Source organism: Lontra canadensis, unplaced genomic scaffold (assembly GCF_010015895.1).
Source record: "Lontra canadensis isolate GAN:19392208 unplaced genomic scaffold, GSC_riverotter_1.0 scaffold26, whole genome shotgun sequence".
Taxonomy (NCBI): Eukaryota; Metazoa; Chordata; class Mammalia; order Carnivora; family Mustelidae; genus Lontra; species Lontra canadensis.
This window is the reverse complement of record NW_022631020.1, coordinates 13,473,974-13,618,152: the sequence shown is the minus strand read 5'-3', so window position 1 is coordinate 13,618,152 and position 144,179 is coordinate 13,473,974. Positions and strand designations below refer to the sequence as shown.

At 35.5% G+C, this 144,179-nt stretch overlaps 1 pseudogene; it reads left to right on the top strand.

Annotated features, from left to right (window-relative positions):
- Positions 1-109,793: 109,793 nt before the first annotated feature.
- On the top strand, positions 109,794-110,237 carry LOC116871519 (annotated as a pseudogene).
- Positions 110,238-144,179: the final 33,942 nt, after the last annotated feature.

The window sequence follows — 144,179 nt, the reverse complement described above, 5'->3', positions numbered from 1 at the left end:
TTTTATTAAGTTATCACATACAGATGTCAGTATTTTGACAATATTTATGAGTCCTAGTGTTCCTGTAAAATATAAGTTAAAAAAAAATCTTTCCTTATAAAAGATTCTAATGCTGTTTCATACAACTAAAATTTCATTTCTTTTCTTTTTTTGAGAGAGATTGAGAGAGAGAAAGTGCATATGTGGCACACAGGATCAGTTGGTGCGGGGGAAGGGAGGGAAAGAGGGAGAGGGAGGGAGAGAATCTTAAGCAGGTTTCATGCCCAGCACAGAGCCTGACTAAGGGCTCCATCCCACAAGACTGAAATCATGACCTGAGCCAAATCCAAGAGTCAGGGGCTTAAATGACTGAGCCACCCAGGCCACCTTATAACTAAAATTTCTTATACCTTAATTTTTTTTCTCAAAAATTGAGTGTATTTTACTACTATAGGAAATTTTACTTGACCAAATTGTTAGATCATTGGAGTCAGTACTTAAATACACATTCACTCGTTCGGTAAGTATGAATTACAAGCTGGTACATGGAAGTGATCAAAAATTATCACAGTCTAGCTGATATATATGCTAATAAATCATAATAAGTTGTGATATGTTATACATATGTTCAAATTTCTTTGGGACCACTTTTTCTAAGGGAATAAAAGGTTCATTTCTTTAAGTACATAAGAGAGGGCATGGTGGCAAGATGAAATTACAGATGAAAAATTAATAGTGATTCTTGAAGGAGTTTGATTAAGTAATTCCATGAAGAATGTTTGACGTTTATTTCCATTAGGAGCCAACAATGTAATGTGAACATGAATTTAGGCAGTTTTTATGATAGACTAATGTCTTAAAAAATGGAACTAATAATTCTAGTCTGATGATGTGACTACATCTGAAAAATATTTTCTTCTGTGTACCATATTTGAAGGGAGAATATACAACCTGTACTTCATTCCATGGTGATCTGTCATAATTATGAATGATTTGTGATCAAAGTATAGTGCATTCTGGTAATTTTAGATTTTAATCATTATTCTAGATGACAAGTAACTATACAGAATTCTGTTTATCCTTCTAGCACACACATACTTCCTGTACCTTCCACCCATAACTCTTAAAGCAGATTTTTTTCTCTTTTAGCATTTGAAGTTCAAAGGACAGTTCGTATTCTTAGTAAGTCTATCTATGTAAGTATTTCTTGAGACAGAAAGACTTCTAAAGTCCTGATGTTTTATGTTAATATAATCAAGTAGCTTATATTTTCCTTAGTATTTCAAGTCCTCTATTGCAATACAGGACAATAATGAGCACTTTATTCTTGCTATATCATTATCGTCCTTCAGCATTATTATATTTACCCTTGTCCTCCTCATTATTATTAATACTATTATTATGAGATCTGGAGCAACAATACACAAAATCTTTTGTCAGAATTCTTACTGTCTTGTGATCTTTCTATTGGTTTATCTATATATATCATGATATATATGATGTATATGATATATATCATGTGTGTATGTGTGTGTATGAATTTAACCATTCATCTATCACTTAGGTTTCTTCCATATATTGGCTATTATAAATATCATTGCAGTAAAAAACATAGAGGTCCATGTATCTTTTTAGTGTTTTCATTTTCTTTGGGCAAATATCCAGTAGTGGAATTACTGGATCTTATGGTAATTCTATTTTTAATTTTTTGAAGAACCTCCGAAGTATTTTTCACAGTGGCTTCAACTATTTACAGTCCCACCCAATGGTGCATGAGGTCTCCTTTTCTCCACATACACACCCACACTTGTTTTTTCTTGTCTTTTTGATAACTAGCCATTCTCAGTGGTATAAGATGGTATCTCACTGTAGTTTTGATTTTCATTTCCTTGATTATTAGTGATGTTGAGCATCTTTTCATGTGTCTATTGGCCATCTGTATATCTTCTTTGGTAAAATGGCTATTCAAGTCCTCTGCCCATTTTTTAATTAGGTTTTTGTTATTGTTATTGCTGTTGTTGTTATTATTATTTTGGTGTTAAGTTGTATAAGTTCTTTATAGAGTTTGGATATTAACCCTTTATTGGATATATCATTTACAAGTATCTTTTTCCATTCAGTAAGTTGCTTTTTTGTTTTATTCATGGTTTTCTTTGCTGTGTAAAACCTTTTTATTCTGGTATAGTCCCCAAAGTTTATTTTTGCCTTTGGCTCTCTTGCCTGAGAAGATGTGTGTAGAAAAATGCTGTTAGGGGAAGTGTCAAAGAGATTAATACCTGTGGTTTTCTTCTATAAGTTTTATGGTTTTAGGTCTCATATTTAGGTCTTTAATCCATTTTGAGTTTATTTTTGTGTATGGTGTAAGAAAGTTGCCCAGTTCCTCTTTTTTTTTTTTTTTTGTCTGTAGCTGTCCGGTTTTTCCAACACCATTTATTAAAGAGACTGTGCCTTCTCCATTGTATATTCCTACCTCTGTTGTATATTAATCGACCACATAAACATGAGTTTATTTCAGGCTCTCTATTCCATTGATCTGTATGTCTATTTTTGTGCCAGTACCATATTGTTTTCATTATTATAGCTCTGTAGTATGTGTTGAAATCTGGGATTGTGATACCTCTAGCTTTATTCCCCTTTCTCAAGATTGTTTTAGCTATTTGGAGTCTTTTGTAGTTCCTTACAAATTTTAGTATTGTTTGTTCTGTTTCTGTGAAAAATGTTGATATTCTGATAGGGATTGCATCGAATCTGTAGATTGCTTTGAGTAGTATGGACATTTTAACAGTTTTGATTTTTCTAATCCAGGAGCATGGAATATCTTTCCTTTTGTGCTTGTGTGTGTTGTCTTCAGTTTCTTTCACCAGCTTTCAGAGGACATGTTTTCACCTCCTTGGTTAAGTTTATTTCTAAATATTCTCTTCTCTTTAGTGCAATTATAAATGGAATTGTTTTCTTAATTTCTCTTTCTGCTACTTTTTAAAATTAGTATATGAAAACACAATAGGTTACTCTGTATTAATTTTGTATCCTGCAGTTTTACTGAATTCATTTATTACTTCTGATTACTTTTTGGTAGTCTTTGGGGTTTTCTGTATATAGTATCATGTCATCTGCAAATAGTGACAGCTTCTTACTGACCATATTAGATGTCTTTTCTTTTTCTGTCTTCTTGCTGTGGATAGGACTTCCAGTACTATGTTGAAAAAAAGTGGTGAGAATGGACCCCCTTGTCTTGCTCAGATCTTAGAGGAATATGATGTTAGCTGTGGTTTTTTCTTTTCTTTCTTTCTTTTTTTTTTTTTAAGATTTATTTATTTGAGAAGCAGACAGGGAGAGCACACATGCACAAGTAGGGGCAAAGGTAGAGGGAGAATCTTCAAGCAGACTCCCTGCTGAGCACAGCACCTAACTTGGGGCTCAATCGCACATCCTCTGAGATCAGACCTAAGCCAAACCCAAGAGTTGGCCGCTTAACCGACTGTGCCACACTGGTGCCCCAGCTGTGGGTTTTCATCTGTGGTCCATATTATATTGACGGATGTTCCCTCTAAACCCACTTTGTTGAAAGATTTTTGTCATGAACTGATGTTGAATTTTATAAAAACTATTTCTGCATCTCTTGAGACAATCATATAATCTTTAGTCTTCATTTTGCATCATATTGCTTGATTTGTTAATATTTGAACTGTCTTTGTATCCCTGGGATAAATTCCATTTAATCATGATGAATTATCCTTTTAATGTATTCTTGAATGCGGTTTGCTAATATTTTGTTGAGAGTTTTTGTATTTATCAAAAATATTCGTCTGTAGTTTGTTTTTTTGCTTTCTTTCTTTCTTTTTTTTTTGTAATATATTTGTCTGGTTTCAGTAGCAGGGTAATTCTGACTGCATAGTATGTATCAAAAAATATGATGTACATTTTTAAGTGAAAAATATGAAGCTTAAAAAGGTTAAATAACTTCTCCATAGTTACCTACCGGGGGTGGCATGAAGATTTTAAATCTTTTTTTAAGATTTTATTAATTTATTTTACAGAGAGAGAGAGAGAGCATAAGCAGGGGGAGTGGGAGAGGGAGAAGCAGGCTCCCCGCTGAGCAGAGAGCTTGACCTGAGGCTTGATCCCAGGACCCTGGAATCGTGACCTGAGCTGAAGACAGATGCTTAACTGAGTGAGACACCCATGCATCCCAAAGATTTTAACTTTACATCGGTCCATCACTCCTTCAGAATTCTTACCCTCCTGATTTCACTGCCTTCTTTCGTGGTTCATGATGTTCTTCAGATTCTTTTTGGTCGGAAGAGGGGGCAAGATGGTGGAGAAGTAGGAAACCCTGTTCTGCTTGTTTCTGTATATCTACCATTCTTTTTCCATAATAGAGCATGAAAGGTAGATTCTTAGACTGAATTCCAAAGGAATTAGAAGCCAGCAATTTGATGATATGATTTTGTTTATATATTATATTAGTCAAGTAAGGAAAGTGTATCATAGAAAATAGCTACCAACATGAGGAAATAGACAAAGAAGGAGAAAAATCAAGAAAAGCAAAATAATGAAGAGAAAATAGCACAAAAAGGGAATGTTAATGCATTTATCTTTTGATTGTACAGTTAGATAAGTTCTTCTTAAGTAAGACAACAGATTTCAGTCCAAGCAGTTCTTCAATTGTTACCTCCTTGAATGAGCCTGAAACAGATGCCATGCCAGATTTAAGAGCTCAGTTATTTGGAACATATGCTCTCCAAGTGCCTTCTTACAGGAAAATGTATAATGTATTTCTTCAGAGAAAAATGCCATTTATAAAAATTGTTATTCAGTTTTTAGTCAGAATGTCCATTATAGACTTGTTTGCCTATTTAGCTTTTTTTTTTAAGATGCTATGTCCAATTGCTTAACATTTCCTTTTTTTTTTTAATAAAGATTTTATTTATTTATCTAACAGAGAGAGAGAGATCACAAGTAGACAGAGAGGCAGGCAGAGAGAGAGGGGAAGTAGGCACCCCGCTGAGCAGAGAGCCCAATGCAGGGCTCAATCCCAGGACCCTGAGATCATGACCTGATCTGAAGGCAGGAGCTTAAGCCACTGAGCCACCCAGGCGCCCTGCTGTTTAGTTTTTTTTTTTTTTTAATAACTTAATATTTGACTTTCATCAAATCTCACCTTAAGTTTTCTTTCTAAATTGTTTTGTTTGGATTATTTTTTTTTATTGAATCTTCACTATAATACTTGTATCAGACTTTAGAATACTGTATACAAAAGTATCAGTAAGGGGTGCCTGGGTGGTTCAGTTGGTTAGGTGACTGCCTTTGGCTCAAATCACGATCCCAGGATCCTGGGATCAGGTCCTGCATCAGGCTCCCTGCTCAACAGGGAGTCTGCTTCTCCCTCTCCCTCTGTGCTCTCTCTCTGTGTCTCTCAAATAAATCAATCTAAAAAAGAAAAAACCCAAAACTATCAGTAAAATGTCAAAATGGGTATCCTACAATGTGCATTATTTTCTATTCAAAATTAGTGTTCAAAAAAAGGGAATAAGGGAATGTTAGTGCACATGTACCTTAGTATTCAAAAGTGTAATTCATGTGTAATTTTATATAACATAATCACTCTTCAAATATATAATTCCATCTGTAGATTTTAATACTAATAGTAGTCATAATTATTTTATTTGCATATCAGTCACTAATACTGAGATTATGAGGTAATTCAGTTAAAAAAGAAATTTGATTTTCACTGAATTCAATAATTATGCAGTTAGTTTGATTTTAGTTTATTCTATTAAGAATCATGAAAATGCTCTGGGGCATCTAGGTGGTTTAGTCAGTTAAGTGACTCTTGGTTTCAGCTTAGGTCATGATCTCAAGGTTGTGAGATGAAGCCCCTTCTCAGGCTCTGTATTGGGCATGGAGCCTCCTTAAGATTTATTCTCTCCAGGAAAGGAAAAGTGAATTGGGAAAAGTCAGAGGGCGAGACGAATCATGATAGACTGTGGACTCTGAGAAACAAACTGAGGGTTTTGGGGGCAGGTGGGGGGAATGGGTGAGCCTGGTGGTGGGTATTAAGGAGAGCATATATGGCATGGAGCACTGGGTATGGTGCATAAACAATGAATCTTGGAACACTGAAAAAATAAAGTTTAAAAAAAAAAAAAAGATTCTCTCCCTCTCCCTCATCCCCTCCCTGCTATGCTCTCTCTCTCAATTAAATAAATAAATCTTTTTAAAAAAATCATAAAAATGTTCTCAGATGTAAAATATAATTTTATTATATCAGAGTCCAGTATTTAAAATTTAGTTATGTTCAACTGCATCTTCTTCTTTCTCTTATCATTATTATCTCTGCCATTATTATATTGTTATTATATTATAATATAATATATTATTAATATATTATATAATATATTATTATTATCTCTGCCATTTATATTTGCTTACATTGCTGTGATATTTTAAATTAGTGTTTGATTTTGAAAAGCAAGATAATAAAAATTAGAATTTTACATTTTCTTCACTGAAGATAAAGTGAAACATATATTTATATACATGGGTGTATGAGAGCTGTTCACACACAAAAATAGTTTTAACATGAATAAGTTAGTAGCTGTGGCTATTTGAAAAGTTCTAATTTTTTATGCTAACATTAATGCATATTAAATACTTAGTTTTAGATTTAGCATGAATAAAATGTATGTCATTTTTCTTTCAAATTTAAATTACTTTAAATAGTAATTTCTCTTTTAAAATGTTATGTTAAACTTGTCATATGAATACACTTTAAAGCAGAAAAATATGAAAATTATCTAGTAGGTGGATATTTCAAAAAGATATTTGAATTATGGTCACCATATTTAGTCTTAGGATAATTGTAGGAAATTAATTCAGAGGAAAACAATTATCCAAAAGTGTGGGTCATGTTATTCATAATTGTTGAGTTTGATGCATGAGGACAACTTTTGATTTAAAAGACAGCAGAACTTAAAGACTTCTGGCTAAGAAGTCAAAGAAGTTAAGCTGTGATAGTTTACATGGTTTATTAAAAACAGTAGACATTGTCTACTTCAGTAGAAAATGAAAATATTTTAAAGTTTAGTGATCACCAGACTCTAGGAATTTCATGATGACTTACTTTGTTTAGAAGAATTCTATTCAGGAGTTCTTGTTTTACTTTGCTGTTGATGTTTCATAACAAATAGTGTGTGAAAATCGTCCAGCATTCCTCCTAAGACTATGTATTCTCCTTTATTGACTCCAGAGCTATTACACAAGACATTTTCCCAGTAATTGAAATTCCCATGATCAATGCACAATCTGTTTTATGGATGCTGTTCTTTTCTATTTTCCTGTGTACCCTTCCTTTGCCTTATTTTTCTTCACATTCTCTCAGAGTTCAAAATGGCCCTTGTTATTGACTCAGTCGCACATTATGTAAATGATAATGCCCTCTTGGGCCTAGAGAACTATAGAGCTTTTGTTGTATTTGCTAGTTCAGGGTATTCTTCAATTTGTTCTTGTTTTATTGGAACTCACATTAATTTGACATACATGTTATAAAATACCTTTGTATATATGACAAAGATACCTTGAGTTTATATGCTGAATTATTTGAGTCTTTATTTTTTTCTTCACTTTTTACTAGGAATTTACAATGCTGTGTTATTTTAGATATCGAATAAGAAAGCATTAAAAATATCAACATGTTGTACTTAACACTTTAAAAGTTATGAACACTGAAGATTTGGTATCAGTTGTCTTGCTTTAATAAACTAGACCTTACTCAATCTTTGTTATTTCGGAGGTAGAAAAGCATTGCCTCTACTCCGTGTCCCATTTTTCATTTTTTTTTTTTTTGAACTACCAGCATTACTCTTTTCTAAGTCATCTTTAATTTATCTAGTTTTCTTTGAAAATCTGCAAGTGACTTCTATATAATATTAAATAAAAGACTAGCACTTTGGTAAGTTTAATTTGCAACATCAGTTTGCAGCCTAAATCAATAGGGCAAAGGACATCTTTATTAGGAAGAGTTCCCAAAACTTTGCTTACTGAGCAAACAGGTATAGTGTTTATCTAGATGCTGTAGTAATTAAGTATGGGCCCAGAGACTAAAGAAGCTAATTTTTATTTGACAAGTCAAGCACCAAGCAGATGGACCATGGTTTAAAAAAAGGGAGAGAGAGTTATGGACATTGGGGAGGGTGTGTGCTATCGTGAGTGCTGTGAATTGTGTAAGACTGATGATTCACAGACCTGTACCCCTGAAGCAAACAATATATCCTATGTTAATAAAAAATAAAAATTAAAAAAAGAGAGAGAGAGATACATTTCTGGGTTTGTAAGTATGAGGTATTATTTTTTGAATAGTGAATTAATTCCTATTATTAATAGATTCAGTAAACTATAAACTGTCTTGAACATTTGGTCTGCATCTATTTTTGGGTTCCCCCAGAAACTCAAAGCCTAAGCTAAAAGTCCTTTGTAATATTGTTTATTTAGAAAAATCCAGGGACCAGGATTAGAGGACTAAAAAATATTAGAATGAGTCACTATAAGAGTATGTTATCAAGCTGTTCCATCAATGTGGGTAGCTGGGGCTCAATCCATCTGGGAACTTTAAAGGTGCCCTGTAGAGTGAAATACACAATAGTCCACCTAAAGTCTGGAAGAGGGAAGGCATTTTTTTTATTCACTGACTCCCTCTCCCCTTGGTCAAGAATTGCCTAATGGGGTATTAAATCTCTGCAGTGCTTAGTTTGTACAAGCTCAAATCCCCAGTGTTTCCTATAGGTGTCCAGCTCTGAGGTGTCAGAGAAACACTGGGACAAATGACTGGTCCATCTGTGGTGAGGTGCTCTGCTACTTCAGTTGCTAGAAGCTGATGGCGAGAGTAGTGTTTGAGGGAAATGATGGCTAAGAAAATGTGAAAGACATTTCTTTTGGTCTAGAGAGGTCATGGGAATCTGGAGGGCATGGTTCTCAATTGCATCCATTCAAATGTTGCTACCCTTGCCCCAGAGTTCCACTAGTTTTCTGCTCACAGCCCTGATTTGGGCACAGGCAGAATGTCGGCACTGTGCTTGCAGCAGCTTTGTAGTCATTTGACCTCATATTTAAAATCCCCGGCCTGATGTTCAGTAATCTGCTCCATGACTGCAGGGGATAAGGGTGTTTTTACGTGCAGTCATTAAGAGTATTCAGATTCTCACAGGACTATTTGAATTGATTGTTAGATAACCTGGACTTATTTCATGGTCTCTAGAGTCTTAAGCAGAAAGCCAATCAACTCATAATCCTTGTAATTATCAGAATTATATGCTACTGCTGCCATATAAACCAATGCTTCATTTTCCATCTGAATCTCTTCCTGATGGACAGCCAGTGAAAGTCTTCATAACTCTAATGCTAATGCATATGCTTCACTCTTTCCCTGTAATTCTTCTCAATCTGCTACCAGGAAATATGGTTGTAATCATGATATTCCCGTGTATCAGAGTGACCACTACACTACTTCCCATCAGCAATAAATGGTATTGCTTTTTAACTCATGAGTGATCCAGTTCTGGAATTCTACCCTGAGGGTCTTGCTTTCAAATCAGTTATCAAGACATGAAGATTTGGAAGAAACTTAAATTCATATTACTAAGTGAAAGAAGCCTATCTTTAAAGGCGACATCCTGTATGATTCCAACTCTATGACATTCTAGAAGAGGCACAATTATGGAGACAGTAAAAGGACCAGTGGTTGCTAGGAGCTAGTGGGAAGGGAGCACAGAGGCGGAGCACAGTAGATTTTTAGGGCCGTGACACTGTACTCTATATTCTCTAATTATAAATACATGTCATTATACGTTTGTCAAAACCCATAGACTGTACGACACCAAGACTAAAACAGAATATAGACTTAGGGTGATGATGATGTGTCAATGCAGCCTCATCAATTGTACATATATACCATTGTGGTGGGAAATGTTGATAGTGGGGGAGGCTGCACATGTGTGGGTTCAAGGGAATGGGGAATGGAGGAACTCTCTACTTGCCCCTCAGTTTTGCTGTCAATCTAAAACTGCTATAAAAATAAAGTATGCATAGATATATATATTTATATATATGTGTGTGTGTGTGTGTGTGTGTGTGTGTGTGTGTGTATAGATATTTGCTGTGTGCCTATGTAAATATGTGTGTATGTGTACGTGGGTAGATAGATGCGAATAGAAATGTAATACAAGGGTACACGATCACATTGGTCAGCATTATGGGGTTTAACTCCATACTTTAGTGTTAGCAAACCTGGGGCTGAAAGTGAGAACTATTTGGTACAACTTACTGATTGTCATTGCAGTGCTGAACTGAAAAGATTTGAAGTAAAACTAAGAAGTATCCAATATATCTCCCCTTCCTGCTTTCCTTGCTTTCTTCAAATGAGATTAACATAAATAATGAATTTTTAGTCTTATTTTTGGAAATTTTAAATTATTTTATTCAAGGGAACATTTTGTTCAGTTCTGTGAATGGCCAAACTCCCTAGTGTTTAATCCTTTCCATATTTTGCAACTTTCTGAAGTTATGTTATGATCCCTAAGCTCTTCATATAGAGCAATTAAAGGATTTGTATGTTAAGTCATGTAGTTTTTAAAGTATTTAAGTATTTATTAATGGAATATGAATGAATCATAAACTATTTAGTTTGAGGCACCAAGAATAGTCCCCACGGGGCAGACCAAATTCCATATGAAGATCTAAATAACTTCAAACTGTAGTTAAAACCAGTTTTTCCTAGAGGAAATAAAGAGAATTATAAGCTTTAAAGCAGATAATATTTTACAGGAAGGCTCCTAAAAGCATCTTCTTTATTCCTCATGAAGGACCTATTTGTGTGGAATCATTATCCCTCTCTATACATGTAGTACAGAGATCTGTGACTGTTGTAGAGGAGATTTGCTTCTTATTAATATCCATCAGCTCATCCAAGTCACTCAAGGTGGAGTTACTCCCCAGATTGATTCATTTAGCAGTTCAAAGACATCATCAACAATTTAAATACACTTAATATGGGGAACCTGGGTGGCTCAGTGGGTTAAGCCTCTGCCTTCAGCTCAGGTCATGATCTCTGGATCCTGGGATCGAGCCCCACATCAGGCTCTTTGCTTGGCAGAGAGCCTGCTTCCCTCTCTCTCTCTGCCTACTTGTGATCTCTCTCTGTCAAATAAATGGATAAAATCTTAAAAAAAAAAAAATACACTTAATATTTCTCTCTTTTTACTTGACAAATTTCCTTCAAAATGTACTGAGGATATTTTAGTTCATTAGTTTAGTTTTCCATTAAAATAGTAAACAGAAAAATAAATATGATTACTTTGGTTTTTCCTTTAAAAAATGAAAAAAAAAATTCTTACGTATCCCACTGTCAAATCTCCAGTTCATCAGCAGGAGCTGGGTGTCATACTTAAATCTAAATTAATCACAGGAAAGGGTACATTTTTACAAACCCTAAAAAATAACCTAGAACTTATGGCATTGGCTTTTGAACTGGGTGTTAGGTCAAAGCTGCAAGGCCTTTGAGGAGACAGTTAATTGAAGGAGATAGGGCTTTCATCAGTCTAAATGCAGATGTTTAAAAGGACTTGAAGACATCATCGGTAAGGCATTGTCGTAAGGAAATGCTTTTGGAAGGTTATAGAAAAGAGACCCATGTTATAGTGCCAGGAAATGCAGCTAAGTTGTTTCCTGTGCTAACACGGAAGATAGTAAAAAATACCTAATGACTTGATCTTGCTAAGGACACTTCTAGGCAGAATGTCAAAGGACTTCCTAGAGATAGTTTACAACAAAAATGATTATAGACAGAAGTATACTAACGAATGAGTTACTCAGTATTGGAGTGAATTTGGAGGAAATATGAAGGGCTCAGAACAATCTTTTCAGCCAGCAAAGAGTTCTAAAAGTAAGCAGGAACTCTAGTGCAAAAAATAAAAACCAGAGTGGGACTGTAAAATCCTTTGTTAAAGTTTCAGAAAGATTTAAACCAATGACTCAAACATTTTCAGATAGACACAAATCCTTCAGTGGACGTTAAAAATGTGTCTTCAAGATCCTTTCTCTTACACAATGGGGATTGCAAGAAATTAAAAAACATTGTCCTATATCAGTGTTACCCAGAGTCTAAATTAGGGAAGTATTTGTCTCAGAATTTCTAGGTGTTTCATTTTTCTGATTGAATAGATTCTAATACAATTCATTAAAAAACCCACACATTTTTAAGTTTTTTTTTTCCTCGTGGAAGTTACCTACAGTCATAATTATAAATGACAAAAAATATACAAAATGAAAAGAGGCCTTTGGATTTATGGTTTATGGTAGGAAGCATAGCAAAAAGTCTACTTAGTTGCAAACTCAGTTTTCTTGTGAAAACTATGAAGTAGAATCAAAAGTGCAGATTCTAGATCCCAATATTCACAGATAAAAATTACCAAAGAATAGGACTGAGCCCTAATTAAGGAACTGGCAACATATGTCCTGTTGGATTTCACAGGTGCCAAGGACATCGACTACATTGTGTTTCCCTTTTTCCACTTTTTGAATGGGAATGTTTATAGTGGTTACCCCATCCCTGTGACATTTTTCAGTGTTTTGGAGTGGGAATGAGGTGACGGGGGGGGGGGGGGGGACAAATAACTTGTTTATTTAGATCCCAGATCTTCTAAATAAGACTGATACAGAAAGACTTGTACCAGAGGAATGCGTGCTCATCTGGACTTGTAAACAAATACGACTTCCGGACTACTTCTTATTATTCCATAATAACATGAGGCTTTGAGGGACATGGGGGAAGGAATGAACATATGAGAGTGATGTGACTTATTGTAGCTAAAGGGCGAATGGTGGAAAATCATATTTTCAAAAGATGAGTGCAACAGTGTACCCCTCGCCCCATGGTCTCCTGCAGTGTGACTTTACCATTGCCCCATCAATAGGGAAGTGTATAATTCTCTTCCCATTTGTACCTGGATTGGCGTGTGACTCACTCACAATGAAGAGAATGTTATAGAAGTGAAGGTAAATGTTTTTGAGGCTATGTCATAAAAGGTAATGCAACTTCTGCTTGGTTCACTAGCTCTCTTGCTTTGGAACCCTGAGTTGACAAATGAAAGGTCCTACTTTACTGAAGTCACCATACTGTGAGAAAACCCACATTAGCCCACACACTAAGAACACATACAGAGGTCCTGAGGATGTACAAAGAGAAGTGACCAACCAGCTCTCATAACTGCAAACTTCTAATCTTGATAATCTTTTATTCAATATTACTCATAGTAATTTTACTTCTTTCATCAAGGCCTAATATAAGCCATAACCCAACTTTCCATGGAACTTCAAAAAATCCAGATACATAAATTTAAATTTTTCTTCAGAGATGAAAGCAATTTTTCATTCATTGATTAGGATAGGAGTAGTTATTGAGCATTTACTATGTGGCTACTTTTATCTGTGCTAGAGATAAATTCTTTGCCTTCATGGAGTTTACAGTCTGTTTTAGGACACGGCAATAAATAAATATGAAATATAAGCCCAGACAATGGTAAGAACAATGAAGAAGGCAAAAAACATAGATTAAACACTAGAAAGATAAGGGTTGATATTTTAGATAGTGATGTAGAAGGCTTCTCTGTGGTACCATCTGAAAAAAGTAGAGCATACAATTACTTAAAGTATATATGAAAGAGCTTTACAGAAATAAAAAATTTATAACCCTGAGTTGTGAGCATACTTAGAATGTGCAAGGATTAACAAGGAGACAAATATAACTTGAACATCTTAAAATTAGAATTAAGATCAGAGATGTAATTCCAGGCTGTGTAGATCATGGTAAGCCATGTAGATGCTTACATTTTCTTTAACATCTAAGAGAGCCCATTGAGGTGTTTTGTTTTGGGCATTGACATAAACTGGTATTGTTTCAGGCAGGAATTTTTGAAAAAGAGTGGAAACAAGGGCCAAAAGAGCAAATACATTATTTAGGGCGATTCTAGGAAAGAGTTGAGGGGTAGCTTGGACCAGGGTAGTGAGAAATGGTGAGAATCTGAGAGGTACTGAGAAATGGTGAGAATCTGAATTTATTGTATCCTTATAGCTTGGATGTGGAGGGTAAGTCAAAAATCAGTAGTTAATAAGAATTTTGGCCTCATAAGTAACAGAGAAGGAACACTTTTAGGAGGAGAGGAGTTACTGAATGATGAGAGCTGAAATGAGAACATTGATAATGGAAAGACTTTAGTGAGAGAAATTAAGAGTTTAATTTTGGATATGTTATGCCTGATATATCTATTCTTCCTCCATGTAAAAATCAAAGAAGCAGTTTGATATTCATGCTTGGTTTTCTAGCATTTCTGAAGGAATTTGGGGTTGAAGCTTGACAAAAACCAAAACAAAGAAATGAGCTGAGCTTTGTGGTACTCAATGGCTTAAAGTAGGGAAGAGGAAGCATATTCATCAAAGAAGCCTGAAAAGAGCAGAGAGCTATGAAAAAAATAATAATTATTATAAGTATCAGGAAATTGTGATTTTCCAAAATCTAGGTGAATAGTATTTCAAGTAGGAATTGAGATCAGTTGCATCAAGCATTGCTTGGAAATCAAAAGAATAAAGACCATTTGTCATGACAAAATAAATTATAACTATAAACTCAATGGGAGCATTTTCAGTAGAGACATTAAGATAAGACTTCTTGAAGTAGATTCAAGGAATAATAATAAGTGGGCTTGGTAGTATAAGTATGCCACTTTAGTTTTCCTATACTGTAATAAAAGAAATAGATTTTTTGCTAATAAGGAAGAGATTTTCCAGCAGCTTTTTATTTTGAAGAAAATTGTCTCATAGAAATGACAATTAAATAAATAGAGGAAGGGAATAATTTCCAGAACAGTGTCTTTGAGTACAGATGCATTGTGTCCAAAAGGGAAGACGGATTGTGTGGTTGTAGTTGGATATAGTTTTAGAAGGAAATGAAAATCCTCTTCTTATTGATTGTGTGTGTGTGTGAACTTAAAAGATAATCAGGATGGAGTCAAAGTAGGAAAAGAAGGAGGAAGAGGAGATGTGAAAGACATACTTTAAAAATTGAATAATGAATTCACAAGGGAAAGGTCAGGTAACAGAGATACCTCCCATTTAAGATTTGTAGTATATGGCTGTATGAATTTCCTCAGCTTTGAGAAACTTCTCTGGTGCATCAATGAAGTAGGTAAAGTTAAATGTAAATACGGTAAGGATTTTGCTGAGTCAAGTGGGAAGAAAGTAAGGCAAAAGGGTTGGTAATATATATAATGGATTCATTATTTGATGGATTGTGGACTCAGTTATATTAGGGAATAATGAGATTGGCAGGGTTGTGCAGTACAGAAATTAAAGCTGTGTCAGCCTCACAGGATTAGAGATCCTGTTGGAGCTGAAGAGTTTTAGCAATGAGGATGCTTTAAAAAAAATTGTATGGAATAGAACACTTAATATTGGAATTTGGTATCACTGTAATTATTGGTTAGGAAAAGATGTGAAACAGAACCATTACAATAGTGGATCACTGAGGCAAAGGGCAGGACAAGATTTTGTTTTTTGTTTTTTGTTGTTTTTTAAGATTTTATTTATTTATTTGACAGAGAGAGCAAGAGAGCTCACTAGGGGTAACAGTAGGAGGAGAGGGAGAAGCAGGGTCCCCGCAAGAAGGCAGGGAGCCCGATGTGGGGCTTGATCCCAGGACCTGAGCCGAAGGCAGATGCTTAACCATCTGAGCCACCCAGGCACCATGTAGGACAAGATTTTTAAAAGTGAATAACTGGAAATATCTACCCCAAAGCAAAGGCATCCTAATTTATACATTTTGAATTCATCAAATTTATATTTATCAGCTGGTCCAAGATTAATAACTAGAAGAGATAAACATTAGTATACTCTTAGTATATACTATACTCTATTATATTCTAAAGCAAATACTGGGGATAAAAAGAAGTATAAAACCCCTTTTTAAAGGAATTTTTATTCTCTTGGTAAAAGAAAAGCTAAAAATTCAGGGGACCTAATGAAGGGGGAGGAAGAAGAGGGAATAGGTGAGTTGGCATTTTTATTATCTGTTTGCAATGACCATCTTTTCTGGCTGCCTAATACATTTTATTTTGGTTTCTATTGAAAAGTTATCTCTTCCTGTAAGTTAGATATAATTTCAGAGTATCTACTCTTCAGATAGCATTATAGTAAAATGTGAAAAGCTTATTTGAAATAGTAGCTATTAACAAAAATCTGATCATATAATGTGCATGGTTAATAGGCTTTTCCAGACATTTCAATAGAATGTGCTAAAAAATATGCTGGTTAATGTACAGTTTGTCATTTTTATGTAGTTTAACATCTAAATCCATTAATCTCTCATTTTTAAATTTCATTATTATATTGGCAGCTTTCAATGATAGTGGTAGAATATTGTTTACAAACTTTTGATTATAGGTACTCAATTTTGTCCTAGAAATAAGGACTTCTATTTCAGCTTTCAGAATGTTGACTTTTTTTTTTTTTTAAAGATTTTATTTATTTATTTGACAGACAGAGATCACAGGTAGGCAGAGAGGCAGGCAGAGAGTGGAAGGGAAGCAGGCTTCCTGCTGAGCAGAGAGCCTGACACCGGGCTCGATCCCAGGATCCTGGGATCATGACCCGAGCCGAAGGCAGAGGCTTTAACCCACTGAGCCACCCAGGCGCTCCCAGAATGTTGACTTTTAAATGTTGTGTTCAAACAAGGTAATAGTATACCATGTGTATATATATAATATAGATTAACATATATTAATTCAAAGCCACAGAGTATATATTGAACAAATGTGACAAAATATAAAATGTATTAACCATAGAAAAATTGTACTATATATATAATATGGTTTCTATTTTTTTTAAATACTTTATTTATTTATTTGACAGAGAGAGATCACAAGTAGGCAGAGAGGCAGGCAGAGAGAGGGGAGGAAGCAGGCTCCCTGCCGAACAGAGAGCCTGATGCGGGGCTCGATCCCAGAACCCTGAGATTATGACCTGAGCTGAAGGAAGAGGCTTAACCCACTGAGCCACCCAGGCGCCCCAATATGGTTTCTATTTTTAATACCAAAGAATATACAATGACTGTCCCCATATAGAAAATAATTGGAACCATTTAGTCACTGGAATATTTTATTTACCCAATAATTATATGACAAGGACATGGTAAAATTCATTAAAGAAAAATCATTACTCAGTCACTATTATAAAAAAGAAATTGCCTCAATTACTTATTCTTTTCTATTATTTTTTTTTCATCTGAGTTGTATGGTTGATGGGCCTTTTTTTTTTTTTTTAAGTAGGCTCCACAACCAATGTGGATCCCAGCATAGGACTTGAACTCACAACCCTGAGATCGAGACCTCAGCAGAGATCAAGAGTCAGATGCCTAACCAACCGAACCACCCAGGTGCCCCGATAGGTCTTTTTTTATTTCTAGCTTTGTAGATGATATTTACAAAAATATATAACCTTCATGTTATTCCTCAAACTTATGCTTCTACATCCATTTAATATTTAGGAAACATTTACTAAGCAGTTTTCTAGATGGATGCCAAAATTTTTAAATAAACTCAAATTTAGATTTTTTAAAATTTATTTGACAGAGAGGGAGAGCGCACAATGATGTGGAGAGGCAGAGAAAGAGGAAGAAGCAGACAGGCCACTGAGCAGGGAGCCTGATATGGGGTTCGATCCCAGGACCCTGGGATCATGACCTGAGCTGAAGGCAGAGGCTTTTACCCACTGAGCCACCCAGGTGCCCCTAAATAAACTCAAATTTTAAAGGCACTGTTCTTTTGTATTTTGCTGTATATTCCAGAAATTATATGTATGTATAACAGTGTGCAATGACAAAAACGCCCCACCCAAAAAAAGTCCACCCTCCAAAGAATCCTTGGTAACACAAATGAGGCTATGATCCCCCTTGTTCCTGGTGTGGCAGGTACTGCTTTCAAGACATCACAGAGGAGGTCATGTTAGAACTCATTTGACAAATAATGAATGAAGACAACATTGGAACTGGAGAATAAAGCTATTAGAAGTACACAGAGAGGGGAGCCTGGGTGGCTCAGTGGTTAAAGTCTCTGCCTTTGGCTCAGGTCTTGATCCCAGGGTCCTGGGATTGAGCCCCACATTGGGCTCTCTGCTCGCCAGGGAGCCTCTTTCCTCCTCTCTCTCTCTGCCTGCCTCTCTGCCTACTTGTGATCTCTGTCTGTCAAATAAATAAATAAAAATCTTTAAGAAAAAAAAAGAGTACACAGAGATATTGATCAGATGTGGGCAAATAACTTAAAAATACCCAGTTAGAGATAAGAGATAACTCAGGAAATGTAAGAATACACCAGAAAATTTGGAAGTGTTAAATATTGATAGCACCTTCAGTTGATGCACAGCCATAAAAATGTTTTAAGCAAAGTGGAAACATTAGCAGAAGACAGTAGAAGTGGGTAAAATAGACAGTTTTCAAAACTCAATGGTGGCAAGTGGAATGGCCTCTTAGAGCAAGAATTTGAGAGATCCTTTCTTAAGTCAGTGATGGAGCACATAGAGATGAAAGAAAAATTATGAACATTACCCAAACCAGCAGTGACTTCCATCTCTGAGCTAGACATTGCATAATGTTGTACATATGTATAATTTTTGTAAAGAATGAAATAGGACTTTCACAATACCTAAAACCACCCTCTATTAAAACTGTTTCCTTTGGCTCCTTTATTCTCTGTCCAATTCTATTAATAGGTGATAGTCAGTATTATTTTTGTTAGGTTCGACTCTGTTCCTTTCCCAAGAGTTAAAGCAATTTTTCATTATACCCAGCTATATTTTGTGTGTGTGAAGAGTGAGAGTGTATGAGATACTTCTCATGTACCAAATCCTCATGCTGTGACCCCATTTTTTGCCTGGTTTGTGATGGGCAATAATACTTATATAGATTCATATGAGCAGGATCAATAGGAAGACACCTCCTCTCTATTCTAAAGCATTGTCCAATGAACAAGAAGTATTTTAAAATCCATTTGCTCTAATGTGTGCAATTAGTCAAAGAGAAATAAAGACATCATCATTAATTAAATAGTTCTGATTTTTAAGTTATCTCTTTCTATAAAGACTAAAGAATGGTGAGTGCATATATGTATGCATGGCAAGTGTTAAGAGTTGTTTTTTTTTTTTTATTCCATAAATGTGATTCGACCAGATTTACTCCAGAAAAAAATAACAACCCACTCCTTGAAGTATATATACCATGCTCTTCAAGTAAAATTTTCTGGGAAGATAGAAATAATCTTTACTTACACTGTTTAATAAAGTACGTATAACCTATGAGTAGGTCAGTATACATATTCAAAGTATGAAATAACCTCTGCCAGTCAAGAACTTCAAATGATACTAGCAAAACTGAGGAATTCAATTATTATATTTATTTTAATTAATTTTAATTTTATAATATGACTGTTAGCTTTTACATTAGACAGTGCAGACTCAACTTGGCAATATGGAAGATGAGGAAGAGGATGCATCTAGTATGACTATTAGCTTTGTGGGGATAACCTGCTTGTGTTTCATTTCTTTCGGAGCTTGTAAATTGTACTCTTCTTACCTTGGAGCCTTTGTATTTGTGCTCCGTTCTACACAGAAGGCCTCATGGATTTCCCCTTTGATGTCTCCTTTTTATCCTTCATATTTAAGCTTAAATGCCATTATCTGAGAAAGGGCTTTCATAATACCTCAGTCACTCACTTAATGTCATTTCCATTACAACCACTACTTACTCTGTCTCTACCCTAGTATAGAGATTACTTCCTCAGTGTAACTTATTATATATCCTAATGAGTTATTTACTAGTTTACTTGATGTACATGTGTCTTAACCAGTAGAATATAAGATCAAGGAGGGCCCGGGTCATGCCTATCTAATCATTATCATCTCTAGTACCTGCCATGATGCCTGCTCGTTTGGTAGGTACTCATGAATATTTTCTGAATAAATGTGAATTACTTGCAGTTTATCTTGTCAAACTGTATTTTCTCTTTTCCTTTAAATTTATAATTTTAAATATTATTTTTTAATAAAATATAACTTAATTTTAACTAGAATTCAGGTACAAAGAGAAAAATAAAAACTATCTCAGAGGCATCTCTCACATACTACATTCTATTTACAATGCCTTCCTCCTCTACAATAGCCAAATCCTTCTTCCCATTCTCTCTTGAACCCACTCCTACTTGGTTTTGCCTCTCACCATTCCACCAAATTGTATCAGCATTGTAATTGAGCTCCAAGCCAAGATAGATTTACTGTAACCATTATGTTTAAGACATGGAACCCCTCACTTTCGCTGGTCATTTGTATCTCTCTAATTGCGAAGGGTCCTAGTTTAAATATGTTTAAATAAAATGTCAAAAAGTGAAATATTTTACCTCACATAGTTAGGAATGGTGCTTCTTTCCCTTTGATATTTCTCCTTCATACTTCTCCTTGAGTGAGAGGACAATGGTCCTGGGTGTTTAGGGAATCCATCAAGCCAAGGGATTGAAAAAATTTTATAATCTTTATAAAATTATAAATTTAAAGTTGATTTGGAGATACATTGAATTTTGGCTTAATAGGATACAGTCATATTGTTTGTAATCACTTCTGTATGCATTTGGTTACTTCTGGCCAAAGTGGTATAAGAATACCCTCTAGGAATACTTTCTCATCCACTGTTCACTCACCTGGAATTGTGACATAAAGGTGCAGGTGAATATAAGCTTTGCACTTGGTATCTGGACGTATATAGGCAACATACGAGATACAAGTCTTGAAATATACAGTGCCAGATGCTAGACTGTGGAAAATTCATCCAGACATCAAATGTGAAGCACTGTAAGCCATGTTTTAGTTCTTATGGATGCCTAATCAAAATGAATGTTCTCACCTGTCAGGAATATACTTGATGCCATACAAACAAGTGTATATACATTATACTTTCTTTTTCCTATGTGAATTGTGAAAAAAAAAAAAAAAAAACAGAAGTTATCAGAAACTCTATGTTTGTAGGGCCATAATGTAAACAGCAAATACATCTGTGTGTGAGGTGAAATTTTAATGAATTTCCACATATTGGACTGAAACTGAGCCTGACGCACCATATCCTGAAGAGTGTGGTGGCTCTACCTGCAGTAAAATTTCATGAAAAAATAAGCATTCCAGGGATAATACTTCAAACATTTATCAACAACTCAAAGCACAGTACATATGAATAATTTAATTTAAAAATTTAGTTACTTGATAACCTATAATGACAATTTATTTGAATTATTTTTTCCCTTAATTTCAAATTAATAGTAAGAACTACTGGTCCTATACAAATTCACATATTACTATAAAAAGGAAAAAATATAAAATGAGAGAAAGAATACTGGCAGAAGCTTCAATGCCAAACTGTTATTATATCTCCACAGAAATCTATGAAATTTTTTGTCAAAATTTATGAAAGAAAACTTACTAGACAATAAAAATAAAGATCAACCTGTTGGAGAAAAGACTGATGTCTTTACTTTCTCTTCAGAAATGATACTGCAGTATCCTTAGCATATAAAGAAGTGAACAAAGATTATGCAGCCAAAATTGTACAGAAAAAAATTTATTACAGATCTACATCAGGCAGTTACTGAAAAAAAAAAAAAAAACACTGTGTTATTTTCCTCTGGATTTTGTAATAGTTGTCATATAAGCCACCTCTCTAAAGAAGTCTTTAATCTGGAGTTGCCTGGGTGTCTCAGTCAGTTAAGTGGGTAGCTCAGTCAGTTAAGCAGCCAGCTCTTGATTTGGCTCAGGTCATGATCTCAGGGTCCTGGGACTGAGCCTGGAGGCTGACCCTGTGCTCAGCAGAGTGTTTGCTTGAGCCTTTCTCTCCCACTGCTCCTCTCCCTACTTGCTTGCTTCTTAGCTCTCTCTAAATAAATAAATCTAAAAAGAAAAAAAAAGAAAAAAAAGTCATCTGATGCAAATTCTTTTCTCACTCTAAAGAAATATGTATCCTTGCATCTAATTTTAAATGCAAGGCTTTATATTGTTGGATAATAGAAACTTCAAGACCCAACTCCAACTTCAAGCCCCAACTCTGGAAACACCTCAGGTTCCATCAGCTACAGCCAGTAATGGATTCTCAGTCCTCAAAGAAGCAGTTGCTCTGTTGCTCGCTCCTTTCTTCTAAATATACTTTTTTATTTGGCTTCAGGGCACAACAATCTCATGGTTTTCTTCCTATCATACTCTTTTAATACTTTTGCTTCTCTATTTATACCCGCTGTCTTTGAGGTTTTATCCAGTCTGGATCAATGCCATCAAACTGCAACACAGCTGGTATTTTCAAACACCCAGAGTTACACTACCAGCCAAGAACACCAGACTTCTATATTCATTTCTGACTCTACATTTCTATATGGCTATCTACTAGACATCCCAAACTAATATGCCCCAAGGTGAATTCCAGATCGTTTTTTTTTGTTTGTTTGTTTGTTTTGTTTTGTTTTTTCAAAACCCACATCTAGAGATATCCAGTCTTAATGGCAACTCCTTACTGGTTATATCTTGCCTTGTATCTTTGATTATGCATGATTTTTTTTTTTAACTATCTCAAACACATTAGTCATTTTTCCTCAGGAAACTCTTATTTTCACTCCAAAATATACAGATTACTCAGTACCTCACAAAATTCAGTCTTTAATCAAAGGTCACATTTTCAATAAAGCCTTCTCTATTTAAAATTGAACATCCTGGCTCTCTGCTTAGCAGGGAGCCTGCTTCCCCTCTCTCTCTCTCTTCCTGCCTCTCTGCCTGCTTGTGATCTCTCTCTCTCTCCTTCAAATAAATAATAATAATAAAATAAAATAAAATAAAATAAAATTGAACATCCTATCCTAATTGTACTTAATCCCCTTTATGACTTATTTTCCCATCTAATGTGTTTATTTTTATATATATATTTACTTATTTTTATGTGTTTTATATGTTTATCTCCTCCCATTAGAATGAGAGTAGAGATTTTTTCTTTGTTTTGTTAATTATTGATTTTTCAATATGTAGAGTCATGCCTCACACACATGCAACTCTTTGAACAGATCATTTTTGAATAGATATTAAATAAATTTAAACTACTAGTCACATTTATTTCTCAAAGGTTATTTTTTGTGTACCTTTATTCTAAAGATGCGTCTCTTAATTCTCAGAAGATAGAGTCATTTAAAACTCTATAATGAATGGATGAATAAATAATACTCCATTTACCTACATGATATGATGTTGATAGGTTTTCTAAGATTATGCCTATGTAATTCCTTATTCTGAAATCTAAATAACCATAGTAGAAAAATTATACCTTAATCATAGAATCGTATGCACCTGGTCAATTTATATATAAACAAAACACACATGTGCTATAACCCTAGCATCTATAAAAAGTTAATAATGAACACTGGGTAAAACCTGGGTAACCAGGATGTTATTAAGATAACTTTCACTCTTATTGTCCCTGAAAGAATATCTGAAAGGTTGTATAACCAGAGCTAATGCAAGTTGAGATCCAATCTAGGCTTATTTGAATGGTCGATGTATTATATAGTTAATTGGAAATCTCAGAGAAAACTTATAATTGATTTCCCATTCATGATATTATACCCTTATAAGATTGTTAAGATATATACCCATAAGTGTATCTATACCTGTTTTAATATAACAAATAAAATACTCATTTCTCTAGGCAAGACATCCCCAAGGGCAAGCATATTTGCTTTATTTTAATGCATAAATTAATTTTGCTTTTGAAAGCTTTAATAACATTTTATTCAAAAAGTCTTTTCCTAATAGGCACCTTTAAAATGACGATTTAACTAATATTAAAATATTCTGGGTACTTCCTTAAAAAACCCATTTTTTAAAAAGCCATTTAGTTTTCATGTTACTTTTCAGTAATATCTTGTTTTTATCTGGTGTTTGCAGAAATTTAATAGAAACTTTTGATTTAAAAGTGTGCTTTATGTAAAAGCAGAGGAAATGAAATAAATGACTGGAGAAGTCTTGCAGTGGATTTAAACATAATACACTTTAATGATAACATTTTAAAATTGCATATGTTGGGTGCCTGGGTGGCTCAGTGGGTTAAGCCTCTGCCTTCAGCTCAGGTCATGATCTCAGGGTCCTAGGATCAAGCCCCACATTGGGCTCTCTGCTCAGCAGGGAGCCTGCTTCCTCTTTCTCTCTGCCTGCTTCTCTGCCTACTTGCAATCTCTGTCAAATAAATAAAATCTTTAAAAAAAAAAATAAAATTGCATATGTTAATAATTATGTTACTCATTAATTATAACATTATATGACTATACAGAAATGGTTAATATAATTAATATGTGGGTTATAATAATAAATAGTATTATATGGATTTAATAATTTTTGAATGTTAATACATAGTAATTTTAAAATGATATACATTATCTTCATTTGCAGTCTTGTTTTCTATTTATCTAGTTTTAGAATGAAGTTTATCTTGCTCCCATAAAATTAATCAGCTTTAACCATTTTTCTGTTTCACAACCACTGTGTTAGTACACAAAATACTAACTCACAACGTACCATTCCTCAAAATCTTGGTAAAACACACACACAATATTGTCTGAGCCTGGATATTTTCAACATTTCAAATTTCATTAATGATTATAAGACTACTCATTTTTTTTTCATTTTTTTCTCTACCAATTTAAGCGTTTTGTGTTTTTCAATAAATTAATGCAGCTTGTCTAACTTTTCAGATTGATTCTGGTATTAATATTTATGATATTCCTTTACCATGTTTTAATCTGTTATGACTCTGTTTTCCTCCCTTTTATTCTGCATTTTTATTTTAAACACCTTTTTTCTGACATTTCTTGTTAGTAAGATAGAATACTAATATATTTCAAAGTGTCAGTTTTTAGCTTTATTAATCAAATTTCTGTTGCTATTTATTCCAGTTATATCTTATAATCCCTTTATTATTGCATTTATTTCTGCTTTTCTGTTTACTCTTTGTTTTTACCAGCTTTTGATTTGAACATTTTAGTGCATTTAATTTTTTTTTGTTTTTACTTTCATATAATATGCTGTACTTGTGTATTTTAGCTATCTATTGATGTTAATAAATTAACTGACTTAGTGGTTTAAAACAGCAAACATTATCTCAAAGTTTATATGGATCAGAAATCCTGCATAGTTTAGTGGCTCAAAGTTTCTCATGAGATTACTGTCCAGCTGATAGCAGGGGGATACAATCTCTTCTGAAGTCATTACTGGGAAGTCTGTGCTCCAAAACCACGAACAGACCTGCTGGCAGAATTCAGTTCTTTGTGGCCAGTGGGATGGTATCTCAGTTCCATGCTATCTTGGCCTATCCATGGGGCAGTTTACAACATGGCAGCTTACTTCAGTAGTGTACAAGCAAGAGAAGGCAGGTAACATGGAAGCCATTGTCTTTTTTTATGTTAATCTCAGAAATAATATCACTTTTGTCAAATTTTATTGTTAAGAAATGAATCACTGGGTCCAGTTTACACTCAAAAACAGGGCATTTTACCCTTTTTTTTTTTTTTTTGACATGTGTTCCTCAGTTGGCACTCATCTCTTATAATTGGCCTAAGGGTTATTTTTCTTCCAATTAAGGATTTTTTAATTTTTTTTTTAAATTCCAGATATATAGGATTTTTAAATAGCTATCATGTGTTTATTATACCTGTTTCTTAATTTATGGTCCTTAAAAGCCTGACCTCAGAATTGTTTATGGTTCTTGTTTTCCATTTCTGTTCCTCTTTTATTCAGCATAGGCTTCTTTATGGCCTTTATATTGATTAAATATATTTTATACTATTTTAGCTGATAGATTTATAAGATATCATAACCCTCCTTCTTTTAAAATGATATTAATAAATCTAAAGTATCGCAATAAATAACTTTATAATACCTAAACATTGAACACTTTGGAAGAGAAACACTTAACAAAATGCTTCAATAGTTTCAAATTGCCATGTGTTATAGGGAATGATTTAAAGTTACTGAAGCGCTTTATTTCTTTTAAATGTTTCAGTTTGGAATTGAATAAAAGAGTGTTTGAGCATATGTTCATTACTGAAAAAATATGACTTAAATAATTTTACATGTAGTCTTGGAACCTGAGTTAAAAAGCAAGGAATGAATAGGAGACCAGTACGTGAGTTCAGGACACTTTTTGCTCGTATCTGTTAGTTCTGGAATAAATTCATTCTCATTTTGAATGTTCCTCTAACATTTTATATTATAAAGAGAATTTTCTAGCCATTTAGTAATGGAGAGAAAATATACTTTTAACAGTTTCTCCAAATTGTCTTGAAAATGTGTTTGTATAGCCATATCATTAAGAATGAAAGAAGATGGATGTGCTTAACTCTGTAATTTTTTTTTGTGAGTGATCTTTTTTTTAATTAATTATTTTTATTGCCATATAATGTATTATTTGCCCCAGGGGTACAGGTCTGTGAGTCATCAGGCTTACACACTTCACGGCACTCACCATAGCGTATACCCTCCCCAATGTCCATAACCCAACCACCCTCTCCACACACCCACTACCCCCAGCAACCCTCAGTTTGTTTTGTGAGATTAAGAGTCTCTTATGGTTTTTTTCCCTCCCGATCCCATCTTGTTTCATTTCTTTCCTTTCCTACCCCCCAAGACCCCCACTCTGCCTCTCAAATTCCTCATATCAGGGAGATCATATGATAATTGTCTTTCTCCAATTGACTTATTTTGCTCAGCATAATACCCTCTAGTTCCATCCACCTCATAGCAAATGGCAAGATTTCATTTCTTTTGATGGCTGCAATTTCTAATGAAGATCAATGACATTTTGTTTTAAATGCAAGGAATGATTCTGTAAAATCAAGCAATGAAAATATTATATTCAGTTGCAAAGTAGATTGAGATGAATTCGATTTGGACTGAAGGCTAGATTAAACCACACAGAAGTTAGATTTACTAACTATTCAGTTCAGCTGGCCAAATTTGGTAGGCCTAACTGACATTTGTATCTAAAAGCATCACATTAAGGAGGGCAAGTATTGCATGGAGCACTGGGTGTGGTGCATAAACAATGAATTTTGGAACATACACACACAAAATAAATTAATTAAATTAAATTAAATTAAAAACAAAAATGCATCACTCTGGGATTTTTTCTTATAATATTTTATTTATTTATTTATTTATTTATTTATTTGAGAGAGAGTGCACAAGAAGGAGGAACATCAGAGGGAGAAGGAGAATCAGGCTCCCTGCTGAGTGGGGAGCCAGATGCAAGGCTCCATCCCTGGACCCCAGGACCATGACCTGAGCGGAAGGCAGATGCTTAACTGACTGAGCCATCCAGGCGCCCTGGTATTTTAAAAAAACACTCTCTGCAGGTTCAATCATAATAAAGTGTCCAAATACTGATTTTGCATTTTTTTCTAAGTATTACTTTGGGCGACACAACATAAATTTTTCTAAAACCAAGACAGAAAGTCTGTGGATTTTGACAAAATGAACATACTAGCTTTCTGGTTAATGATGGTGAGTGGAGCATGTTCACTTCCTCTCTTCTGAAACTCTACTAAAGCAGAGTAAAGAGTAAAGAAGGGAGGATATTACCACACAATTCCACTAAAATGTACCTCTTTATTTTGAGATAACTGTAGATTCACATGCAGTTGTCATGAGAAACAGTACAGAGAGATCCAGTGTGTTCTTTACCCTGTTTCCTCCAATCAGAACGTTTTGCACAACGACTAGATTACTATATCACAAACTTTCCTTTATAACAAGGAGCCTTCACACCGCCCTTTTAGAGCTCCATCCCCCGGTCCCACCTCCAGACCGGACTTAACCCCTGGCAACCACTAATCTGTTCCCCATTTCTGTAATTTGTCATTTCAAGAATTCCCTATAATTGGCATCATATAATCTATAGGCTTTCGATATTGTTGTTATTTTTACTCGGCGCACTTGTCTGGACACTCATCCATGTTACTGAGTGTATCCGTATTCTGTTCCTTCGTGTAGGAGTAGTATTCCATGGTATGAATCGACCACAGTTTTCTTTTTGTTTTTTTATATATTTTGTTGTTGAAGAACATTTGGGTTTTGTCCAGTTTGCGGTTTTCACGAGTAAAGCTTCTATAAACATTCATGTACACAGGGTTATTGTAAACACAAATCATTTCACTGCAGCTTGTCTTTCCCCTTAATAGGGATATTTTAATGGGGTTTTCTGTAGAGCAACAGATTTTAATGTTGATGAAGTGCCATTTATCTTTTTTTTTTCCCAATGAATCATGCTTTTAGTGTCAACACCAAGAACTCTTTTCTATCCTCATAACCTGACGGTTTTCTCCTGGGCTTTCTTCTAAAAATTTTATGATTTTTATATGTAAGCACATGACCCATTTTAGCTAATTTTTATGTAAAGTATGAAATTTAGGTCAAGGGCTCTGTTCTGTTTTATGTTGGGTTTGACTATAGATTTCCAGTTTCTACCACACTGGAGGATGACTTTCCTTGTATTGTTATGTTTAAGCCAAAATTGGTTGGGCATATTTATGTGGAATTATTTCTGGTTGGTATTCTCTTTCATTGATCTATATGTCTGTCCCTTCACCAATACCACACAGTCACGATTTATATAACTTCATTATAAGTCTTAAAATTGGGTAGACTTAGGAGCACCTGGGTGGCTTAGTCATTAAGTGGCCGCCTTCAGCTCAGGTCATGATCCCAGGGTTCTAAGATCAAGTCCTAGGATCGAATCCCACATCAGGTTCCCTGCTTGGCAGGAAGCCTGCTTTTTTTTTTTTTTTTTTTCCCCTCTCCCCTTCCCCTGCTGGTGTTCCCTCTCTCGCTGTCTCTCTCTCTCTGTCAAATCAATAAATAAAATATTTTTAAAAAATTGTGTAGACTTACTCTCCCCCACTTTATTCTCTTTCAGCATTATTTTAGGTATTCTAATTCATTTGCATCTCCATATAAATTGTAGAATAATGTTTTCTACATAGGCAAGAAAATTTTCTGGGATTTTGACTGGAATTGTCTTAAACATGCAAATCAACCCAAGAAAAGTTTATATCTTTACTATGTTGAATATTCTAATCCATGAACCTGATACAGTTGACCCTTGAACGACACATTTGAATTGTGTGGGTCCACTTTTCTGTGGATTTTTTTCAATAAATACAGTAGAGTAGTCTAAGTGTATTTTCTTTTCCATATGATTTTCTTAATAACATTTTCTTTCCTCTAGTTTACTTTATTGTAAGAATACAGTATATAATACATATAACATACAAAATATGTAATAATTGCCTTTGTTATCAGTAAGGCTTCTGGTCAGCAGTAGGCTATTAGTAGTTAACTGTGAGGGGTTGTTCCCCCTGATCCCCATGTTGTTCAAGAGTCAACTGTATATCTCCCCAGTTATTTACATTTTTAAAAAATTTCTTTATCAGCATTATACAGTTTGTAGTATATAAGCCCTATACATGTTTTATTAAATTTACACATAATATTCATTATTTTGGAGTAATCATAAATTATATTTCTAATGTAGTTGTCCACATATCCACTAAATGTATATAGAATATAACTGAATTTTAAAACATGCTGTGTATCTTGTGACCTTGTGACCACTCTGGCCACTTTAAATATTATTCCTTTGTCTTTAGTTTTTAGAAATGTTATTATACTATGTCATGGCATGGATTACTTTGGGTATATCTTGTTTGGGATCCTCTGAGTTTCTTGAATCTGTATGTTTGTCTCATGTCAAATCTGAGTTTTCAGCCATTATTTCTTCAAAGATTGTTTCAACTCCATCCACTTTACTTTCTCGATCCAGGACTGCAGTGGCACAAATGCTAGATCTTTTGTTTTAGTGCCTGCTTAGACTGAATGTTTGTGTCACCCCAAAATTCATATATTGAAATCCTAATCTCCAGTGTGATGGTATCAGGAGGTAGGACCTTAGGAAAGTGATTAGTGTTCTTACAAAAGGAACCCCAGAGAGTTTCTCACGGCTTTTGCCACGTGAGGACCCAGGGAAAAGAACTCTATCCACAAACCAGTAAGTGTGCTCTCGTCATACACTGAGTTTGATGGTGCCTTGATCATGGAAATCCCAGTTTCCAGAACTGTGAGAAACAAATTTCTGTTGTTTATAAGCCACCCAACCTATGGTATTCTGTTATAGAAGACCTAATGGATTAAGAGAGTGCTAGCTATCTTTGAGGCTATTTTTTCCCCCTCTCTGTTCAGATGACATAATTCATATGAATTATGAATGTTTCATCTTCCAGTTTACTGATGCTTTCCTCTTCATAATTCATTCAGCTGTTAAATTCATCATCTGAGCTTTTTTATTTTGGTTATTTTTATAATTTAAAAATGATTTTCCATTTGGTTCTTCTTTATATCTTCTGTGTCTTCACTGAAACTTTGTATTTCCTTTCTGGGTATTTCTCTCATTTCATTAATTTTAAGTATCTTCCTAATTGTTATTGAAACGTTTTTACATTTTTGCTTTAAAATAGTTGACAGATAATTCCCCAAATCTGCCACCTTGGTGTTGATAGTTATTATCTTTCTTCAGTTAACTTGAAATCATTTTTTTCTTGGTATGACAAGTGATTTTTCTATTGGAATATGAACATTCTTATATTATATCCTGATTTTCTGGATTTTATTTAAACCTGTTTTAGCTGGTTTTCTCTGATTCTCTTCTAGCAGTAAAAAGACGTTTGCTGCCTTGTTATGTCAGGCAGAGGTAGAAGTTCAGGTTTACAACTTGTCCTCCATTGCCATTGTCGCAGGTAGTGGGATGGCATCTCATTTCTGCTCATCTGGGCTTGAGATAGAAATTCCAGCTCATTGTGTGGATCACAGCATAGTCAGACTGGCCTCATTAATCATTAGCTAGTGGTAAAAGTTCTGACTTTCCACCAGGCTTCCTCTGACACTATCACCATGGGAATGGGAGGAGAGTCTCATTCTGCTGGGTGGAGGTGGGAATCCAGGTTCTCCACATGGTCTGCATTAACATTGTAGGTGGAGGACAGGGAGCTCATTATCTGCCAAGAAAATGAAGTCCCTGGCTTTCTACCTATTCTCTGACACTACCTAAGAGGAGGATGAGTGTGTTGGGCTATCTTTAGAACCTGAGAAGGGTAGAAGTCTATTCACCCTTCTTGGCTTTGGCTGGTATGGGTGGTAGAAGGTCCTTAAGTGTCTCTATGGTGCTTGACTGGAGTAATTTAGTTATTGCTTAAAAGCTTTCTGTAAGACCAGGCCACCTTATACTGGTGCCATATTTTAGAAGACTCTGTTTTGTCTTTAGTAAGTCATAACTCTTCCCAGAATAACACTTTTCAGTGAGCAAAGCTGTGCCTACCCAGAACCTAAGACCCCACTCCAACCTTCCCTGTAACTAGGACTCTCAAATGCCCTGCACTACTACTTTCCAGGATAGTACAAGGCCCTTGTTAGATTTCTTCTGAATATGGACCATGCTACCAATGTATGCCCCACTAGGCCCAAGGTGGCCAGATGTTCATAAAGAATACAGATTGAACTTGGATGTGGTTAGTAGAGATGTTTGCATGCATATGGTGAGGCACTATAATCTGTAAAACAGAGGTGGGTATATGCAGAGAAGGGAGTCAGGTGGTAGAGAGGTTATCCCTGTATACCATTGTATCTTGGCATGGAATTCCAAGGAGTTTGAGAATTCCAAATTTTAATATGGCCAGCCAGGTTTCATAAAAGTATTTTTATCAAGGTAGGAGGATAGAATGTATTTTTCAGATTATGTTAGCATGACTGACAATTTTTTATATACGGGCATATGGTATCCAGCTCTCCATTTTTACTTTTTCCTCAAGCCCCATGAAAGTTCATGAAAGAAATTAAAGGACCTTTAGTAACAGAATTGTAGACTAAACCTCAGGAAATATCCAATATATTAAAATGAAATATAAGAGAATAATGAATGAAACAAGTAGGATCAATTCAAAAAGCACAACATCTGCATTATAATGGTAGAATTTACAGAAAGAATGACAGCGAAAAAGGAAAGATTAAAATGTTCAATATGATAATAAAACAAAATTTTCCAAAGAAGAAAGTTATGGTTTTCCGGATTGATAGAAACCCAGAACACAGCAGGGGAAAAAAATCCATTTCAAGAAATCCTATGAAGAATATTAGAACACCTGAAATGATGAAAAGATGCTTTAAGTGTCAGGGGGTTGGAGTTGGAGGAGGCAAATACAAATGACAATGGAGCAAATATGGAAATTGCCTGGGAATTCTCAACGGCATAGGAAGCTATAAAAGAGGTGTGAAAAACAGAATAAAGAACTTCACGTGTAAATACCAGAAGATTGACCTCTTATAAACTACTCCTCAGGAACCTAGCAGAAGATATGCGCCAGTACACAAGTGAATGTACAGAGAATGAGAACTGATCCTAGAAATATTTGCTCTTCACAGTTATGGTGAAGAAAAATTACAGCAGTACAGTTTTGCTGCAGAATTAGAGAGCAACCTGTCTGAAGAACATAAGTTTCTGCTTGTAAATATTTCAAAAATAAAAACTGCTGGTGCACTTTGCAATTTACTAGACCAGAAGATCTCAGCATCAAATAACTAGCAGAAGTGTTTATGACATTAAAATCTCAAGTGTGCTCTGAAAAAGGTGACATCTTTTGAAAAGATCTTTGTTGTTTAGATTCTGGAAAACACTGAATTGATGAGTAACCACAGATGTCTGACTTGACATGAAATGACAGAGCTCTTATAATACAAACCTTAGCAGGAAAGACAAGTTTTATTCATGTTCTACTACCATGGTTTGGCAAACTAATTCTTTTTTATATCTTATCCTTTGATATTAAATAAGAAAGCATTTATTTCTGAAAAATTTTGAGAGAGGTTATGGCACAGTTTTGAATATGAAAGAAGTTCAAGTGCGTTTTTTAACATTGCTGATATTTATTTTTGTAACTTCAAGAAATTTAGACAAAAATGTAAAGAAGTACACTTTTTTTAGTTTATTTCCTGCGTGCTTTTTCTTCTTTCCCTTCCTTCCTCCTTTCCTTCCTTCTTTTCTTTCTTTCTTTTTCTTTTTTAAAATTTATAGATTCTCCTAGTTCTAGTACTTATAAAGTAGCTCTATTTTATAAAGTATATAAATAGTTTATAAAGTAGCTAAATTTTAGTTAGGGTTACTGAAGCAAGACCAGTCATAAAGCTAATTACCAAGTTAGTCTGACAAGCTGTTATTTACAATATCTAGAGTGTGTACTAGAAATCATGTGACACATGAACTGTGATGGTTAATTCCATGTGTCAGCTTGGTTGAGCCACAATGCTTAAGATATGTGGTCAGGTATTCTAGATGCTCCTATGAGGGTGTTTTTGGATAAAATTAATATTTAAATCAGTGGACTTAGTAAAGCACATTGCCCTCCACATGCCGATAGACCTCATCCAATTGGTTGAAAGCCTGAATGGAATGAAAGAATTCCCTCCTTCTCCTGAGCAAGATTATGTCAGGACTGTTTTCAAACTTCAAATGCAACATTGGCTCTTCTGGGTGTCCAAACGTTCTGCCTTGGACACTTTCCTGAGACTCACCAACTTTCTACTCTCAGGAAAACCAATTAATTATTTTTTCTCTCACTCTATCTATATGTACATTTCTCCTGTTAATTATGTTTCTCAGGAGAACCCCGACTAGTATATAAACCAATGTATTTTTTTTTCCTCTTTCTCACACATATATACACAGATAAAAAAAAAAAAAACCAAAAAACTATAGTAAGTTCCTTAATTATTCCTATTTTTATAATGTTCACTTAATTTTTCCTATATTATACATTAATATAATTAAGTGACAGAACTGGAATCTAAAATCTAAGCTGCTTTGACAGCAACATTTATGTATTGCACTCTATAAGTTAAAGTGAGCTAATTAACTTGAGAAATTAAAAATCCGGCACAATCCATCAGTAATTTTACAATTTAAGTTGAGGGCAATATGTAAATGTAAATGTGCCATAAACAAATCAGAAGTAAGGCACTAAAAAGAAAAAGGTATAACTCCTTCTATGAGATATAAACAGTTAGATTGAAATTTTTAGTTTCTAAACCCAGGACTTTTCTTTTTATGTTTAAAAACAATATAGAGAAGGTAAAATGTACATTGAATACTTTCCAATTTTTAAATTATGAAGATTATTAATTGAAGATTTGGAGAGAGAAGAAAAGAAATAGATTAAGAAAAAGCAAATCCATTAATCACACAAGGCAAAGAAATTGTTCATTTTTGTTTCTTTTATTTTCTATAGATATATGAAATTTAATATTTGATATTTTTTATTTTATTTTTTAAAGATTTTATTTATTTATTTGACAAAGATCACAAGTAGGCAGAGAGGCAGGCAGGTTGGGGGGAAAGCAGGCTCCCCACTGAGCAGAGAGCCCCATGCGGGGCTCCATCCCAGAACCCTGAGATCACAACCCAGCAGAAAGCAGAGACTCAACCCACTGAGCCACCCAGGTGCCCCAATATTTGATATTGTTAATTAGGAGAACACTCTGCACTACCTTTTAAATACATAACCAAATTTTTATTCTGTAAAATATTCTTCAAATTCTGAATTGTCACTGTTTTTATATTGTCTCTATAGCATTCTGTAATACAGTTCATTTTACTTCATTTACCTGTTTTGAGGCGTTTAGATTTCTACATTTTGCATGTTATAAATAAGGCTTTTATGAGCATTTCCTATATAATGTTGAACATACTCTGTGTACTACTCTGATTATTTTCTCATTACAAATTCTTTTAAGTAAAGTTACTAATCAAGTATTATCTGAGATAATCTAACAAACACTTGAAAGTTATTTATGAAATTCCCATTCTTTGCTCTCTCAATTTGTTTTAAAAATTATAAATGTGATTGACTATTTATGTTCAACTGAAATGTAGAATGTTTTCTAAGATTAGCTATTTCCATAAAGAAATGCAATAAATGTTATTTTAAATTACTTTAATGTTTGAATGGAAACTAAAAATATTAATTTCAATCCTGAGTGAATTTTGTGGCAAAATTACAATACTTTGATAACCCAAGAGTAGAATAATATCTTAAATATAGCTTTGCAGTTGTTGACCAATTACTCCAGTTTTAATTTTTCAAAGGGAATGAAATACCCTAGAACTATCTAATTATAATGCCAGAGCAGAATACTATGAAACCAAATGCAGCTTTTGTGTAATGATGGAAGCTTTAAAGCTCCTTCCTTAATTGTGATAATTTGGAACAAATTAGGGAGTCTTGTGGTGAGCAATCGTCTAGTCATAGATCTCTTAGGAGCACTAAATCAAGGTGCAAGGAAACTTGCTGAGCAGAAGTCTCAAATCTGAGTATTTTGTTAACCAGAAGGTCAGCTTAAAATGATTTTTTTTAATCTTCCTAATACTTAGTAGAATGGCTATCTTTGCTTTTGTGACTATTGTAATTAGGGTTTTATTTTTAAAACACAAAACATATAGATGACATTACTGTGTAATTATAGAATTAATATAATTTCTCTAACAATTTTCTCTATTAAAATAAAATTGCTGTTCTATATTATTTTGGCTTACTTACAGTATAATTGTGAAATACCATATTTGGAGTTCCCTTGATCCATTCTAGCATTCTCTATATGCTTTGCTCTAAATAGCAATAGGCCATTTCATGGTAGTAACTCACTGGAGTTCAGTAAAAGGTCAAGGATTCTAGAGGGAAGCATAGCAGCAGGATTCCCTCTACAAATGAATCTAACATGAGCAAATATCTTACAGAAAATGCTGTCCTAACAGTCCAAGTAGTTGGCAGAGGTTTTATTAAACTGATTATCCTTCAAGAGTTGCTTTAAAGACCTGTATCCCTATAGAGGCTCAAGTAACATATGTCATCACTTTTTTTTTTCTTTATTCTTTCACCTGATTATTTTAAAATAAGCTAACTATTCTACATGTAGCTTGTTGACTAAATACACTTAACAACTCTCTGTCATTTACAAACCATTAAAATAAACAGCTATCTAAAATTTTTTAAAAAGGAAAAAAAATTCATGCTATATGAGGAAATAGAGAATTAACATAAAATGAAGCAAGCTTATGAAAAATATCTTTTTTTTAAGATTTTATTTATTTATTTGATGGAGAGAGAGAGAGATCACAGGTAGGCAAAGAAGCAGGCAGAGGGAGAGGGGGAAGCAGGCTTCCCACTGAGCAGAGAACCTGATGTGGTGCTCAATCCCAGGGACCTAAGACCATGACCTGAGCCGAAGACAGAGGCTTAACCCACTGAGCCACCCAGGCACTCCAAAAATATCTTTTTTCTAAACCTGTAATTTGAAAGTCTCACATAACCTTATACTGAAATATTCTGAAAAGACCATTTCTCCAGGGTATCCCATAACTCAAAATTCCCTTGTTCAAAAATGGAGGTAAAGGGCTTTGTGTTAGCAAAAAGTGTTCTTCATGGTTAACATGTTAACTAAGACATTTTATCCTCCTCTGTGGAGGGCATGCTCTTCTTGTAGTCAGCTATCAGTTTTGAATTCAGTCTGAATTATTTGTGCAGTGCTGGGTTTGCTGTTGTTAGAAACTCAAATAAGGAGATGTTGGAAAAATACATCTATATTTATTATTATGATAATTATTATTACATTATTAAAGAATAATTTTTCTAATATATATATATTTCTAAGGATATATCTTTTGCATTTTGAAGATCACAGTGCTCCAGGATTTTTTTATTTAATGGCTTTGTAACTTACTTTTATTTTAATTGTATATATTTTATATCCACAGAATAAATATATATGTTGGCTAACTGAACATAATAATAAAAAAGAATAAATATATATTAAGATAAAATAAAAATGATAGTTCAAATATTGATTAGTATAATATCCTCATGAATTTACTATTTGAGAAAACAATGTATATACTCTTTTGACCAAACCACTGATTATATAATATATAATCTAAAACATTAATAGTTAAAATATTATTACCAAATTTATAATTCTGTACTAGTTAAAATGTCTTGTTTACCAGAAATATGACGTTAGGGAAGTTAATGAAATTCTCTGAGACTCAGATTTTGTATCTGTGAATGTAGATAAGAATACCTACCTCATAGAAGTGCTCAGAGAGTTAGCTGAGTTAGTGTTTGTAAAGTACTTAGAATGATTTGAGAGACAGAAAACAAGGACAGATTATTTAGGGAAAAATAATTGATAAAAGGAACTTCTAGATGTTCATGTGTTTTCACTCTACAAAAACAAAGTAAGTTTTCATTTTAATATACTGAAATTATGAAAAAATATTCCTTTTTTCACATAAGTTTAAGTTGTTTCATCCTATTTAAATACTTTATTCTTGGATACTTGGAACTTCTAGGGAGTTTCAAAGAATAATCAGTTCTTTACCCATTTCTATAACAAGAAAATAAATTAGAAAATGATTATCTTTAACTGTCTTATAAATTACAAAAACCATATGATGTTTTAGGAGATAATAACACCATAATAATCATATGGTGTTGAAGGAGATAATTTTTATTTTTATTTATTTTTATTTTTGTTTTGTTTTTATTAATACAAATAATATACAAACATAATGAAAAGAATTGGAAAAATTGAAAAATCACCCATAATTTAGTACAAATAATCGTTAATACACTCAGATGTTAAATATGTATATCTTTACAATATTTTGACTGTGAGATATGCAGAATTCCTATAGTCTTATCCTGTTGAAGATACATGTGTTATATAATACTTTACTTACATTATTTTCTGTTTTTAGTTATATTCTTAGGCTAGTTCCTTAAAAGTGGAGGTTTTGGAAATGAAACATGTTGCAACTCCTATAATGTACATCTGAATTACGTTATGGAAGATGAATTCTTTCTTAAAACCTACAAATATTTTAAAAATACAGATTCCCCCAAATTACATATTTTCCACATACATACATGTATGTGTCTTTGATTTATAACATCAAGATAAGCGAACTAGCTTAGTAATGATTATATTCTTAGTCAAAAATTCACTTATGAATAAGAATAATACAGTGACTCAAATAACCTTAGCACTATAAGTTTTTTTAATAAATGGATGGAAAATAAAAATGCTTCTTTTGACTTTAAACCCATTTTTTTCAAATTAAATTGGTTGCTTGGGAATATGAATGATAGGCATATGTTCATCAATGATGTTGATTATTTCTTTTTAAACATATTATAGAATTTTTTGAAGTAGTAAGTATTAAGGTGTATGCGTGTATGCATCTCTAACATTTTTAAGACCATTCACAAAATTTTAAGGTTTGCTAGATACTTTTTTCAAAAAATAAGTAAAATGTATAATTGTCGTAATAAGAGTCCATGTTTTGTATCTAGAAGTACTCTTACAAAAATAAAAAGAAAGAAGGAAAGAAAGAAAGTAAAGAAAAGAAAAGAAAAAAAAAGAAAAGAAAAGAAAAGTATTTCTTTGAAAATCACTAGCAAAAATTTTGGAGGGTATGAGATTTTTGCCTTAATGCAACTAAGCAATTTAGCTTGCCACAGTTTCATAGATGTTAGCAGGAGACTGGTGAGTCCTGAGTCAGGGACAAGAGCATAGCAGGCAGTATGAACTTCATTTTTGCATCTAATTTCTCTTGTCCTCTAGGTCCCATACTGGGAGATGCAGAGGAAGGGTCACTGGATGTTGCATACATAGTGGTTTGTGTCACAGGTGATGAATCCTGGTCATAGGAAACCCCAGTGTTATAAGAGGGTAACTCTTTATAAGGGGGTAACTATCGATCCAACCTTTGCTCTGAAGGAAGATACTGTCTTTATAATCCTGGTTCGGAAACACATCTGCCTTCCATCCTAGAAGATACGATCTCTAACTTCCAAATCCTTTTACTATACAAATATCTTTGAAAAAAACAGTCCAGAATAGCCATTAATGCTTTTTCACAAAACATACAGACACACAGGGAACTCATCAAGAATCATCCCCTATAATCTTATGCGATGATAATACATATAATACAGGGATATTAGTTGCTTTGAGGACTTATAGAACCAGCAAAATTTGAACTTTAATAATTTAATGTTAAGTAGATAAACCAAAGGCCACAATATCACAAGTTAGGCCAAGTACAAGAATCTGAATAGAGCAGCCATTGGTAGTTAAGGTTATAAATGTTCACTTTAGTAATAAACTAGTTTGTGAGACCTTCAAGGTGAAAATTGAACTTTAATCACTTTTGTAATCCGTTAAAATAAAACAGTAGACCTCCTGCTTATTAGCTGCTAGTAGTAAATGCTTCTTTGTTTTCAAATTCTCAGCATCCATCTTTGGATAAATGCCCACCTCTACACTGTGTGACTGCTAGACTGCCATTCACCAGACCCACAAGAGGCCAAAAATCTTAGAATAGTAACTGGCACAGAGAAAGTACCATTAAGTATTGGTTTCATTAATAAAATTAAACCAAAGAACTCTACATGATGTCATGCATAATAAAACTGTGCTGAATTATATCAAATAATACTTTTCTCTAAAATTTTAATAAAGAAATCACTACTAATATTCAAAATTTGAAATGTACAAAATAGCAAAGCAAAATTATTCTTGTCCCTCGACCACGCAAATTAATGTAGGTCAACAATATTATTAATAATGTTTTTCTTCTGGAAAAATTTTATACATATGTAATAAAAATACATATACAAACATTTAAAAATATAAACTACTGATTTCTTATTTTTAATGTAAATGGTAATAAACCATACACATTATTCCAATCTTGTGTTTTTCTCTTAAATATGCATCTAGGAGAGCATTTTATATTCAACACATATGGAGTTTTCTTATTTTGTTTTATAGCCTTATGTTATACCCTTTTATGGATTTATAGTGGCTCATTAAACCAGTTGTGTATTGATAGGCATTAAAATAATTTCCAGTATTTTGCTGGAAACAAAAAATTTGCAAGTAACTCATTTATATCTGTGCAGAAGAGCTATAGAATAAATTCTTGGAAGTGGAATTTCTTGATCAGAGTGTTTGCCCTCCCCCCTTTAATTTGGTGGCACAGATTGCCATAGATGATATCCATAGATTTGTATTATAAATTTATAAACTTCCTCCAAGAATCCATGAGAATGCCTATTTCCCTATACACTTGCCAACAAGGCATGCTATAATATAGTGAGTTTTTTGCCAATCTGGAAAGTAAAAATGAAATGGAATGCAATTTTAGTTTGCATTTTTCCTGCTGTGAATGAAATTGGTCATAGTATTTCATCTGATTAAGAGATATTTGTACTTCCTCTTTGGATAATTATGTACCACTTTTGGAACATATTTTTATTTTTATTTCCTTTCATATTTCTTTTCATATTTTACCATTTGCCTTCCATATTAGTTTTCTAGGGCTGTTGTAATAGTACCATAAACCAGGTGACTCAAAATGACAGAAATATATTAGTTCTAGAGACTAGAAATTCCAAAATCAAGATATATTGCAGGATGATGCTCCCTCTGAGACCTCTAGGGGGATCTTTCTTTGCCTCTTGCTAGCTTTCTGTAGTTGGCTGGCAATCTCTGGTGTTCTTTGGCATGTAAATGCATCAGTAAGATCCCTCATTTCTATATGGCCTTTTCCCTATGTTTCTTCACCTTGTCTTCCCTTTATGCATTCTTGCAAACACTCAAGAAAAAATAGTACCAGTTCTACCCAAAATCTTCCCAAAAATTAAAGAGGAGGGAAAACTGCACAGCTCATTTTTTTTAGGTCAGCATTCCTTGCTTTTCAAATCAAAGACTCTATAAGAAGATAACTACAGCTTAATATAATTTAAGAATATAGATATAACATCTCTAATTAAATATTAGCCAACATCCAATAATATTTGTAAAGAGAATAATACATCATGACTAAGTGTGCTTTATTCTAGGAAGCAGAACTTCATTTAACATTCAATTAAATTGCCCTCACACCTATTTTTAAGGCGTGAATAGTTGCTTGCTCTTACTTGCCCTGAAAATAGAGTATGCGGTTTCATTTCTTTACTTGCTTTGGATAATTTTGGATAATTTCCCTAGTGCAAGGGTGGAATTCTTACAATATGCCACCATGTTTATTCTGTTTACATTAAATTTTTAGCAAGTTAATTAAATTAATTTTAATTAGCTACATATTATATATACTATAATATATCTGACAGAGCTAATTAGACATCAGCATGGTCAATATTACTATGCCAATTTCTATTTTTTTCTTCATTTTTTAAGGATTCTTTCAGAGCTTTCATTGATTTATAAACCTATCTAGATTTTCTATTAAAGACATCTTTATGGTTACACTGTAATGAAGGTATGTGACAACATAAGGTAATTATACATAAACAGTATGCCACTTGTATTAGGCCAAAAAATGGACCTGCAAAGATATCTGTATGCTAATTCCCATGTGTTACCTTATATAGTGAAAATTTGTTAAGTAAGACTGTTATCTCACATAGTAAAATTGACTTCTACAGATGGAATTAAGTTAAAATACCTTGAGGTAGGATGGTTATTCGGGATTATCCAGGTGTGCTTGATTAATCACAATGGTCTATATAAGAGGCAAAAATAACAAAAGCAGGAGGAGGAGATGGGACAATGGAAATAGCGGCTGGAGTGATACACTTAGGAGATAGAAGGGGCCATCAACCAAGAAGCGCATCTAGAAGGCATCTAGAAGCTACAAAAGTGAAAGAAACCAATTCTTCTCCTGAAGCCTCTAGAAGGAACATAACACTGCCAAAACCTTTATTAGACTAAAGACCTCCAGAAGTATAAGAGAATAAACTCGTGTTAAGCCACTAAGCTTGTTGTACCTATAGCAGTGATAGAAAACTAACACATCACCTAAGATATAAAATATGTAATACAAATGCACCTAAGAAAACACATGTTTCCGCCTCCAGTGTTATTCCTTTCTTTCCTCCTTATTATGAAACAACTTTCCTGATTTTTGGAATGTGTAAATTCACAGAAAATATAGGAATAATTCATTTTAAATGATAGTTATTACCTTCTTCCAGAGTAATAAAGTGGGAACTCTCCATGTATTTGCTCAATTTGACTCTATTTCCTTAGTTTTTTTCATGCTGAGGTGTTGCATGTCAATGAGTTCTCATAAGTGGCATATGGAACTAATGGGTTCCATCTCTATGTCTGAACATTAAAACATCAGGCAGACGATTCTTCACATTCTACTTTCTCCTCTTGCAGCTAGACATGGATGTGATGGTGACGAACATTCACATGTGGAATTATTCTGAGGGTGCCGTGGTGGCTTCAGAAACCTTCCCTGATTTCTCATAGTAAGGAAATACACAAGTGGAGGAGAAATGGGATGATGAAATATGGGACAGAGACATCTGAGTAGATAGGGATGAAACATAGAAATCTTAACCACAGGTCTATCTGAAATTCTGTAACTATAGCAAAAGAAGCTCTTTCAGACATACGTAGGGAAATGATTTTTGTCTACCTTAAGTCTTTTTTTTTTTAAGATTTTATTTATTTATTTGACAGAGATCACAAGTAGAGAGGCAGGCGGAGAGAGAGGAGGAAGCAGGCTCCCTGCTGAGCAGAGAGCCCGACGTGGGACTCGATCCCAGGACTCTGAGATCATGACCCGAGCTGAAGGCAGCGGCTTAACCCACTGAGCCACCCAGGCGCCCTACCTTAAGTCTTTTAAGCAGTATACCTAAGACAGTGATGCTGATTCTCCTTAGTATTCATCCTACCACCACAGTTTTCATATGTGTCCATGAATTAAGTTGGATACTCAATGTTTTAGTCTATTTCGGCTGCTGTAACAAGGTATCATAGCCTACGTTGCTTATAAATAACAGAAATTTATCTCTCAGAGTTCTAGAGGCTGGAAGTTTGAGATCATGGAGCCAACATGGTCAAGTGCTGCTGAAGGGAACACCTTCTGCTTTTTTCCTCACTGTGTCCTCACCTGGTAGAAAGTGCAAGAGGTCTCTTTTATAATGGCACCAATTTCATTCATGAGGATTCTACCCTCGTGACCTAGTTATCTCCCAAAGGTCTTACTTCCTAATTCCATCACATTGTAGTAAGGATTTCAACATATAAATTTGGTGGGGGTGGGGGTGGGGGATGGGAGAAGGAGACAGACATTCAGTCTATGGCATTCAACATAGTTCACATGGGAATCACAAGGAACGCCCATGGAGGTGAAAACTATACACTGAAAGAATGACAAGTTTTCACCAATGTCAGTGGACAGTACACATAAGATTAGATACTGAAGGTGCTGTACCAAGGAGGAGAAATACAAGGCTCAATAGGATTACTGTATTAATATGGAAGTGGTTACAAGGGATTAGAATTTCAATATCTTGGCTGAAGCCCAGGGGAATAGTTTTAATAATCTGCTAAAGATAAATTGAACTTGAACTCCGTGATGGCATACAGTTAATGAACTTGAAATGTCAGCTTCTCCCTGGCATATAATAGATGATGGCCAGAGAGGTGAGAGTGTTGCAAGGGAAATATTATGTAGAACCTGCTTAGTCATCTTCTAAAAATACTCTTAAAAGAACTTTACACCAATTTTTAAACTGATGAACTGGTGATGAGAGTACAACGTTCTTATAGTCCTAATTCTCTGTAGCTCAGAGATGATGATAGGGATGCTGAAATGGAAATAGGTTGCTTGAAATCAATAGAAATACCAGGGTCACAGAAGAACTAGGGACCAAATTATAATGGAGTAGAAGGTGTTTATAGTCTACATTATATTCCAAGTGATATAATATTCATAATAAGATGGCACGAATACAGCATGAATGTTTTTATCCCCTGATGAACCAATAAAATATTAATAAATAAAAATGTGTATCTGAAATACAAATAGAAGAGATAAAGTAGAACATGAAATATAATTGCTCTGATAAGCAAGTAGGACAGAAGGAAAAAATGGAACTAAAGAAAAATGAAACAAATAAAAAACAAATAGTGGGTTGGACAATTAATCATAAGAATACTGATGTATGCTAAATTTAAATGAAGCAAATATTCAATTAAAATGAGAGGCCAGATGCTGCCCTTGCACCTCCCATCCTATAGGAAGAGACACAGCACTTTATGGACATGCTTTGGTTTTACAGACAACATTTCCTATATATGGGCATCCTCTTGTGACCCCTTTACTGCATTACTTAAGGACTGTCTCTCTTAGATGTGACCTGGAAGCAAAAAAAAAAAAAAAAAAAGGTATGCAGAAAATCCTGGTAGTGATGCAAGATCTCCCATCACTTGTTCCTTACAATGTAGCTCACACACTCCATGGAACAGAATTATATTTGGGGAGGGAAAAAAAAAGGCACAAAACTCTGGCAGGCCCCCAGGGTAGTTACAGTGAATGCTGGGTTTTTAAGTAGGTTCAGGACCTCTTCTACTGATAATTAGTATCCATCTGAAAAGTAGGTCCAGAACATTTTTTCTTCCAGCCGTAACATAGTAACTGGTACTTGACTTGCCTATGGTGCTGTAACATCTGTGAAACTGAATAAAATGTATGGTTCAGTTGTTTGCAAACATTATATAAAGAGAAGTAAAAATCTTTGGTCCTTAAGAAAAGGAAAACAAATAATGTAAGCCACTCAAATATTCTCAGCCTTTTGCCTAAGGAAGGTGAGCGTAAGCTGAAAAGATTGGAGAGGAGGGCTGCTGAAGTAGCTGAAATTTGCTGCTCAGGTTGAAGAGAAGAAACTGCAGGAGGGAAGGAGGGAGTGGACAGAGTCTGAATGGGGTTTTACATAATTTTATGATCAAAGGTTAAAATGCCTGTCTTTGGCCAAAGATTGGAATAGAAGAAACCTAAATAGAATGCTAAATGTTTTAAGTAATTAAAAAAAAATAATTAGAAGGAAAATAGATTTTTTAAAAAATAGAAGAACAAGAAGGCAATTTAAGGGGCACCTGGGTGGCTCAGTCAGTTAATCTTCCAACTCTTGATTTGGCCCAGGTCATGATCTCAGGGTCCTGAGATTGAGCCCTGCATAGGTCTCTATGCTGGCCGTGAGCCTATTTAGAATTCTCTTTCCCTTTCCTCTGCCCCTCCACCCTGGCTGGCAAGCCCATGCACTCTCTGCTTCTCTCTCTCTAGATAACAACAACAACAACAATTTTAAAAAGCAACTATATTGTGATTACATTAAATGTAAATGTATTAAGCACTCAAAAAAAAAAAAAAAAAAGCAAAAGTTGTCAGGCTGAATAAAAGAGCAAGCCCTGATTTTATTCGGTATCAAAGAGATAAAAATGCTAACAATAAAAAGTATAGGGAAAATATATACCATGCTAAGAGGAAGCAGAAGAAAGTTGGTGTGGCTGTAAAGAGTATTATCAGAGACAAGGAAGGACATTCCATAGTGGCAAAAATTCAATTCACCAGAAAAATATGACAGTCCTAAATATGTATGTACATAATATCAGAGCTTTAAAAATAGACTAAATTTGACAAATCTAAATGGAGAAATAGACAAATTCACAATCACAGCTGGAGACTGTAACATCCCTCTCAGTAATTTCTGAAACTACTAGACCAAGAATAAATAAACCCAGCTGGGCCCAGCCCTAATCCTGTAACTATGTAGCTGCATGAATGAGCCCAGAGACCAAAAGCTTACTTCCACCTCCTTATTCTTTCTCATTTGTAGGTAAACTAAGTTACTTATACAGAACAAATCTGTAAATTAAAGTGTTCTTAATAAGCTGAAAAACACTGTGTTGATTCTATATTCTAAAATATGAACGTAATAGGTATTGAAATCTTTGAATGCCAAATAAATAAACAAGGGCATAGACTGGAATACTATCGACCAACTTGACGTAAATAATTTTTGTAATGCAACATGTCATACCACAACAGAATATACTTTAAAGTATACATAGATAATTTACCAAGAAAGATTACATAATGGGTAGGATAATGAATCTTGAAAAATTTCATAAACTTGTGATCTTACTATTTCTTCTGATGACAATCATATCAATTTAGACATTTATTCTTCTGGAGTAAAGTTTCTCTGAGGTGATTAAACCAAGTAAATGATGTTATCCAGAAGGTTTGGTAGATTGTAAGGTGAGCATAAATTAGGCATAAATTAGGCTTTAAAACAAAGGAGCTGACATTAAAAATTTATGTTTCATGACTATTTGCAGAAGATGAATATTAAGTATATTGTGATACTTTTTTGCACCTTTCTTATTTCTAGTAAGTTTAATTATATGCACCTTTCTTATTTCTAGTAAAGTTCTGCAACATTTTTATGATTTTTAGTACTTCGTTTCTTTCTCATATTCATTGTGAATTGTGTACTGTGTATTTATTGTACTTTATAATGTGTGGGGATGTTTATATATTTTAGCTTCTTACCTTTAGAAGTTTATCTTGAAAATATCTTCTATTAGTATTGTAGAATGACCTTTGATGTATAGAAATATTCCATTTCAGTGCAGTTGCACAGAGGATAGTTTCCTTTATATTGACTATTATAAGAAATTTAAAGCTATTGTAGCGGCTGGGTGGCTCAGTCAGTTGAGCAACCAACTCTTGGTTTTGGTTCACGTCATTATCTCAGGGTTGTAAGATCAAGCTCCTGAGTTGGGCTCTGTGCTCAGTGGGGTTCTTGAGATTCTCTCTTTCCTTCCCCCACAACCCCCGCTTTCTCTCTCTCTCTAAAATAAATAAATCTTTAAAAAAAAGAAATTATAAGCTATTTCAATATGATAAACGTATTACCCTTTACTGTGTGCTAAAAGTTTTAATATTTTGCTTTTTAAGCATAAACAAATGGTATCATGCAGTCTGTGTATTTGTGTGTGTGTGTGTAAATATGTGCTTATGTGTGTATTTGTATATGATGTGAGTAAGCTAGCCATCCTTTCCTCCACCAAATTGCAATGACAGTGCAATATAAGACAACTGTCCATGCTTGGCACAGTACTATTTTTTAACAATTCTTGGGATTGTTATTTTAAATACTATTTTTATAGATACGAATAATGAATAATTGCTTAAATTAAGGCTCTTATGAATCTTCTAATGATTCATATTCATATTCTGAGTAGTCCTCTTGACTTGCATTTGAATTGTGTTTGAATTTGTCTGGCTCCTGAATAGTTCAACTGTTCCTCTTAGATGTACTAGCAGCAGAAAATGCTGATTATAGGTTTAAATATATGAGATTTTGACCAAAGGAGTGGGAGAAGAGAAAATGGAGAGAAAAAGAGTTATTTCCCTGTGCACAGAAAGATGCATGGCTTACAAAATCCTAAGTGTATGTGTAGCATTCACAAGATGATTTGAAAGTATATTTAGAGTAGAATGTCTATATATGAGTGAATATTATAGTAATTTCTACAAAAGATCAAAATTTATAGGTACTACCTTTTTTTTAAACTAAGGATATGATAAAACTAGGTCATCTCAGGTAGATATCAGTTAGTGACTTGGAATGGTGTGTATTTATATCACTTTGGGGGAACTTTATATAACAGATTTTAAAATGTAAAGATTTTTCTAAGAATACTGCATTGTAATAGTGGTTATAACCAGATAATGGAGAAAGAATACTAAATTCTGTTATTCATGAAAATTTGCTGCAAGAATAAATTTAGAAATAACACATTTCAACCCTTCAGTACAGTCCTAAAATTAGCCCACTACATTTTAGAGGTAGAGCAAAACTTAAGATAAATACAGTGTTGGGATCAAATGAAATCGTTAACAATGCCTGTAATAAAAGAGAGAATTACACTTTGGTTGTGGGGGGCTGAAAGGAGACACATTGGACTGAAAATTCTAAATTTAGATGAGGAAGAAATAGTTGCATCTTTGACCCAGAAGGACTGAACACTAAATATATTCTTTCATTCACAATAGAGAAACATGTGGTTAAAAGAATTGCAGCTCAATTGTCCTCCATAAAAACTATTTCCAAAAGTAGAAAATGAAACTGCTTGATTATTCATAATAAAAGATGTGCAAAGAGATTAGCAAAGAAAGGAGATTAGCCTTTTGATGAAAGTGGGTGATGTCAATGGAATGCATACATGGGGAAGAACTTTTAACTTAGACTCCATACCAATATCACATTTTCACATTATTATTAATGACCATTGCTATTACTTTTGGCATGTACTGAGTGTTTATTCTGTGTGAGATGGTATGTAAAGTGTTTGTATAGCTCATTTCATTTAACTGAAAAATCTCCATTGGTCAGGTGGGACTGACAAATTCATTACATTGACAAGGTAACCGAAGCTGAAAGGGGTTAGCTTACTTTGGCAGGGTCATATTATAAGAGTGTGATGATTTCTGAATTCAGATCCAGCCAGTATAACTCAAGACTTTTCATCATGACACGTTTTGGAACCTCCTTTTTCCTAAGGAATTATTATGACAATATTTAATGTGTATAGCTGAACAATGGAGAAAAAAAAAGTAGCCAAACTTTTCAGAGTATTAAATACTGACTCTGAGCGAAACTTAGTTCCCATGAACCCTAAATTACCACTTTGAATTGCCAATCTGAGTGGGAGTTTGTGGATGCCAGGTAATAAAAGATATTCTAATAAAATTCACTTTGTGTTGGGAGCAATAGAACTTTTAAAATATGGTGATTATTTCTCCAGCTCTTAGCATTACTTTGGAATTCAAGTGGCCAAATCCCATGTTAGCTTCCACCCTACAATAGAAGTGCCATGCTAATTGGATGTTCTAAATGGAAAGTTTTAGAGCTCCAATTTGCTACAGAAATAATAAATCAAAATAAAATGCTGCATCTCCAGAGATATTATAAGTGTTTGTACTTCCACAAAGATTTCAAAAAAAAAAAAATGTGAGATTATTCCTGTCACATATTTTATATATTGGTTTTTAGTTTTATAAGTGGAAAAGACAGAGGCATTTTGTAGAATTTGGCAGGTTAATAAAAAAAAAAAATGATGACTTATATCTCATTTGCTACCCCAAATTTAAGTCAACTGCTGACCATAGGTTTGAATCTATTAATGTTGTTAATAACTATCTATCCTTTTGAAAAATAGGAACCTCCAGAAGTTTTTTCATGACAAGAACATCAGAACATGTTTTCATAATATTTTATTACTATGTCTGCTCCCCTAATCTGTGATGCATTATGTTAGTTTACAAAATTCTTAACACCTTCTCCTCTCTACTAGACATTTTTTTTTCCTCTAGGACACATATTTTGTGGTAATGTGTATTTAGAAAAGTATCTTGAAATTCTTTTTAATTTTTATTTTTATTTATTTTATTTTTAAATTTATTTTTATTAACATATAATGTATTATTAGCCCCAGGGGTACCGGTCTGTGAATCGCCAGGTTTACACACTTCGCAGCACTCACCATAGCACACACCCTCCCCAATGTCCATAACCCCACCACCTTCTCCCTCCTCCCCTCCCCCCAGGCAACCCTCAGTTTGTTTTGTGAGATTAAGAGTCTCTTATGGTTTATCTCCCTCCTGATCCCCTCTTATTTCATTTATTCTTTTCCTACCCCCCAAACCCCCTACATTGCATCTCCCCTTCCTCATATCAGGGAGATCACATGATAGTTGTCTTTCTCTGATTGACTTATTTCACTAGTATCTTGAAATTCTTGATAAGATGTATGAGAGAAGCAAGAGATATATCCCGTATAAATACAGAAAAGTTCCTGTTAATCCTGAGACCTGAGTCATATATAGATACAGACTCCAAAATGAAAAGGAAATAATTGCCATAATTTAGACCCCTTATCCTTATAGAGGAAGTATGTACACTCCTTTCTAGTTAAATTTTGATTGTTTGAATTGACATTAAATACATTTAGATTTTTCATTAATACCTATTTATCAAGTGATTCAAAACATTAACAACTTTGGGTGGGATCCTAAAAAACTGAAGGCTAGAAATAAGTAAGGGTATGACAAAGTATTATTCTGGGCTTGGTATTCACTGACATAGAGGATTAAGGAAATGGATGAAATTTAAGATGAAAGATGAGTTTATAAAAATACATTTTCAGTAAAATTGAGATATTAAAAAAGAGACGTATGGATGGAACATGTAGATTTAGTGTTGTAAACATCCACAAGGACAATCATGCCATGGCACAAGACAAGGTCTCTGAGGACAAAGTGTATGAAGAATGAATTAGAGGGGTGAGGGCTAAAAACTTTCATTGGATGGTTGGGTAGGGGAGGATAAATTTCCCTCTACTCTTCTGAGTCATTAGCTGAGACCCCTGTGATAAATAGAAAAAGAGAGAGAGAGAGAGAGAAAGCAAACAGAAGTTTATTAAAGTGCATACGACAGGAAGAGATATCCAGGGAAAAATGAGTAAACTTCCTGAGATGCCTTAGAATTCGGACTTATAGACCATCTTAATATGGAAAGGAGAGTAGAGACATAGGCCTCTTGGGGGAGAATAGATGTTTTTTAGGTAAGATGAATGGGCCTTGTAGAAGAATAAATGGGATGTCTGATAGTTTGTGACAAAGTTTTTATGGGTGTGGTGTTGATTTCCAGTGGCCTTTCTTGTGATGAATTAATCTTCCCTGGGTGACAAAACTCCCAGGGAAGGGATTTATAACAACTGAATTCTTTTGGGGGGATCTGCCTTTAGGTAGATAAGCAGAGTTCAGATACAGGCTCTCTCCACATTTGCCGTTTTTCAGGTACCTACAGCTCAAAATAATTACTACACCAAAGGAACATATTTTGGGATGGCATTTACTGCTATCCTTTGACATGTGTAAGTAGAGAATTAGTTACAAGGGTGAAAAAAGGAATTTGAAGAAATAAAGGCATCACTGGAGCAGAGCAGGTTTCTAGATGGTGTCAAATACTATAGAGAGTAGGACTGATGAAAATCCACTGGGTTGTCCCACTTAAGATTTCTGCTCCTGAGTAAAGGTGGTTGGTTATAGATCAATACTCCCACTAAAGACAGTTGGGAAAGCGAGGTAAAACATTAAAATCATGTAACTAAAGTTATCAGATAATTATGCACGCAAAGAGGATTAGATTAGATGAAATTCTAGGGAATGCTTCTCAGAAGTCAGCTGAGGATTGTAGACATTTCTCCTCAGGAGATTTCTCATTACTGGTGTAGCCTAGAGGCTAAGGATTGAGGCTTGGCACAGGCAGAGCTCCCTGCTGACAGAGCAAGTTCCCAGCATGTCTTGTACTGGTTGTACAGGAATGCAGTGACAATACTGGAAATCTAATAATCCTCAAAGACATGGTGATTTTCCCTACATGATATTTGCTGAGGTCTAGCTGCATAGGACGTTTGCAGCTGGATTGAAAGCTTCTCTAAAGCAACATGCAATCTTCCACATTCTCAAGGAATTCAGGAAACAAAGAATTGTCAAGGACAAGGATCAAAAAATAAAACAGACATGAATTGAAAGTCTAATTAGTGAAGGTCTAATTGACGATGAGGATCCCGTAGTCACTTGCCACTTTTCTACCAAGGGTCCCTTACAGCTAAGGGCTGAGATTTCAGACTTGGGCCTTCTGTGGAGCACAAGGGATTTTAGCATTTGCTCAGGAGTGGAATGATGAACCTTGACATGTGAGACCAGCTTCTCCCTTGTAGCATGTGCAAGTTTTGAAGCTGAATAAGGCAAAAAGTTACATGATTCATACTGAATCATACTGAAATCTCTGAAGAGCAGAAATGACTCCCCCTCAGTCATTTAGATCTAAGTAGCAACACATGCTAGCCTCTCAACTGAAAGCCTTGTGGAAGCGTGCTGTGGTAAGTAAGGGTGGCAAGCTAGTGTGTAACTAACCTTTACCCAAACCGCAGCTCAGCGCCCACCCACGTCATCCCTGATTGGAATTAGAAATAAGTTAACCTCTTTCTTTATCTCTAAGAGAGCAGAGCAAAATCTCTCCTTTAGATGACAATCTCATCTAGAATGGGGCCCTTTCAGTTATTTGATGCACAGAGTATGTTTTTTTTTTTTTCCCTGAGTATTTTGGTTTTACACATTGGAACTTTATAGTTACATAAATAGAGTCTTAGAGGGCATAATTTAGAAAATTTGATTTATGAGTCTAAGGGAAGAAAATCAATGGAGAGCCTATAACAATGATAATCTCCATCATTTTAAAGGAACACCTAATCTCTTGCATAATTGGCTGATTAATTTTGATCTATACCACCATACCAAGCCTTCCAAAACTTACTGTAAGCTTGCTCCCTGATATTAGGTGATACTAAGTATCCACTGAAGTTTATGTTTTGGATAATAACAGAGACATACAGGATAGACAAATGTGGTACTTAGACAAAAGGGATAGAGAAGGGTATGCTGTTGTTAAGATATACAGTGTTATCAAATGAGGGTCTGGGAGCAGTGCAAACATGAAATTTTGTGTTTCACATTTTGTCTTCCAGAGACATTATAGATTTAGGGGAGGGTGAAAAAGAATCTTCTAGCTCTTCAAGGCTGCTCTTCGGTTTGGGAGCAGTTTCATAATTGGCTTATCAGAGATTGTCACACTTGATAGGAAGGAACCAACACTCTCTGTGGACTTTAATAGTTAAATGGGAGATTATGGCCCATCAGGTTTATATTATCTTACCAGAAAAATCTGGAACTATGTATTAGACAGAATCCTGAGCAGAATATAACCTTGATGCCTAAGTCTCCTTATCAGCCTCTGTTAGGTTAACTTGGAAGTATAGCCAGGGCTTTGCAGAAGACAAGCAGTGGTATATAATGTTGTATGTAAAAGTATCAATGAGAGTTCTAGACATGGCAAAATATGGGCTTCCCAGACTTCTGGGTTGTGGTGGTTAAGATGGAAGGTGCAGCTCTGATGAGGGAGTACTGGGAAGCAGTAAGACAGGCTTCCTTCTCAATGTCCAGAAAGACTTTTCTCCATCAATCTGAAAAGGCTGTGAGTTTAGGGACTTGATCAGTTTGTCAGCAATGTACCCTGGGGTCCTCTCAGAACTATAAAGAGAAGACAAGGGCATTTCGCTCCCATCTTCAAGTCCGACAAACTGAAGAGAATGTTACTAATCATCACAGACAGGGAGATGATGCCCACATGATCCTTGCTGCAGGGAGACTCTAAGAATAGATTTTCTGGTTGGAGAAGGACGACTTATATCTTTTCCTCTTCTTCTAAAAGCTAAAATGGAAAATACATCACATACTGCAGTGAGTCCAGTGCTGAGAGGTTCCTGTTCTGCTGTTGCTGTGAGGAAAAAGAGGGCAGAGTGTTTGGGGCTGAAAAGCCCATCTTCCTACCTTCCCAGAACACATCCACCATTACTTCTCATCCAAGTGTTATATACCTCCCTCCTTCACAGATGCCACAGGGCCAGCTCCTTAAGAAGGCATATATATTATGTTCATATTAGATTAAATGTTTATGAGTTTGCAAAAATATACAGAAATAAAACCATAAATATTATACCTGTATCTAAAGGTAACATCTGGTTAAGGAAAAAATATTATAATAGCAATATTTGAGCTTCTGTAAATTAAACTATGAAAAAACTATATTTACCAGTTTTACTGTAGAGAAGAGAAAAAGTTATCCTTAACACAATATTGGGTGAATTGGAATTAGGGTAACTAGTGATTGCTGATACAACCTAATCAAAAGTTTATCGCACTTCCTTACTCTTCTTCTTTAAGTTATACTTACCTTTTATCTTGACATTTATTTATTAAGGAAGTATTAATCACCTCACAGTTAATTAATTAACCACAATTAATTGTAACTACATTAATTTACATTTAACTGCTACAGATATGGATATAAACACTTACTTTAATAAAGATGGTGGTGGGTCTAAATTGTGAAACATATTTTTGTTTAGTAAATATAATTGCAAGAAATTACATTATTCATCTATGCTTGAGTTAAATTCTGGGTTGGTTTCATTATTTGGGTGAGTGAATGAAAGCTGGACACACAGGCACATGATTCAAATGCATCAGTAGCCTGGTTTCTGGAAGGAAATGATATTAAAAATTGTCTCCTTATAAACTCAAATATTTGATGACGAATATCACAGATGGTATAAGTCTTTAAACTTTCATTCCTTGTCAATTTAAAACTGATACTTGCTGGGGTGCATGGGTGGCCCAGTGGGTTAAAGCCTCTGCCTTCGGCTCAGGTCATGATCCCAGGGTCCTGGGATCGAGCCTCATGTCAGGCTCTCTGCTCAGCGGGGAGCCTGCTTCCCTTCCTCTCTCTGCCTGCCTCTCTGCCTACTTGTGATCTGCCAAATAAATAAATAAAATCTTAAAAAAAAAAAACTGATACTTACCTATTTGAAGAGACATGTTCATGTTCTTTCTCTTAAAACAGATCATGCATCTATATGAAAGAATAACATACATCTATAGTTCTACATAAACTATTCTTTGACTCTAAAAATAAAAATAATTAGGTAATAATGTTTACAGTATTCTAATATAAGCTCTTATTTGATATTCATAACAATATTGAAAGAGAGGTGATGTACCCATTTCACACCTGTCAAAATATAGTCAGGGAGTTTAATCAACTTGGTTAAGTAAATGGTAAACAGCTAGGATTTAAACCTAGATCCCAGTAGTCCTGATCATGGTAGTCATATGATGCTGCCTCTCTGGCTGAGATAGTTATTATTCAATGGATGAGAGCTGTTTGTTTTTATGTCTTCAAAATATTTTTAGAACTGTACAACAGGGGAATCTGGGTGGATCAATTGGTTAAGTGTCTGCTTTGGCTTAGGTCATGATCCCAGGATCCTGGGATCGAGTCCCCCCTCTTCCTCTGCTTCTCCCCCTGCTTGTGTTCTCTCTGGCTTTCTCTTTCAAATAAATAAATAAAAATCTTAAAAAAAAAAAAAGTGTGGGTCATGCACATGTTAGAATCAAATAAATAATAACTTTAAACCGTACTTCCAGTGATATATAAACAATGTAGGAACTTCAAAAATTCTAACCTTATACAAAAGCTCGTTTCAAGTCCATTCTACTTGTTGACTCCAATATTAATCGTGCAGAATTAGCTCAAAGGAGGAAGCAGATCCTTACCTATCAGCAATCTGTGCTGGATTTTTTTCTTTTTCCCCATACCTAAGGGATTAGGGGTGATGATTTGGATATAACTTTGCACCCTATCAAGATGCAAGGGAAATTGTTAGGAAACTAGTACAGGCAAATCAAAGTGAGAGTAGAGGTGAGAAAAGGGGAAGGATCAGGGAGCAGAGGGAGTCACTGTGAAGGGTGTTGATGATAGATGAAGAAAAGAAGAGAGAATGCAGGAGGAGAAAATTTTAAGTCTCTATGGTCTAGGACTGGAAGTGGTTAAACCCATAAACCACATAAAAATGCCTATCATTTTCTATTACACTGAGATTTTCAAGTCCAAAGGGACTCAAAGCACCTTTACTCTAGAGCAGTGTTTTCCAAACCTACTTGTCCACTGTCCATAGTATTATCTGGGAAGCTAAAAAACCAACCAAACAAACAAACAAACAAACAAACAAAAAACCAACCAAATAAACAAAAAATCCCAAAACTAATGCTTGGGCTGCACTCCTCAATGTTATGATTCAGTCCAATTTGGGATGGGACAGAGAATTCGACTTCCTGATTATAATTAGAAGCCAATTCCACAAAGCATTCATTTATTTATTTATTTTCTGATGGACTGTGAAGTTGCATCTGTGTGTTTACTATTTTGAGGATTGAGAAAGCAATCATTTTATTATCCCAAGATATCTACTTCATGGTCTATCATCACTGAACTGTCTCTAGCTTATATTATGGAAGTAGGGCAAATTTGAAGCACTATTTGTAGGCCGAAGTTATGTCTTTTTTTTTTTTTAAGATTTTTATTTATTTATTTGAGAGAGAAAGCTAGAGAGAGAGCATAAGCAGGGGGAGCAACAGAGGGAGAGAGAAGCAGGTTCCCTTCTGAGCAGGGAGCCGGATGTGGAGCTCAATCCCAGGACCCTGGGATCATGACCTGAGCCGAAGGCAGAGGCTTAACTGATGAGCCACCCAAACACCGCTCCCCCCATTTTTTAAGATTTTCAAAGTTATATATTAATGCTTACATATTTAATGTCTAAACACTTTAGATTTAAATTAATTAAATTTACTAAACATGGCAAATATGATTGACTAGCAACAGCCATCTTTCCCTTTTCTGCTTTGCTAACAAGGGCTTGGTTTTGTTAGTTATGTGGTGATAATGTTCTCTGGGAAGTTAATAGCAGGAATTGATTCATGAATAAACCAGTTATGTAAGCAACTGTGGTAATCCAATTCCCTTTTACCAGAGATAAGTTTATAGTGTGCCCCTCACCAGTTGCTAACCAATAGCATACAAAGGATAATCTTTTGGGTTTCTGAAAAAGATTTTTCTCTATGATTAAAAAAGAGGGGGAAATCTCTGGGGTATCCTTTACTGCTTTTGGATGCTGTCTTATGACCTTTATGGTCCTTGGAGTTGGTTATATTCGGAGTTGGTGTCACCATCCTAAAATTAAAGAAGAGGATGTAACCAAGACAGGGAAGGCAAAGAAGAAATATGCAAAGAGCATGGTCCTTGGGGACATCATCCAGCCTGTGAGCCACTCCTGCTCCTGCCTACCTCTGAACTCCTTATCCTGAGATATCACACACGTTTTCATTGTCCAAGTCACTTCCAGCCTGGTATTATGTTATTGCCACTGATACATCAATTTATATGTTTCCTTCCTAGCAAGATATTTTTTACTTAAACTTGTTCAGAATTTTGAAGCTACAGGGTACCACTCAGATCACTCTGTTACCACATGAGTTCCTTTGTCATTATTTTAGCACGGCAACATTATCATGCTCACCTTAGAAAACATTTCCCCCAAGGGTCTCAACACAGGTTTTAGCATGGGTTACTTAAATTTCCTTCAAGATGACTAGATTTTAAAAAATAAGAATCCTGGTGTTTTCCATATGTGCTGATTAAAATGAGCAGCAGACCAAGGTGAGTTTATTAAAAACAGCAAGAATTGTAGCATGGAAGAGAAAGGCCAACCAGTAGGGAGCACCACAAAATTAAAATTACAACATAACCAAGCTGTGCTGTCAAAATCTATTGAGTTCTGACTCTTAACTCTGGTGTGTAAATGTGAAGAATTTGAAGTGAAAAGCATTATTTCTGAGGTCTAGAGATCGAATGAGACAAAGTAATTCCCAGCTAGCAGAAATCAGTTGAATTCAGTGGGGTCTGTATGCAAGATGCTGGGGGTGGTAAGAGATAGGCAAGAGAGCTGGTCAAGAAGATCCATTATGGAGCTCAGTATCAGGGAGGAACATATGTGTACAGTCAGTAAAATTCAAGGCAGAAGTGTAGCCAACTCCAAAATGGACCACCCTCGACACAAAGCTGTGTCCTGGCATTAAGATGTTCTGAGACCTTGCCAAAAATAATTCATTTCAGGGGTTCAGCTGCATTCCAATTTAGAGGAAATGAGACCTAACAAATAGGGATATGGAGAAGCTTCAATGGAATCCCCCAAACAAACCACTTAGCATATTTCCTGGCCCATAATATATGTGCAATAAATGTTATGTAATTACTTTTTTAAAAACATCATAAAGAATATACATGTATTTCTGTAGAGCTATACGGAAAGAAGGGGGATGGCTATTTGGGTATTAAAAATGATTGAACAATGGATAATTAGGTACTTTTAAAAGTGATGAAATAATCTATGATTTGGTCATACTGCTTGGCTAAGATAAGAAAAGTTGCACAAGCCAAAATAAAAAGGACAGTAAGCTCAGTAGCTCACTGAAACTATTAAAGAAAATTCTATGTAATTAAAATATAAGGAATTGTAAGACTTAGGGTACTTTGTTTTTTCTGCATCAGCCTTGCTAATTTTTCTTGTAGAAGCAAAATCTTCTGCAGGCACTACTCTTTTTTTTTTTCTTTTTTTAATTTAAATTCAATTAGTTGACATATAGTGTATTATTAGTCTCAGAGGTAGAGTTCAGGGATTCATCAGTCTTATATAATACCCAGTGCTCATTACATCATGTGCCCTCCTTAATGTCCATCACCCAGTTACCCCATCCCCCATCCCCCTCCCCTCCAGCAAGCCTCAGTTTGTTTCCTATGATTAAGAGTCTCTTATGGTTTGTCTCCCTCTCTGATTTATCTTGTTTTGTTTTTCCCTCCCTTCCCCTATGATCCTCTTTTATTTCTTAAATTCCACATATGAGTGAAATCATTTGATAATTGTCTTTCTTTTTGTCTTTATTTTGCTAAGTGTAATATCCTCCGGTTCCATCCACCTCACTGCAAATGGCAAGATTTCATAATTTTTGATGGCTGAGTAATATTCCATTGTGTGTGTGTGTGTGTGTGTGTGTGTGTGTGTGTGTGTGTGTGTATACACAACATCTTCTTAATCCATTCATCTGTCAATGGACATCTGGGCTCTTTCCATAGTTTGGCTATTGTGGAAACAGTGGGGTGCACGTGCCCCTTCGGATCACTACATTTATATCCTTGGGATAAATACCAAGTAGTGCAATTGCTGGTACAGACACTACTCTCAAATTAGTGATTGATTTTGTTCCTCAGGTGACATTTGGCAATATCTGGAGACATTTTTGGTTGTCACAGATGGCCAGGAACTGTCACTTGGATCTAGTAAGTAGAGGTCAGAGATGCTGCTAATCATCCTACAATGCATAGGACAAACTTCCTACCACTCCCAGCAAAGAATTATTTGGCCCCAAATACCAACAGTGCCAAGTTTAAGAAAGCTGCTTTGAAGTAATTCAGTGTATTTTTAAAAATAAGGGTTACTGTGGTGTGTGTGTGTGTGTGTGTTAATGTACAAGAATAGAGGCATGCAACAAATAGATGAATATTTAATGGACAAGCAGTGAGAAAGACGAGAAAAAAAGAGCTTTGATAATCAACTCCTCTGCACTGCAAAGTCCATTACTTGCATGATAGAATTCACTGGCTTTAAATAGCAAATTCAGGACTAAAATCCAGAGTTTGGTGTTCCTAAATCAAGGTATATTTCCTGAGATTTTCTCTCAAATATCAATTTTAGAGTTAGCTATTTTTGTTTCATTGGGATTATGCTTAACGTAACTGAAATGGTGGTAATGGTACTTCTTATTTGATTTCATAGCATGTCAAAAACAGTGGTTTCTGTCTCACTGTACAATGTTTTTTATAGACTTTGGAATTCCTGATAATATGGAAACATATTTATGAATATTCTAGAATCTATCCACTGTTGGATTTATAAGGTAAATGTCAACAAGGTATCATTTTTAAAATAACAAAACCTCTTCTTTATGTCCTTCCTGCTGATATAATACAATGAAAACTTGTGTGGTAATTCTTCAGAACTTACATGTTGACTCTGGATCATTATGATCACTAAGAAGGAAAGTGGGCATTTTCTTTGTTTACTGTACAAGTTCTGACTCAGAAATAAAATTAATCATTAGAAGAAATATACCCTTGACCTTTTTAAGCATGTATTGTCAACTCTGTTGTTTCACATGGTACAGTCAGATGAGAGAATGCCTACACTTTCTTGTGAGGCACAGTGTTACTAATGCAAGCTGCTTGTGCTGCGGGGAAAGAATGCCCACTCCTCAACTTCTCTGCATTCTCCTCTTATACCAGAACAAGGAATTGCGGGACCAGAGCTCATGATCCCACAACCTTTTAGTGAGCCCGTGTTTCTCACTGGCTCCCAGGGGCTGCAGTCTGCTGTGTCTGTGGGAAATTAGAAGCAAGCATAAAATACAGAAATTCCTTTCTCCATCAGCAAAGATTGCAAACCATGAAGAGCCACAGAAGCAGAATCGTGAAGGCATTCTTCAGTGCCCAAGGTTTGGATATTCATGAAACTCACTACTAATGAGTTCTCCATCACTGGAATTATTCAAATATAGAATGGATGGATGTCTTAGAAGGCAATCAAGCATTCAATGAATGGCAGGAATAAAAAATCTCTAGCATTTCTCCTATGCCTGACATTTTTAATCAGCATTTTATACGACACGCTTTCCATAGTATGTAAGAGAAAACACATATCGCTAGTAAAAATGCATAGGAATATAGGAAAAAGTGTAACTAAAACTTTATTTTGTAAAAGTAGTGGCTAATGGGAATCAGCACAATAATTTTTCATAAGAATGCATTACATTTGGCCACCTGACTGACACAGTTGGTTAATTGGCCTACTCTCATTTTCAGACCAGGTCATGATCTTAAGGTCGTGAGATCTACAGTCAGCACAGAGTTTCTAAAGACTCTCTCTCTCCCCGGGTGCCTGGGTGGCTCAGTCAGTTAAGCATCTGCCTTCAGTTCAGGTCATGCTCCCACAGTTCTGGGATCAGCCCCACATCAGGTTCCCTGCTCAGTGGGGAGTCTGCTTCTCCCTTTCCCTCTGCCTCTGCTCCTGCTCTTGGTCTCTCTCTTTTTCATATAAATAAATAAAATCTTTAAAAAAAAAAAAAAAAAAGAGAGAGAGACACTCTTTCCCTCTGGCCGCCCCCCCTAAACAAATCAATCCTAAAAAAAGAATGATTACATTTATTTCTGATTTCACTTAAAATATTTCTAGTAAAGGAAAGAATAAATTTTCGTATAAATCATTTTTTTCTTTCTGTTGTTTTCAAGTTTGATGCTTATGATAAGTAAAGTAATGGTCTCCAGAAGATGTCCATGTCCTAATTCCTGGAACCTGTAAATATCTTATATTACATGCAAAGGGTAATTATGACAGCAGATGAAGTTACAGTTGATAATCAGGTGACCTTGAGACCGGGGATAGTCCTGGATCGACTGGGTTGTGCCATGTAATCAAAAGTGTTCTTAAATGTAGAAAAGGAAGACAGAAGAATAAAAGTGATGCATTGTGGGGAAGTCTTGATCAGCCATTGCTTGTTTTGAAGATTAAACACAGGGCCACAAGCCAAAGAGTTCTAGAAGTTGTAAAAGGCCAAACAGCAACAATAGCAACAAAACAACAACAAAAAGCAGAACTCTACTCTATAGGGCCTCCAAAAAGAAAGGCAGCGCTGCCAACATCTTGTTTTTAGCCAGGTGAGACCAAATTACAACTTCTGACCTATGAGGTCATTGATTTGTGTTGTTTTAAGCCAATAAATTTGTATTACTTTGTAACAGCAGAAATAGGAAACTAATGTAGTGCTAAATTAAAACATCAACACTTTAAGCCTTCCTGGTTGTCTTCTTGGTTACAAGTAGAATACAATTCTGATTTAGGAAGAACCTCAGAAAGGGCATGTGCTCTTGGGTCTCAAGGCTGAGTGGAATCATGGATTCAGACCCCAAGATGCATTTCTCTCCATCTCTACACCTGGAGGCACAGGGGCAGGCAGTCAGACGCAAATACTTCATTTCCAAATAAGGTTTCCAAATGGGGGGAAAAAAATCCCAGATAAGAGCCCAAAAATGGCCCATATGGTTCATTGTAATTAAGTGGTCAGATAATGTGAGCATTATTTTTCAAGGCCTCCAGTAGAAGAACAAGGTTAGAGTGGGCTAGTTCCCTAAAAGACTGCCGGTGTTGGTAATAACAAGGGGAAATGGTGCTTTCAGGTAGAAGTAGAATCTATAACATAGGGTTTCATAAATCCTCAATCTACTGAATGAAACCAGATCAATACTGTCATCCAAATTGTAGCAATGATAGGAAGAAACAAGTGATTATATAAACTGCTAAAATAAGGAAAGAAATATATATGTTAGTTCTAGACACTCTAATTGTCTCCAAAAATTGATTTAAGTGTTGGAGAAAATGGAGGTAATTAGAAAGTTGAGTTTTAACACCTCGAGCTTCAGGCTATTATGGGTTTTGTGTTTTAAAGAGCTACATGTAATGAGTCGCTAGTTTCTTGGAAACATTAGGTTACCTAGGTTTAGTGCCATCTGATACAGAAGTGATTGCAAAGAAGCAAATGTAATTTAGGAAGTCTAATGTGTCCCATTGCATTTCTTTACCAAAGTGAATTTCATTAGATTTGTATTTGGTTATCTTTAGTTTTATCTTTACTTTTCATTGTGTGAACTATTCCTAAGATTGGGGTCTCCTAAGAAAAGTAGACATATACCTTTAAAGGTTTTGTTTTTCAAGAGCACATTTTGAAGTGATATTCCCCCCACTTGGCAGCTCTCTGCTTATCTGTCAAACAACCCCAAGGGTGTTATGCCTTTTTAGCGTTTGAAGGTTTATCTCGAAGATAGGTACAGAAAGACGATCTTTCTTACTGGAGTTTCAAGGTTTCTTTTCAAGGTTGTTTGGCAATTCACTCTTCACTTACATAACTTTGAACCACAAAGGTAATATTAGAAATCTGATTTGCTAACAATGAGTATTTACATAAACCTTTCTGTAGAATTATTTTGCTAACACCTTTATAAAAACATGATGAGCTGTTGTTCCTTCTTCAAAATTCTGAAAATGCTTATGCTCCAGAAAATGGCTCCTTAGAAATTACAAATGTGTTTTACATGGAATTTTTTTATTGAGAAGCAAATATCATATCTTCAGCGCAAATCAGTTTTTTGACCAAGAAATATATATCCATCTTGTTCATTTTCTGAAATATGTTTTTATTGTTATAGTGTATGTAATTTTTAAGTTTGAGTTATAATTTTATAGTAACCCTTCTGAGTCCAAGAAATACTGATTTTTAATCATGTTTGACTTTCTTTTATGTTGTAAAATTAATAATGAAACTTACAATTTTTAAATGAAAATAATATCAACTTAAAAAAACAGCATATTTTCGTGAACTTAATAATATAATCACACTATGAAGAGCCTAAATCTATTTTGGAGTCTGTTTAAACACATTATGTGTTTTAACATCAGTATACTGCTACATTTAAGTCTACAAGCTTTTCTGGGAATTTAAAAGCTAGGTTGATACCTCTGTAGTAAAAACAAGTGAAGAACAAAGCAAGAGACCTTTTTTTGCTTTATTAAAATTGTGAAGGGATGCACATTAGATATAACTGAAGACATTTGTTATAGAGGCATATTCTTCTATTTAGTGCCACTGTATGGACACATTGAAGCAATTTACTCAAAATCCAATAAAAGCTGTCTTCCATAGATGTGTCAAGGTAATACACCATCCTCGAAGTAGTAAGCAGTGTATTTTGAATTACAGGGATCATTGATGTGGTTAACTGAAAACTGGGTCTGGAGGAATAAAATGGACAGACAGTGCACTAAAGTACAATTTAGCTATACAGTGGGGAAAACTGAAATCCTAATGAATAGGAAACACATTTAAGTTATTCTTTTCTTGAAATTTTCAAATCAAAAGCCAGGAGCTTTCCCTCAATTTCAGATTTAAGGAAATGCATATACTCAGAATCCCAGTAACCAAAGGCAAGTTTGAATTTCTTAAGAAGTAGTTTTCAAAGTATGGTTCCTTGTTCAGAAATATCAGTATCACCTGGAAACTCGTTATAAAAGCAAATGCATTTGGACATATCACAGAGCTATCAGATTAGAAATTCAGGTTTAGGGCTTAGAAATATGTTTTCCAAAAAGCCCTCCAGGTGATACTGAGTTACACTATGGTTTGAGAACCAATGTTCGTAAGAAAAAACAGAAAGAAAGAAAGAAAGAAAGAAAGAAAGAAAGAAAGAAAGAAAGAAAGAAAGAGCGAGCCTTACAACTCTTGCATGATTTATGCAGCCTGACCTAAAGAAAACTGTGCCCATTTAACAGTGTGACTATGTACTAGGAAACAGATACACTAAAAAAAAAAAAAAAAAAAAAGAGAGAGATTGAGAGAGAGATTGTTAGATGTTTGTCCTAAATGGTCCCTACTCCTTGTACAGTTAACATAATCAAGTTTGGGTCCAAATAGAAGGCCCAGTAAGTTCACAACCTTTCCTGAAATTACCTCTTCAGTTCTTGAAGGAAAAATTAAATTAGACATACTTTTTAAATGGCAAAATCTATACCTTGGCTTCCTGACCCATGAAGTGAGTGCTATTATTGCTGAAAGGATGAAGTGGAAACCTGTGGGATTGTCTACCAATATCTTGGAAACTTTTGTGATTTTCAGTATCTCCAAAACCTTAATGGGGTGCATGGGTGGTTGAGTTAGTTAAGCATCTCCCTTTGGCTCAGGTCATGATTCCAGAATCCTAGGATCAAGCCCTGCTTCAGGCTCCCTGCCCAGGGGGGGCCTGCTTCTCCCTCTCCTCCCCACTTGTTCTCTCTCTCACTATCTCTGTCTCAAATAAATAAATAAAATCTTTAAAAAAAATACCTGAATACAAAAATGGTGTTCTTACCATATGGCTTTTTATATAATATGTCTGGTGAATGGATCTTTCAGTCAGGTAGTAACTGTAATCACAGTTGAGGCCAGAGAGGTGACATTTTTGCTGATAAATTACCAAGTCTCTGGCACCTGGTGCTGGAATCTGGCAAATGTGTCATTTCCATACTAGTCAGAAAGGATATCATAAACAGTGGCAAGGACAGAACTCCAACTTAATTCTCGTTCCCAGAACTGCTTCAGTTCTGCTGCTGTGTCCTATATAGCTTCAAGGACCGTCATTATTTAGACATCCCTTATTAAATCACACCAGCCTGCTATACAGATGACATGCTGACAGTGGATCTGGTGAGCTGGAGGTATTGGGTGCCCTAGAAGCCCAAGTAAAATGCATGGGCTAGAGCTAAAGTGCAGGAGAGACATCATGATAAATGTTCAGGAACCTCTCAGCACAGTGGATTTTCTGAGATTTTAATGGTAGAGAATGTTCTTTCTAAATAGAATCCAAGATCCTTTACCTTGTGCTTCTTACCACTAGGAAAGAAGTACAATACTTGATAGGCAACATATACCATATTTAGCTATGCTGCATTGACCGATTTACTCTGAAACCTATCAGGAATCTTACTAAACTGATGGGCAAACCAAGTGTTCCTGAGACCTTGTATAAAAGAAGGCTCTATCATAGTTCCAGTTCCAGCAATGACTCTGGTACGAGAAAATATACCATCTTGCACTTACGGCATTGCAGATCCAGATTCCTCAAAGTGTCACCGCTGAAAATGCTGTATGGAGTCTTTGGACGCCCCAAAGGAGAACCACAGCACAGATACCAAAGGAAAGCCATGCCTATTCTATCTTGCTATCTTGCTGATAGCCATTCTTTTTTGATAAACAGATGACTTGAGAGAACAGTGAAATGGCCAAGAAAATAGTTATGGTACTGTTAGGGAGAAAACATCCTATGACTGAGTGGAAATAGATGAATGAACCAGTGGCCAATATATGATAGTGTTTTTGTAAAGGCAGAATACACTGGTCAGAGGACCAGGGGATAGAAATGTCTGTAACCCCCCTTACTATCTCACTAGGGCACCTAATAACCCAGTCAACTTTGGACTCTGCTGTTCAAGATATATTGGTTCCCAAGGAAGAAATCTTTCCCAATATGGTCTTACTCAACTTGAAGTTGAAACGTCCTCTTGTATACTTAAAGAACTTTTGTGTCACTGAAAAAAAAAAAAAAAAAAAGATGCAGAAAAGGGAGTTTCTTTGCTGTTCAGGGTGATTAATCTCTTACCAAGGATAACTAAGGTGGTTTCATGTCCAATTAGAAGACCCTGACTTCTAGGCACAATTTTGTATATTCCACTGCCCCCAACCCCACTGCCACTGCTTTCTAAATTATTGCAGATAGTTTCAGAGGCATGAGAACCCAAAGAAAAAAAGGGAGATATGAAAAGTATAACTAGAAAAGAACTTCGGTGTGTTTACTAGCATGTAACTGACCGGTAGCAAATAGATCAGAAATCTAAGCCCTTTAAGAATAATATTGCTGGTGAGGGAGGGGGGAAGCCTCATCTAAATGTTTTGCAGTTCCAAAACAACCCTAGGGCTTTAAATCTTTGCAGCAAAGGAAGCACTCCTCTTCAAAGGAGCACATACTCCTCACTTCAGATGTAATCATGGAGGAATTTGAGAAATGAAGAAACTCCCAAAGATTGGAATCAAGTGCCAACAGAGAATACCAGAGATCCTGAATCTAATCAAGAAAATCCCTCCTTTCCTAGGATGGAGACTCAGCCATCATTGTCACAGAGCAGTGCCTTCTGTATTGTCTGTTTTTACTATGGAATATTTTTACTGAGGTTATCTTGTCTCTGGTTTACCATTGCATGTTGTGAGGGTTTGGTAAGAGACAAATAATTCATCTTCCAATTTATAAATTACAAGACCATGAGGTACCGAATCTGGACCCAAATAATGTGTTCCAACCTAGATAATGCACTTTGTGATACAAGCAATACCTACTATGGACGTTGGGTTTTCTCCTATGGGATAGGGGGAGAATATAGTACGGGAGTTTGAATGAGGTGGCAAATCAATTCTTATTTGACCAGAAGGACCAACTGTAGATGATATGGCTGGTTGCCCTTCCTAAAATCCATCTCCTCTCTCTCCTGAGCACAGAGCTAGATTATATGTCCCAGAAGCCCTTGCAGTTGGAAGAGGTCATATTATGGAGTTCCAGCCAACGGAATTTTAGCAAAAGGGGTGTGCACAACCTCTAGGTTTCATTCAAAATCTTCTCACACAAGTATCTGGTTCCACAAATTAGATGTTGATTCCAAGTGCTTCCTTCAGCTGGGTCCCTGAATTGTTTTGGAGCAACGTCACCATACTTGCTGACCAGAAATAGCCATATTGGACTTTGATATGAGTGAGAAATAACTTCTATTTTGTTAAGTCAATAAAATGCAGAGATTCACTCAAGTAGTTACTATAGCTTCATGATTACACTTCACAAATGTTGTCCATCACCCTCTGTTACCAGTATAAAAGTAGTACTCCAGCAACAAATTTACTGATTTCTTGAATATTCATTTTAAAATTTTCATTTACAAAATCTTCATTTTATTGATTAAAATTCAGAGTCTTCAGTGTGAAATCTTGTGACTAGTGATGGCTTTGGGTGATGGAAAATATGAAGAGGGCAAAAAAACTTAGGTGGGGGGGAAGGGAGATTAGAAGTCCAGAAAATGAATTCTGTTTTATTTAGGGCTCTGTGGTCACCAGCTGCACACTAGCACCACAATGGAGAAAATTGACTCCTGTCACCTCATTACAGTTTTACTTTCACCATGGTGTATCTTAGCTGATAAAATGACTAAGTCGGAAGTAATAGCCATCTGCCCTTTATCTGCCCGGCCAGTGTAAAAGGCAAAGTGGTACCAACATAGTTTGCTGTGTAAACAGATAAAGAGATTAGAGTCGGGAATAGGACTGTTGTTTCTTTTCCAGTGTCTCTATCTTTGCACATTTCTGGAAGGTAAATAGTAATAGTTATAAACAAAAAGCTCAGGGGTGACCATATATAGAAAAGCAGTCCTTTTTTTTTCTGTCAGTTATTTTTATTATTCAATTAATCATGGTATGTTAGATTATCTTCACTAGCCCCCTCCCCAGTAATTTTGACCAGCTATATTGCTTTGGCAATGAAAGCCCCCACTGTAAAGAGAACCATTTAAGTCATAAAGTCTGCAAATAAATACTGTTAATGATAATGGTAATGATAATAACTGTATGAATCTGAAGCCTGAAAATCTTCCTCCTGCCTGTGCACCCAAAATCCAGCCTTAATTTTCTTTAATCATTTATGGGGTGCCTCATTGTGTGTCTCATGACCATGAAAGATCTGGCTTTCTTTTTCTCCTCTTCTTTCTTTTATCACTACCCGAGCAACGTATAAGTTTTCCTAGGTGCTTTTCCTCTTTAGGACATTGCTAATTATGTTGCAATTGATAAACTGTAATCCTTGTAGTAACACAATAGTACTGTGTGGTCTGGAGAGATTCTGTGTAGAGGAATATGTCGGGATCCACAGTCAACAAGGAAATTATCACAATAATACAAGCGTTACATTTTCCAAAGGAGAACCAAGTATATCTATGTGTCTCTCCAACACAGAGACTTTAGAGAAACACTTCTTGAAATTTTTTTTTTAATTATCAGTTTACTTTAGAAAGAGAGAGAGTGTGCATACCCGTGCCCATGGAGGAAAGGGCAGAGGGATAGAATCTTCAAGGAGACTCCCAGCTGAGCACAAAGCGTGATGCCAGGCTTGATCTCACAACCCATGAGGTCATGACCTGAGCCAAAACTAAAATTTGGACACTAGCCATCTGAGCCACCCAGTCACCCATTGAAGTGTTTATTTATAGTGAGTTTTTATTTTTCCCAAATCAGCTGACTCATCTCTGCAGGAAAAATAATGCCTTTATTTGCTTTACCTTGGTAATATTCCAAAATATTGATGTACTCATATGTGTTGAAGTCTTTATGAAATATATTACTCTTGTCATGGATCCATGTGTCATAAATTACACATATATTTTTTTAATTTTAAAGATCAAAACATTAAGTCTAGAGAAGTAGTATGACTTAGGTTGATAGCTGTATGAGTTAGTGGGAGAAAGAAAATTAGAACCCATGGCATCTGGATCCATGTTTACAAATCTATACATCCAAGAAGCTTGTTTTTAAAAGAGCTATTTAGGCAATAGCTATAAAAAGCAAATTTCAAATATGACTTCTTTCAGTGACTTTTTTTCTTCTTCTCAGTATTAATGCAATTAAATGTGGTATAATAATGGTTGTCTTTCTCTGGAAGAAGTAGAATGCTGATAGAACGAGTCTAGCATCAATCTCTATTCAAAGAGTATAATACAAAGCTATTCATTCAAGGGAGAAATTCTCTAGAGCTTAGGCTGGTGCATCAAAGAATAAATTGAAATAGAAATTGCTTAAAGGAAAGAGCATTAGGCATTTCCAAGATGAAGCACTTTTGACTATATTGTGTGTGGACTTAAACATTCATTTTAATATTTTAAGTATTTCTATTTACTACTAGTAAATGTGGCCCAATTTTAATCAGGATCTTGATATTCATTGTTTATAATTTGTTTGACAGTTTTGAATTTATACTCTTCTTTATACTAAGGAAAGTTGGCTGTTCACTATTTGATACTGGACAAACTAAATTTAAGCAATACAGTTCTGAGTAGAAAGAACTAAGACACTGCTAACATCTGCCTTCCCACATATAAACTCACAACCAATGATGAAACACATTTAAATTTAGAGAATCTTATAATAACAACAATAAATTCTTAGCTTCTCATAGGCACAATCAATTCACCTTGTTAACTTTTCCTAACACCAACTGTAAAATTCAATAAGGTTCTATTTTCTTTCCTGTAAACTAAAGGTAGATAGGTCTTCAAATTTTATTTATAGATGTGGGGAGAACAACAATAAAAAAATGTAAATTAAATGTAGAACATACAAAGCAGTTAATAAAATCTAAAAATAAGACTAAGCCCCAGGTCTTGGGGTATTTAGAATTCATATATCCAGAGTTTCAGAAGGAGAAATCATGAAAAACATAAAAGTTTCCATGGAGATAAGATGTTTATTTAAGTGTGTATGAGGTGTGTGTGTGTGTGTGTGTGTGTGCACGCACGTGCTCACATGCCAGATGTAGAGCTTCAGTATTCCTACACATTCTGTTCAGAAGTTATTTTGGATATATTTAAATAGCAACCTCCACCTTCCATGAGCATAAACAATTGCTGTGAAATATGATATTTTAATTTTCAATGAAGAAATATCTCAAGGAAATCTTACATGTTTACAATAATGATGTAAGCTGTTTTTACTATAGTGTAGATAATGTGAACTTCATTTCTATCTTCTGTTACACTCCTTTCTGTAGTTGCCTTTTCAAGAGTAACCTAAGATTTTTAAGGCATGGTCTTCATCTCAGGGCCTACCTCCTTGTCTTGCTCAATATAAAGATTTATAAATACCTAAGGAGTTCATGAAGCTACTCTTCCTCAGTAAGTTTCTTTTCTAGATAATTAATGACATAAGGAAAGGATTAGGAAGTCCAGGCAGGATTTCGACTTGGAGAGTGAATCAGAAAATTATGGTACAAGGAAGTAGATGAGGAAAATGTCCCAAGGATGATGCAGCCATTTTCCTCACCTCACACTGTGTCTAATAAAGCCTCCTTTTTAAATCTTCCACTTCTAAACTTAGATTCTTTTCAGTATTTTCTTCAAAAGATCAGCGCCAGTTAATGTCTCCCTTGCCTTTAATATGCATTACAATCTACTTGTCTGAAAGGACTTGTACAATATAAGAATTACTGCATTAGGATTGGGAAATGGGAAAGAACTGGCTAGAAAACAGATAGCTCCTCACATTTTTATGAAGATGGTCTTGTTGATGACAAATATAGTTAAAACATAACGTACTATATATGAGGCAAAAACAAATTATTTATGGTATTTTATGTGTTTGGTTAAATATGAAATAACTAAACAAAAAGTACAAATAATGTATTAAGTCCATGGGTTGTGAAGCCACATCTCCTGGGCTTAAATCTTGCCTCTGTTACTTACCAGCTTTATGCCCTCTATAATTTGCATAACTTGCTCTACCTCAGTTTCCTCATATGCTAAATTGAAATAATTATCTGAAGTGTAAATAGTTTGTGGAAAATCACGAGCACTGCTTAATTGTAAGATGTAAATCTTCAAAGACTAATGGCCTATATGAAATTTTAAGGGCAAATTATAGAAGCTATATTAACTTAAACCTCAGGCATATTTTAATTAATTAATTATAAGTAAGACCTGCATCCATATAAACCTGTGGAATAGAATATACCAGATGTTCCAGGACAAACAGGAAAATTGTTAAATATGTGATCTACTGTCTGAGACTTTAAAATTATATTTCATACATTATGTAGGAATATTACATTTTTTCCAATTCAGCTGAATATCTTAATTCAGGAAAGCCATTCTGTTTCCATACAGGGATTCACAGGAAATGCAGACTTCTCTTGTAGGGCACAATGTTCTGTTATTGTTCTTTCTTTTCTCCGTCACAAAAGGTCCTCCTTTATCTTTAGGTCACTTCTTAACTTTCCTTACAGGTCAATTTACAAATCTCTTGGAAGGGACCTTCCTTAGGACCCCATCTAAGCAGCTATTACACCTTGATTTTCTTTAAAGTGCTTATAAAAACCTGAAATCATCAGATGCATTTCAGTGCTAATTTGTTATGCTGTTTTTTCCAACATGAAGATGACAACAATTTCTGTTTTGTATTCTTATAGTCCCAGTGTCTAGTTTAATGCCAGGCACATAGTAAATACTCAACACATATTTATTGAACAAATGAGTGAATGTGGTTGGCTATTCACAATTGTTATTCTTGCATTGCAGTGTTTGGTTTTGGCTGCTTGTTTCTCATAGATCTCATCCAGGAAAACCTTTATCTATATTGAGCATTTTCATGTAAGTCTGAACTGCTCTGTTTTCTCTCCTCCCTTTTTTCTCCGCTGCCACTGCTTCTGTGCTGCTGACCTAAGTGAATTGACTTCCCTACTTCTAAATGACCTAAAACTCAAAATGATTTATATGTAGTAGAGAAGAGGGTCATATATTTTTATCTGGAAGAATGAAAGTTACATCCAAAAACATCACACTTATTTGATGAAGAATGTAGGTAATAGACCGACTGTAACACTACCTGAATTATTTTGACACATTTCATTGCTTTCACAGAAATTTGGCCAATGGGTGACACTTTCCACTGAACTGCTATCATAACTCAGTGTTTAATTATATACATTTTATGAAATGGTAGATAAATAATGAATATGTAACTGAGCATGAGCTCTGTGCCTCCCACCAATTAATGTGTTCAATTGTTACAGTATTCTGAGTGTTTAATTAGGGAAAGATATTGTCTTTTCATGTGCTTCTATGAATTTCTTTCCCTTGCCTCTTTTTGTTCAACAATATGCAATGTGTACATCTGCTTATTATCACTAAGTGCAAGGTAATCCGAGAGTTGTCTCTGTTCTCTTTATGTATATGTACAAATATGCCACCTTTTCAGACCTCTGTGCTAACATAAGGGAACAGTGATGAAGATACAACTGGTAATAGTTTGCTAGGGCTGCCCTTAAAAAAGGTCCCACAGAGTAGGCAGCTTATACAACCAAATATATTGTCTCACAGTTCCAGAAGCTTTTAAGTCCAAAATCAAGGTGCTGTCATAGCTGATTCCTTCTGAGTGAAGTAAGGATATTTGGAATTACTTGCCTAACAGATGCTTCATTCCCCAATTTCTGCTTTAATGTTCACATGGTGTCCTCCTTCTGTGTATGTCTGTCTCTTCACATTTCCTATTTTTATAAGGACACCAGTCACATGGGACGAGGGGCTCAATGTATGCTCCAGTAGGACCTCAACTTACTACATGTGCAACTACCCGATTTTCAACTATGACCACGTTCTGAGGTACTGGGGGTTGGAACTTTGCCACATGAATTTTTAGGGAGCACAATTTAACCCATAACAACTCTGTTGTTGTTCATGTTCACACCAAGATACTTAAACATAAGACACTCAGACTGTCTTTATTTGATAAAATGATGCTCACTGAAGAGTAAAAGAACATTAATCAGTCATCTTAGTATTGGGCTTATTTGTTGCAAATAATGGAAACCCGAATGTATTTGGTATCACTTACTTTGTGGACACAGTCTTTCTCTGGTGTACATCTGATATGTACCTGCATGTACCTGTGTAACATATACTTCCCACCCCTTTTCTTATTCTGTAGAGAAGGGAAATGTCAGAAGCTTTACATATGAGGTGTATTTCCACTATACAAGAGTTATCTGCTAAGTTTCCAAGATTAATATTTCTTATTTACAATCCTCCTGCCTTACCAATTCTGCTTTAGTTTTAACTTCTTCAGTGTTTAACTTTGATATTGTTTATTCTTTCCAATGGTATTATTAATAACTAAACATAATTAGCAAATACTCAAGAGGTAAGGAAGTCTTCAAAGCTAACCAATATAGAATACCCTTAGGTAATGTAGCCAGTAGGCTGCCTTTTTAGAAAATAAACTCACAAACAATACCTTGATATTCATTTACTTTAAATGTATTCAGAACAACCAAAAGGAAGGCTAGCTTCGATATATGAAAGTCATTGATTTGGGCATGTCAGAGAATAAAATCTCTGTTTAAAATTACAGATCTGTTTTCCAAATACAAAATTCTAGTTATCTGATTTTAATACCAATGAAAATGTCTTCCTAATTTATTAAAAATGGGGGAAAATAGTACTGAAAGCACTAGCGTGTACTTCAAAACCAGCTAATGAGTTAAAGATTTCAGAGATGTGCAATATACTCTCCTTTAGAAGAAATAGGCTGTCATACCTTGGTTGTATTTTGAACACCATAAACGCTATGTTTGTTCTACCTGCACTGCATGTGACCTATTTAAAGTTACTTGCAGTGCTTTGGTAAGGAAAATTAAAATTAAAGTCTGTTTGTATAAACATTTTTGTTCACTAATTATTTTTTAATTTTCTCTCTGACCATCTTAGGGAATGTTAATACATCAAAATCAACTTTTGCAAGGCTGGGATAATGACAGGTTATACAGTAGTTTACTTTCAAGTCTCTAACCTTTTTTAGATTTTAAGCTTTGTTTTATAAGTGTACCTAATGAGGTCAACAACCATCAAATAGAGAACAGAAATGTCAGCATGGGCTAAATCTGACAATTTGCTCATTATTCACTGTCAAGAATAGCTTATGAACTTCTAACGATAATTCCTAATGAGAAAACCCCCCAAACTGAAAATGAGCTAATTAGAATAAATGAGACGGGCCTAAGTGACAGACTGATATATTTCATCCCCATGACTTTATGATTTTATGAAATAACATGTATAAATTTTAAAATAACTCATTTATAATAATGTCTTTGACCTTTGGAATTACTATTTTTCATAATCTGTGCATTATATCACTAATTTCTGGATCAAGATTAGTCATTTTTTCCTTTCAGAACTAAAGATAGAATGTTATATTTAAATATGAGAAACCCATATTGAAAACAGATGCTATTTATTCAATTTGCTTAGTTTTCAAATTTTCTGCTGCTTTTCAACTCTGTATAACCTTTCACTTACCCCTGCTGCTTCTGATGTTCCATGGGTCACACCTGTTCTTAAGGAGATGTGGGAGGGAGTTGGTTAGAATTTGAAAGAAAACACCTGGGTCAAGTTTGCTGTAAAGGATTTTTACATATTGCTGAGTCTTCTCACCTGCTGCCCCAATGCCCTTTCTGTTGACAGCAGCAATGTGCCCCTTGCTGCCCCATGGGTCGGAATTCTTCCTCATAGGCAAAATAACAGCAAACAGCTCTACTCTATGGAGAATACTGAGCAGTTTTTGCTTTCAGTGAAAAGCGCAACAGTAAGAGGACAAACATAGGGAAGGGGTTTTGTTATATAATGATAAATAAACATTGAAACATAAAGTGTGTGTTACTAGGAGAAGGAGCATCTAGGTTTTATTCTTAGTGTCTGAAGCATTGTATTCTTCAGCAGGTTATTCTACTGGGACTCGTTATCTTTATGCATAAAATGGAAAGTTAGACCAGATGCTGTAGACTCTTCTATCCAACTCCCTTAGTCTATGTTTTTGCTTGTGTGACATTGCAACGTGTAAGGGCAATTATTAGCTTCCAGGTGATTCTTCCTGGGCTGCTTCATACCCACTTCCCAAATACACAGCTCTTTTGCTTTGCCATTAAAGACATTGGAAGACGCGTGAAATAATACTGTTACAGAAGCGGAGGGTAGAAGTTGACGAAAGAAAAAAAAAATAGTGAAGAATTGAAGAATTGAATAAACTTAAGTTAACAGATCACGAGGGGCCAGACCACTCCACCCTTGCATGATGGTGCTACCTATCAAATACCTACCCTACATTGCCTGAATTTTCTTTTTTTACATTTCTCTGGTTATCTACCTGACATCATGCTGATTAGATACTCACTTGAGTTTCCAAAATTCACTTACATGTATTCTGAAAATTAGTTGAACACTGTAGTAGGGAAGATGTTTAACTGTTTGTTTGATCTTAAGAGAGTGCTATGATATGGTGAGTGATGTGAAGTATGTAACTCTGATGATTCACGGACCTGTACCCCTGGGGCAAATAATACATTATATGTTAATAAAATAATTAATAAAAAATAAATGAGTGCTATGAAGGATAAGAATAGTGGTTTTGCCACCAGCTAATATTTGCCAAGTGTGTATAATGTGTTACATACTAGAAACGAATGAAATTCATATGGAATAGAAATCATTGTCCCCAGTGTCTAAATTGTTGAGCCAAGGATTAGCATGTTTTTATTGCTAAAAAATAAAATATAGCATTTAAAGTTTAATTGTAAATACTATGCTCTTAAGTGCTATGAAATATTAGTATTTCAAACACAAGCGTTTGTTACTGGTCATTTTTTTCTTAAACTGTACAATTGCATAATCTTGCTTTTGCAAGTTTAGCTTAACTTTATAAAATAATTATTTTCCACTGCATTAAAAAATCTTCTTAAATATACTTTAACTGATGCTTATATTAGTATTCTATTGCTGCTGTAATACCACATTTTATGGCATAAAATAACCCAACTGTATTGGGTTATAGTTCTAAGAGTCAGAGCTGAGAGTCAGAGTCTGACACTGGTGTTTCTAGGATAAAATGAAGCTGTTGACTGGAGTACATTTCTCTGCAGAGGCTCCAACAGAAATGGTTTTCCTTGCCTTTCCTTCTAGAGGCTGCCTGCGTTCCTTGCTCCATGGCTATCCTCATCCTGAAATCCAGCAATAACAGATTTAATCCTTCTCATACCCCATCACTCTTATCTATGTTTCTGCTTCCTCTTCCCCTTTTAAAAACACATTGTAAACATTGAGGCCACCTGGGTATAATCCCAAATAATCTTCCTATTTTAGGGTCTATCGATTAACAACCTTAGTTTCATCTGCAACGTTAATTCCCCCGTGCCACATAACCTAGCATATTTACTGATTCTGGTGATGGGGACATAGATATCTTTGGGGGTAGGGGGGAATTATGTTGCCTATAACAATGTTTCATATTATATTTTAGAAGATATCTAATACTTCATGCTGCCAGGATTCCAATCTCTGACACATTTTTAAAGGTATTAAGGAAATAATAACACATTTATTAACACTGAGATTATACATACCTAAAAATAGTAGGAAGTCACACATATATATTATGTATTATTTAACTGTTACAAATTTTCCACTTCTCAATTCATAATTTTTTCTTGTAGGTTAGTATTTGGAATAAGTTTTGATTTTTTTATTTTTAGGGTATTTTTTCAGGTACACATCTGTGAACATATTTAGGTAGATTTTACGCATGAAGGATCAATTCTTAGTGTGTAATTCATGGTTATAATTATTTCCCATTGTAGATCTATAAAATACCATTTTTTTCTGTCATCCAACATTTCAAAAGAGAAATATGATGCTAAAATAATAGCTGGACATAAATTTTTCCCTGTTGTGGGTTTAGAGAACTTACAAAAAAAATATATATATATATGTATATGTATACACACACACACATATATAATACACAGAATTCCTCTTACATAAAGATATCATGCCCTCATTCCTATAAAGTGTAAGTATATGATGTTACACGGAGGGAAAAAAGGAATTTGTTAAGGTCATGAGTCTTAAGATACAGAAGGTGTTCTGAAAGATTCAGCTGGGCCCAATCTAATTACAGGACCCTTTAAAAGTGACAAAACATCTCCAGATGAAGCCAGAGAGGTTCAAACAGCTGGAGGAACTTAGCCCACTGTTCCTTCAGAGAACAACATAGGAAACCATCAGAAGAAACATGGGAAGCTTCTAGAAACAAAGCCTAAACCCCAGCTGATAGCCAGAAGGGAATGAGGACTGCATTTCTGTCACTATATACGGAACTGAATTTGGCCAACAGCGGAATGAGCTTGGAAATGGATTCTTCTCCAGAGCCTCCAGGAAGATAAGCTTTCCCACCTATCTTTTGATTTCATATTTGTGAGCACCTCAGCAGAGGATTCAGATGGACACTGGGACTTCTGACCTACAGAACTGTGAGGTAATAGGCGGGTGTTGTTTTATGTCACTAGGTTTGCATTAATCTGTTTTGGCAGCAGGACAAACCTAATATAAATAGTTCCTTAAATTACAACCAATTAGTAGTAAACATATTGAAAAAATTAAAACTGCTTTTAGAACAATAGGATGGACAAAACTAAAAAAATTGTTAAATCTCATGTAGGGTTAACATGAGTGCTTTCGTAAATAGTTTGTGACAATATTCATTTGTAGTGATATTTAATAGCTATTTAACATGTGTGAAATTAAAATTCACATGTCATTTGTTTGATAATTCCATTTATTTATTTATTTATTTATTTATTTATTTATTTTTTATAATTTTATTTTTTATAAACATATATATATATATATTTTTCCCCCAGGGGTACAGGTCTGTGAATCTCCACGTTTACAAACTTCACAGCACTCACCATAGCACATACCCTACCCAATGTCCATAACCCCCCCCCAACCCCCCTCTGCCCAGCAACCCTCAGTTTGTTTTGTGAGATTAAGAGTCACTTATGGTTTGTCTCCCTCCCAATCCCAACTTGTTTCATTTACTCTTCTCCTACCACATTAACCCCCCATGTTGCATCTCCTCTCCCTCATATCAGGGAGATCATATGATAGTTGTCTTTCTCCGATTGACTTATTTCGCTAAGCATGATACCCTCTAGTTCCATCCATGTTGTCGCAAATGGCAAGATTTCATTTCTTTTGATGGCTGCATAGTATTCCATTGTATATATATACCACATCTTCTTTATCCATTCGTCTGTTGATGGACATCTAGGTTCTTTCCATAGTTTGGCTATTGTAGACATTGCTGCTATAAACATTCGGGTGCACGTGCCCCTTCGGATCACTACGTTTGTATCTTTAGGGTAAATACCCAGCAGTGCAATTGCTGGGTCATAGGGTAGTTCTATTTTCAACATTTTGAGGAACCTCCATGCTGTTTTCCAGAGTGGTTGCACCAGCTTGCATTCCCACCAACAGTGTAGGAGGGTTCCCCTTTCTCCGCATCCTCGCCAGCATCTGTCATTTCCGGACTTGTTAATTTTAGCCATTCTGACTGGTGTGAGGTGGTATCTCATTGTGGTTTTGATTTGTATTTCCCTGATGCCGAGTGATATGGAGCACTTTTTCATGTGTCTGTTGGCCATCTGGATGTCTTCTTTGCAGAAATGTCTGTTCATGTCTTCTGCCCATTTCTTGATGGGATTATTTGTTCTTTGGGTGTTGAGTTTGCTAAGTTCTTTATAGATTCTGGACACTAGCCCTTTATCTGATATGTCGTTTGCAAATATCTTCTCCCATTCTGTCAGTTGTCTTTTGGTTTTGTGAACTGTTTCTTTTGCTGTGCAAAAGCTTTTGATCTTGATAAAATCCCAATAGTTCATTTTTGCCCTTGCTTCCCTTGCCTTTGGCGATGTTCCTAGGAAGATGTTGCTGCGGCTGAGGTCGAAGAGGTTGCTGCCTGTGTTCTCCTCAAGGATGTTGATGGATTCCTTTCTCACATTGAGGTCCTTCATCCATTTTGAGTCTATTTTCGTGTGTGGTGTAAGGAAATGATCCAATTTCATTTTTCTGCATGTGGCTGTCCAATTTTCCCAACACCATTTATTGAAGAGGCTGTCTTTTTTCCATTGGACATTCTTTCCTGCTTTGTCGAAGATTAGTTGACCATAGAGTTGAGGGTCTATTTCTGGGCTCTCTATTCTGTTCCATTGATCTATGTGTCTGTTTTTGTGCCAGTACCATGCTGTCTTGATGATGACAGCTTTGTAATAGAGCTTGAAGTCCGGAATTGTGATGCCACCAACTCTGGCTTTCTTTTTCAATATTCCTTTGGCTATTCGCGGTCTTTTCTGGTTTCATATAGATAATTCCATTTATATAAACTTATCTTACAGATATACCCACACCTGAAGCAAAGACATGTATAAGAATGAGTGTCCATTTTAGAACTATTTATGTAAGAATAGGAGAGATAGTTTCATTGCTGTTTAATATGACACATTCATGCAGTGGAATGCCAGGCAGAAATTTTCATGATGAAGTGGATATATTTGTCGTCATGTATGATCTTGTGATTTATTAAAAAAATATGTATTTGGTCATTCAGATGATTAAAATATATTTTTCATATACATTTGGTCTTTGCCCGTGTTTTCTGGCTCATAGTCCCCAATATCTTTGGAATTCCCTGAACCATGAGAGCAATGGCATCAACTTTTTTTATATTATTTGGTCTCTTGTCCTCAATCTCAGAAATCCCTTCAAGGCGTTCAAAACCATAGAGGTGAAATGGGTGTCTTAATATCCATACAAACCTATTTTACCACAACTGGAGTTAACGTTAGTGAGGTGACTTTTATAAGAACCTGAGGATAGGAGCTGCTTGCTAATGGGGTGATTAGAGGGTTGGAACTTGCACTCCCACCCCCTAATTTCCAGGGGAAAGGTAGGGGCTGGATGTTGAACCAGTGGACAATGATTAAATCAATCATGCCTATGTAATGAAGCTGCATGAAAACCCCTAATATTTCAGAGACCTTCAGGGATGGTGCACACTTGGAGATTGAGAGCATTAGGTTCTGTTCCCCTTCACCATACCTTGGCCTCTGCTTCTCTCCTATCTGCCTGCTCCTGAGAAATATCCTTTTATTACAAAGTGGTAATCCAGTAAGTAAAACATTTCTTTGAGTTTCGTGAGCTACTCCAGCAAATTTAATCAAATGCAAGGAGAGCATTGTGAGAACGTGAGCTGGTTGGTCAGCAGCACAGGTGATAACCCGGATGTGTGACTGGCATCTCAAGTGTGGAGGAGGGCAGCAGTCTTGTGGGATGGATCCCTTAATCTCTGGGATCTGATGCTATCTTCAGTAGATTGTGTTAGAACTGAGTTGAAATGTAAGACACCGCTGGTGCTAGAGACTTGCTTGGTGGTGTGTGGAAACCAACATGGAGATGTGTGGGAATTGGGTATAGAAGGGTTTATCAGGAAACTGCTCATTTTTTTAACAAAAATAATCAAGGTGCTGAAGAGTACTATGTTATGGTCTCATTTGTATAAGGGCTTATATCATGTACATAGAATTTTTATACATCCATATTTAAAACTAGTTAAGTTAAATATTGGGAAGAGTGGCATGGGACCTAGGAGTTTAAAGACTTATTGTAATTGTTTTATATTGAATTTTAACGTGTGCCTGTATCACATGTTGCAAAGTGGTTTGTTTGTTTTTTTTAACTCTTCTACTTATAACCAAACTGTCCTCCAGAAATTTTACATTTCCCAGAGAAGTTGAAATGTTACCTATTTTCCTGGAATAAGTCTTCTAGAATTTGGATATCAGATCCCACTAACCTCTCTTCCATGTACCATATGTACAAACATATGCAAGCATTTATAACACACCTGAATACACACGTGGACTTTTATATACTCTAAAGTCCTATTTCTACAAAAATTCAAAGTATAAAACACCCAGAGAGTATCTAGTATCTGGTCAGTGAGGATCTAGGATAAGGGAGGAATACCAACAGTACATTCTATACAGTACTTAAAATTTTAAAGCACTGTGTAGAACACAAGAGTGGGGGCAGTAAACAACATATTGAAAAGTAAAGTGGTTATCGGAGGTTTTTATGATAGAACATTAAAGTCTTTCCCATATGATTTTAATTCTAGTAGAATCAAATAAAATTCAACTAAAATGTGTTATGAACTATTGGACTAAATAGGATATGCATTATGTTTCCTGGTGGTAGAATATAGAGAAAGTTTAATTTCCTTCTTGGTGTTCTGTTTTCTGTATTTTCTAAGAATCATGTAATTCATTCTCATCAGAAAAATCTTTTAAAAAATAAAGACCTAGGGAATGGCAGTCCAATATTCTCTATTCACCATTGTTAACTGGAATAAAAGTAATAGGGTCTGAACAAGGACTTTCCATATTTAGAGATGGATTGCATAGATGAGGCATTGATGGTGGTTTCCATTCTGATTTCATAGCCCTACTGTTTTGAAGCTGTAGGCATTTTTTCTTTCCATGTGTCTTCATGGGCATGTTAGTTGGAAGTTGCTAGGTGCTCCTCAGTTGTTGCTAACCACCCTCAGCTCTAAGAGGAGTTCTACTAATTCCGAATGGGAAAACTGATATATTTTTGAATTAGGTACAATATATAGCCCATTTGAAGTAGAGTATTTTCTGTTATAAAGGAGAATTAGTCAGGGGATACATGCTTGTCTTATCTGAGCTGCCCATTTTTGGTTCCAGAATCAATGCAGCTGTAGTAGTCAGGTGGAGTTCACCCAGCTTCTATTTCTCTCCTGTAATAACTCAGTTATCTAATTCTGTATTTTGTGAACAAAGTAACAAGATTAAAGTGCATAGACCCTTGACAGGGACTGTGTATGTATTTATCTGACAGGTTATCTGTGCATTAGAACAAAAGGTTTGGTGGAGTTGATGTTAACATTCAATTATACTTCACCAACTCTCATGAAAAGCCTTTAGCTAAAGGATGACTTTTTGGGGTTTCTTTATTTTGAAGATTTTATTTATGTGAGAAAGGGAGGGGGATTGTGAACAGGGAAGTGGCAGAGGCAGAGGGAGAGGGAGAAGCAGACCCCCTGCTAAGCACAGAGCCAGACTCCTGGCTCCTGGCTCCATCCCAGGACCCTGGGATCATGACCTGAGCAGAAGGCAGGCACGTAACCATATGAGCCACCCAGGTTCCCCCCCAACCCTTTTTTTTTTCTTTTTGGCCCATTCACATTTTGCACTTTTCTTTGTTTTAGTTTTATTAATCTTGTGTTTCTATACAATGATACTGGAGATGTCCCTTTCCTAATGAGTATTCTTACCATTTTATTAAAATTCTAGATTTCTACATCTACAATTTGTGAAGATTCACTTGTAATTTTATATCTTCAAGAATTAATCTCTTAGGAGGATAAGCTCTCCAATATGTGCCACAAAATCTCTGCCTCGGGTTATGTATTAGTACAAAAAGATTCCTTCTTTACATACGATATATCTCTGAATTTTCTCTGCTGTCGGCTCCGTGTTCATGTATTTTGGTCCTAGGAGAGGTTTGAAAACTCTTCTTTTTTTTTTTTTTTTCTTTTTTTTAAAGGAAGAGTAACTGTGTTGAAAATGAACCATACCCTTTTGCTGAAATATGTTGACTCTGACCCTTTAGGAAATTGTTAAACTTGCTGAATGCTCCAGGTTAATATTAAAGGCTTATGTATGTTATCAAGGCTGCTATGCACAGTTGTGCCAGATGTACACTGTGCAACACTAGAGGAAGCTATTTACATTATAAACCTCACAGATTTGAATATTGGGATGATTTCTATCTGATGACCGAGTATTTTGATGCAAAAAACCAAAATTTTTATAATGTTCAGATATATGGAAGTATCTTAAGGGAGAGACATATTTTTAAAATTGGGAGGGAGGAAAATCCTATGAGCTAGGATTGACATTCACTGTTATAAGAAGGAATCTGGAGATTGCATTCATTCAAATACCTTTAGGCAGACAATACAGCAAAGTGGTTGTGTGCATGTTATTTGGAGTCAGAAAAACCTGGCTCAAAGATTCCTTCGCTTACTAGCTGTGTGACTTTGGGAGAAATATTTAACTTTTCAGAAATTTGGTTCCTCATGTGGAAAAATGGAAATGGGAAAATAAAAATTTTATAAGTTAAAATATTAAATTTCTCTTGAAATATGAGCATACATTGGCAAAAATGGGCAATGAACAGAATCCACTGGGCCAACAACCTAGGGAACTAAAAGACTGTTTGGAATTTTCATTGCATGTGTGTGTGTATGTACCCCTATATATGTTAGTGCCTATGTCTTGTGTGCAAATTCTGTCTCATGAGATTTACATATATATAATTTATATATATATACATATATATATATATGTATATATATATATATAAATCTCCTATTTAATTTAAAAGTGGTTCTGTAGGTAGATTGCTGAGCAAAGTGCTTAGCGGGTGATAACACATGTAATGGTAACTCAGATAAAAATTCACAGAAATTTGAAACATTGGCCCAAATAACCAGAACTGTGTATGATTGGAGGGATAAGATTTAATAATGGCAAGCCACAGAGATGGGAGTCTTGGCACTAGAGGCTTTGTATGCATCCTATAGAATGAGCTGTTATGAATATATATAAAGTCCTCTGCTTCCTTTAGGCCAAAAATGCGGATGTTCAATTAGAGGTGAAAGAGCTTTCCTCAGAAGAGTCCCTAGCAAGGAGTCCCTATGGCAACCTGGTGAGAAGTACCTGCTCAAGAAAAATCTAAAACTGCCATATGAGAAGAAATTTTGGTGAAATAAGAAGCCCTTGGGGTTTGTTCTCCACCAAAGACAGAAAAATTATGAAGCCTACCTCTGGTGAATTTACCTGAAGTGATCTTTACAACACTTCCTGGGTGTGAAAATAGGAGGCCATAGAAAAGATGCCAGCAAGAAGGAGTGATAGAAAATTACAGGGATTTACCTCAGGTGAAATCAAATCAGTGGTGATGTTCTGTGAGGAGCTCTGATCCTTGGGTGCCCAAGAGAAAATGTAGAAATATATCCAGCAAACAACATTTTAATCCCAAAATACCCAAAATACAGAAGTTCTTGAGGCAGAACAGCTGATTGGGAGCAGATGTGGACATTTAGAAAGATAATCTGGATGAGGCATAACTTGAATATGACTATTATGTACAAAACCAAATCTTTCAAGTTTACTTGTTTAAATTATTCATGTTGGGAATACTGTGCACTCTTTTTTTTTTTTTTCTTCCTCAAAACCATTTCTTTCCATGGACCATCAGAGTAGCAAGATGGAGCCAAGGATAACTATTTAGTCACACCCCAGTGTGGGTGGGTCTAGGGAAATTCTTAGATGTACAGGAATATCTGTGTTATGGCTTGGATTTTCTAGAAACAGATACCGAAATCGATCTGGGGTATAAAATATTTATTCAAGAATGGCACCTGTGAAGGAAAGAGGTAGAAGAACAATTGAGCAAAGAAAGAAGGCCAATAGTGTTATAACTGTGACATAGCGTTACCCAGCTACTGGAGAGCCCTGTAGCAAGTACTGCCCAAAAGCGTGGTCTCAGGTTGGCCTGAAATGCTATACCTTGCTCAGTCAATGATGTAAGTTGTCTTCCTCTGCCATTGCTCCTGCACTCAAGGGTGAGGCATCTGGGCAAACAGCTCTGCAGCTGAGGTAGACCTGAAAGAGCTGAAAGCTGGAGACTGTTGCCCGCCCTCCTCTGGCCAGATCCCCCCCACCCCCAGCCCTCCTCTGGGCAGCCCCCATCAAGCCTTCCCTCGCTGGGGTTTGAATGGCACATCTCGAGGTCCAGTACTTCTCTAGTTTAAGCATTGTAAAATGGCTTGTATAGACAAAAGCTTAGCCAAATGCTATGCTTCTACAAATCTTCACTCTTCATATTTTAATTCTCCACTCCCACGCAAACCTTGTTTATTTCCTTTGTGAACTCAGCAAAGATAGTATCATATTCATTTGAACTATGCAGGCTTCTAAATATCTACCCAGTATATATGACCCATGTTTTCCAGCATTTAGACAGATACTCGAGCGTTTTCCTCTACTTCTCTTAACATCATAGCATTACTTTTTGTTTCTCATTTATTTCCTTTTTTATATATAGACTTGTAAATGTCTACTTTTCCAAGTGAAATCAGGAAAGGTAATGCTCTCTATGGTGGTATTGTTTTCTCCAAATGTATTTGAAAGAATAACAGAATTTGCTACATAGAAAAACATTAAAAAAATTGTAGAATTGTGATAGATAATTATAGTCCAGAAAATTTTTAAAAATATTCTAGACTTGAAATCTAAGCCTAAAGTAAATTTGAACAATTCTGTGTTATGTTTTATATTTAAGAAGTTATTTCTTCAAATAATGCATAAAGGGCTTATTACTCAAAATAAGAGTCTGTCTTCCTGGGGAAAGTAAGTTATTTCATCTCTTAATAAACCAAGTTTATACCTAATATCCCTAATTGAATATCTTTAATTTAGCATGTTGCCCTAATTTAGCACATATAGTTTATTTTTAAAAAGAAAGAAAAATATCATTGCCACAATGCTGACAGCTTTCTTTGAGCACAGTTTTGACATTCCCTTGACCATTCCAAACCTAGATGAGACCTCTTCAGTCAGGAGTTTTACAGGAGTAGGCAAGCATGAAATTAATTTTCCAAAGTGAAGTAGCTTATAGATGCCAGAAGCTCATAACATGGGTAAATCCCTAAATTAGTTCTTTAGCTTCTAGGTTGTTTCGCTTTTATTATTGCTCTTACGGTTTAACTGGGTGAATTCCTTCAGTTTTGTTTTCTTCTATAGAAAGAGTGGATTACACATTTTCAGAACAAGGAAGCTATTTTCCATTATTCCATTTGTGTGTGTATATCAATTTTCTGACTATAATCTCTTTCGGTAAGGCCTAGTTATCCAGGCATGCACCAATTTTTTAATTACTAGAAGATATTTTCCTTTCCCATTGCATTTAAAATTGTTCCAGTCCTTACATTCTGATCTGGTAAGAGAAAGTAGTAAGTACAAGTGATAGTCCCATTAGCTGTAACTTCTACTCTAAGGCATACGCATTCTGACCTCCATGAAAAGTCAAGGAGGACTGCCACATGAGAGACTATAGTATTTTATTCAAGTTTCTCACTTACAGATAAACATGTTGGACTGAGTATATTTAAAAATTTGTGATTTTTAGTAACCATTAAGAATGTAACTTTTACCATTTGGATACTGACCTAAGTATACTATGTTATTTACCACTGTTAAATATATTATTTCAACCTTTGTGAAGTAATTGTCTTTTAGAAGTCTCAACCAGTTATCTAGAATAGTGGTGTGTGTGTGTACAAAGAGGATTTCCCCAGTGGTTTTTAGCTGTAATGACTAATTTGGAGGTTCTTAATCAATCTTCTTCCTGTGAATTGCCTCTCCCATCTTGATTTCCATACCATCAGCTATAAAATGCTAACATATTTTGTATATTATAGTGTATTCTTATGGCCATAAATGAAACTGTTAAGCCAAGTTGGGGAATCTGAATCTCTGCATTAAGAATATCCCTTCCACTCTTTCTTATGCACTATCCACTCCCTTCATTATAATGGAGCCTATTAGATAAATGGCAACCTGATCCAAGTCCATCTCTCAGAGATCAATGGGCCATTGACCCATCCAATGTTCATTTGTTACCTTAGTATGTAATTGTGATGGACATGCTTCAAGTTGCAAGAATTTTTCACCCATTTCCCAAGACCTGTAGACTAAGAACAAGATGGAAGAGTGAAGTAGAAGCCCTTATACCACATCCCTCCACTCAGGTAGAGGTAAAAATCCAGAAGCAATATTGCATCAAGGGAGTCAGTAGAGATTAGGGTTATTCTCATGGATTTATAAGGATAGACTATTAATGTGTTTCCATCATATCCCATTTTCCAAGAAAAAGAGCAAGTTATTGCACCTTGCATCTACTTCAAGGAATAAGGCACAACACTGACGGACTTCTTTGGATTCTGAGGCCTGTACATACTACATTTGGGAAGATAGCTCCAGATAATTAATAGTAACTTGAAAAGTTGTCTCATCTGAGTGAGTGCAGAAGAGCATGTTTTGTAGCAGTTTCAATCTATGATAATTGTAGCCAGTTAGACCACATGGCCCAAGAGATCTCCGGTTGCTAGAGGTGCCGACTGTAGTTAGGAATATTTTGTGTGTTGAACCGCTCCATCGTTTCCACAGACTTGCCCATACTTCTGAAGGAAGTCTGTGCCATCAGCAGCAGAAAATTCTGCCCCATATGAAAAGCAGAACCAACCTTTTACTGGAGCCTAATAGAGGCTGAATGCCTAAACATGGGACAATAAGCAGCTCTGCAGCTGAGCTGCTCATTGGGAGCTGGGTGTGGCAGACTTGTTGAATTATAAGGCTTAGCTGTCAAAGTGTCAACTCAGGATGCAAATGAAACAGTGTATACGTATTTGGTCTTGACGGTCCAGTGGACACAAGTTTACGGAAAGGTGGCCTGTATATCCATGTCATTTGCCTCTGTGGCACTCACCCTGTCAGTCATACCACAGCCCTACCGTGTTCTATATATACCAGATGATTGAAAAGCAGGTAGAAAAACAGTTTATGGATGACTTTTATTTAATCCTGTTGTACACTGCTGCTCAGAGCGTCACTTAGAGGTGGCCCTACAAGACCATATTGAGGAGAAAACTTCCCAGGAAACAGAGCTCTGAGCAGTACACCTGGACATCAACTTGGTATTGGAGGGACAGTAGCCTGAAAGAACTCCTAGGGTGTGGTCATTGTGGTTCATTGTTCAGAGGCAGAGGCCCGGAAGACTCCTGAAAGGTAAAGAACATGTAGCCTGGCTAGGAAGCATGTGGATGGTCTCTATGGGAGTGAGCATAGCGATGTCTTATTGCCCATCCAAGAGGAGCTCTCACAGAGGAGACCCTAAAAACTATCCAGGACAGCTCGGCGAAGCACTGTCCTCCGCTATCCCAGCACCTAAAAAAAGGATCAATAATGCCATAGCTCTTATGATCATGGATGGGAATTTTATATACCCCAGTGGGTAGGGTTATCTCTCAGCAAGGCTTCTCTAGCTTTTATGTCTGCTTAATTTTTCAAATACTTGGTGATAAGTTAATTATGTTAAACCCATTCCTTACTGAGGTCTGGAATTCATTCTGATGTGGATTAGCACATTTTCTGGGTTTGGTTTTTGCCTTCCTTGACTGGAATCCTTAGTGTAGCTTCCTTGAATGGAATCCTTATATACTATAGTGTACAGTATCCAGGGGTTCAGAGAGAGCCTGATATATTGTCATGATCCTATATGACATTACCTTTCACAAAGAAAGCCCTTCCTTGACAAGAAGGGGCAACAATTAGCAAGTTATCACAATTAGCAAGCTATCGTGATTATTTCCTCAAAGCAGTCAGCATCCTAGAATGTATCCTCTTGGGGCAAACACCCTGCAGTTTGGGTTAATGTACTTCAAGTGTGTCACTTTAGTGGTTGTGTCCAATATAGATCTAACACATGTCCAGGACTCAAGGGATAGATAGATGTAGCAGCGACCCCTTATCACTGCAACTCCTGGTGACCTAACTGGCCAAATTGCAGTTCCCATCTGCAACATAACACTTGCTGGGTAGAATCCTTGGCTTCCAAGGAGGATCCTTCTACCAGGAGACACAATAAGATTTCAACCAGATGTAAAATTATGACTGCCGCCTGAATGAATCTTTTCATCCATTGATCCACCCATGCAGAATTGTGAGCAATATCACTCTGGAAGAATCAATGACAGGATGGACTGAGTCTCTGCAGCTCTTACGGATCTGTGCACTGGAGCAGGAGATGTCAATGTCCATTCTTTTCTTTCTTTTTTTTTTTTTTAAGATTTTATTTATTTGACAGAGAGAGATCACAAGTAGGCAGAGAGGGAGAGAGAGAGAGAGAGAGAGGAGTAGGAAGCAGGCTCCCTGCTTAGCAGAGAGCCCGATGCAGGACTCGATTCCAGGACCCTGAGATCATGACCTGAGCCGAAGGCAGAGGCTTAACTCACTGAGCCACCCAGGCAGCCCCTCAATGTCCATTCTTATACTCTCACTCTTGCCTCTTCAGTATTCACAGGTCTAACTTCCAATGGCCAACACCTGCGTCTTACTATTGAAGGGTTTTCATGCTGCCAGAGACTACTCTGCTATTTTGTGTCCATTTTGCCGCCATTATGGCACATTGGGGATGCTGGGAGCTTGAGGACACCTGGGAAAGGCTCTGAATTAATGACAGCCCAATGACAATGGAAGTTCCACTTCCTTGCTGCTCAGGAGGGATGATTTGAAATCAGGTGTCCTGGGTGGGCCCCTAGTTTCTCCAGTTGAATTAAGTTCAACTGCTGAGTCAGTGCTGTCTTTCCGGGGTGACTTCCCTGGTTTCATTTCTTTATTTCTCCACCAATATACTCTTTACCTGCAAAGTAAACTACTAATGTCTAGATGTTTGTCTCTAGTTCTTAAATCCATTTAGACCTTGCCCTCTCTGGTGTCCAACTTGGATAAAGCTTTCTATTTCTCTCAGGCTTTGTCGTTGTTCATGCTAGCCTCTGCTGACGTCCACATTCTTTCTAGTTACTGATGCACAGTCCAGCATAGCCCCCGAAGGCTTCTCCTTTTCCAGCCGGAAGATCCTTCCAGTTACACTGATTTTTGGGGCCTTCCATACCACGCTCTACCATAAGGAAAAGCATTTTAGCAAGCAGGCGCTCCTGGGGTCCCTGTGGGGTGGCTCAGGCCTGGATATTTACACACCATTCTCTGTCTCTTGTCTTTGAAATCTGCTGCCTGTCAAGACTTGCTGCCTGGAAATATGGCACCGGTTGCCCCCTAATTTCATATCCTCACACTGAACCATCCTGTTCACTCCAGAACTTGACTCGAAATGTTTCTAGTAATTTTCCTTTTACTCTGATCTAAAGCGTGTTTATTTGCTAAACTCTGTAGGAAATGATAGTTTATTTAGCAAGTGTAATTCAAATTTAAGTCTTCTTAGCTTTAATCATTCAAAAAGACTAATTCAATGCTTTAGTTTCTCACGGCGGTTCTGCTGTGGCTTCTTTATCTAACAAGGAAAAAAAGAGAGGAAAATAGAGTAAAGCACAGAAGCATGCACATACAGTAGTTTAATTTCTTTATATTTCCCCTACTACATGTGCAGTCAAAGTCCTCTTCGGGAAATAATGAAAGACCACGGTCACGATGGCATGTGGTGTGGGTGAAAAATCATGTGAGATCAAATGTTCAATTACTTTAATCAAGGGTAGAGGGTTGTTAAAGACTGTAGAACAGGGAAAATATTCAATAAACCTTTATCATATGACATGAAAGGGACCTGTATCTATATAAGTATGGTGGGGAAGAGTGCCCCTGAGCTATGGAGTGATGCATAAAAAAAAAACTTCCATATGGTCACAGAAGTTTAATTGGATGCTACTGGTTACCTGTGTTTCCAGATGATTTTATGCCAAGATTTTTTTTAACTATACTTTAGATATAATGGCCTTTGGAAAAATGTATCCTTAATAATCTGTATCTATTGCCTTTTCAAATGTTAGTTTTATCATTTCCTTCAGGATGTTTACCTCTTAATATTTCTACATATGAACATAGGAAGTATATCATTATATCATATATAATATAAAAGTAGTGTGTAATTTTTACATAAATATAAAGTATATGTATCACATGTAACAATGGTATATAAGGCATATTTAACATTATGTCTCATATATAGTATCTAATCAATATATTATCTGTTATATATTTTAGAGTCATAATTTATTAAGGGAGAAAAACTATATGTTAATTCTTTAAAGTATTTTTATATATTTTCAATTCTTGGGGGATTGAGATTTCTTTAAGAATATATTTTATATGTGTAGAAATATGTGAATATATTTTGTGTACTAGAAACCCCTGTTTCTATGGTATGGTATATCTCCCCAATATAATTATTTGATAAATGAGAACAATTATTTTGTTGCCTGTATTTTCTTTGAGCAACATCCCAACTGGTTTATTGCACATGACAGTTAATAAACCTTTGCGCTAACTAACTGAAGTCTTACCTCCAAATATGCTAGTGTCCTCATTTCCTGTCAATCTCCTGAATTTATTGTAGCAACTGTCCAAAAGGATAGGTTAATGGTTGTTGCTGAAATAAATCGGATTCTGTCATCACTAAATGCTTCAGCTAGTTTGGGTGAAGAGGAATGTAGGATGTCAGATTAGGATACAGGAAAAAAAAAAAGGTTAAGAACCTATCATACTGAATAAATCTCACTTTCCAACATAGAAGAAGAAAACCCAGACACATAAAAGACTTGGGATATCAAAGGTGATTTCTGTATAAAACTGTGTCCAAGTTGCAAGTAGAAATGTGTGTCAGTGCCTTATTTTGACATGAATTTGGTAATAATCAGTAGCTTAACCATAAAACAATTTTCATATCAATGCTTTCTTCTATAATTCTAGATTTAAAAATTAACTTACTGATTTTTTTGGAGTGCAAAATATAAAATAAAGATAAAATGCCTGTCTATATCTTTCTAAAGGCAATTGCTATGAAAAGAGAAATAGGCAATAAGAAAATGAACTCTGTATATGTACAGTTATGGACTAGTAAAAGTTGTAAGTGAAAACGGTCTAGACTCTTCCCAGGAATATGTAAGAGGATCTAGGAATTCTTAGTAGGTAATGTTGATTGAGTGGTTTTCATGTGCCAGGTCTGTTGCTGAGCACAACGATGAGGTAATTTTCAGTTTCCTTAAAAGCAAAGAAGGGGTGCCTGGTTGTCTCAGTCAGTGAAGCGGGTGACTCTTGATTTCAGGGTCGTGAGTTTAAGCCCCACACTGGGTGTGGAGCTTACATAACAACAGTAAAACAAATGAGTATTTCTGTATTAATGGTATTTCTAATCCAGAACCTGGACTATAAATCATGGTGTATTAAATCACTGTGAAGAGGTGCCTGAAAACACAGATCCTCTTATGTGTTCTACTTCTTTATGCTATGAGAAGTAGAATCTACCTCCCTGTGATTGAAGAAAATGTATAGTCCGTAATCTTGTAGCCTCAGGAACCAGCAGGCTATAGATACCTGCCAGAAGCCAGCCCTAAGATATTCAGAGTTTGTCTGTCAGACTGCACTTCCTGATACACTGGAGGATGAGTCTGAGCGCCAGAAAGATCTATTTCTCTTGGATGTAAACTTCTATTGAAGATGTGGGTTTGTACCATAGAGGGAGTGTAAAGCTTTCATCGTACATATCCCCCTGGCAAATGTACCTCTCTTTGAAGCCCGGTGCTATTAAACTCAATATGTAAACTTAAGAGTTCTAAACCAGTCACAGGGATACAATGTACAACATAGGGAATATAGTCAATAATATTGTAAAAATCTTGTGTAGTGATGGCAACTAGACTTGTCATGGTGATTGTTTTGTAATGTATTTAAATGTCAAATCACCATATTGTACACTTAAAACTAATATAATACTGTATATCAACTATAATTTAATAATAAGTAAATTCATTGTGCATAGTGTTCCTGAAACTCTGAAGCTAATTAATGTCAACTGAGGCCATGTATATAGGCCCCCCTTAAGGAATCTCCCCCACTTTAGAGAAAAGAATAGTTTTTTCTGATCATTCATTGTTTAACAAATGAGTTAAGAACTTCTGCACATATTTTGTCAAGCACTGGTTGAGGAATTGGGGAATGGAACAATCAACAAAATAATGTCCTTTCCCTGATGGGGTTTATTTTTAAGAGGAAGAAAAAAAAAGAGTGGTAGGGAATGAGACTGAGGAAGTAGCAAAGGACCATCCATGGTAAAATTTGGATTTCATTCGAACTGTGATAGAAAACTGTTTTCGAGCAGGGAGTGATCAAAGTTGGCATATGTCTTTTTTTTTTTTTTAAGAGTTTATTTATTTGAGAAAGAGCATGAGCTGGGTAGGGGTGGGGAGGAAGTGGGGGCCAGTAGGGACAAGCAGATTCTCCACTGAGGGCAAAGCTGGACTCTGAAGCAGGGCTCCATCCCAGGACTCCAGATCACAACCTGAGCTAAAGTGAGATGCTTAACCAACTGAGCTACCCAGGCACCCCAAAGTTGACATATGTCTTGAAGGGATTCTTCCGGCTGTGTGAATACACACATGCCCCCGTTCTCATGGCCAAGTTAGTTTTCTTGGCCCTAGATAAACAGCCCCTTGATTGTTCCCAAGAACCGTTCTGTACTACCATTGATTACTGCATGCTGTGCGAACAAAACTTCAAAATTGATACCCTTACACTGCAGTCCTTAAGAACTCTGACATACATCAGTGTTAAAGACACTGATACCCAGTTGGCGACTTTGCTCTCAAAAGACAGGCATAGTTTAGTTTGGAGGCAATTTGCAATTCTGACAAGACAGGTTATCTATTTTGTGATACTGCAGAAGATTTCAAGCAGAAATTTTGTAGAGAAGTGTCACTGAAACGGGCGTGATAAATCTGAATCCAAAGATAAGGAATTTCTGCTTTAAATTTTTTTTTGCATTACTTAAAGGACTTCTTTACTTTCTGTTTTATATGCCACTGTATTTTCTCAGAATAATGATTGATACACTGTAGATGTTCAATATATATTGTAAATTAAGTTGATGTATCATCCCATAATCATGTACTGAATGTTCTGTGTATATAAGGCGATGTGCTAAGTTTTTAAAGTATATTAAGAGAAAAGTGTCCTTTCTTCAAGAAAGTTTGCAATCTAATTTGGTATAGGAGATTTACATGACTATTAACATGATTGAAATAAGAATTGGTATTTACTAGATGTCTGCTCTGCGCCAGGCACTGTGCTGTGTGTCGTCAATATATATATATATATTCTTTGTTAATCCTTGTTACAGGCATTAAATGATAATGTTACTATCTCCACTGTACAGAAAAAGGAAACTGAATTTTAATTTATATGATATGACTAAGATTAAGACTGAGAAATGAACACAGCCTGAATTGCTTTATTAACCATAAGGTAATAATTATCTCCAAGGCATTAGTGGTGTTAGGCCCTGTGATTCATTCACCCTTAGAAAAGGGAAACACTTCTTACTGTTGGGTCCTTGGGGGAAAGTTCCCGAAGAAGGTGGTCTACTGAGGCATTAGAGAAAAGCGTGAGCAAGCCATTCCAGAGGCACACGAGCAGTGCCAAAGTGGAACCAGTCACTTGGAAGAGAATATTAAAAGGCAATTACAGCTTTAAAATTCCAGTTAAGTTCTGGTATACGTGATATTGTCCTTTCACGTGTATGTTTAGCTTTTCATTCTTTTATTTTTATTTTTTTTTTATTTTATTTGAGTATTAATTTATTTTTTATTTTTTTAAGATTTTATTTATTTATTTGACAGAGGGAGAGAGATCACAATTAGGCAGAGAGACAGGCAGAGAGAGAGGAGGAAGCAGGCTCCCCGCTGAGCAGAGAGCCCGATGTGGGGCTTGATCCCAGGACCCTGAGACCATGACCCTGAGACCATGACCTGAGCCAAAGGCAGAGGCTTAACCCACTAAGCCAACCAGGCGTCCCTAAGTATTAATTTATTTTAAATCCCAACATGGGGCTGAAACTCCCAACCTTGAGATCAAAATTGCATTCCCTTCTGAGCCAGCCAGGCACCCCTAATTTTGATGTCTAAAATCAGAAGTAACTTCTGAGTTTTAAAATTTACCTGTATAAGTTATTTTAGCTGATGTAATTTTATGGATTCATCTTTTTTCAAGATTTCAACTTTTTCAAAAGGACATTGGATGCTAGGAAACCAGAGAATTTTCAAGTTTAAGCTAACCCAGCAGGAGGTGTATGTATGTGGGGAAGGGTCATGGAGGAAGGCAGGAAGGAGGAAATGAAGCAGCAGAAAATGGAGAATGAGTGAGAACTAAATTCTCACATTTTAACGTTGGAAAACAGCTCCTCATGGAAAGTGTGCAGTATCTGCTTAAAGTGAAGCCATTTCTGTCTCTATCATTACATCATAGTATATGGACATATATACTGACACCTTTCTTTTAATTATATGCAGGGGCACCTGAGTAGCACAGCCAAGCATCCAACTTTTGGTTTCAGCTCAGGTCATGACCTCAGGGTGCTGGGGGAGCCTTCTCTCGGGCTCCATGCTCAGCATTGAATCTGCTTGAGATTCTCTCTTCCTCTCCCTCCGTCCCTCCCCACCACTCTCTCTCTCTCTCTCCTCCTCTCTAATAAGGCCTTTTTAAGAATTACATACATATATACTTATATTCATATAAATTTATTTCTATACCTGTGTCTCAAGACACACTGTATGTCATCAGAGAGGGTTAGTTCCCTGCTACCCCTTTTTCTCCATTCTCTCCAGTCCTTTCACTGTCTTCCGTCTCCCGTAGAGCAGGAAGAATAAGCCCAATATATTGCATGCTGTGAACATTTTAAATGACAAGATAAATGCCAAGGAAGTATACCAGTACCAGCAGGATATTTCCAGATCTTAGGGTTTAAATACTTTAACCTTTAGATGCAAGTAATTCCTTATCTCTGATTGACGTGTGTTCTTTAGTCTTGTTGGTTTCTAACAGTTTTTTAGTAAGTACTTTATTTGTTTCTAAAAATATGTATGATATTATCTTAGTGCATGCACCCTTCTTTAATGCAAATTCCTTTTTCAAGTTGGAGCTAGACTTACAGAGAAGAACCCTTTGAGAAGTCACATACTGATAGCTGTTCATAACTGAATTTTGTCCTTATCCCTTTGAGTTTTGAAATATTTGTCTAGTGACATTAACCTTAAATTCTTACTTCCTAAAAATCACTGTATCAGTTATAAATTATATTTTACTGCTATGATAGACGCCACACTACAAAGATGAAACACAGCAAGATTTATTCTTTCACATAGAAGAACGCCAGAGGTTAATAGTTGACAATTAACTTTGTAGCTCTGTGCAATCAGCTAAGACCAAGGCTGCTTCTATCTTTCTGCTTTGTTATCCGTAGTGAGTCATTTCCTGCAGGTTTACAAGATGGCTGCTGCGGCTCCATCTCAAAATAGTTCGCAGAAAGGAGAGAAGAGGAAGGGGAGAAAAGCAAATGAAAAGGCACATAAGAGAATGACTGCCCCACATCTATTGAGGCACTTAACAGAAATACTCAATGCTTTTACATCTGTCTCAATGGCCAGAATTAAATATGTGGTCATACCAACCTGCAAGAGAAACTTGAAAAATGTCATATTTTAATGGCCATAGTGTCACCTTGGAAAAAAATAGGAATCTTTAAGAAAAAAGAGGGGACACCTGGGTGGCTAAGTCAGTTAAGCATCTGCCTTCGGCTGAGGTCATGATTCCAGAGTCCTGGGATGAAGCTCCGCATCAGGCTCCTTGCTCAGCAGAGTCTGCTTCTCCCTCTACACCTGATACCAAACCTCAGTCTGCACCAGGATTCTAGTGATAGTACGTATGGAATATCCATTAGTCTTTAAACTCCACTTGAGTAAGGATTGTGTAGTACTAATATACTCCATGTCAAGGATGATGTTTGATGCATGGGAGATATTTTTTTTTTTTTTTAAATGAATGGGAAGTCACACTTCTGGCATAATTTAGAGCAGTCCTATCTGACTTCAGTAGCTAGGCTTTGAATCATATTGCATTCCCTTATTTTTTCTTTCTGGCAAAATGTCTTGCTTTGCTATTTATTCATTATGTTGCATTTTTCAGTAGTGCTTTTTCCCTCTCAAATTGTTTGAAAGCTTCATAGGATATTTTTTTTATTGCAAGCAACAGAAACCCAATTAAAACAAGCTCAAAAGAGGATGGATTAAAAAAAAAAAAAGGAATGTATTGCAGGGATACTGGGGTTTATCAGTCTAAGGACAAGAGTATGCTGGGATCTTAGCAACAACTGGAAACTACTCCAGCAGAGTCAGCACTTTCTGATCCATTCATCTGTACCTCTTTGCATTTATATATTCCTCTCTCTCTCTCCATTTTTTTTCATTTTATGTTTGGCTCTTCTCAAAAACAGTATACATTTTCAGCACTCAAACTTTGTATGTTGTATCTTCAGCAATTAAAAAGAAGCAGTGTCAGGGCATCTGGGTGGCTCAGTTGGTTTGGTGTCTGGCTCCTGATTCCGGGTCAGGTCATGATCTCAGGGTTGTGAGATCGAGTCCCACATCAGGCTCACATGCTGGATGTGGAGCCTACTTAAGATTCTTTCTCTCCCTCTGCACCCCCTGTACTCCCACTCCCCACCCCTCAAGGAAAAAAAAAAAAAAAAGAAAGAAAAGGGAAGCAAAAGTGTCTCGTGGTTACATTTCCCAGGAGAACTGAACGACTGGGTGAGGAACCTGTCTCTGGGGAATACATGGAGAGGAAGGGGACTATGTCAACTTGGCTAGATTCTAATCCCCAGTTATTCAACCAAACGCTAATTTAGGTGTTGCTATAGAATTTGTGGGTGTGATTAAAGTTTACAATTGGTGGGGCGCCTGGGTGGCTCAGTCAGTTAAGCATCTGCCTTTGGCTGAGGTCATGATCTCAAGGTCTTGGGATCCAGCCCCACCTGGGGCTCTCTGCTCAGTGGGGAGTCTGCTTTTCCCTCTGCCTCTGCCATGACTTGTGCACCACATGTGCTTGCTCTCTCACTGTCAAATAAATAAAATCTTTTAAAAAAAGTTTGAAATTGATTGACTTAAAGTAAGGGATATTATCCTAACTTGGGTGGGCCTGAGGTTTGCAAGCCATTGATGATCTCCTTAAGACCTACACCCAAGATCCCTAATTGCTTCTAGACCTAGGACCAAACTCAGTCTCCAAACAATGAGATACAGAGTATAACCATGAAGCTCTGTTATTACATGATAAAAAACAGTACACTTTTTTCCAATTTATGACAGAAATCTAGAAAATATCTGTGGAAATGGATCCTAAGGATATGAGATCATGGTGGAAGGAACATAAAATTGATCAGGAATCTTTTGAAACGGACTCACTAAGCAGAGATTCTGGATCAGTGCTTTAGCTTGAGGAGTAAGAAATGGTTCCAGCAGTTGCCATTTGTAGGGCTGAAACTCTTAAGGTAACCTATGCCAGAACTGCCTATAATAGCCTTATTATACTTGAGAGAAACTATCCAAAGGCTTAAGGAGATGGGAATGCTAGATTGAATTTATCAGGTAAGACCTGCTTGTGTACCATGGATGGTTCAGAGGACATACCTGTCACTAAAACTGAGAAAGAGATTTGTGAGTAGGGCCTCAAAATCCCTGAAAAGCCCTGTAGTTGTTCTTGTCTATAAATCCTGAATTACAGTGGGAACTGCTCCCATCTAACTGGATTCCCTAATTGCAATGGGGATAATGTAATCTCATAATTGCATAAGCCTGAAGGTGACATTTAATCAGCAAAAATAAGGTGGATATTTTAACTTAATAGACAGTGGAGTCAAAGCAGTGAGAATATCTGACTCAGAGTTGTATGGCAGTGGTGAGTGGAATATGGTAACCTTTAAAAGAAATAGAAGGAAAGGCTGCTAAATTCCTATTTGAACTGTATAAGCTGAAAAGTTCTACGTCAGGTGCACAGAAATCCATTTCAAATCAGTGAAACCCTGAGTCATGGCCCATCAGTCAACTCCCAGACTTGAGCCAGTTTACAGAGGTAGAACTCTACTTGAGGAAGGACCCTGTGATACTTCCAAAGATGTGTACTGTCTTCCTCCCAGCCAAAGGACTTATGGTCACTCACCAGAATGACAGCTCTGGGGAAAGGGAAATGGTACTTTTGGGGATTGATGGACATTGTCTTTGAACTGAAATTAATTCCTGGAGACACAACATCACTGTGTCCGCTATTCAGAATGGGGGCTTATGGAGGTCAGGTGAACAGTGGAATTTTAGCTCTAATCCATCTCGTAGTCATTCTAGTTGTTTACTGAACATACACTGTGGTTATAGAATATGTCATTGCAATAGACATGCTCAGCAGCTGGCAGAATTTCTGTCTTGGTTCTCCAAACTATGGAGTGATAGCTATTATGGTGGGAAAGACCAAGTGGAAGCTACTAGAACTGCCTTTACCTAAGGAGAAAAAAAAAAAAGTAAAGCTAAAGCAATGCTCCATTCCTGGGGATTGTAGAGATTCCCTTCATCAAGGAGTTGGAGGATATGATATGGCAATTCCTACCATTCCCATTCAACTTACTTATTTGACCAGTGCAGAAAACAGGTCCTAGAGAATGACAGGAGGTAATCATAAGCTTAACCAGGCTGTACACTCCAGTTGCAACTGCTGCTTCACATATGGAACATTTTATTGCTTGACCAAATCAGCATATCCCCTAAAACTGGTATACAGCTATACCACCAGCACCCTGCTTTCAGCTGGCGAGACAAGCAATACTATTGATACTGTCAAACTTCACTGTCCTACTTCACAGGTATATCAGCTCTCCAGCCCTGAATCATAACTTATCTCATGGGTTACTTTGATTGCCTTTCCCTTCCACAAGATATTATGCTGGTCTATGCTATGAATATTCTGCTGATTGGACCTGGTGAGCAGACTATACTTGATATATTACTTAATATATAAATATCAATAGTATTAATGTTATATATATATTCAATCAAACACTAATTTAGGTGTTGCTATATACTTTGTAGGTGTGATTAAAGTTTGCAATTGGTGAGGCACCTTCAATATAATAATAATAATAATAATAATAATAATAATAATATTCTCAGTGTCAGACACTGAGAAATCCAACAAAAATTCAAGACCCTATCATCTAAGGTATATTTCTATGGGTCCATTGGTGTGAGGTATGTTAAAATATCCCTCCCAAAGTGAATGATAAGAAGCTGCATCTGGCCTTCCCTACAACAAAAGAAGTGCAAAACCTAATGGGCCTCTATGGAATATGGAAACATATTCTCAATTTATTTATGCTACTTTGAACCACTTACTAAGTGAACAAAACTGTTCATTTTGAATGGGGCCCAGAACAAGAGAAGGCTCTACAACTGGTCTGGACTGGTAAACTGCTCTAACATTTGTAGTATATAATCCAGTAAACCCAATGATGCTGGAAGTTTAATGCCTTTGCTGACATCACTAGGTTAATCATAGCATGACCCTTGGGTTTTTGGAACAAAGCCCAGTCATCCTGTAAGGAGAACTATGGTCAACTTGAGAAAGCACTTTTGGTTTACTAGGGGCCTTAAAAAAAGTCTTAGCCACAGTTCACCAAATTACCAGGCAACCTGTGGTGCCCTATGAAATGGTGATTTCAACAGATTTTACTAACCAATATAGCATTACCCATTTCTGGATACCAGTCAGTCTTTTTCCATAGCCACTCTTCTCAGTGCCCAATGAGCTTATGAACAAAGTGATCATGGTGGTAGGTATGGAGATTTCGCATGTGGACAACAATGAATTGGGTGCTGTCTGAGCCTTCAAGCCATAAATTTGGGTATGCCAAGCAGTACTCCATCATCCAATGGAAGTGCAATGTACAAGATAAGTTTTCAGCAGTACCTGAAGGCATAAGTAAATTGCATAGAAAGTGGCCAAATGCCCTTTAGTCCTCACTCAATGCTCCTCACTCCATTACCTTTACTTTTGAAGTCCACACTGATATTCTCATGGAAAGTTAGTTCTCTTTGGATAATTGACTGAAGAAGAAAAATGGTTATATGTTGCAGTTTCTTCCACAGCTAGCATTCATTGATCCGGGAATCAAAGAATGGAAATGGGAGTGGTCCTATTCTGTACTACACTAACAAACATGTGATATCCTATCCCCTTGACCTTAGGTTTTGTTGGTCTGGAGTCCTTAATTCCAAAGGAAAGAATGTGTCCACGGGGAGATGCAACATTACCACCACTAACCTGGAAGCTGAGACTGTGGCCTGGCCACCATGGTCTCTGCATGCCTCTCAATTAATAGGCAAAGACAAAAGTTCTAATACTATTGTCTGGGCTGATCGATCCAGATTACCAAGGGGGTATTGGGTTGTTGTACACAACAGAAGTGAGGAAGAGTATGTCTGAAATACAGAACATTCCCTAGGGTATCTCCTGGTGTTACCATGTCCTATGATTAAAGTCTGTGTAAAAGTTCAATTCGGACAGGACAGCTAATGGCCTAGGCCCTTGAAGAAAGATATTGGAATTTGTAGGGAAGAAAGTAGTTATAAATTCCTGCTACAACTATGTGATCAGCTGCAGAAATGAGAATTGTAATTAGTTATGTGTATTTTTCTTATTTTTATACACATACTAGATATGTTTTCTTCTAACATTTATCCCCTTGTCATCTAATGTAAGAGGTGTTTAAAATAGTTGACTTTATATCACAGTATTTAACTTAAGTATTTAACTTAAGTATACATATCAAAGAAGAAATATGAGCATCACCTCAAGACTTTTCATTCTCTTCTAAGGAAGGGATAGCCTGTTTTAAGAAGGCAAAATAGCTGTATCATGTTTTATGGAAGTATGACTTTGTTATTGTCTTTATTTGAGAATAAAATTTGGTTTAAGATGTATGTGTCTGCCAAGTTCAGAAAGCACAGACTATGACTGTCCGCTTTAAGTTTTAACATTCTAGGCTATTGCCTTCAGTTACATGTTCAACATTAATCTAGGTGTTGTGGTGATGGCAGTTTGTATGTGTAATTAAATTCCATAGTCAGTTGTCTTTAAGTTAAGTGAGATTATTTTAATTAATCTGGGTGAGCCTGGGTCAGTCTATTCAGAGTCCTTAAGAGTAGAACTGAGTTTTTCTTGAAGAGAAATTCCACTGTAGACAGCAGGTTTAGCTTATGCTGGAGAGTTCCCATCCTGCCCTTCCTACAGCATGCCTTATGTATTTGGGACTTTTTTTTTTTTTTTTTTTTTTTTTTTTTTTTTGCCAGTCCTCACAAGCATATAAAGAAATTTTTTACAATTAATCTCATAAAACATATTTCCTACTAGTCTGTATCTCTGTTGGTGCCCTGGCCAAAAAGGGACAAAATTACATTTCGCATAATAGATGTTATAGTGGGAATTAAAACATAGAAAGGAGCAGGGAGCAATTTGAGTTTTGTGGGGAATGTGGTGGGGGTTAGGGGGTGGGAGGGTGGATCTGGGTTAGAGTGGAGGGAAGCTGAAAACATGAACCTGGTGAATGGTCTGTAGGTTTTTATGACCTTTGTGCTGAGCCCGCAGTCAGCATTTATGATGCTTTATATTGTGTAGAAAATTACACATAGGAGGCCTGATCTTTTCACTATTTTCATGTATCTATCCATTTATTCCTACAAGATTCCCAAATTGTCCACATTATTATTTAATTTAGCAGAGTAAGGATAGTGATCAAAGTTAAGAAATTATCCTTGGCTGTACTCTTTCACTCATTCTCAAAATCTCAGAAGTTTTAGTTTTCAACTGATGAGTTACAGTGCATTTGAAGGGGCAACTGGATGGCTCAGGCCCTTAAGTCTCTGCCTTTGGCTTGGGTTGTGATCCCAGGGTCCTGGAATCCAGCTCTGCATCAGGCTCCCTGCTCAGCAGGAGTCTGCTTCTCCCTCTTTTTCATTCTCTCTCTCTGCCCCTCCCTTCCATGCTCTCTCTCTCTCTTTCTTAAACAAATGGATAAAATCTTAAAAAATGCAGTTGAAGTCTCTGTAAACACCTAGGGACATACTCTAGAGAATTATGTTATTTAAAGAAAATATATTTAAGTTGACCTGTATGTCCTTTTAAATCTACACAGTCTGTATTTTTTTTTTTTTTTTTTTTTTTTTACTCTGGGCATTCCCATAAACATTATAACCACTCATCCATTATTTTCTAAGCTTTTTACTCTTCATGTATTCTTTTTATCTTTACATTTGCTGGAGTAAAATCCTACTAAATTATCTGTTAATTTTTCTCAGCAATTGCATTTCCTTGTGGGGGGAAAAAGACAAAAGCAAACGCCATGCTAGCTCAAGGCAAAATGAGCAGAGATTGCCAGTGTTTTCAGAAGCTCCATTACATAACAAACAGAAAAAGAAAAAAAATAAAATTAGGTTTAAAGAAAATTAAAGCAGTAGCAAAACAAAGTCTTTGACAGGAATTTTCTGCTGAAAGTTAATGTGTTCTTCTGAAATGCAAAATGAGTTTGCCAGAGTAGTGAAGCTCTTCTTTACAATTAAACATCAACAAAACAATTAGAATTGATTATTTGTGTTTTAAGTATATATCTTTAGGAAGGTGGCTGGGAAAGAGAATGAGGTAAGAAAAGAGGCTGACAGGAAGAGGTAAAAACAGCAAGAAAGAGGAAACTTTAAATTCCTTCCACTTATTGGCTCCTATAAGTACTGGAGGGGAAAAAAAAGTTCTTGAAATAGTAATATTCAATCTGTGGCAACTCAGTGCATAATTCAGTCTTTCTCACAATAGACTATCTGATTCACAGGAATCATTTTGAATGTTATCTTCTCAAACAGCAATTTTGCCTTTTGGAAAGTTAATTTCACATAGACTAGGATGCCTCTGCCATCTGTCAACAATAACAGCAGATAACCAAAGCAAGAAAGGGAGAGGGAAGATAAGGAATGAAGGTAGTTAATTTACAGAGCCTCGGTAGTTAGGCCAAGTACCCTGACTTTAGTCCTTATTTTCTCTCCCTACATATGTTTCATCAACTTTGATATATTTTTGTGTCGTCTCTCATCCATGGCTTTTAAAAGATTCATGTAAAGCATTTTGTAATTTACATTTATATCCATAATACTGTTCATAGCTTCAGATTAATATCTCTCTTGGAAGATGAACCTAAAGAAATCTCAAAAGACTGAAACATATATACCCAATAAGCTAGCTACTACTATAGACTTATTTTTAATAGAAAAAATTGGAAGAGAAGTGGACGTAGAAATCAGGGAACAGTTAGTGAACCTCTAATTCAGTGATGTAATCTGCCCTTACTAAAATGATTATTGCAAACACCGCAGGAAAATGTTTATGGTAAGTTGAGTGAAAAAGTCAGTAGACCAACCTCTACCTCGGTTGTAATTATTAAAAAAGCCATATGCATGTGTAATTAACTATAAGGAGCCATGACCATCTTAATAACAGCTGTTGTGTTTGAAAGTGGAATGGTGGTAATATTTCAAAAAATACATTTTCTTAATAAATGAAAATGAAAGGAAGTTTTAATCCATATGGGTTTTTTGTTTTTTCAAATTTTTATTTTCAGAAAAGATAATTGGAACTCTTTTGGGACATTAGTTTTCCAGAGCTCTCTTTTCTAGGCTCGTACTTATCTTTTACTTTATTCACATCTTTTCATCTTTTGGTTCACTTGTCCGTTGTTACTGTTTTGACGTTTGGTTGTATTCTCAAACCTGATTCGTGACTTACCTTGACTCTCATTTTAAAACATATCTTTAGATCCAAAAAATAGTGTTAGGAAAGAAAAAGGACCAGAAGAAGGCTGCCTTGTGCTCTTGAGGGCAAAAAATTAAAATTCAGATGGACCCAGTCCCTTTCCAAAATAAAGTTTTGGTTAAGAAGGGTAAGATAGACATAAGTAATAATTATAAACATATTTATAGTAGATATGCACCATGAAAAACTAGGATACAGGGAGTACATACCCCACATGCCTGTGTGTGCGCACACACACAGACATTGACATCAGAGGAATATAGTCTGAGTTGGGGTTCAGAGTAAGGCATTCATAAATACCTGATATCTAAGATCATTTATAAAAGATACATAGAAATTACCTAAGATGAAAAGAAGGAATTGATTGTTAAATGCTATAGGAAACTTCTTGTTTGGCAGAGATATTAAAAAAAAAAAAAAAAAAAAAAAAGAGTGAAAAAGGTAAAGAACCAAGGTCCTTAGGAAGTAGCTTAGGAAGTATGAGAAACTCTAATACGGTGATTATGGCTCAGGGCATAGGAGTAAGGGAGAGTGTAGTATTATGAGATGTGACATTTAGGCATGACTTTACATGCCGTGGTAAGAATTTAGGATATCTAACCTAAAAGCAAGGAAAGTCACTGAAATATTTTATGTAAGAAAATAAGAGCTAATATTCATATATTGAAAGGATTGTTTGGATGCTTTGTGGAGAAGCATCTGGGAGAAAGCTAGAGTGAATGTGTATAGCTAGAAAGCTACTGTAGGAGACAAAGCAAGAAATCATTGTGGCTTAGACCAGGTGCTCCCATGAAGCTAGAGAAGTTTTGTATTCAAGAAATATTTTTGAGATAGAATTCACTGGGTTTGGTGACTAATAAGAAAGCAAAGGAATTTGGACCAAGACTGAGAATTTTGAACATTTAAAGCTTTGGTTAATACAAATCAAGGAAGGAGACTGGGATAAGTGACAGAGATAGAGAAATAACTTTTTAAAATGCATTAATTAATGAAGAAGGGAGTTATGTATATCCTAGGTACTTCTGCCTACTTCCCTCTGAAAGGATATTCCCAAACTAATTTACAGAGTGCTGTCAAGTTTGGTTTTACTTTCTGTCCTGTGTTTGTAGAGACCAACTGTTGCAGAGCATTGGGTATCTTCACTGCCAACTGCAGTAGGGACTCCTCACAAAAGTCTCCTCATGGGGATGGATGGTCCTTATTTCCGTGGAGGCAAAAAGGGAGTAGGATGCATCAGATTTCCGTTCCTTTGTCATTCTGTTCTGGTTAGACTTCATAAGAACAGTATTCCAGAGCGCCAATTTCTGCTTGGAAGGTCCTGGGAAATCTTAAAATGGAGTTAAAACCAAGAAAGTACTAAGATTAAAGTTCCAGTTAACTTGGATTTTGACTTACACAGCACGGGAGAAAACGTCTGTTAACTTCAGCTTTTAGGATGGTATGTGACAACTGGGAGGCTTTCCCACAGAACAGACTCTCCTGGTTTCCCACCCATTCTCACCTGCTCCTCCTCCCCAACTTTCAGTTTTATGACTTCTGTCCCTCCCTCCCTCATACACAGAACCTCTTTAGTACTTCCTCTGCCCTTTCCTTCAGGCTTCAAATAAGGGAGAGGCTTCAGTACATGTTAAAGTCCAGCAAAACTCCCTTTCTAGTTTGTTCTCCTAATTGTCAAGAAGTCATGGCCTGTTACTCTTTTTACTACAACTCTTACTCAGAAGCTGGACCCTAAAAATCAGCAGATCTCCTTAGAGAAAATGCATGCTATAAACATTCTAAAGAAAGAATCGTTTTCCCAATTAACACCACCTAGGCTTCTTCCTTTTAACATTTATTTATTGTCATTTAGAGTTGAGGGGATTGTTGTTTTCTGCCACTTTGGAATACAAAGACACAAAATAATCGAAAACCTTCAATGCTTTTTGTTCTGGGGGGGGGTGTCCATCACTTTCTATGTTTATAGTTATTTAAAGATTTCTTTAGAAATAAAGAAGACTAGCAAATATTTACTCAGCTTAGTTCTCAACAGTCTTGAATACTGTATCAAATATTGCAAAGAATAAAATGTTTTTGTTGGATAGGTCCTGTGAGACTGCCCTGGAGTTCTTTGGTGAAGTGGTGGGTAGAAGCTAGACCAGGGGCCACTGAGAGTTAATGAGAGTTGGGGAGATAGGAACTGGGGTTGTAGTCAGCACATACTACAGGTGGCTATGAAGAAGAAAGAGAACAGTTGTGGAATGGTGAAAAAATCTCAATTTTTAATCTTAAAATGGAAGTCAACTAATATATAAAGACATAAATTAAAATCAAAGGGGTAGATAATGGAATACAAACAGGAGATGAAAGAACAGAAAAACTGGGAATAAAAGGGTTAGGGGAGAGGCTGGGATTTAGAGCAAAACTGAGAGATTGCCATCATAGGAGGAGGGACACAGTCTGGACCAAAGCATGTATGAAATTACAGATGGCAGGTCTGCTGAGATAGGTTTGGATTGTGTGTGCCAAGAATTGAAAATTTTTATCTTCTCTATTTTTTTTTTTTTTTTTAGTGAAATATGATGCAATGTCAAATGCTCAGAATGGATAAAACTTGAAAATGTTGTTGCAGGTATGATCCAAGAACGCTGATTAGAAAATGCATTAGAATACCACAGTGAACTAAATGTGTTTCCCCCTCCCCAAATTCATAAGCTGAAACTTGATGCTCAGTGTGATTGCTTTAGGAGGTAGAGTCCACTGGAGGTGATTAGGTCACAAAAACAGGGCCCTCCTGAATGGAATTAGTGCCTTTCTAGAAGAGATCCCAGAGAGCTTTCTTGGCCCTTCTGACCTGTGAGCTTATGGTAAGAAGGTGGCCATCCATGAGGAAATGGCTCTCACCAGACATTGAACTGGAGAGTGCCATGGTCTTAGACTTCCCAGGCTTCAGAACTGTGAGAAATAACATTTGTTGTTTACAGGCCATCTAGTTTATGGCACTTTTGTTATAGCAGACCAAATGGACTGATAGTAAGTGATTACTGAAAGTCAACTTGAAAATGGTGACCATGAATTTTCAGGTTTAACAGGTTGTTTGCCTGTTTATATGAGACTCTAGAGCAGTCCACAGCTACCCCATGCAATGTAGAAAAGAGAAAAATATATTAACTCTTAGTGTTAGTGTAGGAGTGCATTTGAGTTGTGCCAACAAGTAAATACACATTCCACTTTAATATATCTTCCTATAATTTGACATATTTATATTACACAGTATTACCAATATTGCATTTTATTATGTGACCTCATAAGGCAAAATCTGCTGATCAGCCGTGTTTGAGACTTAACACTAATACCATTCTTTTTGCAACTTTCCACGACTAGATGTCTAGCTCTGTGGATTCTCAGCATATGCTTTGCATACTTTTATTATAGGACTCATCATAACATTATGATCCTTTTTTTGTTTGTTTGCTTCACTTCCCATTAGATTGTACATTTCATAAGGTCAGGAACCTCTTCTTCCAATTTGATGTTCTTAGTGCAGAGCACTAGACGTAAGTTTTCAAGAAATGCTTATTCAACAGAAATGAATGAATCTGTTCTCTACAATCGAAATACCTAAACCCAAAATTCTTAAACAATTATATCCTTGCCTCTATATTTAAAACTTATTTATTGCTAAATTTTGGCTTAAAATAGTTTAATATAGGGTTTTATGATGAAACTGCAGTGCACATGGACATATGTTCTGGTAAATGAAAAATTCTTTTCTATTTTTATTCCTGAAATTAAGTATAAACTAATATAATGTAGCGATTGCTACCATATGACCAGCATCATCTGCAATGTAAAACTATTATAATGAGTCTAAAGTAGTGTTTGCAAATATATGTAAATTTACTTTCACCTGGTTGTGAAAATGCACAATACTTTGTCCTAATTCTGACAAGAAGTATATATTACTGTTTTGAGGGGAAATTGTATGTATTTCCAGCAAAACAAGTAAGATGCTTGGCTCTGTCTGCTGAATGTCATAACTACATGCAAATAATGTTGACTGATTCACTTTCTCTAAAATTAGTGTAGAAGCTCTCTGTATTTTTTCATACTTTATGGTCTTTTTTTTTTTTTTTTAAGTATCTGGACGGCAATGATGACCGGGGATATTGACAAACAGATTCATTTGTTGGAAGGCACAGGAGATAATGTGGTGAAACAGTCCTCACATTCAGGTGAATTTAATAAATATATATTTTCCTCTGGCACTGAGCCCCAATATGCTTTTACTCTTCTGTTTTTAGAGCTTTTTATCTAAAAATATTGCTTTAAAGGCAGTAATTTATTTTATATCATGGAGAGAATAATCTTTATATATTCTCCCTGTTTTGGGGGTGTCTTCTGAAATAGAAAATTTTTGACTGTTGATCTATATGGATCATTTCTCACTAAAATAATTTTAGGCATTCAGAAAATAGAAGTCTGCCTCCCTTCCCTCAAGCAGACTTCAGAGCATTAACATTAACAGAAGGAAGGAAACTGCAGCTGCAACCCTCAGGCTAACTGTCTCTGTTTTTTAATGTCATGATCTGGAAGTTCAGTAGGGTCACCTGAGACTGGTTCTTGGGCTAATCCTAAGAAATGGCTTAGGATTGATGCTGTGGCTGATATGATGCATCCTCTCTGCCAGAGGCTTTGGGAGCTGCTTAAAGAAGTTAGATGAGCATATTTTTCAGAATGTTGATTACAAGTAATTTCAGTAATTAGAGGAAGGAGAGGTATTTGTGGTAGTCTCTGGGCCCTTTAATCATCTGCTCTGAGTATAAACACATATATATCCAAAGAATAAGATTATACATTTAGGGGTTTAAAAAATATTATGGTCTGCAATATTTTCATTTCTTGCCCATTTTCCTAACAAGATTGATTTGAGCTACTGCATCCTTTGCGTTCTTATTTTTGTCCTCAATCCATATAACCTATTACCTATCATATTGCAAAATAAATTGAGGAAAAATCCATTTCAACTTATTTTCAACTAAGGCAAATTTTTAAAATAAATTTCAGAATATCTGAGAGTATATCAAACTTGAATATATTGATAAGTTGTCAGAAAGTTTTATAAATCCCATTGTTTTTCACTTGAAACTACAGAAGATGTTAGTTGATTTTAGTTCCAAAGTGGTAGGGTAAGCAGACCACGCTAGTTTGCCGCTGCCGCCGCCACCATGCCAACCCCTCAGGTCTCAGCGAGGCTGGTGATACCCCAGAATGAGAGACAAGCCAACACAGGAGCAGACTGGATCCAGCTTCATTCAGCATTACTACAGTTATTTGATAAAGACAGAACCCAACTAGGCACTATTTATGTTGATACATCATATCTTACATGGGAAGGACTGCAGTTCCAGGAGAAAACTGCCATTGTGAGTTGTCTAGTCTTTCATTCCAGAAAATCCAGCACAGCATCACAGGGCAGGACCATCAGCCCTCACCAGATAGCTGCAAAATCAGCAAGGTTATGGGCCAGCTGAAGGCTGATGAAGACCCTATCATGGGATTCCACCAGATTCCTATTAAAGACGATGTTCCTATTAATCAAAAGATGCCTGGGTTTGCACCAATTACATGTTCAGGCTTGCCCTGCACAACTTCAGCTGGCCTCCTCATAGCCAGGCACTCATGCTGTTTCCTCCTCCCTTCTCTTCCAGATGATTCACAGTCCTCCAGAGGCTCCAAATAATCATACACAATGGGGCCATGGTGGGAACAGGCCCAGTGTGCTGCTGCTACCAAGGTATTATGCATGCTGTCTGGACTATTTGCATCTGACAGGAGAAGTTTAGGTCCCACTAGCACAAGCCTTGGAAGGACTTAAGTACTGAAAAAGGTTTTCTTTGTTTTGATTTTTTTTTTTTTAAAGATTTTATGTATTTACTTATTTGCCAGAGAGAGAGAGAGAGAGAGCACACAAGCAAAGGGAGCAGCAGGCAGAGGGAGAAGCAGACTCCCCACTGAGCAAGGAGCCCAATGTGGGGCTCCATCCCAGGACCCCAGGGTCATGACTTGACCTGAAGGCAGTCGCTTCATGAACTGAGCCCCCCAGGCATCCCTGTTTTGTTTTGTTTTTGTTTTTTTCCATCTACTTACAAGTTGCTCTAGTAACCCAAAGAGGTGAAGGAGAAAGCACTTGCCTCATGGCCCAGATGTTGATTCATTCAGATGTTTCAATGCCTCATGAAACAATAAAACCACCAAAATTGGGTGCCTAGGTGGCTCAGTGGGTTAAAGCCTCTGCCTTCAGCTCAGGTCATCCTGGGATCAAGCCCCACATCGGGCTCTCTGCTCAGTGGTGAGCCTGCTTCCCCGGCTCTCTCTCTGCCTGCCTCTCTGCCTACTTGTGATCTCTGTCAAATAAATAAAATCTTTAAAAGAAATTTTTTTTCTTCACAGCTTCAAAAAATAAAATGGTAGAGTAAGAACAGTGAAATTTAACACAAGTTTAAAGATAAAATGATATGTGCCTTTAGTCAAAAGACTCCCCACTACCTAATTGGCAATAGGAAAGGAGTTGGGGAGAGGGAGTAGCATTTGAACTTGTTTTTGTTACTGTTTTCTTTTGTGAATTTGCTCCCATTTAACCTTCTTTGGAAAAGAAAATGCTTGGGGAAGGAAAGAAATAAATGTTCCATAAATATTTTGTAAAACTAAAAGATTTCTCCTCAAAGATTGAGATCCTAAAACGTTTACTGTGAACCATATTTTAACAAACCAGAAGAATAATCTTATGGAAGAATGTTTTTTCCAACATCTTTATTTAAAGCCGGATGCCTGTTGAAATAGTAGCTGCTCCTATTGAGAATAGTTTACTAAGAAACAAAAGCATTCTTTAAAATTATGAAATGTAACATTTCTAAAAGAATGAAAGTAAGGAAGGCGCCTGGGTGGCTCAGTTGGTTGAGCAACTGCCTTCGGCTCAGGTCATGATTCCAGACTTCCAGGATCGAGTCCCACATCGGGCTCCCAGCTCCTTGGGGAGTCTGCTTCTCCTTCTGACCTTCTCCTCTCTCATGCTCTCTCTCATTCTCTCTCAAATAAATAAGTAAAATGTTAAAAAAAAAAAGAATAAAAGGAAAATAAGTTATCATCTGAAGAACTCACCATATGTTAAACTCACATGAATTTAACAAAAAATTTGTAATTCTTACTAGAATCCTTTCAAATATTATATTTTCTGGAAGGATGTGAAATGAAGGACCTGAGATTTCAACCTCCCAATGTTGAATATGAGTCCACTCTACCTCATGGAACTACATTTTTTTTCTTGACCCAGTTGGAAATGTTTCTGATTGGAAAATATAATTTACGAATTTTTCAATCAATTTGTTATATAATTTTTGTAGAAAACATACAGAAATACAATAAGATAATGTCACCTGTAGTCATAAAATTCCCATTTTAGTGAATTTCCTTATAATCAGTATTCTCTGTGGTGTTTGTGTGCCTGTATGAATGTGTCTCTGTGCATATGTGAATGTGTAACATCTCTAAGTTGAAAGTGTATTTTTTTGTGGTGTCATTAAATTGTGTTCAAAATTTAATAGAAATTTTCAATTATAGATATCTATTCTGAATTCTTCCGTAAAGGAAGCCATTCTTAAGTTTGAACTTCTGTCATTTGACTTGGATTGAAAGTGAAGGACAACAGTACATCTATTATTCAGTTTTACACTTGCAATTATTTTGCTACTTGTTCTTCAGTAAACTGCTTATTTTTCATTCCTTTATCTCTTTTGCCTGTTATATAATAAATCATCAGCTTTTCATAAAGGGAGCATTTTATGAGCTTTACTAATAATTGTTTTTTTAATAATGACACAGGCTCCCTTTCTGAGCACAGTTGGCCATTGGCTTTATCAGAATAATACCTTATGTAATAGCTGTTGAAGTTAATATCTCATTGTCCTTCACATGCCAAAACTAAGTATAGATCTATTGCAAAAAAAATTATCTCTGCTTAGAACATTCGTATGAAGAATCAGTATTCTGTCTTAAGTACTTATGCTTTAAAGTAAAATTTGAACATTGCTTGTGAACTTTCCCTATGTGCTCTGTTCATTTAAAAATTATTCTGCATGTAAATATCAAGCATAAATAAACAAGACTCAAGTAAATTATACATGACATATAAACTCTGTAATCTCCATATAAGTAAAACTGGAAAGGTCAGAATATTATTTAATGTTTTACAGTTTACATAAAAATAAACGGAGTCTTAGCTTCCCATTTGGCCTTGACAGGAAATACAGTGATAATAAAAGCTTCTAGACTCCTTCTCTTTAAGTCATACTGTAATCTGACATCACCTTCAGTTTCTAATTTACCTTTCAGTTTGCTACCACTTTCAGAACTACTGGTACATAAAGCTCTTATTCATACTCTGCCTCTATTATTACCGATACTGATCTGCATCTCTATTCACTCACCAAAGAAAATCTGTCTTACATATAATAGCAATGCAGTTAATGAAATAATTGGCTTAAAATGTTGTACTCTAATGGTGTACATTGTAAAGACGTCTGCAGGCAGTATAGATTTTGGAATATCATTTTGGATGTCATTTTATAAGTGCACTGCTATTTAGAATGAATTGCATGACAAATTCGATGCATTTAGTATTTTTCCATGACATTAGTACTATACATACTTTTTCCCTCCTATTTTTTGGTACTGAAAAATCTTCCTCCTTAAGTAGAACAGCAGTGTGACATTGGGAAAGGACTCTTGGGTTTTGAATCAGGATAAAGTGGGCTGATAGGAGGCAGCCCATGTCTTATAGCCTTGGTCTCTCACTTCTGAGCAGTTTCTAACACCCAAAATGTTCTCTAGAACATCAAATACATTTCTGTAAACTTGTTCCATGCAGCATGTGTTGTCTAATCTTACTACATGTAGTATTCTATTTCTCTCTGCATTTGTTCTATAAGGAGGGGGGAAGGTAATTTGTATTACACCTGAGTGTCAAGTTGGCAGCTTGAAAAATTTTGCAATTAGGAAAACTTTGGCAAATAATTTTAAGAACTACTACTGGAGAAAGAAAAGAATTTGGAGTCAAGTCTTAATTCTACCAGTTAGTGGTCATATGTCCTCTGGCAGGTCACTTAAACTTTGAATTTCAGTCTATTCAGTGTATAAGACATTTTTATAATATGTAAACCTTGCATAGTTGAAATGTGTCTAGTTTCTGGAATGTTAACCAGGCACTGTACACATACAAGAATTATTACTTACCCTTTCTCTCAATTTTCAGGTAACCGAAAATAAGCCAATGTCACAATTGTCTTCTTAATATAGGCAGGTGTGTGTGTCTTTCTGCAGCTAGAGAGATGCTAGAAACCTAGTGGATGCTTAAAAATATTTTGTACTTATTGGTTATAAGACTGATAAGTAATTGATACATACCTGGACAAGGGCTACACATGTGGTTTAATGTAGTCCAGCAAGGAAGGAAGGGGTATTTTCTAACGCATTGTTCAAAATTGTTGGCATATGGTGATGATAAAACATACACCCACTTTTATTCTATTTCATTACTGTTTTGAAATTTTCTATGGAGGATATTACCCCTCTCCCCTTATTGCATTCCCTTTTTGATACACTGTTGATGGAACTGGTTATTTTTGACTGTCGTCTAAACAGAACTGGTCACTTCCATGTCTCCCTGGTTAGTGCTTATTTCTGATTGTTGATGTGAATGTTTCCCTGGAGTCAAAAATTGTTAATATCATTTGTGGATATGAAGAAACTAGGTATTATTGTAGGGATCCTGAGAAACCCAGTTGATTCCCATTTATCCTCCAAAATCTTTTTTAAGATGCTATATTTCTGATTAGATTGAATGTGGAATTTAACTACATTTATAACCATAAGTAAGAATCACAGGATTAAAAGAGTCTTATCAAAGGATCCTTGATTTTTTTTTCAAACACAAAGACTAATCCTTACCATGTTTCAACTTTTACCAACATCCAGACTATTAAATATACTTAAAGGGGGATCTTTAGGCAGAAGATAAAAATGACTTTGATATCCTAGCACAGACCTTTCTTTCTTTCAGCTACTTCAAAGTTGCTGTCTTCCATTTCTACTCCAGAATTCTCAAAGGGATAACCTTGACTCTCTTTGTCTACTTCTGCACCTCCCATTCACTATTCAACCCACTTGCAGTCTGGCTTCTCTTCTCAGCACTCCGCTAAAAGTGCTATTATTAAGAAGGTCACCAAGGAGTTCCTAATTCCCATAGATAATGAACATGACTTCATTTGATATTGTTGAAACACTATTTGTTTCCTCGTGCTTACTTTTACTCTTTTTGAACAAATTCGTCTCTTCCCCACTTTATATATACTTGTGTTTTATAGAATTTCCTAGACCCGCTGCTCTTCTCACTTCACAAACTTGCTTATTTTTCACAAACTTGCTTCTTCTTGTGGCATCAATGACCTTGTATATGTTGATTCCTAAACCTGTTATTTTCAGATCATACCTTGAAGTTAAGAGTTATATATATAATGTTTGCTTTTCCTTGCCCCTCCACCTAGATTTCCTACAGGTATATCAAACTGAATAAACTCCAAACTGAATCAGTGGTCTCTATGCATAAACAATTCCATATTTTGTTTGTACTCTTATCCATCTATTTTCAAATCCTAAGAAACTACTGATATTTTTAATTATCTTTCAGTTATATTTAATGGATAGTCTAAGTTCCATCATTTTCATTTCTGTTTCAGCTGCTCAGGGTCACGCCTTTTCTCTTTATAATTAGATATATAACTATTATAGAAATGTCTTCTGTGTTTGGTCATATCCTACTATAGCCATCCTCCAGAGAGTCAACATCAAGTACTATGATGCAAATATGATTGTGTCATTTCATGTTAAGTGTTCAAGCACACTTTAATAGGCTGTCTAAAAATATAAAGTCACAATATCACATTTTTATTGTTCCATTTTGCCTGTTGTGGAAAATATTCTTCTTGTAGAGTGTCCACTCCACTGACAAGTTAAAAAACATATAAAAACAAAAACTTGGTACTTACTGAGTCCAAGGAGTCAGTGTCTTCATTTGGTCCAAAGGGTAAAACTTGAAGATATGATCTTCCAGTAATTAGAATACATACTCTGCTCCATTACTGCTTTTACCATCACACAGTATTATTATTGCAAGTAGGCAATTTCTATATGGTGCTGTCCCTTTTGTGTTGATATGACAATGGATATTGCTGTTAGAGTTCCAGCATTTGTTTCTTGGATGAAAAATCTCTCTCCTGTGTTACTCTAAACCATAATATTTGATACCACCATAATTTTTGGTTCCCAATGAAATATCATTTGAGTAAACACACACACACACACACACACACACACACACACACACGACACTTTGCCCAAGTGCATGACCACAGCACTGGGGTGGCATATTTGAGAATAATTCTGGCTCAAGACTTGTTTTTGCCAGAAAGATACTTTCCATGGTAATCAAGTCCCAGGTATTAATGTATTCCATTATGATGATTTCTTAACTTAACCTTGTTATACTAATCTGTCAGTATCTTCTCTCTAGGCTCGAAAATCAGTGTTAAATAGTCCAATGACACTTACCTTCTCAAAGTAAGAGTTAAGAAACTTGATTTTTTTTTTTCTCAAAAAGTAAGATCATTATTGCTATCTTTGTTCCAAGTAATTTACTCTTCCTGTTTAATATTCTATATTTTCCACTCAATAAATACCATGCAAAATCAAATATAATTCACAGTGGTTGCATATATTCCTTATGTAACTATGCCATACTTATTAACAAATTTCCCCATACAGGTTTTTACTGCAAGATATTTTAATATTTTTGTAAATATATTTGTAAATATACATTTTTTCTGTGAATATTCCCTTAGAATAAATTTCCTTCACTGGAATTACTGAAAAAAATATTTCTAGGATTTTTATAAAAGTAGTCAATTATTCTCTATAAGACAAGCTTATATTTGTTTCAGCTGTATAAGAATGCCCACTCTTCATATGTTTAACAAGATTGCCCAGCATTTTTAATTGTAAAATAATTTCACATTTTAATTTCATAGATTACTTATAATTAGAACTTGTGCTCTTTTTCCCACATATATTTATGTGATATTTAGAAGGTCCCATTGGATATTCAAATGAACTGACATAGCCTTGTTTCCACTATATAGCAAATTTCATCTTCTCTAACGTGGGTGCTCTAGTAACTTATTATTGAGATTTCTGATGTCCAAATGCCACCAGTGGTTTTGTTATGTGCCAAAGGAGTGATTTCTCTAAGTGTTCATCTTAAAGATGCTGGTATATGCTAAGATTTTTGTTTCCTGCCACATATAAAGCTCTGTGTTGTTATATTCTACACACATACGAGGAAATCACTTCTACTTCCTTCTAAATTGTACTATATTCCTTTGTCATTCTGTCCACCTGAGATATTTTCCTCATAATAATCCCTTGTGTTCTGACTCTATGGTCGGAGGACAAGCACTTTATCTGTTCACTCACACAGTGACTCCCAGCAACCTTCCTTTAAGGCCACTCAGAAATGTCCAAACCATCTAGACCACATCAGCCTATAAGCACTCAATCACTCTCTGCTATGCAGGTACTTTTTTTTTTTTTATATGCTTTTTTTGTTTTTTTTTTTTTGGCATTTGTGTCTCCTATAGTGCCCTGAGGCCAGTTCCTGAAATAAACCAGAAATCGGATACTTTGTGCAATCTTTCAACTAGAAACATTAAAGTCATCAACTCTGTATATTTAGCCCAGAGTATAAGAGAACTAAAAGTAAAGGATTAGTTCCTTTCATTTCATGGTAAAATCTTTCGATTGAGGGTTTTTTACATAGATCCATGATGCCCATGGTCTGCCTGAATTTATATGGAACATTTTGTTTGAATTGCATATTTTCCCTTAGCTTTTATAGGACCTGTGAGAACTCTGTGACTCAGAATTATGTTTAATTATAAAACTGCATAGAGGCAGCCTTCAGTAGGACTTCTGCCTTTCTGGTTAAAAGATGACAGAAGCTGTGAGAGGAGAGAAATAGTACCTGTGCCTGGGGGCTTATAGTAAAATCTTAGCCTTTTTTTTTTTCCCCTTAAAAAAGGAAAAAAAAAAAAAAAAGGTCCTGGTTTTTGTATACAGTGATGAATTAAGATAAAATGATTTAATTTTTTTCAGTTAAAGTAATTGCTGAGGGCAAAGTCTTCTCTCTTTAATACTACTCAATACTACGCAACAATTCTTAATTGAAAAGTTTTATCTTTTTCAAAAAACAGTAGGGAAAAAACTTTGACCTTTCTGATGAGGATATTATTGAAAATTCCTATCATCTGATGTTCTTTTTTCCCCCATCTACTTCTCACTGACCTTTATTGAATAATTCTGAGTTAGATTTAAATTTCCTTTGGTCTTTGTGATATTTACTATTGAAATACCATTTGCTTTGTGGATCATTTTTAAGAGATTCCTTTATGCACATAGCATTACTATAATATAAATGAAGCACAGATACTTCATGAAGTCTTTCTTCTCTGCTCTTTTTATCCTCTCAGCCAGGATTTCCTTTCCACATGTACTCTAATCCTGAAATATACTGACTTGTATTATAAACAGTGAATATCTTAATGTTTTAGTATGACAAGTAATCTATTTTAATAGATGACTCTAAGATAAGCTAAAGCTGATAAGATCAATTTAATGAACAAAAGTTTACATGGATTTTTTTTTCTACAAATAGAATTTTTTTTTAGTGCAATGCAGTTTAACAAAGCTATTCTGGACACCTAATGTCTGTAAGGCTCTATGCTAGGTATAGGAGAGAAAAAAAGGTGCCCAATACACAATTTCTACACTCAGAAATGTTGGAGGTTAGTGCATTAGGATATATAGTCTAGATGCCTAGAGAATCCTATATATGTTTGTCACTCATAACAGTGGGACAGGTGGGGAAATATGGTGGCAGTTTTGCTCCACTAGATCACCAGGGCTTAGGGCTCTTGCCTCTTGTGACTCATCTCCCTCAGCTGTTGCTCTTATCTGCATGGTCAAACTTGGTTGACCAGTGCCAAGTCTAAGTCCCATCTCATGGAAAGGACAAAAAATAAATGGAGAACCAATTGGCAAGGATTTTATTGCAAAACTACCTCTAGCTACAGAAGGGAGGAAGTGATTCTGTATGTGCACCCAGGTACTAAATTAAAACTAGGAGAGAATGCTAATGGGGAAAAAAAAAGGTAAGATTGGCAACTGGAGAATTATTAGCAGTACAAATGTGCTTTTATAGAAATAAATAAAGTCTTAACACACCTGAAGTACTATAATAGAGAAGCATGAATATAGGAGCATAAGCTATTACTTTTGGATATGGGTAGTTGGGAATAATTCATGCATCCTTTTTGAACTGGTTCTTAATATTTGTCTTGAACTTCAGTAAATACAGATGGAGGGAAGGGACTTTAAACTGGAAATGTGGTCAAAAGTAGGGATGAGAATGTGTGGAAAATATTAGGGAAGACAGTAATCTAGTTTAAGAAGTGGGATGAAGTTTTTAGATTTGAAAAGAGACTTTGCCTAGAATATGGGGATTTGGGGTTTATTTCTTAGAAAAGATAGGTTCTGAGAAAGAATATATTTACTTTAGAGATATATTTTTGCAGTAATAGGTCTAGAGGAGGAAGATAACAGAACCATTTCAAATGCCACAAAAATATTCATAGTGCAGGTAATCAAGACCTGAATCTGTGCTTTTTGAAAGGAGATCTAATGTTTTGATTTGTACTTTTATTTTTTACTCACTAATAGCAGGTATTCAATAATTTTTTTAAATGATTTTATTTATTTATTTGACAGAGAGAGAAATCACAAGTAGGCAGAGAGGCAGGCAGAGAGAGGGGGGAAGCAGGCTCCCTGCTGAGCTGGGAACTAGATGTGGGGCTTGATCCCAGGACCCTGAGATCATGACCTGAGCCAAAGGCAGAGGCTTAACCCACTGAGCCACGCAGTGCACCACGGTATTAAATAATTTCATGTAATCCTGGAAATGTCGACAATTACTAACACTTGTTAACAATATGATTCTCTCTTGATTGCTTTATTTTAAACATCTACAAAATTATGTTTTCAGATATACTAATAGGAAAGATAACCTATATAACCTTACAGTTAACTTTTTAACATTACTATAATTTGACTTAGTGATTCATACACTCCGTTTCCTGCCAGTATTATTATTCATTGTATTTGTGATTGTCAGCGAAGAAAACAGATACTAATTTTAGACACATAGCAAAGACCAGTGACTTGACTTCTAAATGTTATGCTTATTACATGGAAATTTACAATCAGGAAAAGAGAAACCAATTATTATATACTCCTGAAACATCGACTCAAAATGCCAGCAATGATTTCACAATAGTAACTTGGAAAGTGTCTATCAAATACTATTAGAAAAACAGTAGTTTAATTGCTGGTTTTGGTTTTGTTTTTCTCTACATTCTTCAGGATAGGATAGATATTTTGTCATTTTCCAGTACTATTATGGGGGGTGGGGGACAGGAAGGAATAGAAACATGATGTTGAAAGAACTTTCTGTAAGGTGTTAATAAACCTGGGGTCCAGTCCTAATTTGGCTGCATTTAAGCTGTGTTTCTGTGTTCCAGTTATATAATACAACATTACAACTACCAAAAATGTAGTGGCTAAAAACCAATACAATAATTTGTCTTGTTCACAAATCTACAGTTATGGCTGGGCTTGGTGGGGGAAGTTCATCTCTATTTTATGTGTTGTCAACTGGGATGGATTGACTATAGCCTAAGGATCCAGCTGAAGGTGGCTGACAAGCTTATGCTAGCCGTCAACTGGGAGCCTCAGGTTTTGTCCATATGGGCCTGTTCACTGATTGCTTGGGCATTTTCCAAGAGCAAATATTCTAAGCAGCATAAAGGGGATGACAATCTCTGAAGAATTAGGCCAGGAAACTGGTACAAATCACTTCTGCCAAAATCTGTTGGTCAAAGTCATCGCAGAGCCAAAATTGATTCAAAGAGAGGGAACACTCAGTGGTGTACAGTAAACTGTCTCTCAAAACAACAACAACCCCCCCCCAAAAAAACCAACTGTGATTTATAGTATTCACCAAGTTCCCTAGTGTAATTAGAGTTATCAATATCATGTCACTGAACGCAGAGCTGGAAAGGGATGAGAAAAACCAATCCTTGAGAACTGTTAAAAGCAGGTTCCAGACACTACTCTGTTCACCTAACCTCTCAATTACAATGTGTGGTCACACTTAACCAGCCACACTTTGGAAATATCAGTGAAACTGTGTGAATTCCTTCCTAAGATAGGAATCGTGTCTGCATTGTCTCACAAATTGTGTTAGGCACAAAGGTAGGTTGTAAATGAAAAATGCTTGGAAATTTCATGTGTAACAGCTTCATTATTAGCTCTCCTGCAATTGTATCCTTAATAATATGATGTTTCTCTAGTAGATAAGAGGATGTGGTACATTACCATCTGATTTTTCATACTAAAACTATATAATGAACACTGGGAAACTGCTTTATATCGTTATAGCTCACATTCTGGTGGAAATATTTTATTTACAGACGGTTCTAAAAACCGTGTGTGTCTCAAATATAGGACCACTATTTCTATCTAAATAAATCTCCAGATTTTAGTCATCTTTGAAATATTAGGTAGAAGAAGCCCAGAATCCAGGACTCCTAATTTGCGTAGTACAATTCCACTCAAATACATCGATAGAACTGGCCTTCTGATCTCAAAGAACAGCTAGGGGTAATGAGAAAATTTTTAATGTAGTGTGGTTTTAAAGAAAAACGGAAGACTGTTTCCTATAGGTTTATGATTTTCTAAGTCACATTTCTGTGTTGAAAGATCAAGTTGATCATTAATATAGACCCTGTTTCACAAATGCACTTAGTTACATTCAGCACTTAGTTCTGAAGGTAAGCCAGTATTTAAATCTCAGTTTATTTCAAAATATGTATGTATTTTAAACCCACCATCACACAGCAACCCTTTTGAAACTGGCATAAAATATTTCAAAAAATATAATCTCACATTTATTTCTGAGCTCTCAAGAAAAATCCCTTATGAATTACATTTCAAAAATATATTCCTAACATTAGAGACATTGATCTTAGGGGAGGTTTTTGTTACTAATTTCGATTGTATTCTTCATCTCAAAAAGTATTTTGCCAATTATTTCAAAACTACAGGCAAAGTTAAAAAGCTGGTGCTTGAAATTAGACTATCTGCCTAGATTTTAAAGAATGAATTACTATGCTATGATATTTTGTCATTCACCTATCTATGCAGCAAGTGTTCTACAATTTAATTGCTCTTTTTGAAGGTAAGATTGTATCTATTTATAAACTATGACAATATTACATTTGTGCAAAAAAATTCTCAATTTAGAAATAAAAGTCTAAAAGTAAAAGAGAAAACTATTATAGAAATGCTTAGTGAGTAAGACAATTTTTTCCTATTGAATTGGTTTTTATATTAATTTTTGCTAGAAAATTTAAGCGTACAGACTTATTCCTCTATAAGTAAAACATTTAGAAAACTGTATTTAAATGTTGACCAAAAAATATTTTTCCACACTTCTCAAAACTCTTTAAAATGACTAAATACCCTATAACAATTAAAAATGAATGACCCTCATATATGTATGTATGTATGTAACTATGTATGTATGTATATGTACATATGTATATATCACTATGGATTTATCTCAGAAACAACGTGAATGACAAAAACAGCCTTCACAATGGAAGAGTATGATATATTTTCTCTAAAAATTAACACAATATTTACATATTATTACTGAATGCATATATATACAATTCATCCCAAAACTGGATGTCAACACATTAGTGGGCTAGGGACTATTCAAGGATCTGGAGACAGAGAAAATTTCTACCTTCAGGGTGTTTACTTTGTGATGGTAGGAGACAGTATATAAGTGTTATCCATAAAACATGTTGCACTTGAGGTTGACAAATGCTATGAAGAAAAGAAAGATGGGAAGATAGGAAACTGTGTGCTGGGACTGAGGAATATCACTGCATTTTTAAAAAGATAGTCTCCCTGGGAAAGTATGATTTGGACAAAGACAAGAAAGGGGTCAAACACCAAGCTTTACAGATACTTGGAGGAAGAGGGCATAGGGAATAAATACAAAGCGCCTGAGAAAGGAACATGCCTGATACCTGGGGAAGGGCAAAAAGGGAGGAAAAAAACTTGTACCTGATAAAATGAGGGGTACAGTAGTAACAGATATGGCCCAAAAGGTAACTGGAATAGAGGGTCGTCTTGGGTTTGGATTGCCACTAGTAAATCTTGAGAATATATATACACACAGGTGATTTATTATGGAAATGTTCTGTAAATTCCCAGGGACACTCAGCTCTAGGGCACAATGGCTATAATTGTTCAGGGTAGTCTTCAGAAAAGACTTGTAGTCTTGTGCTGCTAGAAGTAGGGACAAGGATGGGGCACAGATTGGGGGGGGGCAGATTCTAGTGTATCTCTGCAAAATATCCATAATGTGCCTATAGACCCAAAGATTGCATAGCGCTTTGTTAACCTTGTGAAGGTTGTGCCTTTTATTATAAGCAAGATGAGTAACCACCGGAGGATTCTAAGCTAAGACAATGTGATCAGACCATTGTTTTGTTTTGGCCAAAAATATTTACTATTTATTTTTTTATTAACATATAATGTGTTATCTGCTTCAGGAGTACAGGTCTGTGAATCATCAGTCTTATACAATTCACGGCACTCACCATAGCACATACCCTCCCCAATGTCCATCATCCAGCCACCCCATCCCTCCCACGCCCCTCCCCTCCAGCAACCCTCAGTTTGTTTTCTGGGATTAAGAGTTTCTTATGGTTTGTCTCCCTCCCCAGACCATCTTTGAGCTATTTTAGTGGCTTCAACCAAAATGCTAACATCAGAAGTATTAAGAAATGTTTGGATTCAGATTAATTCTGAATGTAAACAAACAAGATTATTACATAGACTTGAACAATGTTGAGGGTGGGACAGTTAAGGAGAACTCTAAGGGATTTGGTGTGGCCTACTAGAAATAAGGAACTTGTAAAAACTAACACAATAGGGAAGAACTTGGGGGGTGGGAAGTGGGAGAGCATATTAAGGGTTCAATTTTTGGTATTTTACTGTAGAAATATCTATTAGACATTCAAATGATGGTATCAGTAGGCCTTTAAATAATTGGATCAAATTTGGGAAGGAGATTCTGGCTGGAGACATAAATTTATAGTTCTTCAGGGTATAGAAATAGAGCATGAGAATGAAATTTAAGTGAGTACAGGTAAGCCAAAAATGAAATATTTCAGGGATAGGCACCTGAAGTACTCCAAGATCTATATGCAAAGAAATGAGGAGAAAAAAAGCCAAGGAAATTCAGAAGTATTGATGAAGGAGATAGGCACCAAACCATGGAAGATATTTGGAGGATAAGGGAAGAAAGGCTGAGAGAGAGAGAGAGATCAATTATATCCAATGCTACCGTGGCTCAGGAGGAGAATGGAGAATTGACCATTATGTTTAGTAGCTGAGAAATCATTTGTGGTCTTGGAACCTTGACTAAAGATATTTTGACACAGTGACAGTGGCAAAAGCCTGGCAGGAGTTGGTTTGAGAAAGGGAAGAAGGAAAATATGATCAGAGGATGTGTATACAAAGCTAGGAAATTTGGGGGCAATGGGAGAGAGAGAAGTATGAACAAATTAACAAAGACGTGAAATTGAAAGAAGTCCTATCTTTTGTTCAGTATGGGAATAAGAAGAACATGGTTTTAGGAGCACCTGGGTGACTCAGTCTGATTCTTGATTTTGGCTGGGGTCATGATCTCAGGTCCTAGGTTCCAGCCCTGCACTGGGCTCCACACTCAGTAGGGAGTCTCCCTTCCTCTCTGTCCACCCCTCCCCTCTATCTCCCTCTAAAATTAATAAAATATTTTTTAAAGTGTTTTATACTGTAAGTATTGATTCAGTAGCAAGGAAAAAAAAATGATATGAAAGAGAAAGGGAGAAAACCTGGAGTGATGGCTTGAAGCAGCACGGAGGATGTGGAATTAGATGCATAAGTAAGCGTTAAATCTGGAAAGGAGTCTGACAGCTCATTAATGGTAATATGAGAGAACATAGGCGTAGAGCATGGACATAGGGGGTAGATAAAATTATGAGAGCTTATGGAACTTCTCTTCTGTTGGTAAAATATAAAAGCAGGGGTATTATTTGGGTGTAAGTTGAGGAGGGAACATTAAATATTAGAAATCAGAAAAAAATGCAAAATAGTCATCTTTTAGACTGGAAAAAGGGATGGATTGGAGAAATAAAATGTGACTGTGCACAAGCAGTGAGTGTTCAATTGAAATCATTGATCATGAATTTAAACTGGAAGATTCAGCAAGATTGGTTTTCCTTTAGTCCTATTCAGCAAGTTTAGCATTATAGTTCCAGGCCAGGGGTGCAGCTTTGGCAACTGAGTATGAAAGGAATGAGGATGTTTGCAACAGAATGATTACAGTGATTGATCATGGAATTTAATCAGGTCATGGGGAAAAAGAAGATGGGAGTATGATGAGACAGTAAATAGATGGAAGTATTAATTGAATGTAGATTATGGTGGGCTAGAGGGACTGTTGTAATTGCAGTAGTACAGTTAGTGAGCTGGAAAATAGAAGGTGTTAATCAGATACTGACGTACTTGCAATTGAGATTAGTTTGAGGAGGAGGTGGCTGTTACAGACCATGAAAAGATCTAGAGAATAAACCTGTAATTCAGTGTCCGAAGAAGGGTGGAATTTAAGATCATTTGACTTGTGAACATACCAAAAAAGTTAGAGGTACTGAGATACTGCCAAAGGGCTCATCTCCTAAGACCATCACAATGGGCATAGGATTTCAACATAAATTTGAGGGATACATCAACAATCCACAGTAAGTGTGAAGCAAAGGAATAAAACTGGAGTGCTAATAACTTTATTAGTGATGTTTCCTTACTCATAACGTAGAAAAAAAGCAAATATTTTATTCTTGTTTGAGATACATTGTATTATACTATTCTCTGGATATTTTTATACATTTTCCATTCAAAAGATGAGTAAAATTAAAAACAAGGAAATAGAATGCAACTTATCTGTACAGAATTCAATCATCACTGTTTTATAAGTGGTAGAAAACTATTTCTACAAGAGTAAATTTTTTATAAAATAAGGCACATATTAGATTAACTATGAAATGTAGCAACAAAAATTTAGAACCTAAAAACTGAAAGAATTAGCCTCCAAAAAGAGAACTTTTCCCAGAGTGACCATAGAGTAATATTAAAATCTGAGAGAACAGGCTGGCACTGTAAGTATGGCATTAATTAGCCAGGAGGTTAATTACTTAAAGTTTCATTTTCAAAATGTAACAGAAATTGTAAACAGATTTAAAAAAAATAGAAAAGGCATTTAATGACCTACCGAAGGGACTAAATAAAGTCAAATGCATTTAGGAAAGAACACTACTGAACCACCAAACAATAGATAATTTACAGATTATTTTAAAATTGCGGAGGTAGGTTAGGTTGGAGGGAGGTTAATTAAAAGCTTTTTAACTCATTCTGTATCATTATAGTCAGACCAGCAAGTGTAACAAAAAGTGGGGGGGAGGGAAACCCTTAAATTACTTTTATACATGAGAACATGTATTTTTATATAACAGATTCAGTGTCATTAAATAAAATTCGCTTCCAGCAGGAGACACAGCAATGATTTCATATTGTCACAGACTGTCTGCCATGTAAACTCTTGGAGCTCTTCATGCCAATGGATAAACAGGCGAAGAAGGGGTTGGTATGTGGCTGGGGGAGATTGATCTTGAGTGTAAAGGGGAAATGTGATGTAGGGTGTACGGAGAAGAAGGCTTGGTTTTCTGGGGATCCTATGGGCACTCCAAAGTTCTATGATTAAAGTTCATGAGAAATCACATCAACCCAATACAGTCAGAATGTTTAATGACCCAACCACTTCAAGAATAGAGATCGTGTTTATTCAGCCAAGTAGGCGGAGGTGATCGCTCAGAGTAAAAGCAATAGAGAATGGGGAGTGGGAAAAGGTAGTGAAAAACACCAATTTTGAACTCATGACTAAACTGTTGACATGAGGTCTATGATAATTAATAGTTACTTAATTCAGTAAAGGATATATTGATGTATAGTTTAAGCATCTTTCCTTACTGTCAGCAAATATTAGATATGGTAATAGTAGCTAACCCCATATCTCAATATTTAGGTTATAAAACATCAAAGAGAAAGTGTGACTCATCCTGAAGTGGAATGAGCATCAACCAAAGAGAAATATAAGGACTTTGAATTTGTTTAGAAAGAATGTTAGTGTGTTTTGCATCATGTTAGTAGGAAGTATGATTTTAGAACTTATCTGTGGTTAATAAAGATGCATAGAGATTCTAAAATGGCAAGAGAATCTTGATAGTTTTCCACTGTGTCAACTTAGCTAAACTGGAATGATTTTTCCCAGAATTTCTTTCCCTCCATGATCTGGGCTAAGCATGGCCTTAAGAAAACCATGTGTAAGGTTTAGAAGGTGGCAGTGAACAATAGCTAGATTGAGGCTCGGGGTGTCAGTGTAGGATCAGATACGATTATAGCTCGTGCACAGTGTCGCAAATTTGCTGACTCACCTTGGCGCGAAACAGTAACTGGGCTTCACCTTCTCTGCCATCTGCTAGATCTCCAGCTCCAGCTCCATTGACGCCTGAGCCAGATTTTTACTTATGCCCTTGAGAAAAACCACCAGCCTCTTCTACAGATCCTGCCTATCACTGAAGCTGGACAGTTCATGGTGTTGAGAGGCTAATATGGTTTCTAGTTCATCCTCATACGTCCTAGTTCATCTTCACATGTTTCAGTTTGCCTTTGCTCTGAAACTCTGTATTTCCTGAGGTACTGCACTATCCTCCTTACTTCAGAGCCACCACTGGACAAGAAACAGTTGTAACTAAACGGTTTAACCCTTTACACGATTATATGAACAAATCCCTACAATAAATCATTTGGTATATACCATTCTTAGTGGCCCATCGCCAATTAATCAGACTCATAAAAATACCCTACAAATTGAGCATCTCTTTTCTGGAAAATGTTTTTTTAAAAGAATTTCTCTAGGAATTTTCAGTGTTTAGTCATTTTAACAAAGTGTTTTATTTGGGGGTGATAAACATTTTCCTGTTTGACAGAATTTATCAAATTTAGTTTATTAATTATAGAGTAAAATAACCCACAAATTTTAAAATGTCATAGCATTAGATTGACATTTACCAACAAATTGTCAAAAATGGATAAAATTTGCTTTCATGATCAATTGGCAGTTCTGTTTTTGTAATTTATTTGGTTCTAAATTATTACCCCCTAAAGACTACATTTATATTACTTTAAGTTAAACTTATTTACTAACTTGTGTTTTTGTAGCTCTTTGTATTTTGCAGTAGTTCGCATTTGTATCACTTCTAAACAGCAAACGGGGTTTTTTTGTCTCTCATTTTTTTTTTTAAGATTTTATTTATTTGACAGAGAGAGATCACAAGTAGGCAGAGAGGCAGACAGAGAGAGAGGAGGAAGCAGGCTCCCTGCTGAGCAGAGAGCCCGATGCGGGACTCGATCTCAGGACCCTGGGATCATGACCTGAGCTGAAGGCAGAGGTTTAACCCACTGAGCCACCCAGGCACCCCTCTCATTTTTTTTAAATTAGCAGACACCTAAAGAATCTTATCAGGGTTTGCACAAGACCCCGATGACTACTTATTTACTTGAGAGAGTACATAGGAGTACAGGGGATGGGCAGAAGGAGAAGGAGAGAGTCTCAAGCAGTCTCTGCACTGAGATGGATCTGACAAGGGGCTCAAGCTTACAACCCTGAGATCATAACCTGAGTCAAAATCAAGAGTTGGGAGCTTAACTGACTGAGCCACCCAGGTGCCCCTGATTATTACTTTGATATAATGTATATATACACTATATACTGAGCTGGCAAAACACATTATAAATTATATAGTAAATATTTTTTTTTAAAGATTTTATTTATTTGTCAGAGAGAGAGTGAGAACAAGCAGGGGGAGCAGAAAAGGGAGAAGGAGGCTCCCTGCTGAACAAGGAGCCTAATGTGGAACTCGATCTCAGGACCTTGGGATCATGACCTGAAATGAAGGCAGATGCTTACCCGACTGAGCCACCCAGGCATCCCTATATATTAAATATTTTATCTGCTTTTACAAGTGGAAGGTGCAAATATACATACAGTAGTCTCATTGATGACTGTAAAATGAATTAACATTTGGTAATAATGCTGAAGCTTGTTGACTCTAAAGATCATAGCCCCCTTTACTTCAGTAAACAGCCCTAAAGTGGCCTGTTTAAATTTTCATGTATACTTAGAGTTAATAAGATCTTGTTTCCTATTACATAGCTTTATTTCAATTTTTTTATCTGTTCTTTAGCCTTTAATAATGTTTGTGACTAAAAGTAAAGCCATATTAAAATAAGTCCGTTCAAAATACTTATAGACAAATGGGATAGTATCTAGGATTTGACTCAAAATAATGTGAGGAAAGAAGAAAGGCAAATAGATGAAACAATATTAGTCAATGTTTGAAAAATATTGAAACTTCTTCTTGATGTTACTCATGGCCAGCCATTACATAGCTTCAGAATGGGGGCTGGTCATCAAAAAGAACAATCTCATGATTAATGTATGGAACCTTGAGCTAGCCCAAATTCTAGGAAGAGGAGGGTGGCTGGTGATTGAATTCAAATACATGGACCGATTTAATCAATCCTACCTCTATAATGAAATCTCTGTACCCCAAAACCCTCTGGAGCTTCCTTGTTGGTGAACACATTGGTGTGTTATATGTATATCATTTTAGTACTTACACATCTTTTCATAATGTTCATGTAACTATTTTCCATCACATGCTGTTAGTTCCTCAAAAATGTTTTTACCTTGGGGCACCTCAGCGGCTCAGTTGTTAAGCAGCTGTCTTCAGCTCTGGTCATGATCCCAGGATCCTGGGATCGAACCCTGCATTGGGCTCCCTGCTCAGTGGGAAGCCTACTTCCCCCCTCCCACTCCCCCTGCTTATGTCCCCTCTCTCACTGACTCTCTGTCAAATAAATTAATAAAATCTTTTTTAAAAAATGATTTTTTTTAAAGATTTTATTTATTTATTTATTTGACAGACAGAGATCACAAGTAGGCAGAGAGGCCAGCAGAGAGAGGAGGAAGCAGGCTCCCTGCTAAGCAGAGAGCCCGATGCGGGGCTCGATCCCAGAACCCTGGGATCATGACCCGAGCCGAAGGCAGAGGCTTTAACCCACTGAGCCACCCAGGCACCCCTTAAAAAATGATTTTTATATTTGTTTATCTATCCCCAGAACCTAGCTCCCTGGTGACAACAAAGTGTGTGCAATTAATATTTCTTGTGGAAATTATTTGAGCAAAGTGAATGCATCTGTACATGTCTTTCATAATGTGCTTTTCCCCCTAGATCTAGATTTATTATATTATGTGTGTTTATTCTATTGGAAGTAAGTTATTTTTATGATTAACCTTAAGTAAACAAGACCTTTTTTTTTTTTAGATGAGGAACCATCGCTTGTTTTTCTCTAAATTTCCTTCATGTTCAAATCAATCTATTCTAATTGCTTTTTGCATGAATGAACACTACAATTATGTGTTATCTTCTCTCAATTTGAAATGTTCTTATAGATGTTGATCGAAATATTTTGTAATTATATTGCAGTTTGGACATCTGAGGTCAAAATAACAAATATATTAATCCTGACAACATTTATTTAATACAAGGTTAGATCTTTTGCTAAAAGATAGAACACTGTAATATTTTAAAGATTAGTCTTTGTGGTTATACAAAAGTCATATTTATCACTCAAGATTTTCAACTACTCAGTAGTGAAATCCTCATTTAATCTATTCGAGTGCATCTTCATTACACTAATTTGATTACTTTTTTCCCTCTACAGTATATATGGAGCAAACTAGCTTTGGTCCAACAAACAGTAAGTCTGTGTTTTTATAATGTCACTTATTTAGATGACAAGTGAAAATTTCGATTACTCTAAATGCATGACCTATGTGTAATTAGAAAATCGAAACTAGAAATTTTTTAATTACAGCTTAAATTACGTGGGCCCCTAGACTCCTACTGTAAGATAAGAGTAATAATCAGAATTTGCTAAGAAAAAATTTTCATAAGGACTAAATGTAAGTGCTCTTGTCATCAAAAATATTTTGAATCTTATATACAGAGAATAAAAAATACATTTGTATCTATATAGTATCTTTTTTTTCTCCTCAGCTATTTCTTTTCAATTATGTAGACCTTGGTTGAATTCGTTTATACTTAAGATTCTCACTTTTATCCAGACTACTTTGTCTATTTTCAGGCTCTATTATGGTTGGACAGCTAATATATAATTTCTATCTTAAAAGAGTTTTATATTACCATTAAAAAAGGAAATAAAATCTTTCAACAATAGCACAAAACCTGTCCTGCTCAGGACCCTGCACAAATGATATTACTCAACAATATTTCTGAATGAATAAACATATGCATGTGATGAGAATCACTCCATATCACTGAACGGTGCATGGAAATTAACACCAGATGTACTCCATTTTGTCTCTTCCCACATATATCATCCAACATGTAACCATTTTCATATTTTATAGGACTTTTAAAAATATATTCTAGAAAATTCCATGTATTTTGCTGATCTTAAAGTGTCAACCATCCTTAAGTATTAAGTTCAAATCCCATCTCCTCATTGATACCACTGGTGTAAAATTAATTTTCCTTTTCTGTAGTACTAGTGTATAACATATAATTTACTACTTTGTTGACATCTAGTTTTAATCTGTGTGAACAAAAAGCTCTTTCAGATCACCAATAAGAATTTATTTTTCTGTTCTATTTTTCTATTTTAACAAACAATCCAACAAATATAGTACCAACCACAAGGTGGATATATTATACATACATGACTAAGTGAGTATAAAGTGTAAATCATTTTATTAACATGACCTTTTCTAAGAAACCATCCAAAGTGAAAAGAAAGCCTCAGGCTAATATATTTAAACAATTTCCTTTGTGGGTTTAGACTTATTCATATTTAAGTGAAACAGTTGCATATGTTGCATTTATGTGACTATATCAATTTAATATGGAGAAAGAAGACAGAGACGGACAATATAAATATTGCCTCCATAAAGAGCATTAGCTCTAAGCTAAAATGCCTAGATTCTTAATCTTACCTATCATATATTAGCTCTTTTATCTTAGGCAAATTACCTAACTTCTGTGTCCCAATGTCTTCATCCATAAAATTTTGATAATTTATGACGACTTCATACCTTTTTTTATGCAAAATAAATGGGGGATAAATGAACTAGACAGAAGTTAAATATTCAAATATTTACTAAATATGTGTGTATGTATATAATATATATGCACTAGATATATGATATGTATTTAGTACAATATAGACTACAGCTCCTAATTTGCTCTATATTATAATCACCATAATACGGTATCATTTTCAGACATTCTTTCCAGATTAGTTGAGAAGTTATTTGGGGGATCTAGTTAAAGATACTAAGTCAACCTCTGAGAAGAGATTCACTCTCATGGAAAGGCAGTTATAGTACTTAATATGAGCCAGTAAAAATCCTCAGGGTCAAGAAGAAAAGTTGAGTGCTGAAGAACATGAGTCATTTAGATCACCTTCTGACTCAGCCTGAAAGGCTCATGCGTGAGTGCTAGGGAGAAAATGTCACTAAAATATGTCTGACCTTTACAGGAAAAAAGTGCCACGGTCCTGTAGCCTGTCTAACCAAGGATCATGGAGGATTAAGGAGGATTATTGCTGGGCAATGATGACATAGACACAACCACAAGATAGAATCCAGAATGTAGAACAGTTGGCAAGGCTATTTGTCTACAGAGGCACTAGTTAAAGCAGCAGCTGTGAAATAAGATTTTGTAGCGGTTTAGAACTGATATTGGTTTGGGGTGATTTCCTAGCATTTTTGGTACTTGCCACTTCCTGCCTTCAGTAGCAGGCATTATTCATACCAGAAAACAAATGAAGAGAAAAAGTGGACACCACACGGCAATTCATTAAACATTATATGACTTGCCTCCAAGTTTTAAATAGCAGGGTAGAAATAAAACACACTTTCCTTCCAATCCAGTGGCTTTTTGTACTGTACTTGGCCACCGTCTTCACCTAGATTTTTATATCTTGTGGCTCATCAAAGTCACTTGGAAGATATTTTAAAAATCCATTATAATGAGTCACTGACATTTTAATTCAGGGTTCAGGAAATCCTAGCTCTTTAAGCCTTGCTGAATCTGAGACAGCCACTCATCTAGACTATAAAGGATCCTTCTTCTTCTTTTTTAAAAATATTTTATTTATTTATTTGACAGAGAGAGAGAGATCACAAGTAGGCAGAGAGGCAGGCAGAGAGAGAGGGGGGAGCAGGCTCCCTGCTGAGCAGAGAGCCTGATGCGGTGCTCGATCCCAGGACCCTGAGACCATGACCTGAGCTGAAGGCAGAGGCTTAACCCACTGAGCCACCCAGGTGCCCCTAGACTATAAAGGATTCTTTATGCTTCTTTTATTCATCCCATTTTGGAATCAGCTGGCCTAGGTAAGCATCCTGGATCAGCCATGTAATTAGCTGTCTGGTGTGGGACAACTTTTCAGAACTTCAATTAGACCTATTTAGCACAGTGTTGTTAAAATTACAGGTAATTTGGTATGTCATAAATATTCAATAAATAACACCTTTTATAAGGTCAATAAGGTTGGTCTAATAAAAATTGCCCCAGCATATTATGTTAATTTAAAAGCTTCTTAAAATCAATCAATATATTAGTCACCATATATGGTGCATTTAAAGATCATTTATTTCCTTGTAATATTTTTAATATAATTAGGATAGTCACATATCATTACAACCCACAACAACTTTAACTATAGTATTTCATTCAACAAACTTTTAATTCTGTGAATATTCTATCTAGTGATTTTTACAATTTTAGTACAATTTTACAATTTTATTTGCAACTTAAAAATTAAATCCAAATATATTCAGGAATTTGAGTTGATTTTCCTAGTCTTTAGAATTTTGATGCACCATAAAATGTAAGTGGCTTGGATTCTCAGTTAACAAAGTACTAATTATTTGTTTTATTATTTCTGTGTTGTAAAAATTAGTCCAATATATTTATGAAATTCAGACATTATGTGAAAAATACTTAATCTAGTTCTGTATCTTCCTGTGAGCCAACATAAAGTTGAAAATAGTAGATAGTTATAATATTGGAGCTTTCTGTTTTTTTTGGAAGGATCTTATAGAAACCTGTATGATGCCTTACATGTACTTACCATAGACACTTGAGTGTGTATTTGAGAAAACTTTCTCTGTTGATGGTATAAATTTGATTGCATTGTCATTGCAATCAATTTATATCATTTATAATATTACAATTTATAAATACGTAAACATAAATATTTTAATATAGAAACTATGACATATGCATTTAAATGTTATTTTTGAAAATGTTTTTTTCTTCCAAAACATAGCTAAGAGCTTAAAGAAAAAACTAGTTACTGAAGAGACTGTATATCCTTTCAATTCCTCATGGTCCTAATTTATAATGTACTGGCCAAGATTTAAAATATAATCAGTATTAGTATTTAGCAGGATTCTGAGAATCAGAAGATGCTAGTCTAATAGTGCCTCAAATTTTAGAAATCCATTTTGTTACAAAGAATCCAAAATATAATAAGTAATGTATTTTAAATCTGTCATTAAATTTCTGTCGTATATAACAGCAAAAAAAAAATAAAAGCAAATGGAATTACAACAAACATACCAAATCTGCCTGATATGTAAGGATAAAGATAGGTTTCTGATCATCAAAGGAACATAGAAGGAGAAAGAAGATAAAATTAGATATAATTTTCATATCCAAGTTGCCTTCAATCTTTAATAGACTAAATTATCATTGTATTACATGTTTAATCCAGTTGATTATGGAAGATGGAATTATTCATCTGGGTAAGGAACTAGAATCTCAAAGAAATCTGGGCTCAACTTCAGAAAATAACAGCTTTTGAAGAGGTAAAGGAGGGAAGAGATTTAGAAAAGGCAATTTTGGAAAATGGCATATGCCTCTATTTTCAGAGAATGGCAAATTGATATCTTGCTGAAATTTGGAAGAAGCTAGCCTAGGTAGCCATCCTAGTTCAGCCCTACAATTAGCTGTCTGTCCTCGGACAACTTGTCAGACCCTCATCACACTCATTTTCAACTAGACCTGCTTAGCACAGTGTTGTTAAGATTATGGATAATTTGGGATGTCATAAACACGCAGATTTGGGGATAACAGAAAGATGGTAGGGTGTAATGACATATTTCAGAAGGCCTTGTATGTAAATTTAAGGAGCTTGTTTTATAATACTAAACAGTTATGAAAACACTAGCTAAATCTAAATTGTGTATTTGGACAATAACTAGCTACCATGTGAAGAATATATAAACCAACTAGGAGATTGGATTTTGAGTGAACAATTAGACCAATTTAGTGTTAGTGATTGAAAGGACATCATAACTCTAAAATACTCATTTACAAAAAGCAAAATCAATGTAAGAATTCTACAAAAATGTAGTCTTCTCAAATTCCACATATGGTAATTCTGTGGAATCTGAGAAACAAGGCAGAGGATCATAGACGGAGGGAAGGAAAGATGAAACCAGAGAGGGAGACAAACCATAAGAGACACTTAATCTCAGGAAACAAACTGAGGATTGCTGGAGGGGTGGGGGGTGATATGGAAGGGGTAGCTGGGTGATGGACATTGGGGAAGGTATGTGCTATGGTGAGTGCTGTGTATTGGGTAAGACTGATGAATCACAGACCTGTACCCCTGAAATAATACATTATATGTTAATAAAAACAAAAAGTGTACATATATGTCTTTTAAAAGTTGTGGAAAATAAAGAGTTACGAACAAAAAAAAATTTGGTTCTCTAAAAATCTACCAACAAATGTTAAAGTATTTGATTTTATGAGTTTCCTTTAGAAAACCAAAACCTATATAAATTTCAACATATTAGAGATCAAAACACAATAAAGAGTGATTTTAAATTAAAGAAGGAGATTTACCTGTAACCAAAAATACCACCCTCATTGTTCAGTCTCAAATATGATTGTGACAAATCCCCATGACAAAAGTTATTAATTTTAGGAATATTAGATAATAATTTAGTTTGGTATGTTTAGAAATTTTCTCACTCTACTATTTATTCAGTGGTTATTTTTTCAAGCCATTACTTCCTAACAGAAAATATGGAGTTATGGGTACTTGTAAATATCTCAAAATTAGGAAGTTATTCACTATATAATAAATGTAAACAAGTAGAATGGTGTGAGAATAAGAGTAATTCAGAGACGATCCCCAACTTTAATTTTGCTTAATCTCTTAATCTCCCTATACTAAATACTAAATATTTAACCAAACAAATTTTACTATTAGCTAAAACTTCTCTGCTTCAGTGTGGTCTCTGACACAGAGGCCAGGGAGATATCAAATGACCAACCTTTGCAAGATAAGGAGAGAAAAAGATGAAAGTATTGCTCAGTTAAAACTAAATCACAAACTCATGGATGGTAAGTTTTATGGAGTCACTGAACTATTTACCAATTCCCAACATAAGTCATTTTAGGAAACAAAATGCTTAAATAAAGACTGGATTTCATGGCTCTATTTATTCATTTATTCTTATGACTTTGGAAAGGTAACTGACCACTTTTGCCATGTGTCTTTCAAACTTTGACATAAGGTTACTGAACCTGACAGCAGTGAGAAAAATGTGAGTTTACTTGCTTACATTAACCTTGAAAATTATTAATGCTAACAATTGTAAAGGAGTAACAGAAAATGTGAATTCTGATTCAAACCAAAGTTTACTTTGAGAAGTCAGCTTTGTTAGTCTTCCTGAAAATTGCTATTATTTTTCATTAACCTAAAAGCCCTTGAAGATGTGAGCTTTTGAAACCTACCCTAAAGGTACCACTGATGGAGTAAGAATCCAGTGCATGTGTAGTTTTCTGGTTTGAGCTCATCTGTCCTCCACTTTACTAGGCTTAGCTTTAAAAGTTGGAATATAAAGAAAATATAAAGATTGAATTAAACTAGGTTAATTGGATTAAAACATCAGGTGGGAAAAATTAACATAAGGATCCAACTTGAAAAGATAGCAAATAGAAGCTATTACTGTAATGCCCAGAGTCAATCATGTGCCCAGGCAAACTACCTGGCCCTTAAATATCATTTATTTAGTTTTCACAATTGTCCGATAGATGCTATTATTAACACTCTTTTTATAGAGGAGAAATGTAAGACCTTGCAAACATCATTAGTTAAAGTTACCCAGCTAAGACATAGAAGGCCTGGAGTTCTAATGTGGAAATGGCAGACACAGGGTAGAATATTTATGTGCATTTAAGTCCGTTTTCATCTATAATTCCAAGATTACTCTGACAGGTGGGTTTTCTGGCGACGATGCTTAGGTTTTTCTTCTATTTTTGAATCCCAGCTAATTATCCAGCAAAAGTAATATCACTTTTATACAACTAGGATTAAATTTAGCATCAGTGCCCCCACATTCAAATTAATCAATTGTCAAAGTAAGATCTCTCTCTCTGCTGCCTTTCTGTTTAATCCTAATAAAGAACTGAAGTGAACAGCACAATTCCTACACTATTAACTCTAAATTGAGCCTTTGAGAATTTTTCACTTCAAGGTCTTCATAGTTTTATCGTCTCAGCCATAGTATCCTGCTAAAAAATTAATGTGAACTAGGTTAGTAAGACAACTGTACAATTACATTTCAGTATGTATATTTTTCTGGGTATCCATTCTTGCCTGTCATTCATATTGACTTGCATGATTTAAAAACATTCAGTATTAATTAGAAACCTGAAAAATGGCTGTGAATGCTAAAATGTGGCTACTCATAACTTCGCTGAGATTTTCAACCACCTACTTTGCTCTTAACTGGCTCTTTGATTTATCTTTGATGCATTCCACCATTTATATAAAATTTAGAGATTGATTTATCTATTAAATTTCTGAAGGAGGTAAAAGCAGTTCATCATTTTTCTTCTGCTTAAAAGTGTTAGATCTACATTAAGATCATTTTCCATTTCTCTTGGGCCTTTTTAAATTGTGTTCTAAGGTGAGAACAATGAATTACCTGACAGAAAAAGGTTTTACCTGCACTGCCAACCTCCCGGTGCATGATAAAAGGATCTTATGTAGTTTTTATGCAACCCGTAATGGCTGCTGGCAGGCAACTGTGACAGACAAGGGTCAGACATCACCTTTATTTCACAGATCTCCCAGAACAGCTAGCGAATCAAGCAGAGGGATAAAGTGAAGGATGAGAACTCCAACTCACTTCATTTAGAAGGGACAGGGCTTAACATTTGTCTTTCCACCTTTAAAAAAAAAAATTGCAGAATTGCAATAAATCAAACTTTTCACAAGTTGAAATAGTTTTAACATTACTTGAGCAGGTAAGGACTGTATTGCAAAATTAAGAATCTTACTCTATAAAATGGTTTAGGACAAGCCTTGGACACATGAGGCTAAGTGAAAGCAGCCAGATAAAAGGGCATGTATCATAATTCCGTTTATATGAAATGCCCAGAATAGGCAAGTCAATAAAGATAGAAAGTGGATTAGTGGTCACCAGAAATTGGGGTAAGGCTTTGAAGAGGAGCTGCCAATGAGTACAGGTTTCACTTTAGGGTGATTCAAATTTTTTTAGAATTAAATAGTGGTAGTGCTTGTCCTACTTTAGTAAAACCAAATGAATTGGATACTTTAAAAGACTATTATGGTGTATGAATTACTATTTCCTCCAAAAATGGCTTTAGAGACATTTTGAAGATGTTTGAAGCTAAAAAAATCTAGATGAAAGAAAATACCAATTTGACCAAATGCTAGGTAGTCTAAGTTTAATAAGAGTTCATATTATGAAGTTAATTATTTTCAGACACTTGAAGAAATACCCTTAAAGTTAAATATTTCAGACAGCAGCAAGGCATGAAATCCTAGAGCTTTCAAATATATTTCTTTTTATTGTGAGTATGAGGTTGAAACCCAGCAGTCCCTCAACTCTTGGCTAAGAAGTACTGAAAAATTTACTTTCACAAGGCTCACACATAAAATAGCCAAAAAGAGATTAAAAAATTGAAAAGCAATGTGGGGCAGAGTCAAACATTAGTATTTCTATTATTCTAATTTTATTTCCTCGTATGGAGATACACTCCAATGACTTAATTTTAATTCTGAAGTAGAAAATTCCATGACTGAAAGAAATCTAATTTTTTTTTTCTCTCTTTTGGAGATGTCTAAGAAGCTTTGTTTTAATGGAATGGTACATTAAAATTGCTTCTTACATTAAGTTTAATTAAGTTTATATGCTAATATTATAATATTATATAACTATATAATATTATATGCTATTATTATAGCAACTTAAATGGGATTGGTTATATATATTTATTGAAAACCAGTTGTGTTTATGGCTTACTCAGAGCTTAACCGCCCCCAACACACACATAAATACATAGTTCAAAAACATCTGAAAGCACAATAAAATAGCAATGTAGAGATTCTGGGAAAAAAAAAAAAAAAAGTCTGTTATTCATACAAATTCCTGTATTCTGTATTTCTCAGTAGAAAAATTAAAAGAAAGCATCTTATTTTCTGTACCTGCACTGTATACAAGTTGAACTGCACATAAAAATAAGTGTCTTACATTTCGATTTGCAGCTACTTAATTTTATTTGCCTAACTATTCTCCTTAACAACAAAGTGGAAATACGATTCAGTATCATGTAGTTAACAAAATGAACCATGAAAGAACTAAAGGGAGAAACATCAAAGGAGAGTAGCAGAAAGATAAGACTATTTTTACCTTGAAAATATGGAAATGGTTTTAGGTACCATTCACTGAGCATCTGTTAGAAACCAAGTTCTGCATATCTATGGTATCAAATAATCCTCTCATCACACCTACAATTCATTATCAAAAAAAAAAAAAATTAAACCTATATAACTGCTATAAAGCAGTTAAACTTTCCCAAAGTCAGACAATTTAAAGTTCATGTTTAAAGTTAAGGTATGTTAATAAACATCTAATGAGATTAGAATTTATGTCAGTTTGAGTAAAGTCCATCATACCATACAACTGATTATAATACATGCATGGAAAACTAACAAAAGTTACCAAGAGTCCTCCCCTGACTCTAAATGGGGCAAATATTTGTAAAACAAACTCTGTAAAATTTGGTATTTAAATAATTATTTACAGAGATATTTTATAATCACTTAGTTGATCATGTTTAAATTACCACTTATTAAAGATAAATAATATATTTAAGTTCATCTATTCCATACACAATTGAAATACATTAGTTACTCTAGCCTGGTGGTAGAGAGCAGCATAAAACACCACGGTTGGAACATATTTGCACAGCAGGGTAACATTAAAGCCATTTACTTCAGTTGAGGTAGTGTTGGAGGCCATGTAGTTAATGTAATTTCCTCTGAAAGACAATGTTGTATGATAAGTCATTAATGAAAATGATCATACTGTTATGTAGAATGTACTCAAAATTGAAGGGAAAATGGCATCCTTTTCAAAAGGAGTTACACATTAATAATGTGTTATTACACACTGATGTATAATATACTCCTGTTGGAAGCACAGACTGGTACATACATAGATTCTAGGTATTTCTGTGTATCCTGTCTTATTATTTGAATGTGGTAAGATATAGTGTTCCACCTTTTATAAGATGTTCCCTAGAATTTAAAACATAATACATCTGCATAATTGTTTGTAGTTATTGACCCAAGTTTTGTCCTTAACGTTATGTTTTACCATGGCTTCTTTAAACATCCATTAAAACACATTCTCTACGTATTAAGAAAATTTTTCTGTTTATACTACCATTAGAAAAAGTACATTATGACTTTAATGTATTTGTTATGCAAAAGCCATTCCAGATTACAGAATGCTAAAGGCATTTTGATACTATTATAAAGGTTGAGGTAGCAGATTTTTTAAGATCATAATAACACAAAAGTTTTTGGCCAGAATTTAAAGCCAAACTGGGTCACATGTATATTTAAGAAACTTAGGTCTTTAAATTGCACATCGAAAAAAAAAAGTTGAAAAAAAATTTCTGGAAACAAATCATTTCTTTCAAAGTTATGTTATTGCTGTGATTTGATGTGGTAATTGAAACATCAACTTACTCTAGGGCTCTACTAGGGTTATGTCTTTATGAACAAAATGGAGAGCAGAGCATTTATTTACTGGATGTCAGTGACACTCAGTCGATGTCCACCTTGGTCAACTAAGTTTTCGTTAAATGAATCAGTCTTTCTACACCACCACGAGAAAGAGAGGTACAAATAGCAAGAGAAGAGAGGGAGATAGGGAGGAAAAAAAAATTGGAGAAATGAAATTTTAGTAAACTCCACTGAACCAGGCTAAACCGAGAGAGCCTATTATTACACACTATATTTCTCTCCTAGCATAACTCAGAGCAGCTAGTCAAGATTTGCTTCTTTATGAAAGGAAACATCAATAATTAGAACAGTAATGTTCTTCGTACACAGCAAGGGTAAATAATAAGCCCTCCTAATACAAATCAAGGGTAGTCAAGGCATATACATTTTATTACTTTTGTCTCCAGTGGCTAAATTCTTCAAGCCTATAGTCACAAGGTGCTACCTGGGTCCAAAGAAAGCAATTGAAATATGAAATGGAAAAAACCTTTCCCAATTTATCAATCTTTTCTAATTCTAACAAGGAGACACTTGTTCCTCATCCTGTATCTTAACCATGGTAGGGAGGGACTACATGTGAAAGACCTGTCAATGATGGTGAAGAAATCATCCATACTGAGGTGGACCAAGACCTCATTGCATCTAACAGTGGACCTCAGTGGGCACTTCTTATAAGTCCTGGGGCTCCTTATCAAATTTTGGTACATTATTGTCATATTACATTTGCATAATTCTCTGAGCTGCTCACTAAAACCCAATTCTGTAAAAATACATGTATAGGCATAAATTTTAATATTTAAACAATATGGAAACTTTCAGATTCAGTAATATATATGTCTACATTTTTGTTATATAATATTCATATATAACTTGTAAGTTTACAATTTGGAGCCAGGTTGACATTTTAAATATGCCTAAATAAAAATATCATTTTATAGTTTTATTAAAAGTTTTTTTGTTTTGTTTTGTACCTTCTATTTAGTTGAAAAGAATTGTCTATTGTAGAACCACAAATTTATCTAAAATGAAAAGATTAGTTTGTTACTGGTGCTATTTCTATTTTATTTTTATATTTATTTCTTTTTCAGCCTACTTTATCTTAGAAATTTCTCATTTAATACATGGTGACCTAGATCTCCAACACTGGCCATGATGCTCCTAACCTGCTCACGCTCTTTGTAGGTGGACGTCAAGAAAATTGAACATCTAGAGCCAGTTCTGTTGTTAACAGAATCACCAAGTATGATATGAATTCTCTAGATAATATGAGTATTATATTGTATATTAACAGAATTACATATTTTAAAAGGTTTTAGATACTTGAGAATTTTTTAATAGTTTAACATGAGCATAATGAATACTTAAATCAGCTGTGTTATTATCATTCAGCGTCCATTATGGTTACTTGAAACCTTATTCAGTTTCTAGTTATTTGACAATTTAGTCACATTTTTATACATGTACAAATTATGCCATTGATTATCAGCAGGAAAAAGTCAAAACCGAAGTATGGGTATAGATATTCATGTGTGTAGCAAACAGTAGTGCAAATGAACCAACTACTGTTTTATATAAAAAGATGCATAAATCTCACACAAAAGATATCTGGAGCTAGGTAAGCTATACATAAAAAATAACATATGATTCCATTTAAGTAAAGCCAAAGACAAGTGAAACTACTCTATGGCATGGAGAGTTGTGCTAATGCCTGGAACTGGACATGAAGGTCCACCTATGGAGCTGCTAATGTTCTGTTTCTCGAACAGCATGATAGTTATACAGGTGTGAAAAATCACCAATTACATATATATGCATTTTTATATGTAAAACTTAAGTTTAAAATTATGTAATAAAAGTATTAGAAGCAGAGTGCTGTAACTTTTTAAAAATCCTTCAGAAAACAGATACAGTGTCTTTTTGAACTTCATTGTAAAAGATATAAGAATAACTGCTTAGGTTGTGAAAACACTTGATCAAAATTAAAAATAGGGATTTTACCACATGGAATATTAAACATAATAAACATATCTAAGTACTACTTCTAATTATCATTAAAATGATATTTGTGAAAAATATTAAGAATTTTTAAGTTAAACTTTTAAAGTGAAATAAACATTTAGTAACATACAATAAAATGAAAAAATAATACAATAAATTGTTAAGTTACTCTCTGTAATAGATTAAAATGGCTTATTTTTCTTTTTCTACTTTTTTTTTTAGATCTTTAAATTTTCTAAAATTAACAAGATTTATAGCCTAAAAACCATGTCATGAAAATGCTCATTTCTACTTATCTAATAATTCAAAGACTGGGTTTTATTATGTGTAAAATATTTCACGGAAGAAAAATACATAATTTTTTACCATGCATTATTTATAATAGAGGAATTTGATGAATGATTAAAGAACACATGATACACATCTAAAGAATGCCAATATGGTGATTATTATATTTTACAAAGGGCTTATAAAAGTGTTAAAGTTAGTTTACAAAGTACAGTTTTTCTTTCACCATAATTTTCATTGCTGTAATGTACCCTGGAATGATGTCTTTTTATTCAATAAACATTTTAAATGCATAATATGTACTTTTTTATTGAGAAGCATTTATGAAATGTCAACTAACTCTCATATGCTGATGATCTGTTTAAGTCCATGTCAGAATAATTATTTTCCATCATGCTACCACTAGAATAGCATAGATGTCCTCTAGGAACTTGCATGAAAAAAAAAAAAATCAACTTTATCAGAAATTCTGAGGTGCGGCCCAGTAGTCTATGTGTTAGCAAGCTCTGAAGGTGAGTTTGTTTCATGGTATAGTTTGAGAGTGACAGTTATAGACTAGCATATAAAAGAGTGACAATGAATTTTATGTGGCTATTGCATTTAAACTTACAGTGGTAAATTAAAATGAGTCATTGACTAGGGAATTAAGTTTACTGTAAAAATTCTGCCTAGAAAAATGTCTGTACATATAAATAACTAGGCACGGGTCCTTTTAGGACCCCCTACTTATGAAGGGCCACAACACTTTATGAGTAGAATAGCATA